Source organism: Serinus canaria, chromosome 13, assembly GCF_022539315.1.
Source record: "Serinus canaria isolate serCan28SL12 chromosome 13, serCan2020, whole genome shotgun sequence".
Taxonomy (NCBI): domain Eukaryota; kingdom Metazoa; phylum Chordata; class Aves; order Passeriformes; family Fringillidae; genus Serinus; species Serinus canaria.
Genome location: NC_066327.1, coordinates 16914407 through 17017005, shown reverse-complemented (window position 1 = coordinate 17017005; position 102599 = coordinate 16914407). Strand labels below are relative to the sequence as shown.

Here is a 102599-nt window from a genome sequence, read left to right as displayed (position 1 = left end):
TTGTAGGCTCAGGGTTTACGGCCCCGTTCTCTGCTCAGCATCCTCAGGGAAGGGAACAGGGGCTGAGTGTCCTGAGCGCAGGGAATGGAAGCACCGTGACAGGATAAACCCCTGTGCAGCCCAGACCGCCACCCTGCTGGGCTCCCTCCGTGCCTGAGGGTGTCTGGAGCCGGCTCTGTGTCTGTGTGTCTGTCCATGTCCTGAGGGCACAGCCGGAGCGCCCGGGGCAGCCGCTGCCGCGGGAGGAAAGCGTGCACTGCTTTTCTGCCCTTCCGAGCCCACATTTCCAGCTGATGTGCCCAATTCATGGTGCTTAACACTTTAAAATGCCGATTTACCTGACAAAAGGCACCAGTCCGTCTGCCTTCCCCGCTTCAGGTGAGGGCAGCAGGAGGGCCAGACATTCATCTGTAGTGAGCAGGGACAGCACCCAGGGAAGGGCTGGGGCTGTCCCAGAGGAGGCTCAGGGTGGATTTTGGGAAAGGTTCTTCCCCCAGAATTGCTGGCACTGCCCAGGCTCCCCAGGGATGGGAACAGCCCGAGGCTGCCAGAGCTCCAGGAGAGCTTGGACAGCGCGCCAGGGATGCCCAGAGGGCATTGTTGGGGTGTCTGTGCAGGCCAGGAGCTGCACTGGATGATCCTGTGGGTCCCTTCCAGCCCACCATGTCCTGTGATCTCCCTCTCCCCAGTGCCATCCCCTCAGTGCCCCCCAGCACTGGGACCAGCCGCTCCCCTGCCCGCACTGCACAGCGCAGGAGGCAGCGCCGGGCTATGCCCCGCAGGGGAGCCTCTCCGGGGCGATCCCCCGGGGGGGGGGGGTGACATGACCACGCTGAGGAGCGACGCGACCCCTCGGAGGGACGAACCCTGCGCCCCCCATGGCCGCCCTCCTGCCCTCGCCATCTTCCCCCGCGCGCTCCCCGGCCCCGCGACCGACACTTGGGGCCGCCAATCACCGGCCTCCCTCGGGAGCGACGCCTCCCCCCACCAATCAGATAGCGGAGCAGCCCCACCAGCCCCACCCCTCCCCTCCCCGGCGGCCTATAAAGCGTTAAACCACGCCCCCTCTTCCCCTTCCCGGCTCTGCACTGAATGAAGCCCCCGCTGGCCAACGAGAAGTTCTAGCGGGGCCAGATGGACAGGTGCGCTGTCCAATAGAAGTGCAGCATTGCGGCGCGCCCGCCAATAGGGCGCCACCTGCGGGCGCGAGGGGCGGGTTCTCCCTCCCCGCGGGTCGTGGCCGTCGCTCCCGCTGCTGGAGGGAGGCGGCGGAGAAAATGGCGGCCATGGCTGCGGAGGCGGCGGCGACTGCGGCGGTGCCGGGGGACGGCGGGGCTGGCGAGGCAGAGCCCGAGATGGAGCCGATCCCGGGCAGCGAGGCCGGCGCGGACCCTCTACCGGCCGTCAGCGAGGCCGTGGAGTCGGCGGTGCCGGATGGCGAGGAGGCCGACGGCGGCAAGGCCGAGGAGCCGCCGCCGGTGCAGCGCGCCCGGAGCCCCGGCGGGACTCGCGAGCCGGACGCGGGAAGGACGGAGGAGCCGCCGCCGCCGCGCAGCCCGGGGGTGGAATCGCCGCGGGCCGAGCCCCGCGCAGCGCCCAGCCCGGGCTGCTCGGAGCCGCCGCAGCCCTGCCCGCCGCCCGAGCCGGCCCGGGAGCCGCCGCAGCCCTGCCCGCCGGCTGCCGGGGGCTCCGCGGGGCCCGGGGAGGAGCCGCCCCGGCCGGAGGAGGAGGAGCCGGATGCTGCCGCCGCCGCCGCGGTGGAGCCCGAGCCGGCGGTGCCCGCGGCCCCGGGCGGAGGGGAGGCGGAGGTGCCGGCGCTGCTGCCCGGCTCCGAGGTGCGGGTCACCCTGGACCACATCATCGAGGACGCCCTGGTGGTCTCGTTCCGGCTGGGAGAGAAGCTTTTTTCCGGGGTCCTCATGGACCTCTCGAAAAGGTGAGAGCTCGGGGGGAGCCGAGCCCGAGCCCCCACCCAGCGCCGAGCCCGGGAGCGCTCCCGGAGCCACCGGGGGCGGGATGGGGGCGGCCCCGCCGGGAGCCTCGTGGGCTCTGCACCTTCCCTCCCATCTCATCCCATCCCAATCCCATCCCAATCCCATCGCTTCCCATCCCGTCCCAGCCCTCCTCGGCCCCCTCCGTCCCGGACCGAGCAGCTCCTGCCCCCGCGTCCTCCCCGGGGAGCGGAGCCGCAGCTCCCGAGCATCCTCTTCCTCCTCTTCCTCCTCGTCCTCGACCCTTCAGCCGGGGGTGGGCAGGGCCCCTCCCTCCCGGGGAATGGGCAAACGGGAGAGCCTGGCGAGGGGCGAGCACATGGGCACAGCCTTTGGGCTTGGTCGGGGCTCCGGAGCATCCCTGGGTACCGGGAGCAGCCCCCGAGCCCTGAGCTTGGCGTTCATTGCCCCCTTGGTACAGATCCAGTGCTCTGATTGCCCTGTTCCTTCGGGCTTACATTGCCTAGGTAACCTTCTTTTTCAGTACATACTATTTTCCAGAATAATGGTTTTCCAGCTAGGCTGTTGCAGTTAATTAGTACTGATTGCTCCTTGTACGCAGTGGACCAATGGACGGGGTGAAGTTTCATGGTTCTTAAATAGCCTCGTGGACTGGGGGATTTTTATGTATCTCTGAATAACTTATCAGACAGCAGGGTTTGGGGTTTGCCTTTTTTCTCTGCCGTTCAATAGTGAGATGCTCTAGGGGGACCAGGAATCATGGTATCCTACAAACTATCTAGGTTCTGTCAGCAGGTGAAAATTCTCCTTGGTCTTAGTGGTTTTTTTTCTAGACATGTAAGGACTCTGCAAGTTCATGAGAGAAAAGTGAAATGTAGCAAGGTTATTATTTAAAATAAAAGGTATGCAAAATATGCAGCACTTTTCTCCCTCAGATTTAAGCTGTCTTTTATCAGTCCTTTGATGTTGTTTGTAGCTGTTCAGCAGCTTCCTGGAATATTAATATTGTTAGTGCTCCCTAAAAGGGAGATTGTGGCACTCCTGGCTTGGGCCTCAGTGCGTGGTTGGGGTTTGACTCAAAAGGCCTTGTCTGACCCCCAAGTTCTGGATAATGTCACCGAGTGACGACTTCAGTCTGTCACTTGATGAGGTGTGAAACACTGAGCAAAACTCCAGCCACTTGTGGGCTGAAACTGCATCTCGGATCCGGGCAGGAGGTGACACAAATGAGGTGTAATCCTGGGTGACACCAACACTTTTGGAGGTTTGAAGTTGTCCCAGCAGAACTCCACGGTTGCCCGGGGGAGGAGGGTGGCAAAGCCTCTGCTGCCAGGAGTGCAGGAAAATACCAGCTTCTCCTTTTCTCCTGAAAGGGATCCTGTCCCTCTAAACAGCCTGGTCACAAACATCCCACGTTTTCCCAGGCTCTGGGGAGCCTCTGGCAGGCAGCAGATCTTCAGCCCTTTGCAGGCTGGCTGCTGCTGCTGCTGTGCCTTGGTGGGAGCATCTCCAGCCTGCCTGGGTCCAAGCCCAGCTCCTGGGACAAGGCTTTGCAGTGGGAGCTGTGCAGGAGCCGTGCAGGGAGAGGCTGGGGCTGGCCCTCCCAGGTGCTCTTGGCAGTGGAGCTGTTTCTTCCTTCAGAGGTGCATTTACATGGCAATCCAGGAGGGGAGGTTTAAATTCTCAAGGCCAAGCTCTGCAGAGGGCCTGGACAAGAATAACTGAGTTTTGAGACATAAGGTCTGTAATACTGGGCTGGTGACAGCAAATCGTTGGTAGATAACAGGAGTCTCTTATCAGATGTCTCAGAGCCTGAGATGTCGTGGGAAACAAGCTCTAGAAATAGTTCAAGAAATTCCTGCTTCTAAGAAATCAAAGCAGTGTTAAAAAAAGTGTTTCCTGTATGTCCAACAATTCCATTTTATCACTTCTGTGGTGACTAACAGGTGGTGTTGTCTAGGTGTCAGCTTTTCCTTATATCTGTTTATTTTTGTTTGGTGTAGCAGCACCTGCACTTGCAGTACATGAATATTTTTCATGAACTTCCTTCTGTGTCTGTGGCAGGCCCTGGAATTCTTGTCATAAGTTTTTCCACTGGACCTAAAATAAAAAAGAAGGGCAGGGTTAAATGAAAACCACCTAAATTCCATGCATTTACATGACAACACTGGGATTTTCAGCATGGGAGATGGGTGGTAGCTGAAATCTGCCTCATTCAAATGCATGGGAGTAATCTCAATTTTCCTAATGCCAAAGGGATCAATATTTTAAGACTGACAGTTCTTCCTAAGTAAAAGTGACAATTTGTATTAGAATTTACTCATTCAGTAGCTTCCAAAAGTGGCTGTGTTCACTGTGTGATCAGAGGGAAATAATTCCTGTTCCTGTTTGGATCTTAATTTCTCTTTCCCCTCTGCACCCTCCAGAGCAGTGAAGGTGCTACTTCCATACAGTACTAAGAGGAACTTTAAGTGACTTTTAAAAGCCTGTTCTGTTTTTGTCTTCTCGACTAATTCATGCTCTGAATTACTTGAACTCCGCAATGAAAGAAAAGCAAAAATATCCCCATATATTGGGATTTTAAAGGGTTTTTTGGCTGTTTTATCACTTTTTCCATTGTTGAGATGATGCCCTGACTTTGCATTTTCTTCTGGGTGACTTTGATGTGCAGTCAGTGATATTTGTGTGAGGGGGCAGATTCCCTCTCCCACCCTCTGTCAGTGGGATACCCCTTTAGGGGTTTGTACCACAAGCCCCTGGGTGTTGAGTGGGCTTTATTGCTGCATTTATTGGAGGTGAGGAGCCCTTCCCTGCCTGCCCCAATGGCAGTCTCCTGTTCTGCAAACCAGCAGAGAGCAGGAGCCCCCACGTCCTGAGTGAGGATTTGTTATGCAGTAAATCCTCATCTGGAGAGGAGCATGTCCCCACTTTGCTTACTCTGAAGGCTCATTGCACAAATTAGGGATGTGTTCCTACTGTTAAACTTCATTAGTGCTGCTGCCATTACCTTTTAAGTGCTTTCCTGCTGCCAGGGTGAGGCTCTGCTGGGGGTTCCTGGGGTGGATGTGCCTGATGGAGTCCTGAGGGGAGAGAGAGGGAATGGAGCAGAAATGGTTGGGGAAAAACTCAACATATCCAGGGTTGATCCCGCAGAGTGGGCAGCAGGAAAGGGGGATCCTTCCATGCTCAGGTGACACCCCACCTGCAGAGCTGCCCCAGCCCTGCAAGGAGCATCCTCCCCATGGAGATGGGCTGGCAGAGCTGGGAATGCTCATTCTGGAGAGGAGAGGGTTCTGTGGAGACCTCACAGCACCTTCCAGAGTCTGAAGGGGCTGCAGGGAGGCTGGAGGGGGAACTTCCATCAGGAATTGGAGTGGCAGGACAAGGGGAATGGCTCCCACTGCCAGAGGGCAGGGCTGGATGGGATCTTGGGAATGAGGAATTGTTCCCTGGCAGGGTGGCAGGCCCTGGCACAGGTGCCCAGAGCAGCTGGGGCTGCCCCTGATCCCTGGCAGTGCCCAAGGCCAGGCTGGACACTGGGGCTGGGAGCACCTGGGGCAGTGGGAGGTGTCCCTGCCATGGCAGGGGTGGCACAGGATGGGATTTAAGGTCCCTTCCAGCCCATCTGGTTCTGTGGGGTTTAAAGTCCCTGTGAGCTGCTGTACCTGGCATTGCTCACTCCCTGTTTGCTCAGGGGACAGGAGATGTCCATCCCACCTGCTGGCTCTGGGTAAATCCTGCTCTGCACCTGGAGGAAGTAGGTGGGAGGGAAATACCTGAGAAATGTAGCATTTGTAAATCTTAAAATACAGGATTAAGAAGTTGTGGTTTTAGTTTCATCTTCTGGAAAAAGAATAATTTTTTTTTTTTTTTAAATTTACGTTCTGTTGTTTTGCCAACAGTCAAGATTTGGCCTTTTTATTGCTTTATCATTTAACTGAACTTGTCCTTCTAATCCTGTAGATGTGAAGGATATGTGCCTTGTCTTCTCTAAACCACTTCCCTTCTCACTTGTGTGTGTTCATAATAGTTCTTGAAAGAGAGAGAGAGCAAAAAGTTGTTTTGTGACCTAAGAGCCTTGGTTGGATATCCAGAAGATGTGCAGTGTGTTCCTTGTAGACATGTGTTTGAAATTATCTCTTTATTGGGCTTTGCTTATGGAGGGTAAGGAAGGACTTCCTGCACCAAGGTGTGTGTGAGCTGTATGATGAAAATTAACTTTTATAGGCAATTTGCAATTCTTACAATCCCAGAAGCAGTTCTCAGGTATAGCACTGACTCTTGAATCCTGTGCTTTTCCCAGTTTGTTAATTCAGCTTCTACTGCAAGGGAATGGTGTGAGCAGAAGCCTCACTTGAAAAGTGTTTTACATTTCTCCCTGCTCTTTGGTTTAGTGACCAGGAACTGCAGGTGCTCATCCTTGTCTGGGGAAGGACTGGGGTCTGCAGGATGCCTGTTGCTCTGTGATGCACAACAGTAAAGAAATGTCTGTGGCTCAGGGTTGTGTGTTTTGTTTATTTCATTTTAAAACTTGCACTCAGTTCCCAAGGTGTCCCCACACACACCCTGCCCTCTTTGATTTCTCAGGAGCCCAGAGGAGCTGGGTGAGATTCTGACCTTTAAGGAGCAGCCCCAGCACTTCTTTGACATTTGTTTCTATTGTCCCCAGAATGTGGGAAGCTCAGGTGTGATGAGAGGGTGGTTCAGAGGGTAATTCAGGTGTCCTTAGCTGGTGACTGGGAGAGGTTTTATTGGAGGAGTCAAGTGTAGCCTCACTTAGAGGGTAGGGTTAGAACTGGGGTCTGGATTGCGCCCCAGGCTCTCCTTTCCTAAGGGAATCTGTGCTCTCCAGCTGTTCTTTGTTGGGCTGGGATGTGACAGATGGTGGCTGACCTGTCCTTCCATGTGGAATTCTCTGTGTTCCAGCAGCATGGCCTGTCCTGCCTTTCTGAGGCTTGCTTGGCTTGGTTCAAGGTGTTGGGGCAGGGCAGGGGTAAATTTTCAGTCTTCATTCACTTTATTTTCTGTTATGGGACTGGTGAATCTTGGCCATGTTGACACTTCAGTTCATCCATTATTTAATGGTATCATTCTCTCCCATATGTCCAGGGTCTGGCATATGGATGTTCCTGAAGAGTATATTCAAGGTATAATCCTTCAAAATAGATCAAAGCAAATGTATCAGCCAAGTGTCTGCTTCACATGCAACTGACAGCTGATAATGGCAACAGATGTAAAAATTAAAAGATATTGCAGTTTAAACAGGCCTTCAGCTTTATAAATGTGCTAGTAAAATGGTGGTAATGGTAATTATTAATGGAAAGCCTAAACTCAGAGCATCCTGCCTTTTCTTCATGCAGTGCTGTTCCAAAGAGTCACTCACACTGCAGTGCTTTGCCATGGGTTCAGAGCTCTCAGTGAAATGTGCATTTCCTAGGCTATTTAGCCTGGTCTGCATTGCTCAGGAGGTGAATAAACCATGGAGATGCTTGTTTGGCTTCTGTGAATGCTTTTTTCAGGAAGGTGCCTGCCATTAAAGCAATATATTCCATCTTGTGCTTTATCACACCAAGTAAATCCTTCATTAAAAATAGGTTGTTGCATAATCTGTGTTTTCAATGCAGGTTATTTTGAGGAGTTCTGCAAAAGTTTATGTTCAATTGGCTATGATCTAACTGTGTATTACATGGAATGTTATAATTTAAAGCCTCAGTTTAGAGGCCTGAATACATGTCCATAGTTCTTTCAGCATATTATTATACTCCTGGAACTTCCATCCATGCAATAAAAATGCCTTCAGCTGTTCCTTGTCCTGGCTTTTGTAGAACACCAAGGTTGATCTTGGGTAGAAGAGCAGAAAATGTAACAGGAGATTTCTGCCTGCCCTGCCTTGGTGGTGAAGATGGGTTTTGATCAGTCCTTTACCACTTAACACTTGAACACAAGTTTCTCTGCTTTATTGATGTCAGTTCAATGTGTCCAGAGACAAATGGGAAATAGTTCTGAACCTGCTCAGTGCCTTCACTCCTTTGGCAGAGCAAGGGGCTTTGCATGTCCCTCCCTTTGAGTAGAGAAGTCAGACATTGAGGCTAAAGATGAGAACTTAAAACTTTAGGTGCTCATGTAAAACACTTTCCCCCAGGGTGTGTTGTTTATGTACAAACAGTAATGAGTTAAAATGGGATTTGTTCTGTATCTCTCATGGTTATTTCTGAAAAAATACTCTTTAACTGTTCTGTTTTGCATATAAATTGAACAGTAATATGCATTCATTGTAGTAATTCTGATGCAGGATTTAGATTTGAAAAAAGTGGCTTTACTTTCCTTAAGTACTTAAGTTTATGTGTCTGTAATACTGAACTCTCTGGCTTTAAATGACAGAGTTTTGGGTTTGGTACCCAAACTGGCTTTTGGATGCCATGGCTGCCTATTAATTAACTTGCAGCTAGCAAACTGGAAATGAAGCCTCCCTGGTTTTACCCTATTTCTGTCTCTGCACACCCTGGTCAATTGAAAGCTTCTCTCAGTGTAAATATCAGGAATTGCAGTGCCAGAATTGATCTCAGTTCAGTACAGGTCCTGGTGTCCTGGTGCTATTTCTGTCTCCAGTGAAAATGAACATTTTACAGTGCATCTACAGCAGAGGTGCCATCAGATCCTGCTGATTGCCCTGGGTTACTTGAAAAACCTCTAAGAAATGAGTTTTGTACAACATCACACCCATCCTCTCTTAGAAGTGCATTCTCAGGGCAAATCAGAGCTGGCACCATGGGAGAGCTGGCTCTGTTTCCATAGGGAGGGAGCAGCAGGGCACTGCTTCCCAGCACTGCCTGGGATTGAGGGTGCCATACCTGTTTCTGAGGTTGGTTTTTCTAACACTTCCCTTTAGATCCCTGTCAGTGAATGGTGCCATTCCCTGGGGTGGCAGTGTCACAGAGTCAGGAGTGGGCTGGGCAGGGAGCAGCTGCAACTTGGGCACCAGGGGATTTTTATTTTAAGCAAATAGTAATTGCAGTATATCTCTACTTTCATCCAGAAAAGCCTATTCTTGAAATCTGGTGGGGTAAGGTGATATTTGGGATCAGTATATTGAAAAAATTATTTTGTTGGAATAAAGACAAGGTAATTCCTTGTAGAACTTACACATGGAATGTGTAAGGAGCCTCCCTGTGGGTAACTGAAATTCTGTTCAGGGCTGATCTAGTGCCAGCCAGTGACTGACTGGGGGATCAGCAAATGTCATGATACAACTGAGCTGTGTGCCTTGGAGTTTTTAATTTTGTTTTCTATAATGGCTTTTAGTCCACCTTCATCTCTGTGGCAGATGAACCAAATGCTTTTGCAGCTTTTCTGCCTAACTACTAACACAACTAACTAGTTCAGCCTTGCAGTTGGTGTGATAAAAACTACTGTGGGTGAATGAGAAGTATTTCTCTTCAAGGTCCATCAACCAGGTGTGTGAAAATAGGCCCAGAAATTCTGGTACATGCAATAAACACTCGTGTTTGCTGCAGAACTAATTAGATGCTGTGTCATGCCTTCTCCTGAAGAGGTTTAAGCTCATGTCTCCATTCTGCTGCTTCTCTTAGGAAAAATAAACCCCTCTTTTCTTACCTTGTTCTTTGTCTTTATTCTTTCCTGTAACCTTTTCTGTTTCATTTCCAAGTTTTTCTGCCATTGTTTTCTCTTCTTTGTTTTCGTGCCTTTCTTCCAAGTTGCTGGAGAACTTGGTTAGGCAGGGAGAAAACGGATAATCAAAAACTGTTTCTAGATACAGTCTGCTGTTGGGTGAGGCCAAGAGAAGGCACAATACACTGAGCTGTTGGAAATAATGATCATTCCCTTGGCTTACCAAATAGATTTTGTCCTGCAGGTGGTCCTGACTAATTGTATGTTCTGTTTAACACATCATTTACAGGAGCAGTGCTGTACATAACTGGCACAATATCCATGAATGTTCTTTACTTCCCCAGTTCTTTCCTTTGTAGGTGGACAGGGGTGGGAGAGTCTGGTTTATTTTTAAGCAGTACCTTTGGTGAGGGATTCTCTGTCTTCAGGACTTCTCTCTGGATTGGTTTTGTGTCTTACTAAAGCAGGTTTGCATCTTGGATAAAAATTACCCTGTGTGGCTTCCTGGTTGTAGTCCTGGCCTGTGTTTTGTGCTTGAAGGAAGGGAGAGTGGAAGGTGCAGAATGAATCCTTGATTTCCTGGTGTCAGGCATGTGCTCAGCTTTCCATCAGCTTTTTGTGCCTTTGGAGTGCAGATCGTGCACACCTTGCTGGGGAGGCAATGGAATGAAAACCTGGGAAAAGAGAGATGAAAGACTGGAATGGGATCCTTCTGGAAACCCTTGCAGTCCTCTTCATCCACCTCTTCCTAGTGACAGTAATTATGCTGATTTCCTGACAGAGTCCCATAAATGCCCTCTGGGAGAAGGGCTTGGCTCAGGAATGGCCTGGGAGGGCTGGAAATGCAGTTCTGAGGCCCTGAGAGCAGGGTAAGGGATGTTTGTCTGTGTGGGGTTTGATATCCCAGCCCTGTCTAGTTCTGCTCTTGTGCTCTTTGGGAATGGAATTTGCACAGCACAGATCTTGCCCTGTCTTGTTTTCAGCTCTTAGCATAGATTAACTTTTTACCAAATCCTCTTAATCTTTATCAGGTGGTGAATGATAGGATCTGGATCCTATTTTCTTTTAGAAGCTGAAGGTCTTGATGGCAGTAACACTGAAAATATTGCTAATTTAATTACTGTCAGCTGATAGTTTCTTTTAAAGCCCTACTTGGAATTGAGTGACTTGCTTACAATCCTTTGTGGAGGGAAAAGTATTTGTGGAAAAGCAACTTCTTTACCCTTGATGGACTTGTGGGACTTCAGGGAATGTAAAACTTCGTTGTGAGCGAGTCCCTTGTGGTTTAATGCCAGACCATAGGCTGGAAAAATGTCTGCACAAGCTGCTGAAATGCAGACTGGGTGGATAATTTAATCTTGGGTGGGTCGTTTGCTTCAATTACCACTTTAGATGTAGAAAGGAGCTTGTGATAAGCAAAAGGACAAACAAGGGGTGGCTTTTGTTGGGGTCACTGCAAAGAACCTTCTAACACAGGATGGCTTTTTCAAATCTAATTTTGAGGAAATAGAAGCAACGCGTAGGCACTGATACAAATAAAAGTAAATAAAGTTCAATCTAATCAGCTGAGGGGATGCTGCTGTAGAGCAGCCACAGTGCAACACAAGCCTGAGAAGAGATCTTGGGGAGTTACTGCCCTGTCCTGATCTAGAGCAGTTCCAGTGTGGAGAAAAGGAGTGAAAGGATTAAAATCTTGTTTGCTCATGGAACAGGGAGGATCAGTTTTTTCTGAGCTGGAATAAGGGGAGTTTTGCTGCGAGAAATTCAGACTGGGCTGGCTGGGGAGTTTTGGGCTTTAAGGCATCAGGTGCTGAGCTTTTGTGCATGGAGGCACTCCCTGTTCTCTGCAAGGATTTAGGCAGCCCAGATTTGTCTCTGTTAAATCTGGGCCGTTCATCCTTTTCTGCTGTGCTAAAAATGGAAGAGAAGTTCCTGAAGATGCCTTTTCATAAGGCTGACTTAGTATGGAAAATGAGCCTGGGTAAATTGGGAGTTGTTGGGGTGAGTTTGGATGTTTATAAGCATTTTCCAGAAGCATAAAGTTAATTCTTATGCTGTTGTCTCAGGGATATTTTTGTTGCATTTTTTGGGCATCTTGTTGATACGAGAGAAACTGATAATAAGTGAAGTTGTGTATTTTTTGTTCTCCGCTGACTTCATTTTGGTTTCTTGCATTTCCAAAGCTTCCCACAAGGCTGGATGTGAAGCTCTAATTTCTCTGGGATTTATGGTTTTCAAATGCTGGCTACCTAATGCAGACAAGTTTTCAAATGCTTTGTGATAAACGCCACAAAAATTCCCTCCAAACCCTGAATTTTTCTCTCCCTCTCTCTTGAAGGTTTGGCCCCCATGGAATCCCTGTGACCATATTTCCTAAAAGGGAGTACAAGGACAAACCTGAAGCCATGCAGCTCCAAAGCAAACCATTCCAAGAGGAGGCGCAGGTGAAGTGTGAGGCCGACGCCGCGGTCCCTGATGACTCCTCCCTCACGCAGCCCTCAGAGCCCAGCATAGCTAAAAGCCTTTGGACTTCTAAACCACCTCCTCTCTTTCACGAGGGAGCTCCGTACCCTCCTCCTTTGTTTATCAGGGACACCTACAACCAGTCAATACCTCAGCCTCCACCCCGGAAAATCAAGCGGCCCAAGCGGAAGATGTACAGGGAGGAGCCCACTTCCATCATGAACGCCATCAAGCTACGGCCCCGGCAGGTCCTGTGTGACAAGTGCAAAAACAGCGTGGTGGCAGAGAAAAAGGAGATCAAGAAAGGTGGCAATGCAAGTGACTCTTCCAAATACGAGGATAGTAAAAAGCGAAGAAACGAGAGCGTGACTACTGTGAATAAAAAACTTAAGACTGACCATAAGGTGGATGGAAAAAGCCAAAACGAAAGCCAGAAAAGGAACGCTGTGGTCAAGGTTTCAAACATTGCCCACAGCAGAAGCAGAGTAGTGAAGGTTTCCGCACAAGCGAATACTTCGAAAGCGCAGTTAAACACAAAGAAAGTTCTCCAGAGCAAAAACATGGATCACGCGAAAGCTCGGGAAGTCTTGAAAATGGCCAAAGAAAAGGCACAAAAGAAGCAGAGTGCAACCTCCTCTTCCAAAAATGCACATTCAAAGGTCCACTTCACACGGCGGCTTCAGAACACCAGCTCAGGGTCCCTCCCGCCCCGGTTGCGCCTCAAGCCCCAGCGGTACCGCAACGAAGAGAATGACTCTTCCCTCAAGACAGGACTTGAGAAAATTCGGAGCGGCAAGATGGCAACTAAGCCCCAGTCTCGCTGCTCCTCCACCCGCTCAGCAGGTGAGGCCCCTTCAGAAACCCAGAGCCCCTCAGAAGGCCCCGAAGAGGCCAGCAGTGAGGTTCAGGACACGAGTGAAGTGCATGTAACTGTTGATCAGGATGAACAGCAGACACTGGGCAAGAGAGGCAGCAAAAGCAATATAACGGTTTACATGACCCTTAATCAAAAGAAATCTGACTCTTCCAGTGCATCAGTTTGTAGTAGTGATAGCACAGATGATTTGAAATCCACCAACTCTGAGTGTAGCTCTACTGAAAGCTTTGATTTTCCTCCAGGCAGCATGCATGCACCTTCCTCCTCCTCCTCCTCCTCTTCCTCCTCCTCCTCCTCTTCGAAGGAAGAGAAAAAGCTCAGTAATTCCTTGAAAACAGAAGTCTTTTCCAAAAACGTCTCTAAATGTGTCACACCAGATGGCAGGACCATATGTGTAGGGGACATTGTTTGGGCCAAGATTTATGGCTTCCCTTGGTGGCCGGCCCGTATCCTTACCATAACGGTGAGCCGCAAGGATAGCGGGCTGCTGGTGCGCCAGGAGGCTCGCATCTCGTGGTTCGGCTCCACCACCACGTCCTTCCTGGCTCTCGCACAGCTCTCCCCCTTTTTAGAAAGCTTCCAGTTGCGCTTTAATAAGAAGAGAAAGGGTCTGTACCGCAAGGCCGTCACTGAGGCAGCCAAGGCTGCCAAGCAGCTCACGCCCGAGGTGCGGGCCCTGCTGACGCAGTTTGAGACGTGAACGTGGAGAGTAAGGTAGGCAAGAAACCTGGAGGCTCCACCAAACCCTAGCCAGGTTAGAGAGAACTGCCAGCAAGGAGGTGGCAGAGGCAGAAGTTGCACTCGGTTGACTGACTGCTCCTTTCACACGAGACCCGTGCCGTGCGGAGCGGTTCCTGTCGGTTCAGACCAATTGAACACGAAATCAAATTAGCCTCAAGTACTGAGGACTGAGGTATTTTTCGAGTGAGAATTTTTTTTAAAGAGAAAGAAAAAAAACAAAAAACAAACCAAACCACCCGATGCATAGGAGCCATAGCCTCAGCTGGAAGGCAGCTGATTTGCAGGGAATTTTTTAGTAGTTTCTACCCAGTATATAACTAGTTCTGTGTGGCCAAGGGTTGACACGAGGGATGAAAGTAGTAGCTGTGACTTTTTTGTTTTATTAGGTGGCCCATCAGGGAAGTGTAGAAATGTAAGCCTTGTCTAAATGGTCTTTAAAGATTATTTTTAACCAGTCTCTAATGGATTTAGTCTGGCCAGGCCCGGTGGGCTCAAGCTCCCCTCTGCGGGCTGGTTTAAATGGCATTGGAGACGTGCTCCAGGTTGTAAGGAAGAAGAATTTTAGTGACTTAAAGACCAGATTAAATGGGGTTTTATCGTAGTGACCACTTAAACACTCAACCTTTCTATGCACATGGGGGCACAACTAAATCACTTCAGGGTCGGAGAAGTCGAGGGATGCCTGTAGCTCTAAGACAAAGCTGAGGAGGCCTCAGTGTTTGGGATCAAGGGCTGTTAATGCTGCATAGGTGTGAATCATTCTGGTCTTTCTTCCTGAAGAAATCTTTCAGGCCATTTGCCTGGAGGTTTAGCTTAAGAGAGGCTTTGTTTTGAATGTGTAAATAATCAATTGCTGAAATTGGTCAGATTTTCTCCTGACTGGTTGTTCCTAAATTCTTAGGATACGTCCTAGTAAATTACACTTTGTGAATTGTCAGATGTGTAATTGTTGCATTTTGGATGTATCTAACTTTTTTTTTCTTTTTTTTTTTCTTTTTTTTTTTTAAACTATTTCCGTTTAAGGTATCTGTTTGCAGGTCAGAAAAATGAGATATGTAATTGTGTAATGCTCTGAAATGTAAAAAAACAAACTGTAAATAAAATTGACTAAATCTGAATTATTTGTGTGTGTTTCTCAAAAAGCTTTGAAACAAATCCAGGATGTCAGAGTATTTATCTGTATGCCGGATTTAGAGGACACCCTTAAAAAGTAAATTGTCCTTTTTCATGCATTCTTAAAGATGAAGTGCTTGATGTAAATACTATTGGTATACTTCAGTCTTAATTTGGAGATGATTAATTATCTGTCCCTTTTGTTTCAGAACCAGCTCTGTAGAGGGCTTTCTGGAAAGTTGATTAAATTTCACCCTAAATTACCTTTTGGGCCATATATTGGAGTAGAGCCTGTGGATAATGTCACTTGTACAGTGGGGAATGTTTCAGTTTCCATCTCAGAGCAGTCAGAGCTGCTCTCCACTGCCATTCCAGCTTTTCTTGCATGCTTTTTGCTCACTATTGGGGCATTTTCATGCAATGCACTTGACTTTTTTTTTTCTGTGAGTTTTGGTCCTTACCTGACCATGTGAATTCCTGTGTCCTCCAACCCATTCCTGCTTCAGCCTTGCAGTGCCTTGTGAAGAGTCTCCTGGTGCTTATCCCAAAGCAGTTTTCGTCCTGGTTTTTCCAGGACTGCCCACGCAGGCAATCGTGACAGATGTAAAAATTTAAGCTCAGACTGAAATTAAACAGATGTGAAAAAGGGGGCAAGGATTTAATCATTGGACCCTGAAAATATTTATTTTTATTTTAAGATTTAATTTCATATGTTCATGATACTGTCTGGTCTTGCCGAAGCATTCAGTTTCTTTTTACCTTTTTAAATTATTCTGTCATGCCCACAGAACTACTGGAAGTCTAAAGTGTCAAACCCATGGCTGTTCAAATTTTCCTCAAGATGACAGTCATTAATTGCTAATTAAGCTTCCAAATATACCAGCTTTACCTTGGCATTCTAACAGTTCCCAAAAAGCCCCACTGGTCAATGCTTTTTGAATGTGATAAACACACAATAGAATTTGTAAAAAAAAAAAAATTTGGAAAAAAAATCTGTTACACTTCTCTGTATTCTCTCCTGCAAACAGAAAGAGTTTCTTATAGTAAATAAGCTGTATTTTGTTATTAAAGCAAACTGCTTTTTGGAGTCAGGAACCCATGTGAGGTGGGTCAGATGTCTACACCACTTCCTTGAGGTGTAGAAGCTCAAGTGAGCTGGCTTTAAGTTAGTTGTTGTAAGCCAAGTAGTGGCAAAATCAATATTGACATTGTTATTTTTTCTTTAGAAGACCTGGAAGCTTTGTTCTCTTAATTTATATAAAATTAGAATAGCACTGCAGCTTACATAGGCAGAGTTTGCTCAGGTGTTCACTGGGGAGCAACAGGTGTGGGAGGGCTTTCTTTTGGTGGGTTTATGTTCAAAAGAACTGTTTATGGAAGGCATTTACAGTCAGTTTTGATTTGTAGCAGATGAGTTTGAAGTCTTTTCTCAGTTTCGTAGTGGATGCTCTGTATGGCTGCAGACTGAACAGGGCTCGAAACAAATAATTTGTTTTGTTAAAATGATTTTTTTTACAACGCCATGTTGCAGTAAGTTGAAAATCTCTTCATACTCATCCCTGACTCTCCTTTAGCCCCTAAGGAGCTGCTCCTGTGGATGCAGCAGCTTCCAGGGCTGGGCTGGAGCAGAGCCTGGTTCAGCAGGCGCAGGGTGAGAAGAGCTTTGGAGGCTGGGACAGGTTTAGGGCTGGTTTAGCTAAGCTGTAACCCCCACCTTGTGTGCCTGTGCTCCCAGCAGTGCCACAGCCCCGGGGCTGCCACTTTCCATGGCCTGTCCATGGTTTGGCCATTGCTCCCACCTGGAACACCCCTGTGGGTACAAACGGGCTCAGGCTGGCCCAGGGGGTGCCAGGAACAATTTCTCCCTGAAAGGGTGGTTGGGATTGGAACTGCCCAGGGAGGTTTGGAGTGCCCACCCCTGGAGGTGCCCAGGGAATTCCTGGAGGTGGCACTCAGTGCTCTGGGCTGGGGACAGGGTGGGCATCTGGCACAGGATGGACTTGGTGACCTTGGAGGTCTTTTCCAACCTAAATCCTTCAGAAGTCCAACAGCAGCCAGAGGGTGGCTGCTGTTTTCCCATCAGTTTAGTGGGCTAAATGGCAAATGATGCCATTTGGAGTTGATGATGGAGATCCTCTGTGTGCTTGTTGGGTGTTTGTGGCCTGTCAGGGTAGGGGAGAATGGCACGTGAGGAGTTTCAGTGCAGGTGTTCTGTTCCTCTGAAGATCTTCAGGTAAAATGCCTTGGCAGAGAGAGCAGTTACTCCCCAGCTCAGAGCTCTTTCCCCAGAGGTGTTTGAAGGTGTGAGGCTTCAGGAGCAGAGCTGGAAGCAACAGGAAATGCTTGTGTGTGTCTGAAGTGGAGTCATGCAGGAAATGGAACAGATATTTGTTGCTGCTCTAATTAGAGTTGGAACTTTGTGTCAACACTTCAGTGAGATAATCATCTCTGATGGTTTGGTTTCTCTTTCAGACGCTGCTGGGTTCAGTTTGGAACCTACAGAACTACCCTGGGGTAGGGCTCCTGGGGTGGTTTATGTCTGTGCAAGGCTGAAAAGACTTTTTTTGTTTCAGCATGGAGTAAAATACCTTAGGGTTTTTAAAACATAGTTTCTAACTGTGATTAGCATTAAGAGTAGCACAAGTGGGGAAGGGTAAGAGTTGCTTTGTGCATTGCTAGGCCTTAGGTCTGGTTCTATTTAATTCTCGTAAGTCCTGATATTTTCTTTCTTGTCTGCTAAAACTGTCAAGAGTAGAATAGGAACGTGAATTTTAAAAAATAAATGTCAGTAGCTCATTCTCAGCATCATCATCTGCCCTGCCTGTTTTTTAGAGTCCAGTGAGAAAACAGAGCAGCTTCCTTGGCTGAGGAGCTATGAAAGGAGCAGGCTGGTAATCAGGGAAAGGCTATTTCAGTCCATCCTTGGCTTTATAATTGTGTTCCAATGAATGCCTGCAGGAACAGCAAATTCAGGCAGAGCAGAGGGTCCCTCACAGATCTGGGGCTGAAGACTGAGCTGGGAGGGAAGTGCAGGGAGCTCGAGCCTGAAGGGATGGCTGGCAGTGTGTGGTGGCATAATCCATTGGGTACAACGACTAGGACTGTTTCAAAAGGGAATTTCTCCATAACTGACAAAGCTTCTGACTGTGGAGTGATCAGGGATCACCCACATTTAACACTGAGAACTTGTGTAGCTGCCTGAAGATCCATCAGATCAGGTTTGAGATATCCAGTGTCAAATTCTCCTTAATCCCTGCTGGAAAGAGCCTGTGTGTGATCCTGGCCTTGCAGTGACCATGGCAGTTCCCAGTCAACATTTAACCCCCAGCTGCTCTCTGGGACACTTGGGGTTTTGTTTAAACAGTTCCCTCCCACAGCTCACCCTGGCAGAGTGTTCAGTGGGGCTGTTCAGGTGAATAACATCCCGTGGCTTTTTCCTTCTCTTCCCTGCTCACCCTTCTGGCATTTTCAGTCTGCTCTAGTCTGACCCCATCTACCTCTGACCTCCGTGCTAAGAACTGTTTGTGCTCATTTGGATGGGTTTTGCCAAGCAGCAGCAATTCCTCCCAGGTCAGAAATTCCTCTGATTATTGGGGTTTGATTGTTGGATCCTAACAGCAGCTTATGATTCCCTATGGTTGATTTATAGATCATTCACTCTTCTGTGTTACCTGGGATGTGGATACAATCCAGCCTGCCATTTAAATTAATTAACAATTTTTTCCTTAAATTTAACAATGACACAAGTGCCCTTGTGTGAACACAAGGCAGAGCAGCAGTTGCCAGGCAGGGCTGTGGTGCCAGGGAGTTGGTGACTGGTTTGCCCTCCTGCTTTTTCCCTGCACAGCTTTGCTGTTGCTCCCAGGTGGGGCAGTTTGGGATATTCCCTGGAGCAGCACCTTAGTGCCAGGCACCAGCCACTGAGGAGGGCTTGGCTCTGTGTTTTCCTCAGGAAAATACAATTGATGTTGCTGGCATGAGCTGGGAACAGCAGGAGCTGGGAAGTGGGTGGTGCTGACAGACCAGGGCTTCAGAAAACCTGAGCCACCTTGCACATCCAAGAGGGACACACATGGGAGCAAAAGGAAAAAAAAAAGGTGGAATAACCTGGGAAAGATGACTCATATGCTTGTGCCATGGGATGTGGTGTCTGATCTCTTTCTGCCTGCCCATGGCCTGAGGGGAGAACTTAGCAGCAGCCTGCAGGTAGGAACTGGCTCAGGGAACAAATCTGGGTCCCCTGGAGCAAGTTTGAGTCCAAGCTTTGCTCCTTCAGTGTGAAGAAATGGATTTGTGGGGTTTCTCTGGGCTGTGTTTGACAAGTTACTTCCCAAACCAGGACCAGGCACGTTTTGAGCAGCTGTAATTGCATTGCTGTGCCAGTGATTCCATTCCTCAGTGCAGAGGAGGAAGGGAGGGCTGTGGGAACTGGGGCTGTTCCAGGTGTGTGAATCCCTGTGGGACGGGGCAGAGGCACAGGGGAAGCTGGGCTCTGCTGAGTTGCAGCTGGGACAGGAAATAACACTTAAACTGAGGCAGGGAGTTGGAATCAAGCACTGGAGTATTGATTGCATTTGTGACAGTAAAACCCTGGGTTTGGGTATTGGCAGGGATTGAAAGCAATGGATCAGGCTGAGCTGGGCTCAGTGCAGCCAGGAGAGGGAGAGGACAGGTGATGGATCTGTCCTGTCACTTTGCCATTAGCAAGGCTGACTTTGGAAAACCAGAATATTTGTAAAAATATGTCTGTAACAGAGGACTCTGCCCTCTGTGTCCTGCTCACATCCTGCAGGAATCACACCTGGAGTAAGCCAGGTTTGAGCTGAGGAAAGCTGCACTGCCCTTCTGCCAGGGGCCTTGGGGTGCAGCCTCCTGCTTGGCTGATGCCATGTATGGAACAGCAACTTGAAATCAGGTGGTTCTTTAGGAACAAAACAAATCTAGGTCAGTTTTCTTGTTTGTTTACAGATGTTTTGGATGTCAAATATGCACTATGAATAAGGAATAGTCTCCTACGTGCCAGGCACGTGCTGGGAACCTGTGCTTTGGGATGGCAAGTGCTTGTTCCCAGCACTGAGATTCTGTAACAGAACCACAGCAAATTCAGGTGGCAGAATTGTCCCTGCCATCCTTTAACAGGTGCACAAAGGGGGAGAAGGGATCTTGCTTTGTCAGTAAAATAAGCAGATACAATTACAAGCAAATATTTGCTTAAATGCTGATTTAGTAGCATTTTTTATTTAGTAATGTGTAGGATTTTTGTTTGGCTTTACGAAATGCTGGGGTTTAATTGCACCTTTGCAGTGCTTCAGGATTTTAAAGCACATGGTGCCAGTTTGGGTAGTTAGTAGCTCTGGTGAAAAGGAACTAAAGCCACAAAAACGATTTTAAAAGAATTGTAGTCAGTTTAGTTAGAAGTTTAGTTAATTAAAAAAAAAAAGTCTTGAGGTATTTCAAGTGTTGAAGGATTTAGGAATAATCTCTTCTGGTACATTTATATGGAAAAAAACTGGGTTGGACCATGTTTTAGGAATTCTCAATACTGTGTCATGTATTTCAGGGAATTAGGCACACAAAGGGAAGAATGTGTTGCTGCTCTTTGTTTTCCTGGTGGCTGAGGTCTTGCTGCTGGAGGCTCTAAAGGAAGGAAACAGTTCTTGCTTTTAGTAGTTCATCATCTGGAAGAGCAGCCTGGTTTCTCCCTTCTCCACTGGCTACAAATGGAATCTCTAGCAGGAAAATAGGAGTTTTGTGCCTGCTGTTCCATAGTTTTACACAGACACAGCCTTATTCCCCAGGAAGGTGCATAAATGTTACTGTAACTATTTAAATTTGGGCTCCTGGCCTTGAGGTTTAATCCCTGATGGGATGTGCTGCTATTTTTGCTTCCCTTGTCCTTCTGGGGTGCCTTTTCTCCCCCTCCATGGCTGCCTGGTGTCCTTCTCTTTTCCTTTGCAGATAAAAGCCAGGAGTTTCAAAGGCAGCGCTTCTCTCTGGACAGCAGTGAATAAAGGGATTGAGAAAATGTTCACATTGAAGAATCAGAATCCCCATGGCAGTGCTGGCTGCCAGGAAAGGGCTGTGTGAGCTGGGGTCAGTGGGACAGGCAGGAAGGGCCTGAGTTGTGACAGTGCCTGTCCTGACACACATCTGTACCTTGATCTGGGGCAGTCCTTAGGATGGCTCCCTAGGGAAGGGACTGGAACCCCAGGAGCAGCTGAGGGAGCTGGGAAAGGGGCTTATCCTGGAGAAAAGGAGGCCCGGGGGGGTCTTTGTGGCCCTGCACAGCTCCTGCCAGGAGGGGACCAGGGGGTCTGGCTGTGCTCCAGGGAACAGGGACAGGAGCAGAGGGAACAGCCTCAGGCTGGGCCAGGGCAGGCTCAGGGTGGGCACAGCAGGAATTTCCCCATGGAAAGGGGGCTCAGGCACTGGAACTGCCCAGGGAGGGTTGGATCCCCATCCCTGGAGTGCCCAAGGAAGGGCTGGAGGTGGCACTCGGGGCTCTGGGCTGGAGACAGGGTGGGGATCAGGCACAGCTGGGACTCAGTGCTCTGGGAGGGCTTTTCCAATGTGGGATCTGTGTGATCCTGCCTCTAGCACTTGAATAGAGCTGCTCCAGAGCAGAGTCCAGCCTGTGAGCTCCCTGGAGATCCCAGGGGAGCCATGCCCTCAGCCAGACTGAGCTGTCACTGTCCCACAAAGCACAGATCTCACCTGGAGTGAGTGCCCCCATGGAATGGGTGATAAACAGGCAGTGGGCTGCACTCAGGGAATTCAGTGGCACAGACACTGAGCTCACCCAGGTGATTAGGTTTTCAGTCACTGTATCTGAGGAGCACAGTCTCCATAGAATCCCAGAATCCCAGATTGGTTTGGGTTGGGGGAGACTTTAAAGCTCATCCAGTGCCACCCCTGCCATGGGCAGGGACACCTTACATTGTCCCAGCCTGGCTGCTGCTCTGGACACTCTGAGCCAGGGCCTGCCCCTCTTCCCAGTAAGAACTGGTGGCTGACTGGTGTTGGTTCATGCAGGGCTCAGTACTTGGGCTGTTCCTCTCTGCTTTATCATAATTTATTCCTGTTCTCTGGAGTAAATGGGAAAGCACAGGCAGCCATGGGAAAGAAACACCATTAGCAGATTTCCAGCTCCTGCTCCCTCAGGCACTCGGCTCCTTGTGTGGAAGGGCTCTGCAGGGTCAGATTTAGCTTTGTGTTGGGAACTGCCATCAATGTATAGATTTTGTGAGTTAATCTCCCTGCTTCCTGAGCTGTCCTTAAATGTCTTTACAATTGGAATTCTCTCTGGATGCTGAAATGGGGTGAGATGTAACAGATTGGTTCTGTGGCTCCTCCTCAAACCCCAGCCCCGGAGGAGTTTGCTCACTTGTGTCTGTTTGTGATAATGTCAATCTATATTTTGTCTTCTGCACACGATGCACAAAGCAGGTGAGCCAGTAACTTTTCTGGCCACCTCAGCTTTTGCTTTACCTACTTTGCAATATGTACTGGAAGACATTTAACCATGTTCCCTTTCTCTCCCCTTTTCAGCTCAGAGACACTAATGACCCGCTGTTTTTATGGAACCTCACTACACTGCCACGAAGAGCACCAGCTCATCAGGACTGAGAGAAATCTGAGACTGACTTGTCCTATTTTTCCTCTGAAATCTTCACCAAGTAGTAAACATTTTTTTGAAGGGGAAAGGGGGTAAAAGATGTTAAAGCTCCCCCTCGCACCATTAGGGCATCTGTACCTAATGTACATTTTCCTTAAAATTTCAAAAGATGTTAGGAAATATTTTATAAAACTTTTTTGCAATAAATGACGCATGAAATTACGAAAGACTCTATGACACTTACATGCAAGGAACCACTTGAATTATTAGGATGAAGACTCACTGCAGATAACTGGGGTTTTTGTAATGTGACAGTCACGTTTGTATGTTTTGAGAGGTGCCAGTGACGGAGCCAATTTGCCTGGGAAGTTGACTGTAACTTTTGAACTTTTCTTTTAATTCTTGACTTTAGCATTGCAATTTTCCATTCTCTGAGGCTTAGTTAGTATTTAGTGCAGGTGTTAGCAGAGCTGTGATCTGTGATCAAAGCATGTCCAAACCCAGTTGTATTGTGAAATATGAACAGTCCTGCTATTGAGACCAACGTTTCCCATAGAGGTGATGGAAAGGACAGTGACCACAAACTCCATGGATCTCTGTTTTATGGGAAAGCTCCTTCTGTGTGAATATGGTTGCATTTTATTTATGCTATTGTAACACTTAGGGAATTGAGGGTTGTGAAATAACCTTGAGGGGGCTACAAGGCAGAGAGCAGCGTTTTGCTTATAATCCTAGAACAGGATGGGAATCATGAATGGAGAGTGATTCAATAGGATGGCATTTCTATTTCAAATCATGGCTTATTTTTTCCTTTTGACATGAATATTTTTCAGATAGATAACTAGTAGAGAGCAAAGGTTTTATTAGAGTTTCTGATGGTTGTTGATCTGAGTTGGGTTGACTTCTTTGAAAAGCTGTAAATCAAAAAAAAGAAACCCACTGGGTTTTATCCATTTTATTCCCCTCCCAGAAAGGTCTTGGGTAAGACTGACTTCAGTGGAGCTTGGGAATGCTGGACACGCTGCTGAAATCTTGAGTTATTAAATATTAATTTATTTGTCACTAATTATTTCCATTGTGTGCACACTGTCTCGGCAGAACCATTTCTTTAAAGTTCTTAGCAGGGGATTTATTGCGTAACCTGGGAAAATAAATATTTGTTTTGAAGATATGAAAATGTGCACATAATCTACTAAAAGTCAAATTTCTGTTTCTATAGAGATGAAAGGACTTGTAGGAAACTCTTTTCCTCCTTACTGATATCCTGATTCAATTGGAGAAAATAGAATGTCTTTGTCTGGATCGTTTAAAACCAGAGGGACTTTTCCAAGGGGCCTCTGGGTCAGCACAAAGACGATTTCTTCGTGTCTGGAGCCTGAATGAACCACATAAAATCTGAAGTTAGAACAACTCTGTCATTGGCAACAGGTTTATACTTGTTAAACAATCTGAGAGGGAGAAGTGACAGGCTGGGACAGGCCCCCAAACCCCAGCCAGGCCCATCAGGGATTCACACACTGAGTGTGTGGCAGCTCGTGCTTTGTGCTGCTTCAGTGTCTGCTTTTCAGAGCTAAATTCTTTATTTCTAAATGCAGAAATTGAATATTCACTACCTACTTTTTAAAACAGCCTGTACAATGCTGTGCAGCGCGTTCAAATTGTACCGTTTGCCATAACGATTTCACCATGAAGTACAGACTTTTTTTTTTAAATTTGGATGAATATTTGTTCTACAGTGCTTTTCCTTTTCACCAGTGGAAGAGGCCCAGCAGTCTGGTCCTGCTCAGGGCCTGGGATGTGACTAGAACTGAAAGCTTGAGACATGTGAATGAGGAAAGGGGTGCCTTGGTGCCGGGTCCGTGCCAGCCTTTCACCTCTGCTTGGATTGACAATGGATGGGGGCTTGGCCTAATCAGGTGCATTGTCCCCCACCCCCCCCAGAAACCAAACAGAAAAGCCACCAAACCACATGGCACAAACCATTTTCTGCTCAGGAAAAAGGCCCGGGTCTGTGGTGGCAGGGTTGTTGCACATGGCATTGAGGAGTGCCTGCTGTTGTTTTGGAAGCCGGTAGTGCCTGGCTGTGCCCCCGGATCCCCAGGGCTCTCCTCCCCTCCCTCCCTCCCCTCCCTGAGCACAGCAGCTGAAGCAGGAGGGATTGACCCAAGGGATGCAGGTGTGCACTGGAGAATATGGGTATAGAGCAAATAGCATCCAAGGGAGCTCATGTCTGCCTTGCTTTTCCCAGCATTGCGTTGGAAACCACATTTTCATTTGGAAATGAAATTGTCAGGGATATTCTAATGAGAGAGAGTGACAGTAATGTATTGCTTTTCACTTTTTTGCTTTAGTTGCTTAATATTTAAGCTTTGCTCCGTGCTACCTTCTTGTCTGTATATTGAATGGTCACTATGCCTCTTTCATTTTGTAGACTTGAATGAGGAAAATCTGATTCACCCTTTAAGGTTTGCTGAGAAGTAAAAATGATAAAGAATGTTGTGTAACATTTATTCAAATAAAGCCTTGATTTTTTTCAGTGCTCTTTTAAAGGGAAATAATGTTTTGATGTCTTTAACTTTTTTACTTTATTAGTCATTGACCCCGAAGCCTTTGATTTATGTCAGAAGTGGTTTTTCTGGAAAAAACAAAGATTCAACTGAGGTTGCTGGTCCACTGCTGGAATTCCATGATGTGGACAAGTCTCTGCCTAGCCTCACCTTTTACCACAGTGGCTGGAAGATCCCAAGCTATGCTCAGCCAGGTGGATGCTTTCCATAGCAGTAGGAAAAATTATAATTAGTGAGAGAAGATAGTGTGGTAGAGACAGCTCCAAGGATGCCCTGGTGGCTCTGCCACAGTCCTAGGAGGAGGAGGGGATGCCATGGGAAGGGGCTCCTGCTCTGGCACACGCAGTCCTTGGGCTGGTTTTTATGGAGTTCTCAGAGTTTCAGACAAGGCTTGCCTTCACAGGTAAGTGGACAGGGGGATTTCTCCATCCAGGGAGAAGTTGCCTTGTCCTCAGCTGTGTTTCCTTGCCCTGAGCAGGGATCAGGTGATGCTGGAGAGGTGATTTCTGTTCCAGGACTCCATCCCACTGCATTCAAAGGAGGGCCATGCCAGCAAGTATTTTTCCAAAATACCTGCTGGTGTTGGGTTGGTGCTTGGACTCAGTGATCTGAAAGGTTCATTTTCAACCTTCGTGGTTCCATGATTCTTATGGAGTGTCAGACTGGAACTGCACTTTCCAATCAAATAGAAGGCAGCCTTTATACAAGTTTTTTTTCACTTGCATTTTGGTACTGTAAAGAAAGATTCTCTAAGTTGAGTTGAGCTCCTGGGCTAAACAAAAAATAAGCTTCTTGAGTTACCTTGATTTCTAGGAAGTTCTGATTTCCAGGAAGCATTGGTGGTTTTATGGCACAGGGTGTTTTTATGGCACAGAGGATGCCAGCAGCTGGTGGGTACCCAAAAGTACTAACCCTGCTGGGAAGGGGTTGTTGCAGTGACCTGCTGTGGATAATGAGGAGTTTTCCCCAAAATCGATTTTACTGTGAAGTGCTGCTGTTGGCTCAGCCTGGGGTGCTTTGGGAGCGCTGTGACAAACACCCACATCAGGCTGTGGCCCGAGCACAGCTCCAGCAGATGGTTTTCTTTTCCTTCATGGTTGTTTCTCATTCTGTCGGGATTGCGGGAACTCCCATCCCCTTTCTCTCATTATTCCCTCAGCCTTGCAGCAGTTCCTCCTGAGCCCGCGATCCTCATTAGGCGGGGAAATCCTGCTGAAGTGTAATTGCTCGCTAATGGCCTCTCCTTTGTGACACCGAGTTGGCAGCAGCGCTGTGGGGACGGAGCCACGAGAGAGGTTGGCCGGGCAGATTTCAGAGCTCTGCAATTACTCCGTGGATTAATCATCACTCCAGTGGCTGGCAAAGGGATAAAGGTGACCCACGGCCCACACAAAGCCCACACAAGGCCCCTCTAAAGGCGTTTGCTGCTGCCCCCGAGCAGGCGGGGCTAAAGTGCAGCTCTGGCATGAGGGCTTTGGAGAGACTCCCGTCCGAAGTGTGAGGGGTCAGAGTTTAGATCTTGCAGGGTGACACCAACAGGGCCACTGCTGAAGGGAATGGCTCGGTGACAGTGGCACTGGGAACTCACACTGTCACATTCTGTATTTGGGAGCATTTCGGGTGAGGCCCGGCTGGGCTTGAGGGGCTCCCGGTTCCCTCATGGCTCCCGGTTCCCTCATGGCTCCCGGTTCCCTCATGGTTCCCGGTTCCCTCAGGGTCCCTGCCTCATCTGCCTCATGGGGAGTGTCAGGTTTGCATGGAGAGGCCGTTCTGTGCTTGAGGGCTTTGTGGGAAGCTGGGAATGGTCGAGGCTGGGAGGATTCCGGCAGGGGAGGTGTGCTGCGTGCTGGGCCCTTGGGGAAGGGCTCATTCCCTCTGCTCCAGGGGAAGCAGCGCCAGCGCTGAGCCCCTCGGGCAGAGCCCAGGCCTGGCACCAACTCCCCCTCACCGCCGTGGCTTTGTGTCCCCTCCCCTGTCCTTGCTCCAGTTGTTTTGGGATTTGTTCTCCCTGTCATGTTCCGCAGGCAGAGCAGGGAGCCAGGAAAAGGCTTCTGTTGTTTGCTGGGTCGTACTGTGGGGTTTATTCACATTCCATATCCGGCTTTTATGGTTCTGCTCCTGCTTTTCCCTTGAGTGTCTCTGTGCTCTTTGTTTTGCCTTCCTTGCTGGGTTTGCAGCACAAGCCATGGGTGCTCCGTGCAGAACTGGGCACCCCTGCAGAGGTTTTTGGCACATTCTGTATTTGGGGTAAATATTCCAAGCCCAGGAGGGGTAGTTCTAATTTTGAAATCCAGATTTTCAGCTGAGCTCCACATCTTAAGGGCTTGGGGACTGGAATTTCTGACTGTGGTTGTGTTGGTCATTAAATATTAAGTGAGGCTGCTCCTGCTGGAGGGTTCATCTAAACACTGAAGGCTCTGAGCTGTCAGGGGAAGGGGCTGGGGCCCCAGAGTGTTCAGGGATGGATACTGGGCCATGCTAAGGATAAGACCCCAGGAATACTGACACTGCTCAGATGGATGGGGATGAGGCTTCTGTGATTCACTCACTTGGCTGTGGTTGCTTTTAAAAAGGCAGCATTGGGCATGAGTTGTGAGAGCAGAACTGGGGGGGTTGGACTTCACACCGTCTGCATTAGCACTGCAGGATCCTGTCAGGAGCCATCAGCTGCATCTTGCCTTGGAAAACCTGCTGCTGCTCCAGGCTTCAAGGCCTCAGCTGCATTCCAGCTGGGAGCAGGGGCACAAATGTTTTGGGGCACAGCGAGAGCTGGCGCTTCAAGGGCAGCTCAGGGCTGGAGCCATGGGCAGGGAATCTGTGAGCTCCCAGCCTCCTCCTTTCCCTAAGTTCCAAATACTGCAATTCTCCCTTCCTCAGACAGAGAAGTGCCCCAGGATGGAGGGTCACAGCCAAAGGAGCTCATGGAAATAGGACAAATGCAATTAGAAAAGCCCTGGCCCCACTGCCTCCCCAGGGACCTGCTGGGCACTCTCCAGCACCACTCAGGAATACACTTAGGAAGTTCTGCCAGCAGCCACCGCCCAGACGAGATAGCAGCATTTCCCCTCTTCCTGCCATCCCTGTTCCCTGGAGTGTCTGCAGGGAGGGGGTGCTGCCCTTCACTGCCCAGAGACAGGAACAAAGGCCCCCCTGGCCAGCGTGTGCTTACCCCAGAGCAGGCACGGCTCCTCCCAGACCCTCCGGGGCTGCCCGGGGGTCAGTCCAGCTCAGCAGCTGCTCCTGGAGCCCAGCACCCTCCCAGACACTGCCCGGAGCCCAGGGTCAGCAGGCAGGGAGTCCTGGGAAGCAGGAGCAGAGCCGTGGGCTCAGCCAGGCCAGGAAAGGCAAACCTAATCCTGCTGCATCCATTTAGGGAATGCAGGATTTGTAAATTGTCTTCCTGAGAAACAAAGGGGGAGAAATATGCAGTTCTGGGGACTCCAGGCTGCAGCTGCAGATGGTTTCCAATTGGGAGATTCCCACTGAACGTGCAGAATCAGGGAAAAATGGGTTTATTTTAATTTTCAGTTGATTTAGAGCCTTTAATCTTTGTCAGGGTAGGCAGTGATGCTTCTGGCTTAGTGCCACAATTCCTGTGCCAGGCACTGCCCAGAGCCCCCCCAGCAGTCACAGCCCTGCCCGGGGTGGGAAAAAGTTGCTGAGCAAGAAAATGTTGGGATCCATCCAAACAGGGAAAGCTTGTGAATGAGCAACATATGAATGCTGCACATTAATGTGCCCCAGTGCATCTTTGCCCTATTGGAGGGAGGCACTGGGGTGTAATTGGTTCTTGGCTGCAGCAGTAATCCCTTGGGAATAACACAGCTAATTAAAGCCTAGGAGCTGGTGACCAGCAGCTTCTCCCCTCTCCCAGGCTGGGGCTGTGCTAATCAGGGGCAGGTAGATCCCAGGAAGTTTTGTGTTAATCAAGGCAGGAAGGAATGGGCTTCAAAGCTTGGTGCTTTTCCAAATCCTGAATGTCCCAAGGGATGAGCTGGGGAAGATTTTGGATCCTGCTGGGCAGGAGGGATTGGCTGTGCTGGGCCTGTGTCAGTTCCACTGCCACTGACACTGCTCTGGAGTGTGGCTGCCTCCCTTGGGGCTGGGGTTTTGGGAGACAGAGCTGAAGATGTGAACAGAGGAGCTGCTTTTTCTATCTTTTAAGAGATGTTAAATGCTCCAAATTTTTGGTGGGATGGAGGGAACTGCAGGTGCTCAGCTCCTCTGAGGGTCAGGCCTTGGGACTCACAAACAGGATCTGGAATGAGGCCAGGTTGGATGGGGCTTGGAGCAAACTGGTCTCTGGAAGGTGTCCCTGGTCTTTGGAAGGTGTCTCTGCCCATGGCAGGAGTGGGACTGGATAAGCTTCAATGTCCCTTCCAGCACAAACCATCCTGGCAATCTGTGATTCTAAACCTCAGCCAAAAGGATTAAAGTCTCTGAGGGGACAAACAGAGAAGTGAGTGAGAACCTCTGCATTAAGCAGAGTCAAATCCCACTGTCAGTTCTGGTGTCAAATAATGGAAGGTCTGAGGCACAAATGTTATGGAAATGCTGGAGAAAGTACTTTGTAGGGAAAGACTAACCCCGTTCATGGACAAGAGCAACACTGCCTTTATTTCTGTGCAAACACCTCAGGGGAAAGGCCAGCTACTGAAAGGTTTTGTGTTTGGCAGGCAAAGGAAGGAGGAACAAAGGCAGGAGCTGAGGATGGACAACTCCAGCTGGAAAGGAGGCACATGCTGGTTACCAGGAGGGTGAGTAACTGTTGGGACACTTGAGCAAGGAACTGTTTGGTTTAGGAGCACTTATATTTAAAAGATTGTGTTTCATAAAGCAGTTTTTTCCTAGCAGAGGTTGTAAATCCAACAAGTGTGACTCAAAACTCCCTGGCACTCCCTAAGTTGTGGCCAGTGGCACCAGGAGGAGGCACCAGTTATTTTACTGGTGGCAGCTGTGAGGACTAGTTTAGACATTAAAAAAACCTCTTAAAAATCAAAAGCAAGGCACATGCACTTGTTCAGGATTTGGACAATGCAAAAGGACTTTCAGGCAATTAATTGGAATTTTGCCTAGAGGAGAACTTGCTGTGCTGGCAGATAACACCTGCCAGAAGTTTCTGGTCCAGCTGGAGAGTGGCCCTGAGGAGGCAGGGATGACCTGGAGGTTTGAGTTCTCAGTACCAGCATGCCCAGCTCCCAGTGACTTTCACACAATCCAATTAAATTACAAACACTAATCAGCTGCAGTCCTGCTTCCTTTGCCCTTCCCTTCATTGGAAACTCCAGGTGCACATCAGGCATCCTGCAGGGGAGTTGCACAATGATTTGATGATGTGTTTGCACAGCAGGTAGGAAATTCAAAAGCTTTGTTGTGCTTCTATTTCCCAGAAATTCCCCAGTCTCCAGCTGAGAAGGAATATTTGCAGCTCCCCAGGCTTTCAAAGGGGTGAAGCAGGAACAGAGTGGAAGGAACAGAAATCCTGTCCCTGAAGCAGCAGGTCGGAAAAGGCCACTGGTAACTGGGCACAAGAGTCAGCCATGGGTGAGTGACACTGCACACAGTGTGGGCAGGGACAGAAACCCACTGGTCAGAGCAAGGAAATCTTAAAGAATTATTAAAAAAAAATGAAAATTGAAAGCATCCAGGGTAGTTCCAAAGTGGTTCCATTTTTGTCCATGTCAGGGGTGTGCTGGGATGCTGCAGGTGAGTGGAAGCAGAGCCAGCTGGTGCTGAGGCCTGCCCCTGAACCCAGCCCAGCCCTGCCCAGGGCTCCCTGCAGCAGCCTGGGCACCTTTGCTCTGCATTGCTCCAGATTTTAGGGAAGATTATTAACATTTCTGCTAATCCCAAGCCACTGAGTCTTCCCTGCAGAGTTCAGCTCAGGCAGCAGAGGTTTCACAGCTGATCCAACCCCCAGCTCTAAACTAAAACTAAACTAAAAATGCAGCAGGACAGAGTTTGACAATCAAAACAACTCTGCACAGCTGCAGAGACAAAAATGACATTAAAGCACCAAACCTGCTGTGCCTGGAAAGGCTTTTCCTTTCAGTGAAAGGCTGCAGCTCCTGAATTTCAGACACACAGAGACTTCCTGAAATGAATTGGAGATGACACCCAATAGCCAAGGCAGCCACTGGTAATTATTTAATTAAATCATGTACTGAAATCTGCATGGAGACAACTGCAGAATCTGCCTCCAAAGTAAGCACTTCAGCACTCATAAACCCCAGGAAAGCAGGAATTACAAAAGGCACCTTCTCCAAAACCTGGATGAACCACTACAACAGAATATATAAATATATATACACATATATTTATATTTGTATTATCACAGCCTGGTTTGGGCTGGAAGGGACCTCAGAGGTCATCTCATTCTAGAAACTTCCAAGTCCTCAAGGTCCAGTTACTGTGGAGACCTTCTGCAATCAACTCCTGTGCATCCCTGCAATATGAACGGATCTCAGACAAGCACATTTCATTTGTTGGTCCCTTTACAAGGTGTGCAGATGGAGAGGGAGGCACAAAATGTCATTGCTGCCTTCAGAAAAATTAATACCCAGTAAACAAACTGCTAGAAGAGTGGCATGAAGTTAAATGACAACACTGCTGCAAGCAGGGCCAAACGCCCCACTGCTTCCTATGAATGTCCTGCCAGGTGTTTTTTGTGGGACCTTCAACACCAAACCCCCCTTGGGGAGGGCTCAGCCCAGGCAAGAACCTCACAAGCCCAAGAGCAGAAGTACCAAGCCTTTATTAGAAGATCCATGGTTCCAGGGCAGAGCTGTGTCCAGGGGGCCAGTCCCACCCAGCTGAGGGTGGGGCAGTGCTGCTGCTGATCTCCCCATCCCCAGGACACCACCAGCCTCTGTGCCAGCCTTTGGATTCCCCTGAGCTGCTGCTGCCAGCACTGAGTGGGCCAAACCAAGGAACTGCCTCTTGGAAAAGCCAAACACCGCGAGGGAAGGGGGAAAAAATAAATTAAAAAAAGAATAAATCACACACTGGACACAGTTATCACTATGAGAAGTTGAATGAGTTGCTTTACATCCACATTGCAAATAATTTCACAAGCTGGGAAATGAGTTGGCTGAGTCTCCTCTTGCCCTGGGGGTGGATGGTGTTGGTTTGCTGGATCCTGGCACGGGATGTGCAGAGCCACACTGAATCCATGTTATCTGTTGTTGTTGGGGTTTTGAACAAAGTTGATGGAGTAGGAGCCAGTTGATGAATCCTGTTTGATCTGGAAGTTCTCTGTTGACAGGCCAAAGGGACGCAGCACCAAATTGCCCAGATCCTTCAGTTTGCCTGCAGTGACATTCCAAGAGAACACAGTGAGAGCAGAGCAGAGGAAAATCCCATGGAATTACACCCAGCTACAGCCCAGCCCTGCTGATTTATCCAGCACAGGTAAATGCTGAGGAAATCTCTGCATTTTGTTAATATTTAGGCTCTTAGCAGGAATTAAAAATCACTGTCAAATATCCAGAGGGTATGAGAGTTATGAGAGTTAATAAAGTCCTGCCAGTATAAGGATCACATGTGATTCCTGACTCTGGAAAATGGATCTTGCTATAAGAGGGAAAGGACAACAAAAGGACATCCTTTAAAAAGATCCTATATAGAAATTACAGAATAGATAAAGTGAAACAGGAAGCAGAGGTAACAACTTCACTGCTGCCTGAACACAAACCCCTGGCATGACAACACAAGGGAAGAAGATGGCCAGTTTTCAAAGAAAAACATTCTTTTCCTCCTGGTTTCAATGCAGAATTGTAGATTTCCCAAAGGAAAAGCAGAAGTTTGGACAAGTTGAAGCCTTCTCAAGGTTTGCCTCCCCAGGCAAACCCCATCTTTCCAAAAGCTCCCAGCTGCACTGATCCTCAGGGAATGGGTTTTGTTTTGCTGCGAGCTGAGTGTGACAACAGAAATTGCTGCCATGGAAAATCCACTGAGCAGCTGCAGCAGCCAAGGGCCTGGAACAACACCTGGGAATGCCACAGCTATTCCTGCCTGGAGGGGCTTGGAGTCCTGAGAACCCCCTGGCACTGTGCTCACCTCACCTGGGCCTCTGGGGCAAGGGCACACTGAAGCAGTGGAATCCTGGAATGGTTTGGGTTGGAAGGGACCTTAAAAATCATCTATTCCACCCCTGCCATGGCAGGGACACCTTCCACTGTCCCAGGCTGCTCCAAGCCCTGTCCAACCTGGCCTTGGGCACTGCCAGGGATGCAGGGGCAGCCCCAGCCTCTCTGGGCACCTGTGCCAGGGCCTCACACCCTCCCAGCAAGGATTTCTTCCCAGTGTCTGGAAAAAGACAACCTTATCCTGAGCCCACCAAAGCAAATGGGTGGGGAGACACAAGTTTCCTTCAACTTGATTTTTTTATTGGGAATTCACAGATGAGGTGGTTCAGGGATGTGACCAAAGTCACTCCAGCAGCTGCTCAGGTAGGATTAACCTCTTTGTACATCTTTATGTATTTTTTTTAAGGTACACCTGTTGAAGATAAATTAACTATGACATCCATCCCTTTATGGAGCACCCTGAGAGCATTTTGGCTATAAAAGCATTTTGGTAGCATCTGTCTGAGTGACACGAAGAGGTTTTTTTGTACTTCTGGACAAACATTTGGCCAGGGCTGAGCTTCAGGTCTGGGCTGAGCAGTGTCTCAGTGGAGAATCCTGCAGAATCTGGCATGGCTGGAGCCCCCCAGCCCTGCAGCTGGGCAGGAGAGCAGAGCTTCACTGGCAGGACACTGGAGAGGTTTTTTCCAATTGCAGGGAGCTGGATGCTCTTTGCCAAACCCATAAACACCCCCTGACTGCCTCAGGACCCACCCTGCAGCAGGAGCAGCTCCCCAGCACAGCAGGGATTTGGGATTTATGATAATTCCAGCAGCACATCCCAGCTCACCTTCCTGCTCTGTTCCTCCCCAGGCAGGCTCTGGGGCAGCCACACTGAATTAATTGTTCATGAGGCAGAAGAAAGCTTTGGCTTTTCCGGGCACTCCAGCCCAGAGCTGCTGCTGCTGTCCTGGCACACACAGAGCCAGCATTGTAGGGGAGCTCTGTCTCCTCCTCCCACAGCTCCTTTCAGCCCTAAATTAAGGGCTGTAGTGAACTGCAACCCCCTGCTAAAGAAAAGCTCCCTCACAGCCTGTGCTGGGAGGAAGGAAAAGGCACCACGTGGAGCTGGGACTCAGCTGCAGAGGCTGCCCAGCCTCCACCACTCCCTGTCCCCAAGCAGGGTCACCCTCTTCTCCCTCTGCCCTTATTCTCACACATTTTGCTCTTTTTCTTTCAAACACACCCTGTTTATTTTCCACCTGCAACTCCAGCACATTCAGGTTTTTCACCAAAGCAAATATTCAGAGGTTAACAAGAAAACAGAACTGTAAAAATCAATTTAGGGCTCAGAAGTCTGTGATTCATTACTCACCTAAACTGCAATTCAACACCCTATTGAAAGAGGCAGATGCAGGAAAAGATTACTCACAATTTACATTAAGATGTAACAGCCAAAATTAATTGCTATTCAGTCTTTCTGGCAATAATTCTGGCTTAGTTGCTGGTGCTAATGTGAGGTTTGGAAGTTGAAAAGCTCCATCTTGCTTGTGTAAAGAATTCTTTTGGAGAAAAGACAAATTTCCTGATGAGGTCTCTTCTCTGTGTAACTTCTTGTATTACCAACATTTTTAAGCAATTAAAAGAGCAAGGGCAAATCCTTCTCCCTTCCCTAAATGGTAAATGAGGACTGAACTGTAACTGTAATTTGGCTCTGATTTAACTACTTAAAATCACCTTGTGCAGGGTTGGGGTTTAGCAGCTCAGCTGCAAACACAACATAACTGTCAACAGAAAAAAAAAAACCAAACAAACCCCATAATTCTTTAGGCACAAAGCCTGATAAATGTCTTTGCTGATCTCAGGTAGTTGGAGAAATAAATCTCTTTTGGGCAGGAAGGCCCAGGTGAGGAGCTTTAGCCCGCAGACTGCTAAAATCATTCCAAAGCTCCTCTCTCCTCACACCCTCTCCCCAAAGGAGTGGTCTCACATATTACAATAATTATAAAAGCCTCTAAACAAGACTGCAAATCGTTGGCTTTAAGGAGAGAAACACAAAACACCCCAGAGAATGGTCACTGTTCACATCCTCAGTCACTGGGGCAGAGGATGCTCAGAAGTACAGAGGGAAAAGCCTCTTGGATTTCTCATCTCCTGCTCCAAGTCCAGCTCTCTGATGGGAGCTCAGGGCTCCCTTCATCCTGAGCAAACTTCAGTGGTAGAGTAGCTGATCCAGCATGGCAAGAACTGAAATACAAATGTCAGCCTTGCAAAAAGGAGATCCCTGGGGACACACAGCACCAGTGGGCTTGGCCTGGCCACAAAGAAGATTTTCCTGGTGACATCAAGCTCAGCAGTCACATGGGCCAGAAGGAAATCCAGCCAGGAATGTGTGCTCTGGGTTATTTACACACAAGCACTGCACAGGGGGTTCAGCCCCTGACAGAAATGAGCTGCAGCCCTGGGAAACAGGAAACACACTTGGGAAGGAGGAGGATGCACTCCATTTATCTGGCTTTGTTTGTACACAGCTCCAGTTCCATGACAGTGGGGAATGGCTGAGCAACCCAGGCCTTGTTTGATTTGAAAGGATAAAAGCTCAGCAAAGCCAGGAGAAGAGGCCAATTCACTGACTGAGGATCAGCTCAATATCCAAAGGAGCCAAAGCACAAACGGGGACACTGTTCCTAATTTCAGTTTAGAGTCAGTGCTCCTGCAGTAGGCCTGGCCTGGAACTATCAGGATGCCTCAGACTTGCTGTGCTGGAGCCTAAAAGTCTGGAATACAAGCCAGGCACCTGAGCTGCCCCCTGGGAAGGCAGGAATGTCTCCCTGGCGCTGCCCAAGCCCAGTCACCCAGCTCCAGCCACAGTGCCATGAGCCAGCTCCATCCTGGCAGTGGGAAATGCCATCAGAAAGGGTGGGAAAGTGGGAACAGCTCCAAACAAATTCACTGTACAACAAAACAATCCAAAGGAATCTCAGAACCACCACATTGCATCGAGTTTCTCTTCTCCCACACCTTCCAGAACTTCCATCCAAGCCCCCCCATCCAGGGCTTTCCTGACCTCAGACAGAGCTGCAGCACTTTGCAAACCTTGGAAGTGTTTCCTTCCTCCATGGCATCACCACTGCCTCCCCTAACAGCAGCACACAGGGAACCTTGGAACACTCAGGAGAAGGAGCTGCCCACATTCCTGACTTCATTTCAGGAGAATGTTTTGTAGAAACCCCTCAGTTTGTGTGACAGCCACAGCCACCACTGCCACCATCATTGTTACTTGACCAGAGCTGTGACAACCCTGCCACACATGAGGCTGGAGATGAACACAGGTTCTGTGTTGTCCTACCCTGCTCTCAGTCTGGCTCTCCAACTCTTTGAACTCCTTGTGTGACATCACTGAGAAGGGATTTCTCTCTCCAGAATCCCAACAGAAACAGTCTGAGTGGTTCCCAGAAGCCCATCCCAGTTCTGAAATCTCAACTGCCACTTTTAAAGTATTAACACTGTTAACAGAGCTCCCACCTAGTCTGACACCCAGGAAAAAAGCAGCAGTGCAGGGGCTGGATTTGCTGTTCCAGTCAAATCCCTTGTGATTAGTGAGGCCCTTTAGAGTTCAGCAAAGATCAGGAATTATTTTCATATTACTTTGTGCTGAAACCCATCCCATGTCCTACCAATGGGCCTGATCCTTCCGGAGATTTTCTGCATTTGTCATTTATTTATAGCCCCACCACCCTTAACCTGCTTTATTTGGGGCTTGTTCTCAGCACAATGGGGGAAGCAGGCTCTGATCCTGTAAAGCTCTGCAAAGCCTCACTGACACTCTGCTAGGTCAGAGCAGAACAAAGCCAGAGCAAATCAGAGGCTGCAGAAAAGAAATTACAGAGAAACATCAGCATAAGCTGAAACAGTCTCTTCTTCCCAAATATACCAAGAATCAGTGTGAAAGACAGGCTGAGTTTGTTTAACCTGATTTTCTGCAGAGCAGCCAAACACTGCCTTAGGAATGGTAATTCCACTCCTGGTGCTAACCAGGCTAGGTCCAAGTCAGCCTCCAACCAAACAGCAATGAAATGCTGAATAAATCAAGGCAATGAAATGCTGAATAAATCAAGGCAAACACGAATGCTTGGAGGTCTCTGGGCTGGAAGTGCTACAGAAAGAATCACATTTATTTCTTCAGCCCCCAGATCAAACATGCCCAGTTATCCCAGCTGGGGGAGTTCCTTTAGGCACAGGTTTAGTGAAAGCTCTGGTTTATCCCTTTCATGGGAATGTTTGCTTTGAGGGCTCATTTGCAGGGAGAAAGGGCTGAGCAGTTTGGGTTGTGTCAAACCACCTTCCCCAGCTCTTACATACACCAATATGAAATTGTTTTAGAAGGTTTTAAGTTTTCTTTCTTTAAATGGAACTCATGGCCTTTTCTGCATGGGAGAATTCCTTATCTCGAATTTACTGAAGGTGAAACCAAGCAATTGAGAATTACAAAGAAATCAGGAGTCTTGTTTAACACTGAACAAATATTTCCTTTCAGATTTACCTCCTTTAAATTTTATACAAGATATTCTATTAATGCATTTTTTTCTAGTAGATTATGAAGGTTTTTATGGCAGTACATGCTACTCACCCAACATTTCTTTCTTTAATTTTTCATTCCTCTCCTCAATTTGCTGTGGTAATCTCTGTGGAGAGAGAGAAAAACTGGAATCAGATCCCTGCTTTCACTAATGCTCTCATTTTGGACATCAGCAGTGACAGACACAAATCCTGGTGTGCAGTTCCAGAACACTGCTAATGCAGAGCCTCAGCATCTCCCACTCCAGGAATACCCTTATGGACACCCATTTTTAACTGGTGTCTGTGATACTTATCCCAGACTACAGCTGCTTCTGGAAAATCACTTCATCTGCCCTAAAATCCCTCAAAAACTGTGTGGAGGCCAAAATTCTCCCAACAGTTACACACCTGTGAAAACCCAAACCTAGCCACTGCTTCCATATAATGAAACTTTATGGGAAAGCAGCAATAGGGGTGATTTGAGCACAAAGATAATTCCAAACTGCTTAGTCTGGCATTGAAAAATAACTGAGGATTGAAATCAGAACCCCAGCTCTGCACTCCTGAAATACAAACAGTGCTCAGGTATTGGAGCAGGTACCAAATCAGGAATCAAAGAACTATTGTGCATTTCATATTTTAGTCTCTCATTTAACAGGGTCATGACATTCCCTAGAGCAGTGTGAGATCATTCCTGTGGGCAGGGAGGAGGAAGATTTACTCTAACTGTGAATGAGGCCCATTTGCAGATTTTCTGGAGGCATCATTTTCATTGCCAGTGAGGGGGAAAAGATCCAGTGATATTCCTGCAAAGCAGAGACACTTTTACCTGACAACAGAGCAAATCCTCCAGGTTCGAGATGTAACCAGGCATGTGGAGTCAACAGCTGAAACTTGAGGGGTTTCATTATGAAATTTAGAGATTTATGATGAATATTTGAAAAGTGTAAAATTATAGCTGTCAGGATTTCCTTAACAGGTTTTCAAGAAGGGAGTTTTAAGCTTCACTCTCAATAGTTTGCTTCTTCCCTCAAATCTGACAAGGACCAGCTGAAAGCAGAACAGAGCAAATGCCAGGGCAGGGCAATTTGAGGGCATTTTGTGTAAAGGGCTCTGCAGCCAAAGGCTCTCCTAGCCAAGGGAGCTCAGGGAGCAGGAGGGGGTGAAGCCCACCCTCTGCACTGCCCAGGCACAGAAACCAGGAATAAACACTGAGCACTCTGAACTGGGCCTGAAGGAGCAGCAGCACTGCTGGGGATTCCCTGCTGGGGCTGGGCAAGGGCTCTGCTGTGGGATCATCAGGGCACAGCCACTGGGAGAACATCCTGGCTCTGCAGGGGTCCAAGGACAGTGCTGGGGCTCCAACCAGCCTGAACAGAAGCAGCCAGCCCTGAGGGTCTGACTCAGAATCCTGAATTATCCTCAATGGGAAGAGACCACCAGGATCATCCAGCCCAGCTCCTGGCCCTGCACAGACTCCCCAAACAACCCCAGCCTGGGCATCCCTGGAGCAGTGTCCAAACCCTCCTGGAGCTCTGGGCTGTGCCCATTCCCTGGGGAGCTGCTCCTGGCCCAGGGGAAGCCCCAGCCCAGCTCCAGGTCCTCTATGGGAGCTCAGCTGTTTTATGGGGTCACCCCTCACCACCAACAGCACTCACACAGTTAAGCAGAATATTTTCTGCCATCAGTGCAACTGATCCAGTCCCCCAGGAAATCATTCCAGGCAAGGTTTCTTGCCTAATATGCCATAAAAGCTGTTCCTAATCTGTCACTTACAACACCACAGTGTGGGGAAAAGGGGGGCACAATCACTGCTAATGATTTATTTTCCCAAATGGAGACTTAAAACAATTAAGCCTTTCAAGAAGATTTTTGTAACAACATATTCAGAGTGGGTTTAGAGACAAATCTGCAGGTGATGCATGTGAGTTTCTTTTTCCTTCTGAGGCAGAATCCTTTGCAGGTTCACTGGTGTGAAGCTGAACCAAAATAAGGATAAATAAGTTAGGCCAAAGTTCACTGAAAGGCTTAAGCTTACCATGCAAGCTTCTCTGGCTTGATGAACTGAGGGGTCTTTTTCTAGGACTGCCTTATAATCTTCCAGAGCTTCATCTAATTTTTCTGTTTTTTCATACAGTTCTGCTCTCCTCAGCAAAGCTCTGACATAGTGAGGGTCTAATTCCACAGCTGCAAAACAAAAGCAAAGCCCAGGATTGTACTTGAAACATTTCTCCAGCCCTCAAATAAATTCTCAAGTGTGTATTACATTTGTAAGTTGTCCTTAGAATGTAACTCAGGATCAAGCAGAGGCACAGCTTAAAGCTAAGCTGGAATTCAGAAGCAGCTGCCTGGGACAGTCTCATGATCATATTTCATTTAATGTCCACAATCTCTCACAGATGGAAGTGATTTATGATCACAAAGCTTTAAATGTGCAATCCTATCCATGCAGGGATTCTGAGTGATGCTACAGAAACTTTAAGGACCTGCAAGATATTTCAGTTTTTGTGTGTTTAACAAGTGGCTATTATTAGATTGCAGCTAAAGTTAAACATCCCTCCAGACACACACAGCAGGGAAAATCAGCCTTGCCACGCTTATCTCAGTTCAAGTGGAGACAAACTCCAGGAGAATTTCTGGAGCTCTTCTGAATTTAATATCAAACAGTTCAGGTTGTGTTGGGAATGCACAAACAGTGATTTCAGCCCTGAGAGCTGGCAGAGGGGCATCCTGACTGAATCTCAGCTCTTCCTCCCCTCATTCCCTTGGCAGCCAGGGCTCTTTGCAATGGCAGTTCAGACTGAATGCTAAACTCAGCAGTCACCCCCACATGGTAATTCCTCAAGAATTCCTTCATCCATTTCCCACCACAGAAACAGGGAATGTGAAAGATTTCACCACAGAAATTGGGAATGTGAAAGATTTCACCTCAGAAACACGGAATGTGAAAGATCTTTCACCACAGAAAAAGGTCTGTCCATTTTATAATTCCCAGCTCATTAAAATGGTTCTGGGGACAATTATATCTCAGATTATCCAGGTGAATATTCCAGTTTATCTTCTGGCAAGGACAAAGGCAATGGCACAGTCAGCAAGCTGCAGGTGACTGAATTGCTCTGCTGTGCTCCAGTCCCTGGGGAGTGTCAGGCCCTGGCAGCTGAAGTCTCCCTGCTCAAAGCACATTGATTCCCTCTGAGCCACTGCAAAATTCAAGGTGTTTTTCAGAAAGCAGCAGCTCTAAAACCAGGCAAAGCCCCAGTGAGAGAGGCCAGGGAGGATTTGGTACCTCCAGGAGCCCTTTCAGCAAGCACAGCTCCCATTTCTGCGCAGGCAGGGCTGGCACACAGCCACTGGATTAGTTCTCTGATTGGTAATTTGGATTTTTTCCCCAGCTGTCACAGGGAGTTTAACAAACACTCGAGGGTGGGTGAGTGGGTGGAAGCAATAAAGCAAAGCACAGCTGAACTGATTCCACCAGAAGGTGCAGAGACAGAACTGTGCAGGGCAGGAACAGGGGAACATAAGCCCTGGTGACAAAGCAAAAGCTGTGCAGGAAAGGGATTTGATAATGCTGTTAACTCTATAAAGCCTCAGAGTTCTTTGGAACCTGGGATTAAACCAGGATTGGGGGGGATGGCAGGTGGAAGTGGGTTTGAAATCACAGGTGTGCGAAACAGTTTCCACAGAAAAGACTTTCCTCTTAAAAACAAGTACAAACTGCAGCCTTACGGTACTAGAGAATAGAAAGTAAATTACTGCAGATAGGAAAGGTTTGACAGACATTTTACAAAATAAGTAATACAAATCAGGTGTTTTCTGTACAATTCTTTAAAGACCCTTATGCCCAAAATTACAGCTCTGCAGTAAAGGCACTAAATGACACAATTTATGTACAAAAATCTGGCACAAGGACAGCACAGAGAGGAAAAAGTACCTTTGGTGCAGTCACTCAGGGCAGCCTCTGTCTTGTCCTAGAACACAAAACAGTTTTGTTAGATTGAAGTCATATTTCTTCATGTCCCCAGCCCTGGAGGTGGCACTCAGTGCTCTGGGCTGGGGTCAGGGTGGGGATGGTCCTGGAGGGCTCTGATCACTTCACCATTGCATTTGTGCCGGACTCAGTCCAGTGTGACACAGAATGAAGGCAGCACTGACCTGTTTCATTTTTGCAGCAGCTCTGTTTGAGAACAGAACAGCCCTGTCCTTCTGGAAGCAGGCTGGGCAGATCTGCAGAGCCTTGGTGTAGGAGTCTTCTGCCTCTCCATAGTCTGCAGAGCAACAAAACCCAAACCAAACCATTCATTTCAAACCACTGAACCCCAGGGCTCCCTGGGAAACAGTTCTCAGTATCTGGTGATGTGACACCAGAATCAAAGATCATTACTGAGTTCATAAATACAATTGATTATTTTAGGATTTACTTAATTTTGCTAATTAAAGCAGGAATATACTGAGCTGAATGCAATGAGTGCAGCAGGATGTGGATGTAATTCCCATCCCTGACATTGTTTCCTCTTTGAGCAGAGGTGGAACTCCTTTGGATGAAGTGCTGAAAGCTGTCACTGCACTGCTCAGAGCAGCTGCAGGGAGCTTTTATGGCCATATCATCTTCACCTGACTGAAAGATCAGAGGGGCTGGCAAGGAGAGGCCAGGGGTGAGACTCCAGCAACACTCCAGGCCTGTGGCCCTCCTGGGCTGAGCACTTCCCTCCTGCCCTCCCTGATGCCTTCCAGAGCTGGGGATCATTCTGAGCTGTGTTCAATCATTCCAGAGCTGTGTTCCCTTAGGACTCCATGAGGCATCTCCAGCCCCAGGGCACACAAATTCCCTGCCTGTGTCCTGCTGACTGAGGGAGGCAGGAACCTGCAATTCCCGCTTTCTCTGGGAATCCTCCACCCACAGCAGATTCAATCAAAGGCAGGTGTCAAAACCACTTCCTCCCTTGTGTTTGTTCACTAAAATCAGGGTATAAAGGTCCAAGACAGTACAGAGCCCCAGAACTTGCATCAGTTCTAAGCACAACCATCAGCCCAACTGAGAGCCCCGGGGAAGCCTTTTTTGATCAGTGAAAGAAATCCTGGCTCTGGGAAGGCAGTCCAAAATCCATGGTTTTGTATGTACACACTCAGCTTTCATGGGAATCCTGCTTTAGTATCCAAACCTTTGGATTTAAACAACTCTAAAGGAGCTCTGATAGCTCTGTCTCTTGTCTAGAGCTGGATAAAAAATGCAAGAGGTGATAAAATTCAACAAGGATGGTGTGAGGTCTTCCTCAGAGCTTCCTGCAGCACCCCCAGGGTGGCTCAAGACTAATGTGGGATTCTCTAACACCCACAGGGTGTTCAGACATGACCAACCCACCTCCTTTCTTGAAGTGCTCATTTCCTTTCTCCTTCAGCCCCGTGCTCTCCTTTCTTCTTTTCTGCAAAAGGAAAGACAATGTCTCAGAGTATTTCACTGAAATGAGCAACTAGGTCAGCTGCAGTTCCAAATAAAGTATGGAAGGGAAGCAGAATAAAACAGAACCTGAAGAGTTTTAACTCTGCCAAGATCTGCTTGTAGACCCTGTGACATGAAATACTTTCTATATCCATGAAACACTGGAGTGTAACAGGAAGGCAATTAAAAAGCTCCACTCCACAGCCACCAGGATGCAGGGAGAGCATCCATGGAGAATTCCATGCTCTAAACCAACACATCAGCTTTTACTGGCTCTTTGCTTCTCCTTTCCAATTCCATTTAATTCACTCACAGCAGGTCAACTGTGCAGAATATATTTTAAATGTAAAGTCTCTCAAGTTTTGCTTGAAATAATTTCACCTCAGCAAATCTGGTTATTTTCAGAGATGCACAAGGAAAAGGTCCAGGCTGAGAAAGATTTCTGCCCTGAAAGATTTCTTAGGGGGAGTAAGTGAAGGCCCAGAAGCAGGTTCTTTGTGCAGTGAGAACTGCATGTGTGAGCAGAGCTGTGTTCTCAACCATGAACATCCTGGCACAAGGGGAGGCCAGGCTCAGGCTCCCAGCCTGTGACACAGAAAACCCAGGATGTCCCCGAGCCATCCCTGCCACCCCCTGACACTGCAGACATTCCTGCAACAAAGCAGGCAAGGGCAGGAACACCACAGAGCTCAGGAGTGCTACAGAAACCATCCTTGGAGCACTGGATTTTCTCCCAGCACACAAAGGACTTCACTGGAGGTGTCTGTAAATGACAGATCACTGAGCAATTAAAAAGCCAACAGTAGGAAAAGGAGCAGTTTCCTTTCCTGCAGATTGTGTGAATCAAGGATTAATGCAATTATCAATATCACACAGAACATCTCCTTGGAAACAGCTAAATATAGTACAGAGTGTGGAGCACTGCAGCAGCTCCCAGCTATGCCAAGGAGCTGACAAACAGCTCAAAATCCCAGGTTCTCCCTCCTGCTTTTGTGGCTTTGGGAATTGATTCCACTGACCACTGGCACACCTTGAGAACAGATCAGCCTCAGTGGAAGGACACTGAGTCATGGCAGGAATTCCTCAGCAGAATCTCATCTGACCCCTTTGATACATGCCCAGACCATCACATTTGTTCCTGTTGCCTATTTATCAGCTTTTCCAATAGCCATCCCTGCTCACATTTTAAAGAAGCCCCACAGAAGACAGGGCACACAAACCATGCCCAATTATTCGGGAAGTGCCTTTGCCTGGGGAGGGCTGACCAACCCCCCAAGCCCTTCCACAACACCCCAAGGGACACACTAGGTGCTTTCTAAACATGAACAGCCAAATTCCACACTTCAGGCTGCATGAAAATCCCAAATCTCTGTGTAATGCAGAACTCTGCTGCTCAGCACAGGGAATGGGAAACTGCTACACCCCAATTTTCCAGGGAGCAGACAGAAATTCCTGCCTGGACCCCACAAAAAGGCATTTTAAATATTCTGCAGTGCACAAAGGGTGACAATGATCCCAACCTCTCGTGGCTCTGAACAAAGCAGCCCCATCTGAGCACAGGGCAGGCCTGAGATGAGGATCCTGCTGGAAAGATCTCCACAGATGCCCTCAGTGAGGGGAAGGGCTGCCTGAAACACAAACCCCACTGACTTCATTGCTCATGACCTATTTAGAAGTGGCCTTTCAGTGCCACGAGCACTCTCTGCTGCACAGGGTTCAGTTACAGCTCCACAAGAATGAAAGGATTTTTATTATCAACACAACTACAGCATGTTCACAGCAGTCCTGAGGCAGAAACCTTGGAATCAAGGGATGCTGGATGAAAAGTTTCACCTGTATTATCAATATTTGGTTTATTTCATCCAAATTATTTTAAAATATTACATGTTTACCCTAATTATGCATTAAATGCTAATATAAAAAGTGATTTGCAGCAAGAAAGCTTCAAAAGAATAAGCTTTATATTAAAAAAGGGCTAAAAGGAAAAACAACAAAGCTGCACTTTTAAGAGCTCTGTGCATGATCCTGTAATTTATTCTGCTTCCTGCAAAGCAGCAATGGCTCAAAACTTGCATTTCTGTGAGAGCCTGACCAACATTTTCAACAGATCCCTGGTTTATGGGTTTCACTTCCAAACTGAGTGGCCAAAGTATTTTTAAAAAGGAGAAGTCTGCAGGGAACCTCCTGCACATCGATGGATTTGCATTTCAGGTATGACTGACCAAGAAGCAACATCTCAAAGCCAATTCCTCTGGCTTTTCCACAAAATGTGAGAGCATGAAAAATGGATGAGCCCCTCACATGCTAAAGGCACTGCCCTGCAAAGCAGGCTGGGTGTGAAATAAATGCATTATTTATTCCTCCACCCAGACATTCCTGGAGCAGAAATTCCTAGCACAGAACAACTCCTAGGATTTCCATTTCAGCTGCAGGGAGGCTGGGAGAAGCTGTTCAGATGCAGGGAAAAGCCCAGAGCACTCCAGCCCTGCCCTGGTGAATTCCCAGCAGCTTTGGGAGGGATCAGTCCCGAGGGATGTGCACAGTGTCCCCCCCCACACCCCAGGAGCTGCCTCCCTCCCTCCCTGGCAGGGAATGAGGTCAGCCTGAATCCCAGAATCCCAGGAAAAGCCATCCTGGGCTGCTCCTGCCCTGGGGCTGCTCACACACGGCCCTGCAGGCAGCCACAGCTCCCCAGTGAAGGATTTTCTGCTCTTCAGTGACAGCAAAACCTGAGGGTTTGGGGGTTTTTGTGAATTTTAGGAATGCAAAGATGACAAATTGCACGGCAGGCACTGATTGTGATGTGGTTTAAATATTTTTTGAAGTTCAGAAGAAATAACTGAATGTAACTGGGGATGATTCTTACAGGATCTGATTGGAAATGTTTCAATTTGGATACTGAATTCCAATCCCCTACTCAGAAAAAATCTGTATTCAACCCAAACCTGCCTGGCAAAGCCAGGGCTGCTGGAGGTGATCTCAAGTCATGACAAGGGACAGCCTGGCCTGGTGACAATAAAGTACAAACCTAAATCCCACACAGTCCCTGCACCTCAGCTGCTCTGCCAAAACACTCAGGGTTAACAAGAAAAACATGATATAAAATAGAATTTTATAGCATTTATTTATAATGATATAATTATAAATAAATTTTATTTAGATATTAAATATAAGTTTTATAATAATGAAAACATTATTAGAGAAGACAGCAACCTATATATTGCCTGTTTCCTTGGGAAGTGAGCAATGCAACAGGAAGTGCACTGAAGTGAAATCCTTGAGCAGCCAGTGGGGCCTCAGTTTGTGACACTGCCCTCAACCTTTCCTCTGGCTGTTGTTGTGCTGGGACTGATCCCTTGATTTCCCTTTGCTGGGAGCTGTTCCTGCCTCCAGTTCTGGAGAGGTTCTACTTCCAGTGAGCCTGCCCCTCAGTCCCTTGGGAAGGTCACCCAAACCAGGGACATCCAAATTCCTGCAGTTCAGAGGGGGCACACAAACTGGAATTTCAAACAGATCAGGAATGCATTTTTCAGCTGCCAGTCCCGCTGCTCAGTCACTCATTAGCAGCTGTCTGCTTCCCCCTGCAGTTTTGGGAAGCTACTGCTCTACCCTGCATCCCAGGCTATGGATTTCAGTTTAAGGTTGGAGACACCCCCAAACCCCCTAAGCTGCACTTGGGAGGTGCCAGGGCACTGGCAGGGATGGACCTGGCCTGGCCCTGCTCCCTGGGATTCCATGGAACAGAATTTACTCCTTCTACTACCAAACCCCATGGAATTGGAAGCAGCACTGCCAGACCAGGGAAGGAGGTCACAGCCCTCCCTGCCAGCTCCAGTTAAGCCCAGCCTAAGTGTGGCCCTTCCTGAGTGACAAGAGTGCCACTGATCCCTGGTGTGCAGAGGAACAGCCTCGGGCAGGGAGAGGAGCTGCCCACAAACCCATCAGCACCAGGGGCAAGGCCTGGATGTGACAGCAGCCACAGAAATGCACAACTGAGCACAGGAGTCAAATCAGACAGCAGCACTCAAAGGGACATGAAGGGTGAATTTTCCCTCTTCCTATTAAATTGCCACTCAGCAAAAGAGTTTTGTTTGTTTAAAACTCAAAGAATTATAAATCACACAGGGAGATTCTAATTCCAGCTTTTATTCAAATTCTTCTCACCAGCTCTTGCAATTAATGACTCCAGCAGATACAGATTTACTGCTCAAATGTTCTTCTCCAGGCTTTAACTCAGAACATGTGACAGGATGTTCAATTCTATACAGAAGCTTCCCCTTATGGAAAACAATGGGATCAGCCCAAAAGCACAGGGAGGAAAGGAAGGGTGAGGAGGGGGCAGCTTAAAGGAAATGTCTTCACTAAGACAATGTTCTCTAACATATCCTAGAGCCTGCAGAAAACAAGGGGGTTAAAAAAAGGAAATTTTACTGTTTAGCCCAGCAAGAATCTCAAGCATCACTCAACAATCCTATTTCTGAAATTCAGTGCTACCACATTCTTACAGAGCTGCTCACAAGACACTCCTCAAGAATCTCCTCTTGCTTGTGTTGGTGACCCATTTCCTGCTGTCAGAACAGGAACTGTGATTCAGCCAGCTGCAGATCCAGGGCACATGGAGAGGCCAGAGAAGGAACTGCTCAGGAGGAATATTGGGTATTTATTGAGTGTCTCACAGAACACTGGCATGCCCAAAATTAGAGGCCAGGTGCTGAAGCCCTTGCCACAGGACAGGACAGCATCTGCCACGATGGAGGAGCTGAGGGACTGGGAGTCCTGCACTGGATAAACTCCTCATGAAAGGGTGGCCCTCAGAGCTGGCCAGGCTGAACAATGACCCTGCAACAGCTGCTGGGTGTCCTCAGAGTCATTCTGCAGAGCAGCCCCACGTCAAAGCCATCACTGTCACTGACAAGCAGCCAGAAAATCTGCTTGGAATGCATCAAAAGCAATTTGCTGCTCAGTGCCTCTGCTGAGGCAGCAGCAGCAGCCTTGTGAAACAACAACCAAACCCTGCAAAGGTGAATTTCAATCCTTAAAAAGCTCAGAGGTGCAAGCCCAGGCAAGGAACCAGGCTCTGGTTTTGAGAACTTCTTACAGGTTTGTGTCTTAATATCCCTGCAAGTTCTTATTTTGCTTCTCTGTTCACAGAAGATTTCTCAGGGTATCCCTGCTGTCTCCCTGGAAGGAATCCTGCTGCTTAACATCAGAAATCTCCCTGGGTGGGACTCCTGAAATGTAATTAGGGAAAACACACAATCCCCCCCTGGCTCCTTCCCTCTGAGCTCTGCAGCAGCCTCTGCACAGGTGAGTGTTTTACTCTGAGCTGCTGGAATCTGAAACAGCCAGAGCCAGGCCCAGGATCTGCCTTTACATCTCCAGAATAAACCAGAGGCTTTTCCTACAGCCCTTTACTGAACACCAACCCCCACAGAGCCCATTTATTCCAGCTGCTGAACTCAGCAATGGGTTTTGTAACAAAAACCCCAACCTCAGGAGGTGTAACTCCACAAGCTTGGCTGGAGCAGGGCTCATGCCCAGCTCTCCTTGTGCCCTGAGCCCACAGTTTGTGGCTGGTGCTGCAGCACAGTTCCTGGGGAGTTTTAGTGCTTTAGACAAGCAGCCAGATCGAATCCATCTCCCCAGGTGCCAGCACCAGGCTGCTGTTTGTTGTCTGCTTCAACCAGCACTGCCCTGCATCTAAAAATCCAGCTTGATTTCCCTGTGAGCCACCACCCTCAGAGCTCCACTGCCCCTGAGTGCTCACAATGACCCAGCAAGGACTGCTGAGAGGCTGCTCCCCACCTCAGCAGCCAAAAACCACTTCTGACTATTTCTGTCTCATTTGCTGCAGCTGCAATAAAAAATAAATAAAAAAATCACATTGCCCTTCTCCAAAAAAACCCAACCTTTTGAATCATTGGAAGGAGGCTTAAAAAGTTCTGAGTAAATGAATTTACAGCACTGATTTCAGACTAGGGCTGCAGGACTTTTCCTTAAAAGCTGCAGCATTTAACAGAATCTTTTATAATCAGAATATACAGAATGTTTCACTTTGAAAAATAAATTCATGGCCATCAGTAGCAAGTACAAGGAGCAGAGTTGGAGCAGCAATTGAGGAGTGACCTGGCCACAGGGAGATCATGGAAGGGGCCACTCCAGTGGCTGTCACAACTGTCTGAGATCCTGATTCTGCTCTGCATGCAGAGTTCTGCAGCTCTGCTTGTATCAGATACCAGCAATAGTTTGCTAGAGAAAAAAAACTACATCTGAAAACCTGCAAGATTCAGAAATCTCTCAATGGAACATAAAAACCTGCTGATGCAGTACTTGTGGTGCTGGTGAGAGACAGAATCCCTCAGTTTGGGTAGCTGAAATCACAAACCACCCTGAAGGGCAGAATTGCTCAACACCACTGGAAATAAACCTGCAGAAAGATGAGAGCTGCAGCTGCCTCCAGCCTTTCTCTGAGGAAACCTTCCCAGTTTGAAGCAGTTGTTGTTTTGCACTCCCTTAGCCCCTTTCAGTGGAGTCCCACAAAGCTGAGTGCCAAGATTCAACATTCCCAATTATTTTGGTCATTTGACAGCAGGCAAAGATCCATGTGCAAAATGAGATGATTATCTAAAAATACACCCAAACCAGGAACAGCAGGAAAATTCACACAGCCAATTGTCAGGCTTGCTGCTCTTTTCAGAGCTCAGTTCCAGAACAATTTCCCCCCAGTTTTCAGCAGTTTTTCTCTGAGGCTCTCAAGTCCCAGGCAGGTGCTGCAGCCCCAGTGTGACTCATGACAGTGCTCCTCATTGGACAGGAATGAACACGAGGAGAAGTAAGGGACTGTTCACTCACACTGGAAAAAACCCAAGGGCAATGAAATGATTTTTGTGTCTGAGGTCAAGGAAGGATTTTTGCCCTCTGCTCAGCACCTGAGAGATGCATTTGGAGAATGCCCTGTTTTGGGCAAAAACCCCCACATCAAACAAATTCTTTCCTACAGCAGCAACATCAACACCCTGACTTCCCAGAGGGACTCCAGGATGCTCAGGGCTCTGCAATAAAGGAAATTCTAATTAAACACAGAACAAAAGTTCCCAGGATAGGTAAACAGCAGCACAGGCAGCCAGAGGGGCTGTGCCAGAGATGCCCCTGGCTCTGGGCAGGGGTTTGCACTAAAATCCTCCAAAGGATGCCCCAGGACACCTCCTGACACTGCCAGGCCCCATTCTTCACCACTGAATTGTAGTGAATTACAACTGGCAGCATCATTCTGCCCCTTCAGAGCCCAAACTGGGATCCAAAGGGATTCCCACCAGCTCCAGCACAGACCAGAAGTACTTTCAGTCTCACTCCTACTGCAAGGAGACTCTACCCATGTTGTCCTTCCCCAGGATTGCTTTTCCCCCTCAAGGAACTTCTATATTAACACAAAGATTGGTTCCACAGATGAAAAACTGCATTTGTTTGTTCCCTGCTGCAGGATGAGTTTGTCCAATGTGACAGCAGCGAAAGCAAACAATCCCACACATTTAATGTGGTTTTGTTTGATTAAAGCCCCAATAATCCACAGGGATCTATTCCAACTGAACCCCTGCTCTCTGGATTCCCAAACCCAACCTTTCATCTGAACTCTGCTGAGTTTTGGAGAGGCACCTTGCAGGCACTCAGGGGAAACCAAGGGATGCACAGACAGTGACAGCAGGAACAGGGAGAGTTTTGTTGCTGAAATTACTAATTTCTGAGTCACAGCCACCCCACCCAGAGCTGGAGGCACACAAAGCCTGCCCTGGAACGTGAGGAGTAAGAGCAGCAAGGAAAGGCACAAACATTTGTTTCCTAAAAGAGGGGATTTAGAACAGTCAAACCAGACACTCAAGGGATTTAAAGGTGCCTCTGTGTCAGCCCCAGAGCACTCCAAACACTGCACACAGTTCACCTCACACCTGCACACAGATCACTGCACACCTGCACTGCCTGCACACAGATCACCTCACACCTGCACACAGATGATGGCACACCAGCACTGTGCTCTGCATTACCTGTTTCTCCTCCTCTGGCATATCTTTCTCTAGTTCTAGCAAGTATTCTTCCTCTAGCTCTGTCTGCTTCTTGGAGCTACTCCCGTCATCCTGAACGTTGCCTTCATCATCCAGCACAGCTCCTTTGGCCCCAAAGGAGTCCTGACAGTCATGGAAACACTCCTCTGTGGGGTCCTGGCCTGGGGAGGGGGCACAGCCACTGCCCAGGCTCTGGAGGTGCTGGGCATCTCTGGGGCCACTCTCTGGAGTCTTCTGATCCGACAGCTTCAGGCGATTCAGGGACTCCTCAAGTGGGCTTGCAGCTTTAAATTCTTCCATGCTGGGCTCCTGGGAGGAGTTGTGGCAATGAGAAAGGAGTGACACTCAGTAATCATCATTAACAGACTCTTCAGCAAACAAATCCCAGCACCTGGGAGGTGAGGCTGGAGGGGAGCACAGGGGGTCACTGGGCCCCCCCCTGCATTCCCAAACCCAGGGCTCTGGAACACCCCTGGGAGGAGACTCCAGCCCCTCTCTGGCCTCTGCACAGGGCTGGGCACTGCCCAGGGCAGCAGCTCTGCCTCCTGGGCAGGGGAATTGCTGGGTTCACCACCTGGTGCCACTGCAGGGCCCTGGAGCAGAGCCTGCTCTGCCCCCTCCCCTTGAATATTTATACACATCTACATGTACTTAATGATTTAATTTCTCTTATCCACATTTACAAATCTTTAAAGTGCTCTTGACATCCCTAAGGGAAATTCGGATCTCTCGGGGTGGGGGCAACATCCCCGGATTCCATGTCCCGTGCAGAGACACGGGGCCGGGGCACTGCGCCCGTGAGTGCGGGAACTGCCGAGCTCGGGTCCCGGGGCCAGCCCCGCACCCCGCACGGCTGGCCCGGCGCGGCCCCTCCAGCCCCACCACGACCCCCGGGGCGCCGTGCCCGGCTCGCAGCGCCCGCCCGGCGCTGCCTGGAGCGGAGGGGACCGTTCAGATCAGGGCCATCGCCCCCGGTCCCGCCGGGTCCCCCCGGGCCGGGCCGGACCAGACCCCCGGGCCCCGGGCCCGCACTCACCTGCGCCAGCCGCACTTCCGGCTTCCGGCTTCCGCCACGCCCCCGGCACGAGGGTGCCGCTTCCGGCAGCGGCAGCCAATGGGTGAGGGGGCGTGAGCGGGGCGCGCGCGAGGCATGCCGGGAACTGTAGTTCTCTAGTGTGACGTCAGAGAGCACCGGTGAGAACCGGTGAGGGCAGGTGAGGGAGGGCAGGTGCGGGCAGGCGAGGGAAGAGGAATGCAGGTGAGGGCAGGTGAGGGCAGGTGGGGACAGGTGGGGACAGGTGGAGGCAGGTGGGGACAGGTGGAGGCAGGTGGGGACAGGTGGAGGCAGGTGGGGACAGGTGAGGGCAGGTGAGGGCAGGCGGGGGCAGGTGAGGGCAGGTGAGGGCAGGCGGGGGCAGGCGCCCCGTCCCGCTCGTGACCTCTTTCTCCCCATGGCCGCCCAGGTGCAAACCGTCTCTCTCCGTGTTTCTTGTTGGCTCCCTCAGGCACTGTGAGGCCACACTGAGCTCACCCCAAAGTTTCTCCTCTCCAGGTGAGCAATCCCAGCTGTCCCAGCCTTTTCCCCCGGCAGAGCTGCTCCATCCCCTGCTCATCCTTGGCTGCAGCAGCTCCAGCCCCGGGCAGTGCTGGGCCAGCTCTGCAGGTGGGGCCTCACCTGCGGGCACAATCCCCATCCCTTCCTGCTGCCCACTGCAGATCAGCCCGGGGTGCAGGGGTTCCTTTTCCCTGTCCAGCTCTCCCCCACCCCCTCACTGTCCACCTGTGCCTCCCCAGCCTGGACTGATCCCAGGAACTTCCCTGATCCAGGTGCAGCCCCAGCTCTTGGCCGTGTCCAACCCCACGAGATCCCCAGGACCTGCTTCTCCCCATCGACATTTCATGTTTGTACAGCTCAGGAATATTTGGGTTTTCCCCTGGAACTTTGGGATGATGCTCCTCTTGCTCAGCCTCACACCCCATTCTGGGTTTGTACAACATTAAAGTGATAAAGGTGTTCCAAATCTGGCCCCAAAAGGAGGCTTGAGCTGTGCCAGGGGATGGAACAACACCTTGGGTAAAAACAGCCAGAGACTGGGGAGGTTTGGCACTTGAGTGGTTCTTTAGAAATTCCTACATACTGCTGCCTACAGCAGAAGATTCAACAAGAACCAGGTGACAATTCGAGTTGATAAACCCCAGCAATCTGGAACATACCTCCTCATTATTATATATTATAGAAATTATATATTATAGAAATTATATCTTTTAGAAATGATATATTATAGAAATTCCTACTTACTGCTGCCTACAGCAGAAGATTCAACAAGGAACAGGTGACAATTCGAGTTGATAAACCCCAGCAATCTGGAAAATATCTCCTCATTATTATATATTATAATATAATTATAATAATATAGTAATAAATATGATATGATACCTTCTCATATATTATAGAAATTATATATTATATAGATTCCTACATACTGCTGCCTACAGCAGAAGATTCAACACGAGCCAGGTGATAATTTGAGTTGATAAATCCCAACAAACTGGAAAATACCTCCTCATTATTATATATTATAATAAATAATTGTAATATATTAATAAATATATTATAATATTATACCTTCTCATATAATATATTATAGAAATTATATATTATATAAATTCCTACATACTGCTGCCTACAGCAGAAGATTCAGCACGAGCCAGGCGATGATTCGAGTTGCTAAACCCCAGAATTTGGAGCATACCTTCTCATTATTTATTATAATTCCTGAACGCGGGGTACCCAACTCCCCCCCTGCCCCGAGGGGAAGCCCTCCCGTCGGGAAGGCCGGGTTGGTGCCGTGTACAGCCCGGGGACTGCGGGATTTGTGCCTCTCCCGGCCCAGCGATCCCGCAGGTGGCGATGTTGGATTGTCCAAGCCGGGTCCCGCCCGTGCCAGACCGGCCCCGCTCGGAGCTGCCCCGGGTCCAGCGGAGCAGGGCTGGACTCTGAGCCCCTCCGGAGAGGGACAAATATTGCACAGCTACCCCAAGCTCCAGGCCACCTCTTAAATTTTCTGCTCTGGACAGCTTTTTTGATCTTCACAGTGAAGAAACCAAAGCTGAACAAATCAAGGAAAGGAAAAATAATTTCCATTTTCTGGGGGTCACAGAAAGTTCAGGTTCTTCGCCAGAATTAAACATTTGCACACAGGTCTCAGTGGAATCAAATGATTGTCTTTCCCAAAGAACATTTTGAGAGGAAATTGTGAAATAGGCAAGTAAAGGCTTTTTAATCACAGCTATAAATTAAAGTTGTTCTACATCCGCTTTTAGGCTGACTTGTTAGAGAAACAATGATGGAATTACTGGAATTAATTCTTATTAATTTGGAATATCCATTCTCTTTTTCTCTATGGCTGGAGTGCTATAAAGACTATGGGAATTGCTAGACAGAGAGCATGTTTTTCACAGCTCAAGCCAATGTGTTTTGTGTAAGAAATTCCCAGTAACAGCCCCAGATTTCCTTTCCCTGTCTCCTTCCACTTATGTGGCAGTGGAATTTTGGCTATTCTGGATTAGACCTGAGTAAAAATGTAATGTAATTTTCTGCTTTAACCCAGGCAGGAGAGCAGAGGGGTGCAGGGGGAGCTGTCCCTGTCACAGTGATGTAAATTGGCATCATAGCCCTGTTCTCTCCCCAGGGACACTGGGTTTATCCCCTCAGTTTAATTAAAACCCAAGCAGACAAGCCTGCTTTGTCCCCTCAGTTTAGTTCCCACCCAAGCAGACAAACCTGTTGTCCTGGGATCCTTAAATCTGATGGTGGCAGTGCAACCTTGCAGCCCCCAACAATTCACAGTGGGTGCAGACATTTCATAGACCCAGCGTGGTGTGTGTCCACATTCTGAGGTGTTTCTTTCTGCCTCCCCAGGTACAGGTGCTGTTTGAGGGGTGCACCAGCCCTGGGCTCCATGTCCTGCCCTCTGGAATGTGGGAGCCAGGGAGGAGCTGGGAGAAGGTGAGCAACCCTTGTGGAGTGAATCCAGCCAGCACACCTGTATTGCCTGGGGATGAGCTGGTCAGTGTGTGGGATAAGGAACTGCATGTGAGCACACCCATCATTCCATCCCATAACTGCTGTGATTATCTCCCGTGCTGGGCAATTTTCTGCTCATCTGTCTGAGGTGAAAGTCAAGCACACAAATCGAGAGCACAGAGCTCAGCTGCTGAATAGAAAGTTGCTATTTTGACATTTTCCAGACTGGATCTGTACTTTGTAACGCCAATGTCCTCTCTCTCCTCTCCCCATCACATTTGTAAAGATAATGGGAAGCTGCATTTCCAAAGAGCAAAGGATGCAAGATGCTCTCCAGCTCCAGCCTTGTTCAGCTGGATTGATTTTAGCATAACTCCTCTCACAAATGAGCAGCACATTGAGAGCTGAGTGCACTGAAGCCTAATGGGTTTTATTTCTGTACAGCTGGGCTGTGACAAAGCTCCTGAGCCATTCCAGCTGTGCCTCTCCACTGAGTGGCTCTGGAGCAGCCCCTCCTCAGGGATGAAGCTCCACACAGCACCTTAACCTGGGGAAATTCAGTGTTTTATGAACATCTTGGGTGCTAAATGGCAGCAATTCATTTAGAGAGGCAAATCTGTTTGCCCACAGAGCGGGTTCATCAGAAAGTCTGTGAATGAGCATAAAACAGATACCACTGTGTGCCACTGCCACTGCATGTTCTGCTTGGCAAACTCAGTTTGGCTGTAATAAAATGGGCTTGTCCCACAAGACCTTATAATTGTGCTCTGGCTCAAATAGTTTCTCCTTTAAAGGAAAACATTGCATCAAAAGAAGGACTAACATAAGGAAAAGGGTGATTTGTACAACCTCTTTTGGGCTGGCTTTGCCTGGTGGAGGTTGTAAAAGATTTCCAGTGGGAAAAATGAAGATATTCAGAATAGATCTCATCTGGACAAGTCAGATGGCCTTGCAAAAGTTTCATATTTTAAGGTGGCATATCAAACTTTGTCCTTCATAATCTTTGTAGTCCCTCCTTCAGATCCATGTGGAGTTTCTTCCCAATTTTCAAACTGTCAAAGAGATCCTGGTGAAGGAACTCCTCTAACTAATTCCTGATGGAAGAGTTACGTGTGTTGGTGATGAGGGAGGCAATGGCATCCCATGAGCCACAATGGCAAATTTAGTGGCCATGAGTGTTTTATTTTGTAGTGAGAATCCTGATGAGGGATCATGGCTGAATTCCAGCCCTACAGTAACAGGAACAAGTGTTTCGATTGTTGAGAAATGACTTTAATCATTGTTTTCCATCTGTAAAGTGCAAGTGTACAGCAATGTATGGAACAATTGGGAATTATGGGCAGAGCCAGGGACAGTCTGGAGAGGAATGACCTCAGTGCATCCACCCCCATCCACCCCCATCCATCCATCCATCCATCCATCCATCCATCCATCCATCCATCCATCCAGCCAGCCAGCCATCAGCCATCCAGCCAGCCAGCCAGCCATCCATCCAGCCATCCAGCCAGCCAGCCAGCCAGCCCGCCCTCCCGCCAGCCATCCAGCCATCCAGCCAGCCAGCCCGCCCGCCAGCCATCCATCCAGCCAGCCAGCCAGCCAGTCCAGCCATCCAGCAGCCAGCCAGCATCCAGCCAGCCAGCCAGCCAGCCATCCAGCCATCCAGCCAGCAGCCAGCCAACAGCCATCCAGCCAGCCATCCAGCCAGCCATCCATCCATCCATGCCAGCATGCCAGCCAGCAGCCAGCCATCCAGCCAGCCAGCCAGCCATCCAGCCAGCCAGCCATCCAGTCCAACAGCCAGCCAGCCAGCCATCCAGCCAGCCAGCCAGTCCAGCCAGCCATCCATCATCCATCCAGCCAGCCAGCCAGCCATCCAGCCAGCCAGCCATCCATCCATCATCCAGCCATCCATCCAGCCAGCCATCCATCCAGCCATCCATCCATCCAGCCATCCATCCATCCATCCATCCATCCATCCATCCATCCATCCATCCATCCATCCATCCATCCATCCATCCATCCATCCATCCATCCATCCATCCATCCATCCATCCATCCATCCCTCCCTCCATCCATCCATCCCTCCCTCCCTCCCCACCCTGGCCCACCCCATTTCACCCTCTCTCCACACAGCTCTCTCTGGCTGTTCAGCTCTCCCAGGCCACCTGAGGAGTCCCTTGTGCCCTTCCCTGGGCACTGCACCCTCCCTGCCCTCAGTAGTTTCTCTGGGAATTACCGGGAATCTGGGCAGTCCCTGCTCCTGGGCACTGCTGTGGCACGAAGCCTCCTGTTCCTCCTATCCCTCCTGTCCCTCTCCCGAGAGCCAGCAGGGTCCGTCCCCTGCCCTGGCCAGCCGTGGGGCAGGGCAGTGTCCGGAGCGCCCGGAGCCGCCGGTTCGGCGGGACTCTGCCTGCGGGCGGTGCCCGCTCAGGGCGTGCCCGGGGGCTCCTGCCCGGAGCCCGGGCCGGCGGCGGGGCCGTGCCCGTTGCGCTCGGGCAGCAGCTGGAAGGTGAAGAATTGGCAGTGGCCCGGCTGCCCGCCGCTCTCCCGGGCCGGGCTGAGCAGGGAGCTGCAGTTCCTGCACTCGTGCAGCGTGCACAGCTCCAGCTGCGGCTGGCTGATCCTGCTCACGTAGCCGGGGCTGGGCGATGCCGAGGATAAAGTCCTCTGGCTGCCGCTCAGGAAGCTGCCGCTGTCCTCCAGGGAGTCCCTGCGGGCGTGCTCCAGGGAGCAGCGGTTCCAGGTTCGGTAGCTGTAGGGCCACCAGCCCAGCTGCTTGCGCCGGTGGCACTGGCATCGCAGGATCTGGATGAAAGCCCTCTTGAACTCCTTGCTGGAGCAGGGGTAGATGATGGGATTCAAGCAGCTGTTGAAGTAGCCAAGCCAAAAAATCACCTTGAAGATTGTTTCAGGGGGCTTCAGAGCTGAAAACAGGGATCCTGTGCAGGGGAAAGAAGCAGAGAATAGCTGAGATAAGGGGTTGGTCTGTTGGGTCTGCCTTTAGGAAGGAAACATGTTCATCAGATCACTGTTACAATCTGTGCTTTAAAACTCTTTCATGCACGTTGCTTTCAGTGTTGGTCTTCTGGTACTAAAATGTTATTTTTAAAGCTGATAAGGAAATGTTTCCCATCTGAAAGCTAAAGGAGCACATCATTGATGAAGGGCAAAAAATAAGAAGCAGTCCTTGTGTTTATAGGCGCTCACCTGCTGCAGGAACATCTCCTGATCCCAGGGACAGATCAAACCTCCCTTCTCCAGGCTGTTGCATGAGGCACACAAGGAATAAAGCTGTGCCTTCTTCAAAGACCACTTTTGAAGAAAAGTGTTCCCAGGCCCCTCAGAAAGAACATTTCCAAACACACCTTAAAACTTCTAATCCATCATCTGGCAGCTCCTGAACGCCCCTCCATCTATCCAGATTACTGTGAGAGCTCAAACCTCCCAAAACCTGAAGTTAATTGGGGAACTTCCCACGTCTCAGACATTCATAAAAATGGTGTAACCCAAACCAAGAGGTCATTCTGTGAACACTTCCCCTTCCCTTCACAACCAAACAATTTCCCTGTCCAGGCTGCCCAAATGAAAAGCTCACACTGGGAAATCCACTTCCTGTCCTTTCAGTGGTAATTGATCAGCTAAATTTAGCAAATGGGGCTGGAGAAAAGAATGCATGAGGTTTTTATGGCAAACAGAGCTGGATCTGTTATCCATCTGGGAAAACACCTCTGTGTCTGCCTCCAGTGACCAAGGAGTGGGGATCCAGGAGAGAATTCCTCTGTCAGGAGCTGGAGTTGGGTTTGCAGAGCCTTTCAAATGGAAGCTGACAGCCCAGCCTGGCTGGGAAGGAACCTTTCCCTCTGGAGTGGTTTTGGATTAGCTGGGCTGTGAAAGCAGCTGAGTCAGTGGTGGCTGTCAGGAGGGGAGGGATGTGATTCTGGGCACTGTTCCCATCTCACAGACACGCAGAGGTCGTGCCTGGGGCCTCAAAACTATGCAAGAGCACTTCCTCTGCTCCTGGGTAACAGCTCTGGGGTGCCAGCACAGCCAGCACAGCGTGTGTGGGGCCAGGGCTGGGCTGCACTCCCTGCACGGAGGGTCCTGTGCAGCCAGATCCCAGATTTTATCCTGGCAGAGTTTGGGATTGGTGCCAGGGCTGGCTGCACTCCCTGCACGGAGGGTCCTGTGCAGCCAGATCCCAGATTTTATCCTGGCAGAGTTTGGGATTGGTGCCAGGGCTGGCTCTGCCCTGGAGCTGAGGAACCCAGGGTTAAATGGAGAGTTTAAAGGGATTTCCTCACGACTCTGCACTTCAGGGTTTTATAGGACTCCTGCAGAGTGAGCCCCTGTCCCTCAGGGCTGAGCTGCTGGCAGTGTTCTGTAGGGTTTGGCCAGAGCCTTTTCTGTGCAGCTGCTGCAGATCCTGCAGGTCCTGCCTCCATCCTGATGGATGCTGCAGGAATTACAGAGCACAACGTGTCCAACAGCAGAGAAACCATGAAATGCTTTTGAAAAGTTTCCAGCATGCAGCAAGTCAGTGCAGCTCCCAAAACTGTGTCTGAATGTCTCAGGTGAAGGATCCAGTGACAATTCCTGGGATTCATGGACTGAGCCATTCCATTCTTATAAAGCTTTAGGAAAAGCTGATCTTAGTTTATAACTGCAGCCAAGATGAGGAGGATGCTGTTGAATCTTCTCCATGCTCCATGAGTGAAAGTCTAGAGATGAAAACTGGGAACCAATGCAGATAAATGAGCCAAGCCTCTGTCATCTACATCACACACGAACTTACTCCTGAATTTCTCAGTTTCAAAACATTTCTATTACTGTAGCTAAATGTTGATCTTTAATTGTATTTGTTTATTTTAATTAACTACAGTACCTTTTATTTAGCTGCATTAACCTGTCAGGAGCAAGCAAGTGTGTTTTGATGCCTTGATAAAATGCTAAAGCAAAGCCTGCTGGACACACCTGAGCACCAGACTGATATTTCCTGCTCTAATCTCCAATCACTTCCCCACTGCAGCCTGATAAGTAGATTAAATATTGCCCTCTGCTGATTTAAATTGCTCTTTAAAATGCCTGGAAAATTTGCAGGTGGTTGTCTCCTCAGTGATTTACTCCCTGTGGGGTGGCCAGAGGGATTTCCCTGCTCCAAGTGATTGCTCTCCTGGTGTTTAACAGCCTCACTCCAAGGGATGTGCATTGTCTGCTCACTTTTATTTCTCGGCACTGACCCTGTGATTCATTAATCACAGCACCACAATCTCCCTCCCACTGCACCACTGACACCACCGAGATTTTGCAAAGCACAAATGCAGAACAGGAAATAGTTCAGAAAATCAGCTGGATCTGTTTGGAGGGATCAGGTTTTGCCCACAGTCCCCAGGCTTGATGGAGCTGTTGAGCTTGGAGATACACTGAGCAAGTATCATAAAAAGGAATTAAGAAGTATTTTATTTAGGAAGAACTAATTTCATTTAGGCTCTGGCTGGTTCTTTATAATGAATGCTTTATTACAGAAAGTCAGTCAAGTCTCCTCAATGAAATTAGGGAACACTGTGGGAAGCAATTTGCCATATCAATTCTGCTCACATATTCTGCAGGATACGGAGGCAGAGCACCACTGAGACATTACAATTCAGAGTCCACTGGAATCAGGGAAGTCCTTGAAACCCTTTGCAAAGGCTCATGAGGACTTTAGTGGACCTGGGAAAAGTCCTTAAAATATCAGGGTGGGCAGCAGCAAAATCTTCTGGAATGGCTTAATTGTTGCACTCTTAATTAAGGGAAACTCTTCACTGAAGTAGGTTTTAATTAAACATTAATTTTTAATGCATTGTGGGTTTGATATCAATTAAGTGTAATAAATTAATCATAGAATGATCAGTTTTGCTCAGAGTTTGATACTTAGATTAGAGAATAACTGGGGAGGAGTACTGTGGATTCCCTGGATTTGAGGACAAGTCACTAGGGATGAACTTGGGGCTGTCAGGTGCTGTTTTCTGTGCCTTACAAAGGAATTGCATTTCAAAATCTTCTAAACCCAGTTTTGCTGAGATGAAAACACACCTAGGGGGGAGTGTGCTGAGCTCCTTTCCAGTTTCCTGGAACAAATACAACATCTGGAGTTATTGCAGTGCAATGGTACAACAGAGTCATGTAAGGGCTTTGCTGTGTGCCACTGGATATTCCAGCTGGGAAACTGGAGATCCTGCCTGCCTTTGTCATTGTTTGAAGATCAAAGAGCCACAAAACATGAAACTCCTTCTCTCTGCTGATAACAGGTTGAAAATGAAGTGTTTCCAAACCTCCTTGTTTGCACACCATAAAATAGAAAGGGAGAATTGGTAATTGGTGATTGGGTAAAGGTACCCTTGGGAGGCAACCCAAGGGCCAGTCTTCTTCAGAGACTCCATTTTGGTGCAGATTGGAGCCATTCTGACTGGAGTTAAATCTGAGCTTTTCAAGAGAAAATTCCAAGGTTTTAAAAACTGCTCTGGTGAGGGAGAGGGTTGAAAAACACCAAATGGTGACAGCTGAGTCCTGAGACAGGGAACACAGGAAACTTCACCAACATCAACCCCCATCTCCATCTGTCCCCCAGGAGCCAGCTTGTGCAGGAATGAGCCTTGCTGTGCAAGAAATCTGCTTTATGGTGGAGCTTTCCCTGGGAGAAGTGATTGATCAGATCTGTGCTGTGACCAGCAGGAGACTTTCCAGGCTGGGAACCTCCGTGTTCCCCGTGGTTCCTGCAGGAGCCACAACTCCTGGAAGCTGCTGACAGCTGAGTTACCTCCCCTGTGTGCACAGGCAGCACAATCCTCCCTGCAGGAGTGATACTCTGCCCCTGAGAGAGCTGTTGTGAGTTTAGAATGTGCTGAAAGGATGTGGTTGCCTTTTGTTTAAGCTTCCTGCAGCCCTTCACACCACGGGCTCAGCCAAGCCAGCGTGCCAAGGTTTTAGAGCTAATTGGATTTCTAAAGCTCCTGATTCCTTCCCTTCCAGCATCCAGTGTTTGCTTACATTCCCCTGGACTTATTTAATAAAGGAAAAAAAAAACAAACAGTAGATGTTTACAAACAGTAGATGATGGAGTGGAGAGGATGGTTATAAAACTTAGGGTTGGTCAAGCTGGGAGGCTGCTGGAGAAGAGGATTAGGATAACAGGGAAAACAGCTGGAAAACAGTGAAAACTGATCTTGAGAAACACAGAGAGCATCCAAAATAAGCAGAATCAAATTCAATGAGGAAAATGAAAGGGAAACTGGATGAATTATAAGTAACAATGGGTAGCATACAAATCTGATGGGGCTCCAAGTCTGGCAGCTGTCATTCTCAGAGTAGTGATACCTCATGAATATCCTGGAATCATGGAATGATTTGGTTTAAAGGGACCTTAAAGGTCCCCCTTAAAGGGGGACACCTTCCACCATCCCAGGTTGCTGAGAGCTCCAAAGTGTCCTGGTTGTGAGGAATTTACATCCTAGGACTGACAACCTGTGCAGATGCCTCATATTTCAGATGAGCAAATCACTGCAGTGAGAACAGCATGAACTTCATTCACAATGATTCAAATTTGAGAGCTTTTGAAAGGCTCCGAAAATAGAAACTTATCTGGAGTGGCCAAAATAAAACCAGGACTTCAAGGAGCACAGATAGGCATGAGATGTTTTCCTGAGCCCCAGAGCTGCTACACCTCCTTGCATTACAAGCAGTTGTGAGGCACAGCAGCTACATTTGATTTTTGAAGGGACAGTGCCTTGGATTTAAACACAGAATTACTGCCCTGGGCACCACCTCTCAGCCCAGCCCAGCTTTGTGACTTACACCACTGAGAGAACTCACCTGTGTTTAAACTGTGCTGCCCTCAGACAAACAGGATAAAACCAAGATCAGTTTTGGTCAGAATCTTGTTCAGTCTCTAAAGCTGGCAGTGCACAGGGACACAAACACTGAATTATTGTTGTTATTAGTTAGTCCAAAAGAGTTACAGACAGCAGCTCCTGACTAGACAGACCAGGAGCCAAGATTATCCTTGTTTTGCAAGGGATTAGCTGATTGAGGGAGTCTAGAAAAGCTGATCTGAGTCTGCTGACATTGCATGTATTGCACCTAAATATCTGCAATTACTGAACGTGCTCTGATGTTTTCTCTCCCCCTTGGTTCTGCCTGACAGCTGAGCCAATCTGTCCTGGCAGGAAATAGCTCCAGCATGGGGCTGAGCACTGTTACAGGGGTGCTGGATGAATTTCCAGCACAGGTTTTGTCTCTGGTCCCTCAGAGATGGATGGTTCTTGCTTTCCAGTTCCTGGGGCTCACCTGGAAGCCCGAGAAAACAGCTCCAAACCTTGCATGGCTCACACAGGATTGTTTTAGTAAAGATGTGGAAAACCTCCTGGCTCTTTGGTCCTGGCAGTATCTCACCTGAAGCACCTGAGACCCTGAGCTCTGGCCTCAGGTGCTTTAGGACCAGCTGGATTTGTGTCCCTTCCCTCAGTGCTCTCCTGTGCCCTCCAGCCTGAGCAGCTCTTCAAGTGTTTGCAAACCCCTCATGTCCAACTGCCCTCCTAAAAGCAACATTTCCTCTGACACTCCCTTCCCTCCCACCTTTGATTTCCTCTCACTGCATCTGTCCTGACATTTTTTCCCTTGGATTTCCCTGCCCTCCTGGCCCAGGAGCTGCTGCCATCCCTGGGGCTGAAGAGTCAGCCCTGGGTGATTCCTCTGGGTTTTTTCTGTATTGCTCTGTATATTTTTTTCTCTGACACTGACCACTGTAGGATTTCCCTTTGTTCCTCTGACAAACAAATCCAAAGGCTACAGAGGAATTACCCAGGAATTTGTGCAGTTTCCCCTCCTTTGATAACAACTCTGTCCTAAACCCCAGATGTCTGTAAGTGACTGGTAACTGATACTCTTTGCAAGGCAAAGGCTTAAACCAGGGCTTAAGGGAGGCTATTTCAGTAGGAGGAGAAATCATCCCAAAGTAATCGGCTGCTCCCCACGTGCCAAAACACTCTGTGCTGCTCACTGAACGCCCTCCGATGTTGGGTTGTCCAGTTCCTGAACTTTGCACCAGGACTGACCTGCCAGATTGCCACATCTCATGAATTTATCTCAATTCTGTAACTATTAACTCGAGGTCATCGATTCAGGGGAGCTGGGCTGCTCACGGAGGGGAAGAGGAGGCAAATGAGGTGAAGATAAGCCAGGCCTAAAGCCCTGCAGAGAGCAGAGCCCAGTGGCACTGCCAGCACCAGACCTACAGCCTGGAAGGGTTTCCCATGGAAACCAAGGGGCCTAATTTGGTATCTCAGAGGTTGGCCTGACATAACATAAATCCACATTCTGTACTTAAACAGCATTTTATTTTAAGAATAATTCCGTGCTGGCTGACCTTCAATGTGCAGAACATTTGATGTTATTTTTTATTACTTACAGAGAGATTCCAAAAGCCTGATCCACAGTGACAGTCCCACCAGGTGTATCTTCATCCTGGGGCTCTTGGGGCCTCTCCCATGTCAGCTCAGTTCCAAGAGTTGTATTTTTCTTTGCAGGATCTGTGGGAGCAGGCTCTGAACTGGGCAGTGCATCCTGCTCTGATCTCCACTGGAATGATGCAGCAGGCTGGGGAAGTGCCCTGGTTAAATGCCTGGTGAGTTTTCCCTCTGGGAATGTCTGGGAGAAGACTGGGAAGTCTGCTCTGATATCTCAATTTACAGCAGTGACACTTAACCTCTCCTTATACAATCCATCATTTTGCATTCATTTTTTAAACAAAGGCATTGACATAAAATTGGTCCCTCCATGTTTAAAGGAGGGAGTTTTAATGAGTGTTACCTTAGTTCTGCAGGGCTCTAGCCTTTAAATAAAAAGAATCTCTTCTACTCATCATTTATCAGCAATGAATATTTAATGTAGTCCTGCTGCCTAAGGAAGAATTTGTATGAAAGGGATGAAAAGAAACATTTATTTTAAAAAACCAAGATATTTACTCCTCAAAGCTGAGTCACTGAATTTATGGCCCAAGAAAGACACAAATGTCTTTAGTTTTTTTCTTTTTTAATGGTGAATCAGAAACAATTTTGAGTGGCAGGGTGACTGTTTGCACAGGCAGGGAGCTTTTATAAATGTGCAGCCAGGATGTTCTGCAGCTCCACTGCTGTCTGGACAGAATATCCAACACAGGAATTTCTCACAGAGTTCTCTCTGGGCCCAGTTCTGCAGCCCCAGGTGCTGAAGGCAGCACAGCTCAGTGCCCCAGACCTGACTGGGGGTAATTCAGTGCTGAGAATTTAATGCTGCTCAGTGCCTGTGCTGTCAAGGCTGGAATTCCAATCTGCACTGGATTCAGAGATTTCCTTGGGATTTTTGCTTGAAAAATGCTCTGGAAGCATTGATATAATTTCTTTTCATTTTTCCAAGCAATATGCCTGCTTTCAGCACCACAGCTGCTCGAAGGCACAGCTGCCACCTGATGGAGTAACTCTGGGCTGGAATATCAAATGGGGAGCTGTGGAATAAATTGAAATGCCAGACTGGAAGAAGAAGAATTTTGCCTGGGAAACTCAAAAAACTGCTAAGAATACCAAGGAAACTCTGCTAGATCCAAGTAGATTTGTTCAGACCTGGGGCTGTGGTGCTGCAGAAATAACATTTACCAGCTTGGCAGATGTTTTGTACTTGGATCCACAGAAATCCAGAGCTGCTTTGCCAACACCCTCCTGCAGAGTCATGGAGTTACTGGGGGGAACAGGGAGCAGAGCAATAGAGACAGAAGTAGCAAGGATGCAGATGTGAGGCTGTGATTTGGGTCACTGGGGCAAACAGGAGCTGTGAGAAGAAGCTGAGGGAGAAGCCTTGCAGGAAGGGGAGCTGTCTCAGCTGGACAGCCCAGGGACCAGTGGAGGGCTTGGAAAACATCAGCATTTGGATTCTACAGTTGGCCTATCCCAGAAATTGATTTCACACCACTGGGTGCTCTCTAAAGGGTTTTTAATAGCATTTCACTGAATTTTGTGTCTTCAAGACACAAAGCAAGAGATTCCTGCTATGAGGAGTGCAGCTCACTTAGGAATTCTTCCCCTCTGCTGCAGTTGAGAGCAGCTGCACTGTGCTTATCAGGAAACTGACTTTTCCCACCTGTCCTAGTGAGCAATGCTTGAATCATGCCTGACATCCTCAATTGGCTCTGCACTGATACATAGAGATAAAAATACAGGGGTTGGGCAGTGCTGCATCAGAAATTTAAAAAGAAAAATCAGGGACAAGGGATAAACCCAGCCTATCCCTAGTCAGCAAAACCAAGGGAAAACACCCACTATGGAAATGCATCTGGATCCTGCATGGGGTGCTCTGGACACTCTCTGTCCCCCTTTTCCAGCCAGGGGGTTTCTGACAGGAATTCCAGGGATTCCAGCAGTTTTATGGCACTGCCAAGAGCTCACCCCTGCAGCTCTTCTTGCCCTCAGCTCTGGGGTGCCAGTGCCCCCACCCTGGGGGTGTTGGGGTCACAGCCCTGGGCTGGGCTGGGGTTCCCAGTTCTGGCTTTCTCCCCCAGCTCTGGCTTTGTCCCCAGCTTTGGGTTTGTCTCCAGCACTGGCTTTGTCCCCAGCTCTGGCTTTGTCCCCAGCTCTGGCCTTCTCCCCCAGCACTGGTTTGTCCCCAGCACTGGGTTTGCCCCCCAGCCCTGGTGCTGTGGTGCAGGCTCCAGCCTGTCACCCACTGCTGCCTTGGCACAGTTTACACAGGAGATAAAATCATGTCCAGGCAAGCAATCAGTTCTCCCTCAGGTGGTTTAACAGCCTCTCACTAAACCTCCCATGGAGCCCAGGAGATCTGAACTCCTCAAAGGGACAGCTGACAGTTGAGTTATTGAGTGTCAGTAACTGGGAGCTGCTCGGTGGCTCCCTTTGCTCCTGCCCTGTGTCTGTGTTTTTGCTGGGCTGCTCCACACCTGGGCTGGGTGAGGGGGGTCAGTCCTGCCTCCTGCCATCCCCACATGAGCTGCTGTGTTCACAGCTGCTTTTTTTCCTTCAATAACTCAAAATCAAGGAGGGCATCTGCTTTATCAGGGGATCATGACCTACTGCTGCAAATCTCATACTGCTACATATGGTGAAATACATTTCTATCCACAGCTGGGTATTATTGCTTGTTTTATGTTATAAACTTCCTCTAAGAGCCAGTACAGGAACTTAAATTTCAGTAGCCAAAGAGAACTTTACTCATGGTTTTCCTTCTGTCTGTAATTTTTCAAATCCTTAACATGACCTTTATGCAAGTCTTGAGTCATAAAGATTTTAAAATTCAGTATAACAAGCTAGAGATGACAAAGTTGCCCTGCAGTAGCTGAAGCAGTAAAGATTCTTAATGATACACAGAGATTATAGTTTTATAATACTCCACTAGGACCAGGCTGCTGAACTCAGTTTAGTTTTCTACAACAACCTCTAAAAATATACGCTTACTACTCAATCAGAAATGTTTTGGTTGGGTAACTAAGTAAACACAAATACAGAACATTAATAAGGCTTTTTCTCCCCTTTCTTTATCCACCTCTTTCCATAATTAGGCTGCCAGATTGTCTCAGAGAAATGAATGTTGGACAGATATTTCTGAGAGCTCAGTAATTGAATATCTCGAGATACTCCCCTTCAGAGCTTGTGCTAATAATAAAAACAACACAAGAACATTTCACAGCTTTGGGCGCACTGAGCAATGTGTTAAGGCCATGCCAATGCTTGAACAGTATTTTAAAGTTGAAAGTGAACAAAGTGGCTGCCAAAGCTCCCATGGCAGTGTCCAAAATGAGAGCTGGTGACACCAACGAGACCTTCCTTGGGATCTGTGGGATCTCCTTTGCCTTTGAGATTTGATCAGTAATGTTTGAACTCTCAACTAGAACTTTTCAGCTTCCCAAAGCTCAGGGGCGTTTTGGCCCTCACAATTAACTGAGTTCATTTCCAGTGAGGGCATCTTAAAATGCAAAAATCCTACTGTGTTTTATCCCAAACCTGGGGCAAACCTGACCTGAACCCCCAACACAGCAGTGCTGGCAGCTCTCTGGTCTCATCTAGAATTGGGGGTAAAGCACTTTGGTAATGTTTGTGACACCTAATTCAATTCAAATGAACAACACAAAGGGGATTTAAGATATGAACCCTGGAGAAATTGTCCCCTGAGGTGACACTGGCCCTGAGGACTTCAGGTGAGCAGTTTTGTGCAGCTGCACACTTCCCAAAGTTCCAGCGTGACTCTTTGCACATCGGGAGCTCCCTTCCTTTCATTCCCTTCCTTTCATCTGCTCACTGCAGCTCTCCCAACAGAATCTCCTTCTCATCCATCTGAGTCCTTTCCAAGATATTTCTGTGGGATCCAGAAAACCCACCCCAATCCCTGCCCTCGCATCCCCAACTCACCCAGTGGCAGGACAATGAAGAAGGGGAGCCAGCACAGGATAAACATGCCAACCACGATTCCCAACGTCTTGGCCGCCTTCTTTTCTCTGGAGAACTTTAAAAGTTTGAAAGCTAAGGAGTTCCTGGGGTTGTGACCCTTGGACTTGGTGTTGTTCAAGGAGTCCTCGTGAACGTGCTTGTAGTGAATCCGTAAGGTCAGCTCCTTGGAGTTGGACATTTCCTTCATCACCCCAGCTTCCAGGTTCCTGGTCGTCCTCTTGGCCACGACGTAGACCCGGCAGTACATGACGAGGATGACGATTAAGGGGATGTAAAAGGAGCCCAGGGAGGAGAAGAGGGCATAGAAGGGCTCCTCGGTGATCCGGCACTCCCTGTCGTCCTGCGGGGCCGGCTCCTTCCAGCCCAGCAGGGGCCCGATGGAAATCACCATGGACAGGACCCAGACAGCCAGGAGAGCTAAAATCGCCCTTCTCCTGGTGACCAGCGTGGGGTACTGCAGGGAGTAGCGGACCCCGATGTATCTGTCGATGGAAATGGCACACAGGCTCAAAATAGAGGCTGTGCAGCACAGCACATCCACTGCTGCCCAGATGTCACAGAATATCCTCCCCAAAACCCAGTAGCCAAGCACCTCCAGCGTGGCAGAGAACGGCAGGACAGTGAAACTCAGCAGCAGGTCTGCTATGGCCAGGTTAATGATGAAATAGTTCGTAGGGATTCTTAAATGTTTGTTGCAAGCCACTGAGAGAATTACCAGGATATTACCTATGATAGCAAAGAGAATAAAGGCACCGAGGATCAGCCCCACAATGATCGCCCTGCTGGTGGCCAGGGCAGGTGAATCCAGGTCGCTTCCTGTCTCGTTGGAGTTGTTTGCAGAAAAATTGCCATAATTTAGTGCAGAGCCTTTGAAATATCCCGGTATCGATGTATTGGATGTATCGCCAAGGTAGGTATTCATCTTAAAATTCATCCTCCATAGCAAGCTGGGGTCGCGTCCCTCGGCGAGTCAGCTCAAAGTCATCTCCGGACCCGCGAAGTGGCTGCAGAGCCGCGGGCAGTGCGAGCAGGGGAATTCATGGTCCCGGGGAGCCGCAGCCCCGGCACCGAGAGCCCGGAGCCACCGCACGGGGCTGCTGCGGGCAGCGCGGGGCAGCGGAGTCACCGCACCCGCCCGGGGCTGGCCGCGCTCCGGCACTGCCCGGCGGGGCCGCTGCCAGCGGCAGCAGCGGAGCAGCAGCAGCAGCAGAGCAGCAGCAGCACAGCAGCAGCAGAGCAGCAGCAGAGCAGCAGCAGAGCAGCAATCCTGCCCGGAGCCGCGGGAGCTGCGCTGCTGCCGTGCCTGACACGGGGCGGGCTCTGCGCTGGCCCCGGAGCGGCCGCGCCGGAGGCGGAGGGACAGAGGGACAGAGAGACAGAGGGACAGAGGGACCGGGGCACAGAGGGACTGAGGGACAGAGACACAGAGGAACAGAGGAGCCGGGGGACAGAGGAGCCGGGGGACAGAGGGACCGAGGGACAGAGGGACCGAGGGACAGAGGGACCGAGGGACAGAGGGACCGAGGGACAGAGGACCGAGGGACAGAGGGACCGAGGGACAGAGGACCGAGGGACAGAGGGATGGCTCCAGGCTCCTGCACGGCTCCGCCGTGCGGGGCCAGTGGCGGTGCGGGGCCAGTGCGGTGACCCTGCGGTGGCTGTGCGGGGACTGTCGCTGGCTGGGCTGTGACAGTGCGGGGACTGCCAGTGGCTGTTGGTGACAGTGCGGTGGCGGTGCAGGGACTGTCTGTGACGCTGCCCTGTCAGTGCGGGGACCCTGCGGTGGCCGTGCGGGGACAGTGAGAGGACAGCAGGGAGGGGACAGCAGTGAGTGAGGGGACAGCAGCGGGGACAGCAGGGGACAGCAGGGAGGGGACAGCACTAGACGGCAATGCCGGCCGGGCGACACCGGGGGAACATCACGATCTTTAACTCGTTGGCCTCAGGACCCTGCAGTGCAAACCTGTAAAAAAACAGCTGCATTATCTGAGAAGGAATTTCCTCGGTGGGACGCGGTGAAAAAAGCAGTTTCAGGACAAAATGATCTGTTACCCTTTTGCCGGTTAAGGAAATATATTGGAGTTTATTTTGTGAGTCACATATCATTTTAGAGAGCTAATCGTCTGCTAAGGACAAATAGCTTGGTTCCAAAAATCCCTGTTTATTTGTACTATTCATTATTCAGTATTGCTAGTCAATATTCAATGACGGCATAAAGTTTGTTTCTAATTAAGGATCTGATAATGAAATAAAATTGTAGCAGATCAGTAAAATCTTGATGCTGTTCTGTACTCCTGTACAGGACACCTCTGTGCCTTCATCTCCTCTTCTCCACCTCTGTAACTTTTCCAGGCAGAGCTTATTGTGAACCCCAGCCCTGAGCAGAGCTGAGCACCCCACCCACAGCCCAGGGGAAGGCAGAGACAAGGATTTACTTTAGGAAATACTTTACCTTTAGTCCTCTGATGCTGAAGTATCTCCCTGAGTCTTTGCTCAGGGCTCTGAGGGCACTGATGGTGTTAACTCATCATAGCTCTGGGAAGAGTCATCCTCTTACAGTAGCCTATAAAGCAAAATATAAGTAATGATTTATTCTGTAGATAATAGCCTTTAATGTTGAAAGTGGTTTCTTGGTTTTTTCATCTTGTGAAGCTTCAGGGAGAAATCTCAAATCTTTAGAACTCAGTGCCATGAAAAACAACAAGTGAGAGATTTGCTGAACATAAAACTGCCAAAATCCTGTTCTCAACTTTCTGTCGTCAGATTACGTCCCCCAGCTGTTGTCTGCTGTACTCTGGGTTAGTCTATATTGATTTTCCTGTTACAAAGTGTACTGTGTTTAAAATAAAAACTTCATATTTAATAAGGCAGCTATGGCTGAGAGTTACAGCTGACTGGTGGTTTTGAGGACAAACCTTGTAAACAGAAGTTGAATTTTAGTCAGGGAATGCATGGCAGATGTTGGTGTGGCCCTTCCCAGGGCTGTGGCAAAGCTTTGGCAGTCAGAAACTTCCCTTTGAAAGGCTCTCAAGAATGGCAGGATAATGCCACGGAGTCACTGGAGGGGAGAGGAACAAACACTGGATTTATGAGCTTTGCCTCAGTTTTTCTGCCCTGTCCAAGCAGAGCTCTCAGTGCTGAAGGAGCAGGCAGCAGCTGGGCTTGGGGCATCCATCCTTCACCTTCCAGCTCCTCTGGGCTCCACTCTCAGCTCTGTCTGGGATTTCTGACCGTGCTTCTGTGCCTTGTCTGGGAATTCCTCAGGCTGGGGGCTCTGTCCTGGGGCCACAGCTCTGCCCTGGCACCACCCAGCGCAGTCCTGGTGGCACAGAGGGCACGGAGCCACTGCAGCCTCCCTCTGCTGGGGGCTGAGCTACACCCATTGAAGATGGTTTGGTTAGATCATCAGGTCAGACATGACCCTGCTACAGCCTTTGGCACGGGAGAAAACGTGATCAGTGCAGAATGTGAGAGCTGGATAAGGAAAGCTCTGTGAGGATGTGAACTGTCAGCTGGCATCGTGTGGGACATGCCCGGCCTGCCAAGGGGGACAGAGGGCCCTGAAACTGCTGCCTGCCTTTGGGCACACTCCAAGCAGACTTTGTAGTCCCAAGGAACCAGATCTTTCAACAGCCTTTCAGCAGCCACTTCCAGGAGTCTGCTGGTTCCAGGACACGGTGCCCAGAGCAGAGGAGAGGGCAGAGGGAAGGGAGCAGGTCCTGGCTGCTCATGGCTGGACTGAAACATTTGCTCAGCACTGGGACCAGTCTGCTTCCCTTCCTGGTGCTGCTTTCTGTGCCCTCTGGAGGAAAGAACAGATGGAAAAATCCCATTGCAGGGGCCAAAGGAAGACAAAGCTGTGGCTCATCCCGCACAGCCCCTGGAGGAGCCAGGTGTGTTCTCACAGCCCTGCTCACCAGGCATGCAAAAACAAACCCTGGATGATGACGAGCCTGAGCTGGTGAATGCTCACAAATTGCTCTGAGATCTTCAGCAGCAGGTGCTGTAAGAGAACCAAATGTATTCAAACTCAGACACCAGCATTAACTCCTTACCTGCCTGGGGGTGAGGGATGGAATAGGCACTCTGAGAAAAGGGAAATTTTTCTGCCACAGGTTTGAGGCAGCACTTGGAGCCAGTCAAAGACACCTGCTCAGTGAAGTGCAGACAGGATCCATGGCAGAGTTCCTTTCATCCAGATGAATCACAGTGTTCAATGAAAAAGTGAATTTAATAACCCAACGATCCTAGTCAATTATACTTCAATAATGCTCCCAGAGTCGTTTTTCAATGACTCCTCCATTGGAAGAGGAGCCCTTTAGTGTGGCTCAGCTTTGTAAGGGGCTGTGCTCCTTTCCCAAATGTTAAAACATGTGCTGGCATTTGGATCTGACCCTGAGACCCTCCCAGAGCCCTTTGGCAGCACTGCTCCTGACTGGGCACGGGGGATGAGCTGACCCAGGAGATAAATGGGAATATCTCCATGCAGATAATCCCTCTGGAGCCTTCCCCTCTCACTGCTCTGCTCCCTTCTCTGCTGTCACAGCATTGCCAAGGAGTGGAGTGAGGAGCTGGGCTTGGGGAAGGTTTTTGGTGGGATTGTGGGTGGGTGCTTCAATTCCTGTGCTGAAGAATTGTACCTGCAGCTCTGAGAAGGTGTGAATGTTTGGCTCTGGATGGTGTTCAAAACAGAGCTTCTCTGTAGGGAGGCCCTTAAATCTATATTGAGAAAAAGATGAAATTTGTCTGCTTTTGATAGAAACTGTTAGCTACAGAGCTGCACTTAATTATTGCTTGTTTGATTAATTAAGTGGATAAGGCTGGTACTGTACCTTTGCAGAGCTGCTACAAGGCTCCTTCCTCAAGTCTTTCTTCTGGAAATCACAAAAAATCACAGCGTGTCATCCACAAAATGCATTTCCTTTATTTCCATTCTTTCTGAGGGGCAGAACTTTGTCCTTCATGGAAAACCTCTTTGTCTCAGCTGGAATGATAAAAACTTCCCACAGACATTGGAAAGACACTGGATTATGCTTTCCTCACCTTTTGTGATTAACAAGGAGCACATTTCCTTGGCACACACAAACCCTGAAACCCAGGAAAGGGATTTTCCGTGATGAGAAAAAATACATTTAAAATGCAAATTTGCAGTTGTCCAGTGGTGATATTTAGAGCCTTGTGGGTTTATTTTCAGAGTAAGGGAAATATCTCTGAGGTTTGCATTAACAGCCAAGGTTATTAGCTGGAACTTGCCAAAACAGGATTGCACACACTTGCAATTTGGAATAATCTTTTTTTTTTTCTGTAGTTACTCAGTGCTTGTCATTTTAATGTAAATAGGATTTCAAGAGCATTTTTTTGGGTAGAATTAACTAAAATACAATTATTTTCACTCTGTTACTGGCTCTTAAATCCCCTCCCAGACTTTGCCCACTGCACCATGTTTTTTTCTCACTGTGCATTTCTGTCAGAACCGTGCTGGAGACTCTCAACATTTATCAGTAATTTCCCATTATGGATGGAAGCCTGACCTCAGAGGCTTTGTCAGGGTGGTGCCAGCAAGGGACTGTGCATTTGGCTGGGCTGGGAAAAGAGAGTCCCTGCCTGGAGGAGAGAGGGAGGAGCAGCAGCAGGGCAGGTCCTGCCTGTCCTGTGCTCTCCTGGCTGTGCCAGTGGCACCTCCTGGCCAAAGGAAGTGCAAATCCCTCCCAAAGCTCTGCCTAACTGCCCTGAGGAAAGAGGATTTCTGCCTGATCCCACCTGGAGAGGATCCAAACCCAGGGAACTCTCTGACTCTGCAATCTGCCAGAGTTCTAATCCAAATTTCAGGGAATTTAAGGGAACCAGTTGAATGCTGGTGAAGAGGCTGGAGGGGACACCAGGCTGTCCTGGAAGGATCCTTTCCTTTGCTTTGCTTTGCTTTGCTTTTCAGCTGTTTCAGAACTTGCCTCTTTGGGGATAGAATTATAATGGAATAAACTTGAGGTTTCTAGATCTGAGAAATTAAAATCAATACAGATTGCCCAGTCTTTTTTAAAAAAGGCTGGGTATATTTATTTACATTAAATAAGTTCAACTTCACTGAAAATATTTAACCTGAGATAAAAAAGGCAGGAATTAAATGCTGGAAAAAGAAAACCAGTTTAAACACAGCACGAAGCTCTGCTACTCACTGGCATAAACCAACGCTGTGCCAAGGGCTGAGCAAGGTTAGGAGCAGCCCAGAGGTGTTTGTGGCTCTCCAAACAAGCCCTGATAAAGTGGCTGAGGTGACCACAGTGCTATAAATCTCCACACCTCAGGAAATAAACTTGGAGGTGAATTCAGGCTGAATAAAGCTCCTCATGCTGTCACAAGTAATTAATCTCATTTCTGTGCCTCCTTCTCAGTGATTTCTTCACTCTGAGATTGAGGTACCCAGCCCAGAGGAATATTTGCAACACAACAGAGGAATATTTGTGGCTGGGAAAGGGAATTTTCAAAGATAGCTGGGCTGAGTGGGAATTTTGCTGTCCTGAGAGTTTTCACCTTCGTCTTTAAGCACCACAAGACCTCAGAAACTTCTGGAAACTCCTCCTGATCTGTGCACCAGGATTATTTCTGTACCAATGCCAACCCTCCCTTTGTTTTTAAAAACCCAGATGCTTTATTCTGCCTGTAAGAGGTCACAGCAATTTGGTGCCCAAAGTCCTGGGACTTTTAAATTTCAAATTGCATTTTCCAGGTTGGACATTTGTGTGAAAGATCAATATTTCCTTAAAAAAAAAAAAACCAAAACAACATAAGCCTATTTTCCACCTCTCTCCACGTCACTGAGCTCTGCTCATGGTGTGCACAGTATTTAATTTCAGCTTCATGACATTTAGAACTTGCAATTGCAGCATAAATGTCTCATAGCCAGTGAGTGCTGGGCATCACTGCTGCTGAACACTGAAATTCATCTTCAGGGCTGATGTACAACCCCATTCTGATGTTTTGCCTTGATGAAAATGCCTGGGAGAGGCAGGGAATGACTTTTATATTTGCAATAATACAGGCCTGAAAATATGGACCAAGATCTTAGTTCAGTGAGGTTGATGTCAATCTATCATCTAATTTATCTGTTCCTTTCAATAAATCTGTATTTAGATCTATTTTAGGGGATCTTTATTGGAATTAAGCGGTTTTTCTAACCTTGAAGCATTTTTGACATCTAGTTTTGTGCAAATGTGGGTATCTCTGAGGAGAAGAAAGTCTAAACTCCCCATCCTGCTGCTTCCCTGAGGAGCTGGAAATTTGTATTCCTCCTCCCTAGCTCAATAATTACCCAGCCATTCCTTTGCTGAACTCATTGCAGCAAAAATAATAATGCTAAAGGGCAGAATTCCTTGGAGAAGGATTGCAAAGGGACAGAAAGCTGCTTTTGGTGCAGGGTTGAAAACATCAGGAGAATAAGGAAGCAAAGGACAAAGAGGAGCTCTTTGCTCTACAGGAAGGGAATGAAAGGAGGAACTTTTGGGACAATAAAGCAAAAAGAACCAGGACTTGTGTCAGATCTTCAAATGTGCCAGCCCTTAAAGCTGTCCATCCAGCTGGAGAGGGAATTCTGCACAATCCCAAAGTCTGGAACTTGCTGAGAGGAAATGTCTCTTTTGTGTCTTTTCTTTGAAGGGAATCTGGACCCTCCTGTTAAGGAGTGAACCAAAATATTCCCTTTTCTCATTATTGACACTCAGCTTGTGAGCCAGGGGTTGAGGTGCTGCTGCTTCTCCTCCGTCACAGCAGAGCTGGAATGCACAAACACCTCATCACTCTTTAAATTATGCATTTGTGGTTTCACACTCCTCAGAGCGAATTAAAGAAGCATGTGCTACTCCATCTTTGTAAGAGACAAATCAAGGAAGCTTTCCTTTTAAATTCAAACCTTAAATGTATTTTTCAGTGTTACCCAGTGCATCAGTTGAACTCTCAGTAGCCAGAACACAAACTACAGGTGGAACTGTGAGAGCTTTGAAGAAAAGAATTAGAGTTTGGCTTGTATTTTCTGTTAAATGAGCACTGCACTTTTCTTTGAAATAAAGTTAAATATTCATGAATCTGTTATTTTCCCGTATTTTGTTCTTCTGAGAAGCCATAAAAATCTATAACCAGTCTTTATTTCTCCAGAGAAAAATTAGGTGAGAGAAAACATCTGTTTCTCTCCTTTTCCTGTCAAGATTTGGAATAATTATATCAACACTTTAAGCAACTGGGAAAGACCTAATTCTATTTAATTCTGATTAAATGTGCAGTAGGTATGAAAGCAAAGTGCATTGTGTGATGGTGGGGGCAGCAGGGGAACAATGGGAATGTTTATTTGGAACTGAACAGGCCCTGCTGCTCCCCATACTCCTGAGCTGATGTGGCTGCTGCTGTTCCAGGTGGGAGCAGGAGAGGGTCTGGGATCACAGGGGCTCATCCAGGGAAATCCTGGGCTTGGAAAACACAGAGCACCTTTGCAGGTCTGGGATGGTTTGCCTGCTCTGGGAGCTCATCTGGGCTCTGGAATTTGGGAGCTCCAGAGGCTGGGAGCAGCTCCTGGGCTGGGCTGGGGTGGCCCCTGAGCTGCAGGGACTGCCTGGGGCAGGAGCAGCTCCCAGGGCTCCCAAACACTGCTCTGCATTTGGCATTTCCCACCTTCACCAGGGGCTGGATCCAGGCACACCAGGGCAGGGCCTTTCCCTGGAAAGGTTTCCTGTCCACTCTGGAAGTGTTTTCCAAGAACAAAGCCCAGTGGTGCTGCAGCTGCTCCAGAACTTTTCTCTCTTTGACTGAGAGAATGAGGAGGATTTGGGTGGAATTTACCTTTTTTTTACACGGCAAGAGGTGTTCCTGAAGGTGTCAGAAGTCACCATGAGTCAGAAATAGAAGTGAGCTGAAGGCAGCAGCTCTGATCCATCAGGAATAATGGATTCCTTTCCAGGGAGTGTTTGCAGGATCATTCCAGAAGCTGCTCCCCACCAGCACTGGGCAGTGCATGATCCATGCCAAGGGCACCTGTCCTGGATGAAATCCCATCCTCTTCCTCCTCTGGGGTGCAAAGAGTCAGTGATGAGTGACTGTGTGCAGGAAAATGGCAGAGGAATGGCTGAGAGCAGAGCTGTGCATTGAGGGACAACCCCTGGGAGCCTTTGGAAAAGCTGGAAGCACCCATGGATGTGGTGCACTGCAGTCTGCAAAGGCTGAGGCATCAGCAGCACCCTCCTGGTTTTAGATATTGCCAAGGATTTCTGATCCCTGTGTTTTATTTCTATCAAATACAGCTTTGCAAGCAAACAGGAGGTTGTCCTTTAGGAACACTCTGAGGAAGAGCTGAGATGTGGGGGGTTCTTTGGGGAATTTGTGTCCCCAGCAGGCAGTGCTTGCACAGACCTCGTCCATTCCAAGCCCATCAGTTGGTGTTTGCTGTAATTAGGGGTGACACTGGTGACTCCAGCCCACACATTTCCTCCAGGAGCAGCAGCCCCGGCAGGCAGAGCCTGCTCCCAAGTCAGTGATGCCAGATGAAGTCACTGCACTTGTCAGTCACTCTGGCACCACTCTCCTGGTTAGAAACTTGTCCTTTTTGGGCAGGAACCACCCAACAGCTCTGAGCCTAAAGGATGTTTGGTTGTTAGCAGAAACTGCTCCAGCAGCTGGGTAAAAAAGACCTCACCTTCAAGGGCATCTGAGGGAAGAGCTTCCTGACCTACATCTGCCAAGGATCCCATCCCAGCTCCCTCCTCCCAGCCCTCTGGAGTGAGGGGGAACGTTTGCCCGTGATGAAGATAATGGCAGAAAATATGTATGAGAATGAGTCACTGAAATTTTTGTTCAGAGTGCAATATCCAGCATCCCCAGAGACCTTTATTTATAGCCTGAGCAAACTCTACAGAGTTGCAGGAGGACAAATGAAAGTGTAGGAGAAGCTGAAGTAATGAGTAATGTAACTCCAACAGGCTCTTTCCATCACAAATTAAGTGAGCACATCATGGCAGTAAATCTCCAAAAGAGCTCAGACAGTTTTATCTCTGTGGAGCCTCGAAAGACTTTTTGGAAAACACATTGGAGTGAAGGTTTCATTTCATGGTTGCCTCTAGAAGATGTCTAGAATAGAAGCAACTGCAGATCTGGAGAATATTCAGAATAATCACCATGGTCTGCGTCTCATCCTGGTGTCTGTCCTCAGGGTGTGGTATTGCCATCAATGAAAGATATTGATAAATTAAATATGGTCATCAACGAAATATGTGTTTTACAGATGAAATACATTCAGGGACACAAAGTGTTCACAGTTGTCACACTGAGTCCGTTGTGACTCAGTGCTGCCCAGGAGGGGATGCATCTCCAGCTGCAGGGCTGGCTTGCATGGGGAATGCAAAGTGCTCCTTCCAGGAACAAAGGGAGCTCCCAAAGAGGCTCTAACTGAGATTTCTTTTCACAGTTTCTTGGTGTATTGTACCATAAGAAATTTCCAAAATGCCTGAAATGTAAACTGTTCCTCTGGCAAGCAAATAATTTAGAGGTGATTTAGAGATTTTTTTCAGCAGAACAGATTTTCATCAATTTCTTTGAAGTATTTCCAAGTTCTTTAAAATTTTCTGTAACCCACACTTTCCACTGGAACCTGGAGAATCTGCCAAACTTTCTCCTGCTGTTCCGTGGCAGGAAGGAAGCTGTGATTAGAATCAGGGAGGAAAAGGCCCATCAGAGACAGCTCATGGCAAAGTCATTCCTTGGAATTCTGGGTCAGCCCTCAGATTCCTCCTCCCCCTGTCTCAACACCCCACTGCTCACCCAAATGGCCCTCATTTTTCACTCCTTTCCCATGGTTTTGAAGAGATTCATCCATCTGTTTTCTCCTTTCCCTGTTCCTGGCTCTGTTCTGTGAATGCTTTCAGGCAGGTTCCCAGCTGTAGATGCACCCTCCAGCAGGAGGATCAGACAAATGCTGGAATCACGAGTTGATATGGAAGAATTCAACATTTAGGGATGAAAATTAGGGCTCTCCCCCCACCCTGTTAGACTGAAGGAATTGTAGAAAATGTTTTATGGAGTTTAAACACTATTGGCTATGGCATTGACCTCACTTGGCTTGATAGAAACTAATGATGAACTGGACATCTCCAAACTGCTGCTTTTCCTTTGTGTGCACCCAGAGGGTGCAAGCCAGGCTGCTCTGGGCTGGTTTGGGGGCTGAGCCATCCCTCATGCCAAGGGTTTGGCCAGGCTGGGGCTGCAGCTGACTGACCCCTCGAGCTGCAGGGAAAGGTCAGCAAAAAGGAGGAGAGTTTTCACAGGCTTGGCCAGTGCTGCTGGGAGAGGTCCCTGCAAAAAGGCTTTTGGATTTCTGGTTCACAGGGCCATGAGAGGGAGATGTTCTCATCCAGAGCACTGGGATGGAGAAGACTTTGGGCTCTGCATGGATCAGGACAGGATCCTCTGGAAGTGCCACCTCTGAGCTGTGCCCATGGCCATGCTCTGTGGGGCCAGGGCACACCAGGGGTGAGCTCCAGGGCTCCTTGGGGAAAAATCCCAGCCCTGGCCCCTCCAGGAGTCTGGAGATCACTGCTGCTGGGGCAGCCAACAAATCCAGATGCACTTGGGCTGAAATCATCAGGGACTGGCCACATCTTGGAGCAGGAGCTGGTGCCCGAGGGAGGAGCTGTGGGGCCAGGCAAAGTCAGCACAGGGTTATTTAGGGTTATTTAGGGCTGCTGCCAGAGCCCCCTGGCAGTGCCATTCCCCCCTCTGTCCTTGTCACTGATCAAGGGGCTCTTGCCTCCTTTCCCAAAGCTCCCAGCTCAGCTCCATGAATCAGTCCAGGCCCATGACCTGTTGTATTTGTGGGGTGCCCTGATGAAGGGAGGAATGATGGATCTGAGTCATGTTCTCAGCAGGCTAATTTATTCATTTATGATACTATATTCTATTAAAGAATGCTATATTAACTATACTAAAGAATACAGACAGGATACTGTGGAAGGCTAAAAGATGCTAATGAAAACCCCTGGCTCTTTCCAGAGCCCCGACACAGCTTGGCACTGGTGGCCAAAGAGTCAAAACAATTCACATGAAACCAATGAAACAACCACCTGTGGGTGAACAATCTCCAAACACATTCCAAAGGTGCAAAACACAGGAGAAACAAATCAGATAATTATTGTTTTCCTTCTTCTCTGAGGGCTCTCAGCTTCCCAGGAGAAAAATCCTGGGTGAAGGGATTTTTCAGAAAATGTGAATGCTGCAATGACCCCCCCAGGCTGGAGTTCTCCAGACATTGTTTCACTGGGTGTTTCACCCTCCTGTGACTCCTGGCTTCTCCCTGGGACTGCAGTCCAGTCCTGGCTGCTTTAACCCAGCTCTGATTTATGTTTGATGAGGAGACTGAGGCTGCAGCCCTCAGCTGAGCACTGCTCTTCCTGCAGATTTCTGCTCCTGATTCATTGCTCTCCTCACCTATTATTCCATCATTTATGGATTGAGTAATGGGCACGAAGGGCTTTTACTGAGAGGAGCTCTCAGCAGACTTACAGCACATATTTTGACAGGGGGATGGATGTTCTGGGTTATATCTAATAGCAATTTAATGAATATTTTATTAAAATAAACCTAGTTAATGCTTTGTGGCTGTGTGGAGCAGTAACTGCCTACAAATCTGTGGTTAGGAAAGCTTCATAGCAAATTTCCTGTTCCTGGAGCAGGATCTTCTTTCTCAGCACCAGAAGGCCAGAGGGACACATATGCTGCTAAATGCTTGTTCTGCAAGTGAGAATGAGTGCATGATTGTGAGGAAAAACATTTGGTTTCTACTGTTGAGCAGTGAAATTTCAGCACGATGAAATCCTGTGCTGGTGCCAAGACAGCATCTGAGACAAGTGGAAAAATTTCCAAGCTTTGAGACTTTCAGAAAATCCCACAAATAAAACCCAGTTTACTGGGGATGCAGGACTGCACTTGGGGGAGAGGGGTATTTTTCTTCTGAGCAGGTGTCTCCAGCCTGGATTAGAGAAGCTTTCTTGGAAATCAATGTGTTTTTAAAAGGTTTTCTCACACCTCCCTGGTTTGCACACGAGGTTTGACACTAACAGGATGAAAAGCCCTTGCACCTTTCCACCTCGCAGGCAGCTCTGGTCTGGCCGTGTTATTACTCTCAATAAAACCCCCACAAATCCCTCAAAGTGACACTTCAAATTAACAGGAGAATATTGGCAGGGTGATAAACACAGACAAAAGCAGGGGTTCCAAGGAAGAAGGAATTCAGGAGGGCGAGGTGGGATGAGTTTTCCCTTTGATGGATCTGTGTCTCATCTGCAGTTCCAGCAGTCACAGTGGGAGTTTTCACTCTGTCATAATTATGTGGCAGCAATCACATTTTCTTTTAGCATAAACCTTCATCTCCTTCAATTTTCAAGTATTCTATGTTAAACTGAGGAAAACCATGTTAGTAATTAGGACTTGGAGTCAGCTCTGGGAACAGAAGCTTGTTTGCAGCTGTGATGAAAATCCCCACATTTCTCCCTCACAGTTTGGTGGATGTCAGGGTTTCAGTCACAGCATCCCTGTCAGAGGGAGTGAAGTGAAGCTCTGGGGTGTGAGAACCTCCTCATGTCCTGTGCTCACTGCAGGGCAAACAGAGAGAGGGCAGGAGGGTCAGCAGGAATGGGATTCTCCTCTCCAGGGACCAGAGCCCAAGGAGATGATGGCTCCAGTTGGAGCTTTGCTATTTCCCAGACTCTGCCTTGGTGAATAACTCTGAACTCCCTAGAAAGTGTCAGCAAGGTCTCCTCCCAGCTCAGTCCCACAGAACAATCCTTGTCCAGCCCCAGCACCAAGGACACCGCTGCAGCTTCAGCCCAAAGAGTGCAAACAGCAGGGAATGGAGGAGAGCAACCTGGGAGGGTGGGACTGCATCCCCTGGAGCTGGGACTGGACACTGAACCCCAGCATGGAAATGGAGCCAAACCTATCCAAGGGGGAGAACTCATGGCCAGGAGTCCATCTGGGGTGGAGCCAGGGCCGGGCTCTGGCACTGCCCAAGGTGTGCCCTGTGAAGGGATTTCCATAAAAACCTATTTATTGCTGTAACTCTGCCCAGCCTCTGCTCCAGGCAGCCTCTGAAGGCACCAGGGAGGGCTCTGAGCAGCCAGACCTGCCCTGCCCACCTGCAGCTGCACCTCTCCCAAACGGGGAGGGGATTTCAGCCAAAGTTTGCCCAGGGAGCACACAAAATTGGAAATGAGGAGGTGGTGGCAAACCCCAGAAGGGAAAAGCAGAGCCTTGGGAGGCTCCAAACCCTCCTGGCTCACCCCCCAGCCCAGCAGGTGGGAATTAGGAAAGATTTGCCTCAAATTCAGCCCACCTGAGGAGCCATCGGAGAGTCTGGCTCCTGGGGTTGTGGTCAGGCTGGATGAGTCTCCTGGTGGGGAAGGGTAAGTCTTGATTCCTTTTGATTTGAGCAGGGAAATTGTCCTAGCAGAACTTCACTATGTAAAGATTTTTGAGTATTTTTTATTGAAGAAGTCTTTCCATGAAAATGATCTTTAATTTTGTCTAGCATAAGGAAAAGAACTCCACCACATCCCCCTTTCTGGAGGAGCCATCCATTGTATTTAATTTCAGAGCAGTTTTACATGCCAGCAACAGGAATTTAATTACCACCTCCTTTTCTAATTAATTTCAATAACTTTAATTATAATTTCTGCAGTGGCCAATGCTTTGGACACTTCATATAATTATAAGGGATTGCTCTGTGACTTTGCATTAATGAATACTCACTGGTTATAGGAATCTCAATGTCTCTTATTATTAAAATGTTCTAGAATGAAATTCAGTGATAGCCTAGAGCTGGGTTGCAGAGCCATCATTTTTCAGGTGATTGAAGAAATGAGAAGTTCCTGCTGTTTTCCAGCTCCATCTCTGTTGCAGCAGGAGATGGACAGCTCAGGAGTCTGTTTTGCTCAGTGAAATGGAAAACATGAAAACACTAACCCAGAAATTAATTAGAAATGGGCTGAGACACAAGAATGAGCCTTGAATTTTAAACATATTAAATTGGAGGGAACGAGGAGTTCCTCTTCATCTTCTGGGCTCAGCTAAAGAGGGGAGAGCACAGGGCAGGGAGGAGCTGGAGCCTGAGCAGCTCTGGGCAGGAGGAGCTTGGCTCAGGCCCCCAGTGTTTATTTGTGAACAGCAGCAATAACTGATGTTTCTCCAGCTGCACAACTGCTCTGCATCTGTTACAAAATCAAGGCAGCACAGGAAGGTTTTGGTACTTACAGGTGAATTTACACAGAGCTCTGAAGTGGCAAAGTGAGGCTGTGACCGCCTCTGGGAGTTGCTGGGGTTTGTTTTGGGGTGGTTTATTTGTTTGGTTTTCACAGAATGATGCACTGGGCAGGTTTGCTTACCTCAGCCCCCAGGCTCAGCTCTGTCTCCTGGGTTTTGCACCGTGGTGGGTGAAACCTGGGTTGTTCAAAAGCCAGAAATGAGGAAAAAGAGGCTGAATTTGTCAAACTGCACAAAGAAGGAGGAGCAATGGGCAGTGAACACTGAGGTTCTCAGAGATTCCTCCTTGGGATTTTATTTGGGAGTGGTGGAAAAGGTGCTCCTCGTGCTGGCCCCCAGAGCTGCAGTTTTCTTTTGGGAAATCAGGAGGGAGCTCTGATCCCCCTCTCCCAAAGCACTTTGGTGGTTCATCATGGCTCATGAACCAAGAGCTGCTCTGCTTGATGCCAGCTGTGACTGCAAATAGACCTGGCCTGAGTTAGACCTGGCTTTGTGAAAGAGAAAGGTCTGTGCTACAGGAAAACGCTTGTAAATCTGAATTTATTTCCTTGTCTAACAGGGAAGACTTTCTAACAACAGTAAATATTTGCTGTGGGGCTCTGAAGAGTTTCCCCTGTGGTTGATTTTCAATCACTCTGGAGCTCAGCTGGCTGTACCAGATCCCACAGAGAACTTGTTGGCATCTTGTGCTGGAGTTTATGGCTCCCTCACGTCAGTCAGTCTCCAGTTTTTCCAAGTTTTAGTGGAATACCAGCAAAATATGTCTGAAACTGTGTTTGGCACATGCAGTGAAAGGGTGTGAGAACAAGGTTATGTTTTCATGAGAACAAGTGTTCTGTTATGAAGTGGAGATAAATAATGAGGACAAACATTGCATTAAAAAAAAAAAGAGAAGAATTTAATGAGCTGGAATTGTGGTCAGCCTCAGGAAAAGCTCATTTTTTTCCTCTAGTTCTTTTAATTCCTTATTAATTGCTGGTAAATGACTACTTGAAAGCATTGCCCAAATTTATATCTGATTTCTTGCATGCAAGTATTGATTCAACAGTTGTTGAGTCACATTCTGCACTTTGCTTAAAATAGATTTCAGGTTGGTATGGAAATTTACAGCCAATTTCCAGCCAGAATGGTTGTTCTTTCTTATAAAACATGCTGATGGTGGTTACAGACATGTATTTATACAGGATCCACATTCTTCCTGCTGAGCAGGGAGGTGAACATTCCATCCATGGATGCTCAATCATTCCCAAGTGCTCGGTCACAGGAGCTCTCAGGGAGGAGAAATTCCCCCATAAGAGCAGCATTTCTGTCCCTAGAACTGGAATTGCAGAGCTCCAGCATTTCCCCCTGCAGGGCAGATCCTGCTGGGCCAGGATGAGCTGCAGCTCCAACATTCCCTGTCCCAGGGAGTGGGATCCAAGCAGGGGTGGGGGAATTTCTCCTCCCTGAAAGCTCCAACTCTCCAAGCACAGCCCCAGCCCCTCCCTGGGCCCTGTGCTGCCCTGGGGAGAGGCAGGAGCTGCCCCTGGGGAGATGCTGTTCCCTCTCTCTGTAAACATCTCCAGCTCAGAGATTTGCAGCTCCACTGGGCAGATGCACAAGTGGACCCTGGAATGTGACCTCCAGCCCTGCACTGGCCACAGAAACTCCTCCTGCTCCAGCTCATCCCCTGAACAATAAAACCCTGATTTACAGCCCTGAGGAGCAAACAGAGCCCACTCTGGGTCAGGGAAAGCAGCTGGGGGACTGGTTTGTGTGAGGGAAGGGTTGGTGGAGCCTGCTCAGCTTCTGCCCCCTCCCTGCCACCCTCTGGATCCTGAATTTGGCACCAATTTCCCTCCTGGTGCCCTGCAAAACCAGCACTGTGGCAGGAAACTCCCTCCAGCTCAGAGGGTGATGGGTTTGGCAGAAGCTCTCCCTGCACAAGGATGGGAACAGTTCTCAAACCTGGGGACTGAACACCAGGAGGGAAATCTGGGGAGGGAAATCTGCTCCAGGCAGAGGGAAATGCTGTGCTGAACCCAGGGTTTGCTCCACATGGGAGCTCTGGCACGGGGGGAGTGCTGTCATTGCACACTGAGGCAGTGAGAGGCCATCTCAGCACTGAGGAAAGCTGATCATTTGCTTTTTCAGATAAATATAGATATTTTGGCCAAATTAAGATTTTTCTCATCATTCATGAATTTACAGTATTTGAGCAAAGGGATGGAATGTCCTGCAGTCCTGACAAGGATTCAGTTTCATAAATAACCCTCCTGACGTGGATGGAGTGAATATTTTTTGAGGTTTGGGCTAGCAGGGAATTTATTTGCTTGTTTTAAGGCAACCAAGACTTTTATTTTCCCTCTCACCAATGGGTAGAATATTTCTGTTGGCTTCTCTGCTCTTCCCCCCTTCCAAGCATTCCACAAAGCTTTTCCACACCTCTGGCTGCAGGTGAGGGTTTCCAGAATCCTGTAGGATTTAATTGCAGTAAGGCAGATAATGAATAGAAAATGGACTGAAACAGGGAATTCACCACGAGCTGGAATTCTGAGCTGTCCTAACTCAGGATCTTTGTGCTGGAAATCTCCATCTGCAGCAGACACAGAAATGTGCCATGGATGAGGGAGGCTGAGAGGGGTTTTCAGCACAGGGAGATTTTTTTTCTGTTAGAGCAGTGACAGTCTCAGAGGCACAGAGACAAGACAAAGGTTTGCAGTGCAGGAGCTGCACTGAACTGAAACTGCTCTGCTCTGTTCCTGCTGTTGTGCTCTCCTGCCTTCCCCATCCCTCCCAGCTGTCTCCAGTGACACTTGGCAATTCTGCTTCCCACTCTGATTGACTTTCTGGGTTGTCTGAGGCAATTGCTTGAATTCTTTTTTGGCATGTGTTGTTTTTGCTTCTCAGTCAGGTTTATCTGACTTTTCTGGCTGGGAAGACACTGCTGTTTTCTCCCCAGCTATTTTTACAATGTCTGCTTCAAAGGAAATTCTCTGGGTCTCTGCACCAGGAGCTTTCTCAGCTCCTTTTAGTGACAGAATGGTGCAAAGCAACAGTTTTGGAATGGCCATGTGACCATCCCAGGAGGACTAAACAGAACAAAATGTTTTAGTGAAAAGAATTTTTTGGAATTTAATCACCAGCTGCACACTGCAGATCAGTGAGGGGCATATTCTTTGAAGGCACAGAAGTTAATTACAGTCAGAGAGGGGCTCTGGGATCAGTGGGCAGTGCCTTTGGCCTGCTGTCCCACTGCCTTTTCCAGAGGGAATGTTCATCCACAGGCAAAGCACAGCTCAGGGACTGAGCACCAAACTGCCACAAACAGGAAATGAAACTGTAAATTCAAACAAGCCAACAAAACCAACCAGATGGAAGAATCCAAGAGCCCAAGCAAGCATAGAGGAAGGTGTGTGTGCACAGATTGTCTGGGGGCAGGCAGAGTTCCAGAGGACATTTCACACTTACTGACTGCTGCAAAAAGAGAATATTGCAGCCAGGGAGCACGGGGAGCTGGTCAGTGCTGGCAGGGGCAGGGAGGCTTTGGCTGGGATGTGTTGGGTGGGAGCTGCTGCAGGGACTGAGAGCAGCAAACCTCCCCAGGTCAGCTCCAACAGAGCCAGGGGGATCTGTCCCTGCTCCTCTCCATGGGCCATCCCCATCATCCCTCCCAGCTGGCTCCAGGGACACTTTGCAATTCTTTTTCCCAGTCTTTGGGGTTTTTTTGATTGTTTCAGGGGATTATTTGGATTTTTTTCCAAATTAGTGTCATGGAAAGCTACCCTCTCACTATTTGCTTTGGTCCAGTTTGCACTAGGAATTTGTGGGAATAAGGAACTGTGGATTAACCAAAAGTGTATGAAATCTCACAACTCCTTCAGATAAATCCTGAGCTCTCAGAGTCTGTATTTAAAGTCATGAGGTCACCACTTATATGCAGTTCCAAGAACACATAACATATTCTTTCCAACCCAAATCCCTTTTTTGGTATTGCCCTTGTAAATCCTTGACAACTGGAATAACAGCAGTGTCATTGGCAGTGAGTGGCAGCTGGACATGGGGAAAAGGGAGGGAATAATTTGGTGTCACTGGCAGAGAGCAGAGGCAAGATGTACTTGAGTGAAGTTCAGAGGAGCTGTGAGTCCCAACCACCTCCTGCAAGGCAGGGCAAGGCTCTGTTTGCAGCACAAATTGGTTTTTAAGTGATGCAAATTGCTTTGGAAGCTCTGTTACCTCACACCGTGCAAAACCCTGCAGCCCTTGCAGCCTCTCCTTCTCCAAGCCCCCAGCTGATCCTGTGCTGGGTTCCCTGCTCTGCACAGCCCAGGGCTCCCTGAGGAGCAGAGCACAGCCAGGAGGGGATGGACACTGGGCATTCTGGGGACAGGTGATGGTGCCACCACAGTGCCTGGTGGTGCCTGGCTGTGCCACCAGCTGCTCTGGGCTAACTCAGCTCTGCTGGAGCTCCCTGGGCTCTCTGCCTGCAGGGATGTGGGGTTCAAGCAGGTGGAAAGGTGAATTTTTCATGTGACTCAGCTGGCTTAGTGGGATCTCACCTGTGGCTGGTGGCTCCCTGTCCTGCCTGCCCAGGAGCTCCATCTCCAGCTCTCACACAAAGTTCCCTCTCCAGGGCTGGGGGCTGCAGAGGAACTGCTCTGATCCAGCTCAACAAAACCGAGCCAGCTTTGGAACCTGCTGCATCCCCAGTGTCCCCAGATGGAAACTTCCAGACCCAAAGTTGCACAGAGGGTTGACTTTTTTTGCTCAAATACACAGAATTATGTACCCAGTGCCAAAAGCCAGTTGGGAATTTTGATTTATTAAGCATTTTCCAGATGAAATCCAGAAGGGATGGTGCTGGTTGATGTCAGATAATGTGGGATATAGGTGGGGAGGTTTCTCTCTGAGGCTTCTCTTGTTTGCTATCAGTGAGCAGCAGTTTTCACCCTACCAGGCAGAGGAGATAAAGTAAAAAACCACCATTTCCAGCCTGCAAAAGCCCAGCCTATGTGGAATCAGCTCAATTATTTCAGCTCAGTCTGCAAGGAAAAGCAGTTCCTATCTCAGAATTACAATTACATGGGAACGTGAACTGCAGTTTCTCTCCTTATTAATGCAATATAACCACAAAACATGGACAATGGCAATGCATCAGTTCCTGGCCATTTCAAATAACTCTTGGCATGATGGATCTTTAAACAATGTCTGGCTTTATTTCATTATTTTAATATCACGCCTTGAGCTGGAAATTTGTGAGATTGATCTTGTTTGAGAGTACTGATGCAGCATTTAGAGTGATAATAGAGAACATTTCACAGGGGAAATGCTTCTCATAACTTGTGACTAACTGGGTCCCAAAATCCAGGGACACTTTGTGCTAATCCTGAGCATTGCCATCCCATTTCCTTTTCTTTCCCAACCACCCCATTATGGACCAGGAGCCCTTTAAATATCCAGATTTCCTCAGTGGGAAGGCTCTGCCCTGGCCTGGGGTCACTGTCCCCCTGGGCACCAGAACAAACCCAGAAAATGATCTGCAGCCATGGATCAAAGGTGGAGGCATAAATCAACTCTAGCTGTGCTGACTGGCAAAGCAGGACTGAGAATATTCCAGATTTTCCAGATTACTGCCCCAAAACAATCAGTGAAGGGAAAGAACACTCATTTTGGAGGTTAAAAAAGCTGCTGTGTGAGCACAAAGGGAGCTGCAGAAATTCTATTGATTGACCTGCTTGGACCTTGAGCTGTTTGCAGAAGTGCAGGGTAAGAACCTCAAACATGAGCACTTTCCATGGAAATGCCTGTGCAAATTGAGCATTTTGAAATATTTGCTGTGGTTGGCATTGATTTCTAAAGGTGCCAAGTGGTGCCAGAAGGTGGCATGGAGAGCTCTGCCACCTCATAATGGCTGTTTCTAATTCTAGAACAATCCAAGAAAGCTCCACCTGCTTTTCCCCACCTGCCTCAGGCCTGGGGGGCTCTTTGGGGTCCCTGGGTTGGGATTTTGGGTTCTGCTGAGGAGGAATGGAAATGTCCCTGAAGGTCCAAACCCCAAACCCTTTCCTGGCACATCCAAAGCTGCAGCTCCAAAAATTCCCAGGTTAAATCTGAGCCCCAGGAGCTGCCAAGGCTCAATTTCAGCTGAGCCTGAATGGCTCCCATTTAGGGCAGCCTGGGAGAGCTGTTCCAAGGCAGGAGAAAGGGGCAGGAGAGGCTCTGGGGAGCTGGGGATGTTCATCCCCCCATGGCATCACTCAGGCAGAGCCCAGCTCTCCATCTGTCCTTCACTGTGAGCTCACAGCTGGCTCTGAATTGAACCCAGCCCCAAAACCAAGCTCCTGGTGTCGCTGGTTTTGAGAAAGGAAGAGTGCTGTGCACATTTTATTCTGGTTATCTCATGGAAAAGGGTTGGATGGGTTGTTTAATTCCCCACAGCCCCCACAGCTGCCTCCCAGTTTCAGCACATTCAGCTACAGCATCCAAGATTTGATTTATATGAATACATCTGATATTAAGAATGATGTCATCAGACTAAACAAATTGATACAGGCTCGAGGAAGGAGTTGGCCCTTGTGCTTTATGGCATAAATTACCTTGGGAAGAAGGAAGTTGTTCATATTAAGATTTCTTGCACCTTTCTCTGTTGTAGCAGGAGAGTTTTAGCAGCTCATGGCTCATTAAAAACCTATTTTTAGAACCAAGTGCTCTCCCTCCCCACCCCGGGGCTGCTCTGTCAGACTGAGAGTGTTCTCTGGGAAATAAATCCAACTGGGCTGATTCACTCTGCACAAGTGTGGCAGAAATCTGAGCTCAGGCTCTGCCCCTGGGGCCAGCACAACTCGTGTGACCTTTGGCTCACATGAAATATTGTTTTTCCCTCCTCAGTTGTGTAATAAATAAAGGATCAAGGAGTGAGGAAGTGTAAATAATGTTATCAGGGAGAGTTATGGGATCCTGAGGGATCTGGTGTTTCTTCATCAAAGGCCATTAATGAGGAGCTGGTGTTTGCAGCCTTGAGCTCCCTCCAGTCTGGGCAGTTGTGCCCAGGGTGAAACCCAATGAGCTGCCCTGGGCTGGCACAGGGATCCATCCTGCTCTGACTCATGTTCCCTGTTTCCAACATTCCCGAGGGAATCTGTACCCAAGAGTTTGTACAGAGCCCCCAGTGGAGCTCTCACATCTCTCAGGGGTATGGGCTGGGATGGAGGGGATCTGGCCCTGCAAAAAGGAGTCACAGAAACTCTGCTTCCCTCTGGAGCAGAAAAAACCTCCCCTCCTTCATCCTCCCCCTGATGCCTCCAGCATTTGGTGCTGACTTGAGGCACAAACAGAAGTGCCAAGGCTTTATCAGCTCAGCAGCTGCACTGAGCTGTTCTTTGTTTGGTAGGAAGGATTGGGATGTGAAGGCACCAGAAATCTCGACTTTGAAATGTTCACTCACACAGGAGAGGCACAAATCTGGCCTTGGAGGAAAGCCCCCAGGAAAAGTCCCAGGCCAAAAGCCAAAATCTCTCCATGCTTCCTGACATATTTGTTCACAGTCTTCATTTCATGAAATCTAAGGGGATTCATTAGTGATTCCAGCTTTTGTCTCCTCTGTCTCCATCAGATAAACCTCCACCTACCCCTAGTCCCAGTTGAAAGCCATTTTTGTAATTAATTTTCTAAAATAAATTTATTTAATTTACACACCATTTACTCTGCTTCCCTATTGTCTAATGAAGTCAAGGAAAAACAAACCTGGGGTTGAAATGAGCTTGCCAGACACTGGAACTGTTTCTTGACCTGCTCTTCTGATAAGAGTTTTTTTGCCTTGTCTTCATCAATCTTTGCCTTTGCTCTTTGGGTTAACCTGGGGATTTTCAGCACAGGAAAATAAAATAAAATAAGGGTCTGCATAAAATAAAAGTGGGTCTCTTATAGCTGGGGCTGGAATCCCCCTCAGTTTGGGAACACTGCACAGAGCTCTCCCCTTTTTAAATTTCAACCTTCAGGGACTGGGCAGGCTGTAAAATTTTTATATTTATTATTTACATGTACAATGTTATTTATATGCATTGTATTTATATGTATTTTATATATACATACAATATCATTTAAATGCACTATATATATGCACAATATCATTTATATGCACAGGCCCATCAGGCTTTATTTGGATTTCCTTCTGCAAAGCAGGTTGCTGTTTTTCCTATTGATATTACATGATTAAAGACTATTAGATAATTAACATTACATTAATTGGAAGGTGCTGCACACATCAATTGCTGCTCAGCTGATGGATGGGAATTGTTGTGTTTGCAGAACCCCAGCTGAGCTCTGTGGGAGCCCCCAGGGTTTTCCTGCTCTCCCAGCCCCACTGGTGCCTTTGGGCACACCAGAAATTGTTCCTGGGTGCTGTTTTCTAGGAAATGCTGAGCCCCAAACCCTGCTGGGTCCCTGCCCTGTCCTCCCCTGCCTCCCTTCATTTGGAACAATTTCCTTTTCCTGGAGCAGGGAGGTTTTTCACCCTCTGTCACAGCAGGGAAAGAATTCCCCCCTCCAGCTCTCAGAGTGACTTTTTTGAGTATCTGCCCCAAGAGTTATAAAGAGTTTTGGACAAAGGCAAAGCAGGTCCTGCTGCTCTTTACATGCTTTAAATATTTCCAGGAAAATTCTGTATTAATCTGGATGTTGGGACAGGCTGGAAATAACCTTTCTGCTGGAATTTTGTGCATGATGGGCATTTAACTTCAAATAACCCACTGGGACAGACCCACCCCTGCATTAATTTGATGAAAGCAATCTGTGCTAATTAATTTATTGTTGTCAAAATTATTTTTAGAACTACTTCTTAGAAATACTGCCTTTTTTCTTAATTGATGTTGTCAAAACTGAAATACTCCACAATAATTTAGTTCCTTCATTTGACCTGCTAGTTAATCAATTAGGAGCATTATTAATGACATCTTTTAAATAGAAACAAGTTGCATTGTCAAAGCATGCAAGCATATTTTCCAGCTATTTTCAGAGACTTTTCAGGGTTAAGTAGTTCAAGCTTGTTTTAAAGGACTAAGAAATAAAATAATTCCATGGATATTACAGGGATTTAACTCCACTTTTCTGTTTCTGTCTCTGAGGCAACAGGAAAATGCTTTGGCCAGGGTCCCATCCCAATGGGGGATGAGTGTTATAAATATAAGCGATGTTTTAGAAAGGAAAGCTTTTTTCCCATTCTGTTTTTGAAGTTCAAATCTGACTCAAATCCTGATCTGAATTTCACATCTCAGAACATTGATATTTTTAAATTCCATTTTGGTGGTGCTGCTCCAGACCTGATTAGGGGACAAATGTCACCACTCCAAGGTTCCCTGTGGAAAACTTCCCTTCCTCTTCCCAGCAGTGGGAGGAAATCAAACGTGACCAGAGCATGTCCTTGGCTCAGGACCAGGTGGAATTGCTGCTGCTTGGCCACAGCCACTCAACCCTTGAGGCTGCAGGGAAACCCAAGAGCCTCCAACGCCCCTGAGCAGGTGTAAAATGACATTTCTGGGAGAGACAGCCTGAGGAAAGGCTCCTCCTCCATCCAGACCGTTTCAAAATCCACTTTTGGGGTATTTTCTGTGCCTCCTTTACTGCTGCTTTAGCCAGGAGCTGCAAACACAAAGGCTGTGACAGGGGCACGTGTGCCACTCTCAGCCCTGGGACCCCAGCTGAGCTTTCCCAGCTCTCCTCAGGGAAATCCAGTTATTTCAGGAGCCCTTTGAGGAGCACCTCAGTGCCTCTCCCGAGTGCAGGGGGGTGGCCACCTGTCTGCAGGGACACTTTCCTCTGGGCTGGTGCTCCCTACACCCAAATTTACACTCGGGAGCAGCTGCTCCTGCCAGAGCTATGTGAGGCAAAGTTGAGGAGGAGACGTGGAACCTCCCTCTTGCCCAGCCTGATCTGTCACCCTTGTTCTAAATTTAAATCCGTGTTTACAGGAGGCAGGAGGGAAGAGGCAGGCAGTGGGATTAAGCAGCAGAACATCTCGTGTTTACTCGAGGTCAGACAAGTGGATTTTCTGGTGCAGATGTGCACTGGGAGCCTGCTGGTGATGTGCACGTTTGTGGGACAAGTGAGCCGTGCTCAGAGGGAGCCTGCCTCAGCCTCTGACCCTTTCTGGGTTATTTTGGGCAGCAAAATTCCATAGGATAATCAGGAGAGGGGCTGGAGCAGGAGCTGGTGCAGCTTTCTCAGGAGGTTTCCCAAGGGACACTCTGCTCTCCTTAGGCTGCCCCTCCCTGCCTGTCCCCTGCTCTGAGCTCCTGGGCATTGCTTCCATCTCCTCCTGGGATTCCAGGGACAGGGATGAGCTGCTCCCAGCCAAGCCTGGCTTTGCTCAGGCCCCAGGTTCTGCTCCTGCACTGGTTCCAGCCCCAAACGAGGACCCAGACCTTGGAGGGAATGTTGTGGATGGGCATGGGCCAGTCCAGAGAGCTGAGCTGAGCTCTGCTCTCCTCTCCCCGAGTCTGGATCCCACATCCAGCTGGATTTGTGAATCAGCTGCTCCCCTCCAAGGGAATCCATCAGCTCCAGGAGCTGATAAATGATATAAACACAAAACCCCAATGGACAACTTTAGGTCTTTGCTGTTATCAGGAGGGGAAGCTGCCCATTTTCACTCTTTCAGTGCAAGAGATGTTTCTAAACTGATTATCAGAGCCTGCCAACCACAGAGAAACCCAACTGGAGCTGCTGAGAGCGTGACTGAATGTCATTAAAGGAAATTAATTCAGGTTGAAGTTCTGAGACCTGAAGTTCTTACCTGGCCCAGCATTGTGCACACAGCAATCACTGTCTGCATCATTTCATATCTTGGGGTTTAATCCCATTTGTGTTGTAATTTTATTAGAAAAGGCTGATGTCCAGCTATTGATAAAGGAACTGAGGGGATAAATATTCATCCTGTTTATTGCACCTGCTTCTGATGCTTTTGTAGGCACCCAGATAAAATTTAATAATAATTTCATGGTTCTGCAACAGCAGCTCTATAGTGAAATGGTCTGTGTTGTGTCCCCAGCCTGTAACTCCCCAGGGCTGCAGGTTTGTGCCCATTTTTACCACTTCAAAACTTACTTATTGTCAGCTCCTGCAATTTATTAAGCAGGATCCAAAGGCAGGGCCAGTTTGGTGGATTCCAGCAGAGGAACCTCTGTTGTGGGGTGGCTGAGGTGATTGAGGAAGGTCTTGTACAGCCCAACAATTTCATTGGAAAAGACAAAGGCAACATGAACTTTGTGTAATTCCCACTCTAATACTGTGAGCCATCATTTGCATTAATAGCAACTCACAGATTTTGAAGTTAAAATGTTCAGTGTGAGCTCCAGTCTCTCCCAAAAGGAATCCCAGCCCCAGGGCAGGGTTTGTGCCCTCCCTGGCCTTCCCAGCAGGATCCTGAGCTGTTTGTGCTCACCACGAGGCCCAGCTAAAGTCCATAAGCTGAATGAACCTCAATGTTCTCCAGAAACTTCATTTAAAAGCACATCTATGTAATTAAGGGAGTGTTCACCCTCCTGGACCTTCCTTCATGATCCACATCCATTGCTCACCTCCTTCTTGGTTTCCCTCCTCTCCTGAGTGTGCAGCCACAGAGAAACAGGATGGGCAAAAACCAACCTGACAAACCAGAAAAGAAAATTAATTGACTTGCACAAGACAAGTGAGAGATTTATTTTTTCCTTCAAAGAGGGTTTTTGTAGAGGGGGAGGTTGAGAAGCATTCCTTTTTGTCAGGCTTTGAGGAATTCCAGCTCCAGCATCCAAGGCAGCCTCAGGAGTCCTGTTCATACTTGGTTGTTCAGCCTTTGCTTGAGAAAGTGTCCCAATTTCAGAGCACACCAAGACAATTAATAGAATAAATCAGGGCATCTATTCTTGGGCACTCAGCCAGGGCAGTAAAGTTGTCCTGGAAGGATACAAACACCAGGCTGGAAATGAAAACCTGCTGCTATTTTTTATTAGTTCTGAATCTCCTGTATTTGCCCTTTTTATTTGTAGCTGGTAATTTGAGGGCAGTGGCATCAATTAACAGTTTAATTGGAGTTGCAGGGTGTGTGATTGGGCAGGCAGGGTGTGCCAGGTGATGGGCTCCATTTCCAATGAACCCCAGGCAGCAGAAGTGATGTGGAAGAGAATTCTCAGCATGACCCAAACTCTGAACAGGAAATGTTTGACTCTGGTGGGAGAGGAAAATGAGGAGCAGGGGGCTGGGGCAGGAAAACCAGGAGAGTTTCCAGGCTGGAGCCCAGAGCAGAAATGCTTTTCTCCCTGGGCAGTTATCAGCTCCTTTGGAGTAATGTGGTGGAATTTGGAGAGGCTGTTCCAAAAATAGATGGGATGGGAAGCTGGGGTTGGGGCAGGAGGTTGTGGAGAGCTGCATGGAGCTGGTGTGGAGAGAGAAATCACCTTCCAAGGAGGCCTCTGAGGAGCAGAGCAGGGCCCCAACAGCTCTGAAATCAACCCTGACCCCTGAAAAATCAACCTGAGCATGGGAGAGGCTTTGGTTCAGGGTCCCTGAGACAAAACAATTCCATAGACTCCAGCAGAGAGAGCTGGATGCTTTCCCAAACTTCACACTTCCAGGGCTGATATTCCAGATTCACCTGTTTGTTATGGAATTGGGATTATTCTCCAAATCCAGATCCTGGCAAGTCCTGGGCAATGCTGAGGAGACAGTGGCTCTTATTTCATGGTTGTTGTTGTTATTTCATGGTTGTTATTTTGTGGTTGTTATTTCATGGTTGTTATTTTATGGTTGTTATTTCATGTTTCATGTCATTTGTAAGATGCAAATGCTGCCAAGCCACAAACTCAGCCAGTTCCCACATTTTTCCACGGGAAGGGAAGGGGCAGCTGGGGACAATCTGAGCAGGGACAGAGCAGGAACTCCTCACTTCCCACTCTGAGATGATTTCAATCTCCCCTTCCTTCCATCAGTTCTCTGCTCTTGGCTGAACACCCAGACATGATTTTATTACCCTGTGAAATCAATGAATCCCAAGAAAACTTTATGAGCTTTAAATGATCCAGAATTAGTGTGTGCAGCAGGCAGGGCCCAATCAATCAATCAATCAATCAATCAATCAATCAATCAATCAATCAATCAATCAATCAATCGATCATCCCTAATTAATCTGTTTTGTAGAGTGGCCCCAGAACAATCCCATGGTGAGCTGAGCCAAGATTGCTTGAGCTCTGATGATGGACCCAAAAGTTTTGGAAATGAAATGATTTAAATGAAAATTCAAACATTAAATCAATGCTAAGCAGAACAAGAGGTGACACATTCTCCTGTTTATTTGAAAATTAAAGCTGGCCAGCTGTTGAGCAGTGCTATTTTCCATGGATTTATGGTTTTCTGGGCTGGCATTCTGTCTTGTTCATGTCCTTTTATTGGCTTTTGATGCACTAATTTGGAACTGCATTATAATCACAGTGGTTAGGGATAGATGGCCTTGGGGGTTTTTCTGGAGCTGGCAGAGAAAGAAGAGATGACTGGAGCTGTGTGTGATTCAGCCCATGAACAATAACCCCAGCCAGAGCCTCTCTGGGCATGTCTGCAGGGCAGGGGGAGGCTCTGGGGGCAGGAGCCCCCAGGACAAACACAGCATCTCCTTCCCTGGGGCTGCAGCTGTGCCTGGAGAATTGCTGCTCCATCTTCTGGGGGCCACAGAAGGATTTTATTTCCTGGAATTGATCCAAATCCTTAAATATATTCTAAAAATGAGACAGGAAAAAAAGGTAGTTTGGTGATGAAGTTGTGTTGCAGTTTTGTGATTGTCCAGGTGCAAGCCTGCAGTTTTCAATAAATCATTGGAAACAACTGCAGAAATGTTGGGTTCCAGGACTCTCCTTTCCAGCTGCAGGACTGTCACCAAATCCATCAGCTTCCCTGGCAGGTGGCACATTTGTATTCATGTTTCCCATGAAATAATTCACCTGAAAATATTCTTTATTGGGCTGAGAAACCAGGAATGCTCCACCAGAGTCGGGACTTGAGGGTGCTCTGCCCAGAATTCCCAGTTCCTGACAGCATCTGGGACTTTCTGCTCTTCCCTACCAATAATTCCTGATCCTTCAGCTGGAGTTGCACAACAGGAAAGGGCCAGAACAGCTGGGAAACTGCTCTGGAGAGTCGTGGGCAGGCAGCACGTGGGAGAGCATGTCCAGACCCCTCGGGGCAGGGTGGTCACTGGGTTTCTGTGGCAGAGGGCAGTTCTGGGACTGGCCCAGTGCAGACTCTCAGTCTCCTCTGGGATGTTTCCCTCTGGGCTGCCTGGGCCCCTCCTGTCACCCTGTGCCCTGGTTCCCAGTCCTTCCCTGGATCTCATGAAAACACACAGGAAGATGAGTGAAAAGGCCCTGGGTAATGCTCTGGACACATTTCCCCCTTCCTTTCTCCCCTAAATCGATGTGCCTTTCCCCAGAGCTGCACTGGAGGGTCTCTGAGAGCCAGCCTGGATGCAGCAGAAGTGCTGCAGCTCCCAGCTGCAGAGGCAGTTCCTGAGAGCCCTCTGGGGCCAGGAGCCAGCCTCACCCAGGGTGTCAAACCAGCCATGAAAGGTTCTGGGAACCTGGAAAACCACGGGGTGGGGACTCTGGGAGTCTCTCCTGAGAGAGCCAGGATCTGCCTTAGATCTGGGAGCACTGGGAGCTGATCCATCACGAGCCCAAGGCACAATCAGTGTCTGTCGAGCAGTTTAATGTCAATTACTTTGCATTATCAACAGAAAGAGTGAGAAAAGGAGCCAAGCTTGGTGTGTTTCTATTTCTGGTATTTGCTGTGCTGATTAATGATTAATGGTTAATGATTAATCCCACAGACATTTTGGTGACAGGGCTGGGAAAATCTTCCTGACACAGGAGACTTCACCAATTATCCTCCAGACTAAGTGCTGGGACTCTGGAATTTATGACACCTTTATCTGCCTTGGGACAAACCAGCAGTAAATATAATGCAGGGAGAAGTCTTTCAGGGCCAAGAGACTTCATTTGTACAGGAGAGAAACTCTTGGCTTTAAAGTTCTTTCCAACTCTAATTTCTGTGCAGGGAGGAGAGTGACAGAAAAGTGCATCTTTATCACTTGAGTGATGAAATGATTCTGTTGTTCAAAGTAATTCCTCTGTTCAGTGGATACATTTAGCTGAATAACAGCAAAACATCCCAAAGCAGAAAATATGGAACTACTCTGACTCCTGAAAGGAAAAATTCTCAGAGTTTGTCCTGTAAGCAAACCAGGAGGGTTGGATCCCCATCCCTGAGGTGCCCAGGGAGCTCCTGGAGGGGCTGGGGGCAGGCTGGGCATTGGGCACAGGGGGGTGAGTGATCCTGGAGGGCTTTTCCAACCTGATAATTGCATTTCTCTGTGGCTCCTGAGCTCTGCAGCTTTCCTGCAGCTGGAATTTAACCTGCACAGGGGTTCTGCCAGAGCAGCCTCTGGGAGCAGCAGAGCTCAGCTCAAAGCAGCATTTTGAGGCCCTTTCCCTTCAGTTGCTCAAGCAAAAGGTCTGAGTAACTCATAACTGATTAATCATCACTTCCAGGAGAATTTATTTATTAGGCTTTAATCCATTAACACGAGGTTTAGATGGAAAAGAAAAAAGCATTAGGAAGAAAAACCTTGTAAATCTAATTCTTCTGGGAACTGTTAGTGATCCTAGTGAGCATTGCTGAGGCCATGAGCAATCCAGATGTTCATTGTTTGCCTAAGGCTGATTTTTCCTCCTCCTGCAGCTCATGAGCAAGGAGTGAGGGAGTTCCTGGGGCTGGAGAGGTGGGATGGGAGGGAACAACTGGATGGACAAACCTCTGATGTGCTGTTTGCCTGGAGGCAAAGCTGCTCCTGCTCCAGATCTGTCTGCTTTTCCATTGAATCAGGTTTAAACTGGCTTTAAAACCCCAAATCATCACCAAATGGATCTTTAACCCACACTGAGACATGCAAGGATAGATTTGCTAACTTTACAGAAGTTTGTAGGTTTTACTTAAATCAGCATTTTCAATGGGAAGAGCCACATTTCAATTGTTAAGATCACTGGGAGGAGAAGCAGAAACTCTCTGAGCTGAGGGGCACTGGAGTAAACCTTGGCTAAATGCACCTTCAGAAATGTTTAGCTCAGGGCTGTCAGTGCCAGGGCAGTGTCTGTCTGACCCTGAGTGAGTGCTGTGGGAAGGGCACATCCTAAAGGCAAACTTCAGCAGTTAAAATCAATTCTTGTCCTTTAAAACCCTTCTTGTCATTTCTCCTCAATAGCCCTAGGAGGGAATATAAATTCCAGATTAGGGAATGGTTTAAGTGATATCTCTGTTGTCTGCTGAGGGGAAATGCTTTCCCTTTAAAATTGTTTCTTATTTTCCCTCTGCCTCTCCTTCCTGCAGCAGGTTCTGCTGCAAGCCCATCAATCTGAGTCACTGCTGAACAATCTCATCCTGGCAATGAGCTGAGGGGTGCTGCAAGCTAATACATTCTCATTTCAATCTAGCATATTCTAGCCTCACTTGGGATCAGGGGAAAGAAAAGCCCTCAGTCCATCAAGGGGAAGCAGGAAAATCACTCCTGGCTGCAGTGAGTGGGCACCTGTGTCTGTGTTGTCTCTAGAATGCCTTGGCTCTGGCTTGTCCCACTAACCTGGGTCTAATTCTCATCTCTTGAGGCATTTTTACACACTCAGGGCTCAAGAAATAAGTACATGTTAAGAACATTTGGAAATGGAAGGGATGGGGGGAAGGAGTGAAATATCCTGAGTTCCATCATGGCCTAAGGGGCTTCAAAAAGCCATTTTTGTCCCCAAATGCTTGTTCCATGTCACAGATCAGGGGATGGTTTGGGCTGGAAGGGCCCTAAAATCCCATCATTACAGACTGCAAGGAAATCCTGGGAGTGTGCAGGGAAGGGATTGTCCCAGATGTGTGTGCAGCTCTCCCCAGTGCCATGGGAACCTCCAGGAACCCTCAGGGCACCACAGGAGGCCGAGCAAAGGAAGATTTCAGCATCACCACAGGGTCCAAAAATTGTGTGTCTATTTTAGGAGGGCTGTTTACAGACCCAAAGCCCAGCAAGGCTCTTGCAGCAGCTGATTTTGGTCGTTGCCAGATTTTATCTCTTGTCAGAAACAGCCAGAAATGCAACCAGAACCATCCCCAGGCAGAAGGTCCTGGAGGGTTTGCTCCAGACCCTCTCCCTGGAAATCCAGAGGCTGGTGCCAAGAACTCTCCTGGCTTTGCCTTTGCACACCCAGGGCTTGAGGCTCCTCCTGTTCCCTGTCCCTGCTCCACTGAGAGCTCAGAGCCCAGAAGTGCTGGGGGCTCCTGCCAGAACTGGACACCTCTGCTGAGCACTGGCATTGTTTGACTGTGCAGTATTTACCAGTGCCATCATCCAGAGCCTTCCTGAAAGCCCAGAGTTTTACTGAAAATGCTCAGGAGCTCAGGGACTGATCCCAGCTGTTCCAACAGGATCTGCACAGCTTGTGAGCTGTTAATGGATCTTGGGATTTTTACAAGGCTTTGGAAATCAAGGCTTTGCAGTTTCCCACTCCAAGAAGTGAAATTAATCTGAGTTTCAGACAAAATCTTGTATTTCTGTATCAACCCATTGTCAGTTTTCATTTCAAGTGTTATGGAAACATCTTCTGTCACCTCAGTAAAAAATATTCTGAATTTACAAAGCATTTTCCATCTAAGAATAGGGGAACATTTCAAGCCCTCAGTCTGCTCAGTGACTCAGTCCATCAGTAACTCACACCTGATTGTACTGGCACGGAGCTCTGAGGGAGATTGATCCTTCCAGGAGCTGTTCTGGCCTTGGGTGGGATTTCCCAGAGAGCAGGGCTGCTCTGATGTGCAGTCCAGCTTCCTCCTTGCACATTCATTTGTTCTTTTGGACCAGCTCTGGTGGACTGGGAACAACAAAACCTGGTGAGTGTTCCTCTGAAGGGGCAGTTTGGAAACACAAGTCCAGATGGCTCAGGCAGATTTCCCAGCAAAGCACGGAGCAGTTGTGGGGAAAAAGGGAAAAAAAGGGAAAAAAAGGAACAAAAAGGAACAAAAAGGAGCTCCTGCCTGTTTCCTGCAGCTCAGCAAAGGCTCAGCTTGGGAGGAACAGAGCTCACTTGGAGCCAGTTCCTCTGAATGCCATCAGGGCAGAAATGCCCTCATCAGCTCACCAGGATTGTTCATTGTGCCCTGGGTGCTCTTTCTGAGCTGCAGATCAGCTCAGTTTTTCTCCCTGAGGAAAGACTCAGGTGTTCTTTGGCTCCACTGAGTTCCTTGGGCATCCCATCTCCCAGGGAAGCAGAAGTTGCTTCCTGGCAGGGAAATGTGCAGTGCTTGGGCAGTGTGACTGAAGGGAGAGTTTTATTCCACTTTTAGGGACAGCTTTGCAGGATGGATAACTCAGAATGGGCCCTGCTCAAAGGGTTTGACCCACAACTCCAAAATTCAGCTCAGCAACCAGGGAGAAATTGGGATTTTATCCAATAAACAGCAAACACGAGCAGCAGGGGAGCACAGGGGGTCAGAATCTTAACTGGTGGTGGCTTTTCTTCATTCCCTCCAGCTTGTTAATTAGCAAATGAAAGTGCAGTGAGTTAGCAAATCCAATAACCTGGGGTTTCTCTGAGTCTTTGTGAGTCCTTCCCTGCTCCTGCCAGCCTTGGACTGGCTCCACACTCCAGGCACGAGAATTTCCATGGGAATGGGCTGGTGTTGGCTGGCTCTGAGAGCCCTGAGCAGCTGAGATTA

The 102599-nt window shown here is 48.3% G+C and overlaps 3 protein-coding genes across 6 annotated transcripts; 1 reads left to right on the top strand and 2 right to left on the bottom strand.

Moving 5' to 3' along the window:
• The first annotated feature begins 1054 nt into the window (after nt 1-1054).
• On the top strand, nt 1055-30508 carry PWWP2A (PWWP domain containing 2A). Of its 4 annotated transcripts, XM_030229332.2 has the most exons (4): nt 1069-1936; nt 11920-12887; nt 29634-29714; nt 30348-30508. In XM_030229332.2, exons 1-3 carry the CDS (start codon nt 1278-1280, stop codon nt 29663-29665), a joined length of 1659 nt encoding a protein of 552 aa, XP_030085192.2. In that variant the 5' UTR covers nt 1069-1277; the 3' UTR covers nt 29666-29714; nt 30348-30508. The 4 variants fall into 4 exon arrangements, with proteins under 4 accessions (XP_030085190.1, XP_030085191.2, XP_030085192.2 ...); XM_030229330.2 differs by lacking the exons at nt 29634-29714; nt 30348-30508 and adding an exon at nt 22324-24948 and having other exon boundaries at nt 1055-1936; nt 11920-13635; XM_030229331.2 differs by lacking the exons at nt 29634-29714; nt 30348-30508 and adding an exon at nt 14686-14780 and having other exon boundaries at nt 1068-1936.
• Nucleotides 30509-31693: 1185 nt separating this feature from the next.
• TTC1 (tetratricopeptide repeat domain 1) lies at nt 31694-52198 on the bottom strand. Its single transcript, XM_009091548.4, has 8 exons — nt 52117-52198; nt 51063-51389; nt 42946-43006; nt 41739-41851; nt 41518-41554; nt 39622-39770; nt 37654-37708; nt 31694-32265 (listed from the first exon to the last, which is right to left on the bottom strand). Exons 2-8 carry the CDS (start codon nt 51378-51380, stop codon nt 32132-32134), a joined length of 867 nt encoding a protein of 288 aa, XP_009089796.1. The 5' UTR covers nt 51381-51389; nt 52117-52198; the 3' UTR covers nt 31694-32131.
• A 4854-nt stretch (nt 52199-57052) lies between these two features.
• On the bottom strand, nt 57053-69681 carry ADRA1B (adrenoceptor alpha 1B). The gene is made up of 2 exons (XM_030229429.2): nt 68532-69681; nt 57053-58046 (listed from the first exon to the last, which is right to left on the bottom strand). Exons 1-2 carry the CDS (start codon nt 69502-69504, stop codon nt 57535-57537), a joined length of 1485 nt encoding a protein of 494 aa, XP_030085289.2. The 5' UTR covers nt 69505-69681; the 3' UTR covers nt 57053-57534.
• Between the last annotated feature and the right edge of the window lie 32918 nt (nt 69682-102599).

Coding starts and splice junctions, on each gene's coding strand:
- TTC1 (XM_009091548.4), bottom strand. CDS start 51,380: ATGGAAGAATTTAAAGCTGCAAGCCCACTTGAGGAGTCCCTGAATCGC. Junction 39,771..41,517: donor CCTGAGTGACTGCACCAAAG/GTACTTTTTCCT, acceptor TTTGTTTTGCAG/CTGTGGAATTAGACCCTCAC. Junction 37,709..39,621: donor AAGCCAGAGAAGCTTGCATG/GTAAGCTTAAGC, acceptor CTCTCTCCACAG/AGATTACCACAGCAAATTGA.
- PWWP2A (XM_030229330.2), top strand. CDS start 1,278: ATGGCGGCCATGGCTGCGGAGGCGGCGGCGACTGCGGCGGTGCCGGGG. Junction 1,937..11,919: donor CTCATGGACCTCTCGAAAAG/GTGAGAGCTCGG, acceptor TCTCTCTTGAAG/GTTTGGCCCCCATGGAATCC.
- ADRA1B (XM_030229429.2), bottom strand. CDS start 69,504: ATGAATTTTAAGATGAATACCTACCTTGGCGATACATCCAATACATCG. Junction 58,047..68,531: donor CTTCATTGTCCTGCCACTGG/GTGAGTTGGGGA, acceptor TCCCCTGCACAG/GATCCCTGTTTTCAGCTCTG.